Source organism: Sycon ciliatum, chromosome 13 (assembly GCF_964019385.1).
Source record: "Sycon ciliatum chromosome 13, ocSycCili1.1, whole genome shotgun sequence".
Lineage (NCBI taxonomy): Eukaryota > Metazoa > Porifera > Calcarea > Leucosolenida > Sycettidae > Sycon > Sycon ciliatum.
The window spans coordinates 15,177,559-15,291,815 of record NC_088655.1 but is presented as its reverse complement, the minus strand read 5'-3'; the positions used below and the strand labels follow the sequence as shown (position 1 = coordinate 15,291,815).

Here is a 114,257-nt window from a genome sequence, read left to right as displayed (position 1 = left end):
TTAGAGGAGATTAGTTGAAGTATCCCAATAGAACGGCTTCAATCATTTTACAGTTTTTCAGTGGAATTGTCATGGCGATAATGACGTCCGATCCAATCAACCATCTCGACGTAGCTATTCCAAACTCTTCGGAACTAATCCCCCTCTCCCCGACACCAGTTAAAGTTGTGGACTTTCGAGGAGACTTTCGGTCTCTGGAGATCAATAAGCCACCTCTTCAGAAAAACGAAACTCCTCGAAAAGTCAAAGACTGAAAGAGTGACAAATTAAACGCCCCTTTTTCATCCTGTTGATAGGCCAGGACTGAACATTTTGTGACGGCTTTAAAACGTTACTCGCAGTGAAGAGGCCGTCCTGGGAGTTGTAGAAGTGAAGATTTGTAGCCTGTGACTCTAAGTGTGCTCCCCCCCCCCCCCCCCCCCCAACACTAGGTGACACCCACAACCAGAGAGTAGTACAAGGCGAGGACCACCACCACCACCAACAACACAATATCAGCCAAAAAGGCACAACAAATTCCAAAGTCAACCACCGTCCCTAGGATAAAGAGGCCCGGTCCAAACCGGGGTTTTTTTCCCCATACGGTTCAAACAAGAGTACATACCCCCCCCCCCCCCCCCCCCCCCCAGAGTGTGCAACGCCCGATCCAGCTCTGCATAGGGTCTTGGTCGAGTGTAGTCGGATCTTTGCGTCATAATACCGTACACATCTGAGGGGAACCCGGGAAGTCGCGGGGACTCTCGGATCAAAAATAACGGTGCCCTGCCTCGAAACCGGCCTTGTGCTGGTGTGGAATGTGGATTACATCAGAAGATCCGACTACATGTACGTTCGACCAAGACCCTATGCAGAGCTGGATCAGGTCACGGTTGCACATGCACTCTAGGGGGGGTATGTACTCTTGGTTCAAATGGTCGCAAGCCCGCCGGGACTCTGCCAACCGGGTTATCATGGTTATCATGGTTGTCATGGTTATCATGGTTGTCATGGTTATCATGGTTGTCATGGTTATTTTGGCTGTGGTCAGGAGCACTGTGCATGTGGGTCCTCGCCTTGTAACATGCATGCTGTCGAAGTCGAAAACATGATCGTTACAATAATAGATCAGACTTATTGTACAACTAGTAGACTAGTACCAAGAGTACAGTGTATATACGTAACCAACCCCCTGGGCCTGCTGGGGTTGTGTACTCTTGGAGTCTTGCTAGCTAGTACATGTACTCCCTGCACAATGCACACAACAATCGTAATAAATATTTTTAGTTCGCCAACTTACTTTTCACATTATAAAAACAGTACGATTTCGAGGAAGTCTGTTTCTCATCTGCATTTCGACGCAGACTAGACAGCATGCAGCAGGTCGTTCACGAGCGAAATCCCTTGCTACGTAGATGTAAAGGACAGTCTGCAGCCTAGCGCCTAGGCCCTAGGCTTCTATCAAGTATCATTATCATGTCCAGGACCTAACACAGCGGGACTGGAAGTGGAATGCAGCATGCTTTCACTTCAGATCTGACAGGAGCACAGATTTTTGAAAGTCTTTCAAAAATCAAAATGTACCGCGGCTAGCTAGCTCGATACGAGGCTCAGCTCGAGATCCGGCCGGGCGGCCGGGAATATCCCGTAGCGGTAGCACGCGTTGCCATAGAGAAAATGGCTGGATCAACAGCTAGCTACTCATTCGAAAAACCGAAGAAAAAACATTTTCGATACAGCTCATTTTCTTGTAGCTACACTTCTCTCATCGTCGGTCACAACAAATTGTATTCTTGCAATCTCCTTCTTGGAAGTGAACCTTACAGTATTCTTAGCAATGGATGCCAACAGACAGCGACAGGTTGCTGACCTAGAGGTGGAGGTGATGACTGATATGTACAGTCGGTGAGTTTTTTTATTTTATTTTTTAGCCTTGATTCTAGACTGTCCAAGATTTGTTGTGCATGTGGATCATTTCATTTTCTACACCTCTGCCAACACGTCCACAGTTTGTTGCTGCTTTGCTGCAACTTGCTTCAAATAATTAGATTGCTTCTCTAAAGTGATTCTAGCTACGATCTCAATGTACGTGCTCTGATGGTCGCTTTCATTGTGAACTTAAAAATAGGCTAAAATTGAGGCTGGGCATCTCAACGCTCAACCCTACGTTGCGGGTTTATCGGGATGACATACTGTATTTGGTAGATTGTGAGAATATTTTTTATTTAACATGATGATGTAATGGTTTAGCGGGACAGTCGTTTTAGTCACTCAAGCTGTGGTGTGTTTGGGCCAGGGACTTGGTTGGACAAACTGCTGCTACAGTCGTTCCTCTTTAATCCAGCACTTTATAAACCAGTACCCTCTATAAACCAGCAGAATTTTCAGTAACCAAAATGTCCTTTTCATGTACATTGCAGCAGTAAATCAGATTTTCTAATCAGACCAGCACCTTCCCGAATCCAGCAGAATTTCCGTGGCACGAATGGTGCCGGATTATACAGGGCCCGCTGTAACTGTAAGAGTCTAAGACCTGGTGAAAGTGGATCATTCCTGTGCGCCTACTGCTAGACCGTAGTAACACCGATGTGTGTGTGTGCGTGTGTGTCCAACCTGTCGGAAGGCTACCTTCTTGCCAAAGCATTTGGAAGTTGGACTAGTTTCGGCTTCACGATCCAGTGTGTCGTTACTATATAGCTTTTATGGCTGAGGTTGTTGGTATGTCTGTTGGCTCTGGGTTCCCAGTACTCAGTAGCCGAGGCTGGTTGGTAATGTAACTCCAATTTAACTTCAAGGTACCAGTGCATCTAGTGTCTGCTTCTATCAAAGCAGCGTGCTGTCTATACTGGTTACCCCAGTAAGTGTAGGGTGTGCATAGGTAACTGTCTTGGCCGTTTTATGCCGATGTACTCCGTGTGGTGTAGACCAGGTGTACATTGGTGGTCGATTCACATGGTTTCGCCAGTTGTGTGGATTAGACAGTTATCTGGCGCAAGTCTTGATCTGTCTCATTCAGATCTTGCTCGCTATCGTTGCTATAAGAGAAAATCTGTGGGTGCACATCCAGTGCATTTGCAGATTTGCGTGCTTCTCTTGCGACGGGCGTATACGTGGTACGTGGTGTGTGTGTGTGGGTGTGCGTGCCAGCTAGTTCAGTTGGTGGGTACACTTATGCCTGATTGTGTTGGGTCTGTTGCCAACGGGCTCGGCGACTTGAAGGTGTAATGTTGTACCTGCCACCTTTGTTGGTTCCAGGGTTCATATACTTTCTATTTGAAGTATAAATACCTGTTAACCATGGACTGCTTCTGGCTAGATTAACTCTTTTGTAATCAATGGTGCTAGTGAAGCTTATATCAGATCCACTCTGATTTAGCCACCCACGCTAGTAGCAAGTATTACCTTCACTGGGGGCAGGGGTAACTGCAGTAGGATCCCGGGACGGATACCCTGATGCCGTCAATCTTTTTTCTGCACCTTGTCTTCACCCACTTACTGAGGTGTGGTGAGCCCATAAGTGGGATCATTTTCAAGTCCACCCAGAGTTTTGGGGATTTCAGGGGGTGTCGGCCGTTGGGCGGTTCAATAGCCAATTGAGTCATCTTTCCAAGATTCCTTTTGAGTCTCTCTCCCCTCTCCCGGGGAGACCCATGTGACCAGTTTTGGCAGTGAGCAACAAGTACAAGTGTGTGTGTGTGTGTGTGCGTGTCTGTGTGTGTGTGTCTGTGTGTCTGTGCGTGTCTGTGTGTGCGTGTGTGTCTGTGTGTGTGCGTGTGTGTGCGTGTCTGTGTCTGTGTATGTGTGCCAGAAAAAGCCACTTCATAGCCGTGTGGTGTAGACCAGGCTGAATAGTGGCGGTCAATTCTTCAGCCTTGCAAGCTGTTGAATGGTGCAATCCCAGCACAAGCTGCTATGGCTTCTGCTGTAGCATCGCTATCATCGCCTCTGGCGATGGGCGTCCAATGGTCCAATGGTATGTGTGCGTGTCTGTGTGTGCGTGCGTGTGTGTGTCTGTGTGTGTGTCTGTGTGTGCGTGTGTGTGTGTGGTGTGTGTGTGTGTGTGGTGTGTGTGTGCGTGCGTGCATTGTGTTACGTAGACTAACGCAGGCCTGCCATACAAAGTGCATCCCGCCCAAGTACCGGGAAGGCGACATCACCAAGGGAGAGGCGGTCTGTCTCGACCGGTGCGTGGCAAAGTACTTGGAAATCCACGAGAGCATCGGCAAGAAGCTCACGTCGATGTACATGGACGAAGAGGCGATGAAGAAAGCGCACTGATCAGTTCCCATTATGTTATGGAACGAAACAAGCTTGTCAGGAGTAGCTACATGTGCTTCCTGCTGTGGAGTACTGCTGGTGAACTGTTCGTGCTGGTGTTCGCAAGCGTCGTCTGGTCGAAAAAAGAACCTACCACTTGGCACTACTGTATGACGGACCAAATGAAGATGCTGGCATCATCAACATTTAATTAACCTTTTGAGCACGCGTGACGTTCTGACATGTCATGACCACTACCACTGTGACACGCGTGACGTTCTAGAACGTCACGAGTCAGTACGGAACTACATTGATTCCGCGTTTCCTCCGTGGCGTGGCGTCGAGCTGTACCGCTGCACAGAGGACTCCTAGGATGTACGAGTACAGTAAAAAATGCGAGTCGCTCCGTAAGTTTGAACTGGAGTTACATGCGCGTGCATACATTTCAAAATACCAATTTTGAGTAAAACTACCTTTCTGAAAACGGTCATAACTTTTGTAATCTTTGTTGTATTTCCAAAACAAAAACAGTTCTGTGCTCAGGATACATGAAAGAATCGTTTGAAATCAAGTTTGCTCACATAGAGAAAATTTGAAAATTGTGCTGCGTGTCGGAGGTTTTCAATGGGCCTGGGCTCAAAAGGTTAATGTAGCCAGTGCCCAGTCTACTCCAGATATAACAAACACCAAGAGTACATAACCCCCCAGAGTGTGCAACTCCACTATGGGTGCTGTCCCGACAGAATTTCAAGTTGACGTCATTTTGATGATGCAATGCGCACTGTACACGGATTATCAGACGAATCCGGAACCTGTGGTAGACCGAAGCCGATCGATCCTGTACAAATTATTACAAAGAAAAACGTGCGATGCGTTGACACCCGTACACATGTTGTAAATCACTGGTGCAAGGAGCATTGCGTCATAAATAATGACGTCAACTTGAAATTCTGTCGGGACAGCAGGGTATGTGGGAGTTGCACACTCTTGGGGGGTTATGTACTCTTGCAAACACCTATTTGCAGGAGAACTAGTACTTTAAAAAAAAAAGCCAAGTTCTTTATCAGAGAATGCACTCACATCGTTCATGCAACCAAGAGTACATACCCCCCACACTGCACCCAGAGTGTGCAACGCCTGATCCAGCCCGGCATAGGGTCTTGGCCGAGCGTAGTCGGATCTTCTGATGTCATGCGTACACTCCACACCAGCGCAAGGCCGGTCTCGAGGCAGGGCACCGTTGTATTTGATCCGAGAGTACCAGCGACTCCCCGGGTTCCCCTAAGAGGTGTACGGTATACGCCAAGATCCGATTACGCTCGACCAAGACCCTATGCAGAGCTGGATCAGGCGTTGCACACTCTGGGGAATTATATACTCTTGATGCAACTTGTCATACCGGTACTGTACTTGGCATGCACTCCGTGACTGCATGTGCGCAATGGTATGCGGTTACACGAGCCGTTCGTCACTTCTGCCCCCCCCCCCCCCCCCCCAGAGTTGGCCAGAAAAAGCCAACACACATGCTTATACAAACACACACACACACAACAGCACAGCGTCCGTCCGCACGGGAGAAGTCCGCAAAAGCGACAAAAAACAGCTCTCGTCCATACTGCCGAGGGTTAGAGCGTTCGGTTTACACAGCAACTGTGAAGAGAATACGAACTACACTCAAACGCCTCTTATCCGGACGCCTCAGATACGGGCACGTCTCTCTACCGGGCACCTTCAGCTTGAGTTCCTATAGCACAAATGCTTCGAATTTGAGGTTTTTGAACTTTTTTCCGTATGTGGAAGTGCTTATTTTGCTCTGCCAACCTATGTAATCCACACATTTTTACCAATGGGTTCCTTTTGTATCCTGAACATGTGCAATACTTTCCAAATAATCTTCTTCAAAAAATGATATGATACATGGTAGATGAGTTATTCTGAGATACGGGCAAATCTGAGATACGGGCAGTGCCCGGTCCCAAGGTGCCCGGATAAGAGACGTCCGAGTGTACTTCCGTAAAGTGGAGACCAGTAAAGTGTATTACCAAGAGTACATAAGGGGGTTATGTACTCTTGGTATTACCCACGATACCTAGTTGCAAGAAAGGGCACATACCGATGTAGCAGTGACGGATTATGGCCAGTGGTAAATACAGGAGCCTGCACTGCCTACAAATAATTATGGTACATAGTGTGGAAAAAACAGTGAATACTCTACTAAAATTCAACTCTGCATGCCCACGACGGCCAAATAGAGCTCTGGCTACAATACAGGCACGGATAGCTATAGCTGCGCTGTGAGAGCGCTTTCGTTAGCTTACGGCGGCATGCTCTGCAGTATTGTTCGGCGAATGGCAAGCGAGTGGCCGAGGCGACCACACCCGTGGCAACTATACACAGTCGGCGTATATCATACAGTCAAGTCGGCGTCAGCATCCTCTCTTCTAGTTCTAGCAGTGGTATGTGCTATATATACAGGTGTGCTGCAGGCAGATAAAAAAACAACTCAACAAGGCTTTAAAAAATAAGCGCCCATTATCACCCCAGCTAAAGGGGTCAGGTGTGTCCTGCAGCACAGATCGGCGCCAGCAGAGCCTTGAAGCCGGAATAGCACGCAGTGACCATGACACAACCACCGCCGCCGTGCGCACAATAGGGCACCGCTCGTACATTATCATGGACAGTAGCATCTCGCGCTCGCGCAGTGTGCCATCACTGGAACAGGACACTGTGAGCACAGGCTCAGCCGCTCAAAACAGAGCAGAATCCAGTAAACGAGCGCTCCAGCTTCACCAGGTGGCTTGCTCCAGGGACAGGTAGAGCAATGATACGACACCACAATATCATCATAAGACGTCACGCTGTCGAAGTGACCATCTGCCATAGCAAACATTACAACACAAACAGAGTGGTGCATGGCAAATTACTTCAAGTACCTCTCTGCATGATAGGCATAGACCGATTTTGCTAGCAATTCTGCTAGCAAAATATCGAAGAATTTTGAAAGGGAAATAGCTGGCAAAACGGAGCAAAATATCGGTGGGTTCGCTGGGAATTGGGAGATTTTACACTTACATGTATACGGTGCACGTGGCTCATTTTCGCATAGTTCTACCAACACATGACTCGTTGTTTTCTCATTTTTGCCAACACGTGACCCACTTTCGGTCAGTTTTCCCACACGTGACACAAAATTTGGAGCAAAAAGGGAGCAAAATATCGAGTGGGCTGGTAAAATGAAAGCAAAATATCGACGATGAGCCAGCAAAATTTTGCTGCAAAATATCGAAGCTTGACTGGCAAAACCGGGCTTTGCCTACTGAACGAACACTGGAACATCCTGAAAGTGGTCAAATGTGTGCCTGCTAAACTGCACTCAGGCAAGAAATACACAACAGTTATCATTCTTCAACTGACCGTTCAGCACATGATGTTCTCAAGGCAGCCTTAACAGCTATTTTCCGGGACTATGCACTCTGTTTGCAAATTTTTTTTAAAGAACTTAATAGAGAGGTTCCGTGCTACATGAAGTTGAGGAACTTTGCGTTAGTGGGCGGGGGAAACCTGTGATTTCGTGAGTTTGCACTCCAATTACGGAAAGTTATCTACGTAGAGTACATAAGTGGGGCACTACTACAGTCCATTTCAAAACTATAGACGCGTAGGGTTTTTGAAATATTTCAAATTTGGCTGGAACTTTTTGAGAATGGTTTTCGGAATATGGCTCAGGACCGCTCCACAGTTACTCTCATTATAGTTTCTAAATGATTGGATAACAGACGCCCAATTTGGAAAAAAATATGCACAAAGTGATCACAGATTTTATGTGGTATAGATGCTGGCATAACGGTTTTTGCCTAGGTACGCGTCTATAGTTTTGAAATGGACTGTAGCGGAGGTGCTCCATAACTAAGTGGATTGGGGTACACATTTATGACTCTCTGCCTAGGACGTACACCGCCACATTCGGAGTTGCCAAGGGCAGCTAGGTGGTTCGAAAACTCCGTAGTGCGAAACACGGATGCGCATGCAGTGTACGTAAGACTTTCAGTAGATCAACCACGTTTTTAGCAACGTAGATACATTGTGCGGAACCCCTCTAATTTCATCAACGACTATGGCTATGTTGGCGGAGGATGCAACTGCACCGGAGCTCGAGCGGGAATGGCGGAGCAATCATAGAAAACGCCGTCAACAAGCGATTGGCAGCATTGTGTGTTTTACTTTTGGTGAGTTGTCGGATGATAAGGAAGCGGTTGTTTCAAGTCACTAGTAGCACACTGAGCAATGTCGAGTTCTGTTTGGAACCACTTCGCAAAAGTGGACGACGGAGCGCAAGCATTACCATGAGGAGCTTGCTTACAAGGCTGGAAGTACGTCTGCTATGAAGCGTCACCTGAAGGCCAAGCACACTATTTCAGAACCGACCAAAACCAAGCGGGGCCAAGCACACTATTTCAGAACCGACCGAAACCAAGCGGGGCCAAGCGCTCCATTTCAGAACCGACCAAAACCAAGCGGGGCCGCAGTGAGGATGGTGATGAGGATGACGCGACGCCTCCCCTCAAGATGTCTGCTTCCGGTCAATCAGCCGGGACTGCACTGAGATATTTTCTCGGCGTGCAATCCAGCGAAAAGATCATTCAGCTGCTGGTGGAGATGGTTGTGGAGAACATGCTCCCCATTGCCACCGTTCAACATTCTGGCTTCCAGAATTTAGTCCACTATGTCCTGGCGTCAAAGTTCTCAATGCTGTGCAGGGCATCACTGATGGCGAGAACTGAGGCCAAATACAATGAGCTGAAGGCCAGGCTGTCGACCTGATCAGCAGTGACCAGTGTCAAGAGATAGCGCTGACGACTGATCTGTGGACATCTGTAGTGACCGAGGGCTACATCGGCGTTACTGGTCATTTCATCGACTCCCAATGGAGAATGCAGACGCTGGCGCTGGCTACTGAGGCTATGGAGGAGCTGTTCGTCTCGTGTCTCTCTGGCTGTGGGACACACCACTCCTTGGTTTACGATTTGTACGTCGCTGAGGCGACATAGGCAGGCTTGTTCTCATACTTCGTCATGCTGCAGTTCTGTGGAATGAATAGTACTGAACAGAACTGTACTTTGAAGTGCGTGACAGTACAATTGTACAATTGAGGGTCTGTAATGCACTCAATACCGTATAGGGTACCCGTGTTAAACTACACGAACCCGTCACCTGATCACACCCCTACCCGTAGCAGCCCTATCACCAATATACAACACTAGACTAGAGCATTCTGTTTCTGTCTCAGTCTGTCATACACACACACACACACACACACACACACACACACGCACACGCACACACACGCACACACCTCAGACATGCTCATCGCGGAAGCGATGATAGCGAACAGCTATGTTAGAGATAGCAACTTGTGCTGGGATTACACCATGCAACAGCTTGCAAGGCTGATGAATTGACCGCCACTATTTTTAGCCTGGTATCCACCACACAGCTGTTTGAAGTGACTTTTCCTCTGGCCAGTGAATCCCTATTTTTCATTCTTCCTTTTTTTCTACACACACACACCACACCACATACTCCGGCATACACTGGCTGTTGGTAACCACCCAGGAGAATGAAAGAAAAGTCAGGAAGAGTCCGAGAAAGAGAAGAAAGACATGTGCGACCATAATCGTCGGGAATTGAACCCGCAACCTCTCAATTGGAAATCGACTGCACATACCACTGCACCATATGGGACACACACACACACACACACACACACACACACACACACACACACACACGCACACACGCACACACACAGGCATGCAGGACTGTTTAGTGTTAGCTGTCAACTTACTTTCCAGAGCTGAGACCGTTGAGAACAAGAAAGGCCACTGACACCGCCACACTGAGAGTACCCACCGTCAGGTAGGCAATGCCAAGGAATGTGTTACGACCGCCTAACCATGATATCGTGGACAAGACCATGATCTTCTTACCATCAAAGCCATGTGTTGGGAATCCTGGTAAAGCACTGAGTTAAGGAAGACAGTGCCATGCATATTGTGATAATAGAGCAAGTACAGTTGACTCTGGACAAGAGAGTGAGTGAGTGAGTGAGAGAGAGAGAGAGTGTGTGTGTGTGTGTGTGTGAGAGAGAGAGAGAGAGAGAGAGAGATAGAGATAGAGAGAGAGAGAGAGAGAGAGAGAGAGAGAGAGAGAGAGAGAGAAAGGGAGAGCATTTTCGCCAACAGTACAGGTAAGAGAGTGCATCCCTTGCCTGGACCATGGCTGGACCAAAAAACCAACACGCACAGTGAAAGGATACGGTAGTTTACTTCGAGCATATACTGCCCAGCATTCAGTCCTTGAGGGATTTTCCGGTAGAGCTTGCGAAACGTGGGCAAGGCAGCTGTTCTCATCCACACAATAAAGTCCTCATTGAGAAAGCCGTTATTCTCGGGGTCGCTAGGGTCCAGCTCAGCGGCACTCCGGGGCCAGTTGGGTGGGTTGGCGTAGCGACCGAACGCCGCGGCGAGGTCGCCGGTCGGATTTTGAAACTTGGTGGTGTGGTCCGACTTCCAGGCAATGCCACGGCCGGTTACGTTGACAACAGCCTGTGTTGATGCAACACGCAGTGTTAGTGTGTCTGCACACCATGGAAGAAACGCGGGGGAAAAACAAGAAGCAAAGAAAAACCCACAACCAACCGTCACACATGTTTACAACCACCGGCAAACATTTTGTAGGTGAACAAAGAAGAACTGAACGCAGAGATTCACAGTATAACTTGGTGCTGCTAATCAAAAAACCACAGCATAAATTTCAAAGTCTACTTTATTCCCGAAGCTAAAGCACTGTGTACCACATACAGTCAGACCTCGCATAACCGCACACATCCGTTTTCCACAAAAATATCCGGATAGGCGAGGGAACCGGATAATCGAACACACATACTGTATGTAAGCATGGCATATGCTGTACATTTGTAACCAACTATTTTCTTCCGGATGGCGAGGGATCCGGATAAACGAGGTCTGACTGTACTAAATATACAATGAACAACACAAAGAGCATTAAAGAGTACTTTGAAGCACACCCGTCCACAGAAAAGGAGACAAACAGACACACACACACACACACGCAAAAAGGCACACACACCTCAGACCTCAGACATGCCCATCGCGGAAGCGATGATAGCAAACAGCTATGTTAGACATAGCAACTTGTGCTGGGATTACACCATTCAACAGCTTGCAAGGCTGATGAATTGACCGCCACTATTTTTAGCCTGGTATCCACCACACAGCTGTTTGAAGTGACTTTTTCTGGCCAGTGAATCCCTATTTTTCATTTTTCCATTTTTTCTACACACACATCACACCACATACTCCGGCATACACTGGCTGTTGGTAACCACCCAGGAGAATGAAAGAAAAGTCAGGAAGAGTCCGAGAAAGAGAAGAAAGACGTGTTTGACCATAATCGTCGGGAATTGAACCCGCAACCTCTCGATTGGAAATCGACTGCACATACCACTGCACCATATGGGACACACACACACGCACACACACACACACGCACGCACGCACACACACACACGGACAAGCGCACACACGCACATACACACTACTACTACTACTACTACTACTATAGGGCTTGAAAGTGATGACGTCAAAACGGCCAGGGAGTAGTAAGTTGACATCAGATTTCTATTTTTGGATCCACTAAGGTGTGACTTTGCTATTGCCTAAGTATGTGGGTGCATAGCAACCCACTCAAGTCGCATGCAGGTGTGACTTTTATTTCGCCACCAGTTGTAACCCCGCCCCCAGTAGCCAAATCAGTCAGTTTCACTGGCTACATCACCATGCTGTGGGTAAGACCGCTTGAAATGTGCTTGGATCCATACAAAAACTGGATCCAAGTGGATCCAGTTTTTGAATTTTTGAAATTGTTGCTATGCTGTGACGTAGCACTTTCAAGCCCTATTGACAGCTGCCAGAATTGGCCACGCCGCTCCCAGATGGGAGGTACTGTCAGAGAGGTTAGGGGGAGGAAGGCAATGCTCCAAGTGGCGATCCAGATCTTCGCCTCCGGAACCGTCGGTTGTGGCAAACTTGGCAGTGAAACTTGAATTGCTGACATACACACACACACACACACACAAACACACACACACGCGCCATAATCACCTAGCAACTCACCATTGAACAAGCTGTTGGCAATGAGGCCGCACGGCGCAATGGTCCTGCTCTCGAGAACCGATGCGTTTTCGGCATTCGTGATATTCAAAGTACGAGATGCAAGCGGACTACAGTCTCCATTGCTTGCCAGATCACCGCGCAGTTGTCCGTCGTTACGGGAACGCACATACCGCCGGTGGTTCTGGTAGAAGTTGGTCAGTTTGTAGTAGAAAAAGACCGTTCCGCCAAAATTCTTCTCCAGAGTGAAGTTGAGACGACAGGTACACGCCGTCCGTCTTGGTATGCTTGCGTTGTGGCCTCGAACTATGGAGTCGCACGTCGTCCCCTGGTACTCAACACTCTCACACGTCGTATAGTCCACTTCAATCTCTTTAGTCTGAGGACAGAATCACAGCAGCAGCAGCAGCAGAAGCAACAGGGGCAGCAGCACATATTCTGTCACATATCCAGTGATATAACTTAAGGTCAGTTGTCATGTTCTTATAGGCAATTTGAGTACATGTACTGTAACTGGAGGTGCACGTATACCCATGTTGGGTATGCGTATGGTATGGTATTTTTATTTTAAATAAGTATGTCAGGTTAGTCCTACACCTACAGTGAGAGACCACCTGCAGTGAGAGACCACCTGCAGCGTTTGGCACCCAATATGGGGCTCGGACCTACCACCCCCAGAGTAAATGTTTTACGGACACGCTTTTAGTTTTTGTTGTAGGAGTTCAGGCCCCCGAGAATCAATGCTTGTGATATTACATGTGTAATCCTGCGAGTGCAGATCCCCCTGTGCCTCTAGCATACTAAAGACAATGCATTATTCCCCAGGTCATTCCCCAGATTCCTGTTTCAAGTTGATCGTGTTCTGCACCTGATTTAGGAGATACAGTACATGTATTTGACTTGGGTCAGGAAACGGGTTTGCCCACGTGTGGTGTGTGCTAGCCAGAGATTTTTTACGTCCTGTAAAGGGATGGGGACTTTCGGGTATGGCCAGTGTACATGGGCTTACCGAGACCACAGATCCGTACAGGACGCCTCCAACGATCAGAAACAAAGCGCCAATACCCATGAAAATGGGAATGGTGCTACGAATCGTGAAGACAGGCTTCCATGCAGTCAACCGCTGCTGTTTGAAAGCAGTGTCTACACATTACACACACATAGCCACAGCACAAAGTCATAGAAACAAATCGTCCATTTTCTCAACATGCTAAGGCACATCGAATACATCTGAAACGACACACTTCCACGCACCTGCTGGGCGGTTGCTTTTCTTGTGCTGGCGTTCCCAATACTCCTCTTCTTCGTTAGAGGCCATAGCCAGTCCTGTTTTCGAAAAGCCTTCTCCAGAGTCTCAAAATGCTAAATACAAATGACGTCCATTTGTTGTTTCCTGTCCAAGTGACTTCGCTGACTTGAATCAAAACCTGAGAGAGAAACTCTCAAGCAAAAAAGCGTAGATATCTATGACTGAGTGAATGACATCATTATCTTCGGTCATCACATCATTCATCATCCGTTGCCCTGGCGACTGTGGCGCTAAAAGGGACGCGTTCGATTTCGTAGATGATTTCCGCTTTTCCCATTTTTTACTTTTCACTCACTGCTTCAAATAAGTTCCAGCCAGTTTGGCTTCGACTTTGACTTTGAGTTCTGTTTGTGCTGTCTGCAGACTGGATGCTGTCAGGCTGATTTTGGAATTCCATTGGCCACTACGCACGCCTCTTACTAGTTTGTATGTTGCCACTAGCAGGTCGAGTATATCGCGAGTTTTCTCAGTCTACCTCCAGTCACCATCAACCGACGAGATCGATCGAGGGAGGAGACAAACACTTCTGAAATTCAAGAGAAATTTGGCAAGCTGACTTTCGTAGTTGCTAACACACACGCATCTAAGTCCTTGGAAGAAGAATCACCACTATAAGTACAGATCACTTCCGTGCACACGGCGTGATTGCCTAGCTACGAGCAGCTAGCAGGGGACACGGGGCCTCTAGTTGATAGTTTGTATAAGAATAGTAGTCGTGGTGGTGTGCACGAGCAGTCATCATGCGCCCTGACTCTGTGAACAAGCGTTGGGTGTTCTTTAGCACGTTCCTTGGCTACGTGATCTACACGTTATCACGGCGTAGCTTCACGTACTCAATGCCCGCCCTGATGTCCAGTCTGAACTTGGAGAAGAGCCAGCTGGGAGTGATCAGCAGCTCGTGGAGTTTGGCCTACGGCATCTCAAAGTTTGCCGGCGGAGTGGCATCGGATCGGATCAGCCCTAGCTGGCTATATTGCATTGGCCTAGCTGCCAGCGGGATATCTTGTATGGCATTCTCAACGGCTAGCAGTGTGACCACGTTAGCTGCTGTATGGTTTGTGAACGGTGTATTCCAGGGGTTCGGCTGGCCAGCGATCACACAGCTAGTGAACAACTGGTGCAGCGGCACGGAGCTAGCGTCATGGTGGAGCGCCTTCTCAGCTGCGGGCAATGTCGGCTTGACGCTAGCGCCTTTCATCATTACCGGTCTTGTCGGCGTGTACGGCTGGCGGACAATGTTCTTCGGCGTGGGCTGTGTGTGCGTGGCCATCTCCGCTGCTTTCCCGTATCTGATCCCCGATGCACCGGTATCGCCGCTCAGTCCCCGCTCGGAACGCTCAAAACAGGGTGCAGGGCCGTCCAGCTCCAGCCTGCTAGAGCTCTGCAGGAATCACATGATACTGCTCGTGTCTGTATCCTATTTTCTAGTATCGTTGATCAAGGAAGGATGGTCAAACTGGGGCCTACTCTATCTCATACAGAATAAACAACTGGACAACAGTGTGGGTAAGGGATGGTTCATGTTCAAAAGTCAGTCGCTCAGTGCAGGTTCATGTGAAATGCATGATGAGAACTGTGATGCATGGGGCTGCAGTGATCCGGCTCTTCAAGACAGCTGGTCTCGTATAGAGAGGTGGTCTCGTATAGAGAGGTGGTCTCTGCAAGGCACCGGGAACAGGTTTTACTGCTGTTACACTGGAATTTGCAGTGCGTGTACTTGCTGCATGTGTTTTAGCCAATAGTGACGTGATGACTCAAGTCTGTGTGCTGTCTGGTGTATGTGTGTGTGTGTGTGCCAGCTAGTCCGGTTGGTGGGTACACTTATGCCTGATTGTGTTGGGTCTGTTGCCAACAGGCTCGGCTGCTTGAAGGTGTATTGTTGTATCTGCCACCTTTGTTGGTTTCAGGTTAATTTCTATTTGAAGTATACATACCTGTTAACCATGGACTGCTTCTGGCTAGATTAACTCTTGTGTAATCAATGATGCTAGTGACGCTTAGATCAGATCCACTCTGATTTACCCACCCACACTAGTAGCAAGTATTACCTTCACTGGGGGCAGGGGTAACTGCAGTTGGATCCCAGGACGAATACCCTGATGCCGTCAATCCTTTTTCTGCACCTTGTCCTCACTCACTTACTGAGGTGTGGTGAGCCCATAAGTGGGATCATTTTCAAGTCCACCCAGAGTTTTGGGGATTTCAGGGGGTGTCGGCCGTTGGGCGGTTCAATAGCCAGTTGAGTCATCTTTCCAAGATTCCTTTTGAGTCTCTCTCCCCTCTCCCGGGGAGACCCACGTGACCAGTTTTGGCAGTGAGCAACAAGTACAAGTACAAGTGTGTGTGTGTGTGTGTGTGTGTGTGTGTGTGTGTGTGTGTGTGTGTGTGTGTGTGTGTGTCTGCCTGTCTGTGCGTGCATGTGTGCGTGTTTGAGAACTGTGCAAGCTTTGGTTGGATTTCCAAAGTTTTGGTCTGCATCCCTGTGGTGGTATGTTCCCCAGTGGAGTGTCTGCCTCCATCTAACAGTACCTGCTCGTGTTCTTCTTTATATCTGTTCACTTGTGCAGCTGGAAGTGTGATGTTCCTGTTTGAAGCGGGCGGTGTGTGTGGTAGCTTGGTGACTGGTTTTGCATCGGATTATCTTCTGCGAGTGGTAAGTGCATTGGTGATTGATGGCACAGACTCAGTGCATACTGGCTGTCAGCTCTGCTGCTGTAGTACTGTGGTGTGCGTGCTTGGATCAGCCTTGCTATCAATGGCACTCGGAATACGGTGTGTGCGTGTGTGTGTGTGGGGGGGGGGGGGGGTGCATCCCATAATGGCATGTGTATGTGGGGTTCATTATGTGTGTGTGTGTGCATGCGTGTGTATGTGTGGGTATGTGGGTGTATTTGTTCGTGTGTCCATATGTTTGTGCATATGCATGTCAAATGAACAAGCCTTTAGATCTTGATCTATTTTCTTTGTGTTGTGTGTTGTCTCTGTCTCTATCGATATTTGTGTGAGTGCAGTTGCAGTGGGAAAGCAGTGCAGTGGCGCGTATACCCCTGACCATGCTCTACGGTATCTGGTCTGCCTGTGCCTACATCCTCTTGCATTGGATAGCGGACTCACTGGTAAGCACATGCCTTGCTGTAGAGCAGGGAGTAGTAGTATACCGGTATTTTAGTACTCTCTGCTCTAGAGTGCTAGTTCAAACCCCCCCTGATCATGTGGCTAAACTTGTGTAGAAAGTGATCTTGGTGTGCTGACAGTGGAGCCAATCTAGCAATTTCATGTATTGCATGGCATGCTCCCTTTCGCTGAGTGGCTCACGCATGCAGTCCTGCAACCATGCTTGAGATTTTTGTACAGATGAAAAAGCCTATCGTTTTTTCTTACCTACCTCCGCTGAGGAGCTCTCAGTGATCTAAACAGCTGTCTGGAGGATATGCAAAATCTACCCAAGAACGAATATTTCCTCGCTACGGTGTTGTGAATGTGGGCCAACATGGAGTATGGAGCGGTGGAGTGTTTCAAAAAGGAACGGCCTACTGTATATCATGTAGTGCTGAAACGATTATATCGATTACTCGTTACTTACTCGATAAGAAATAGATCGAATGGTTATTTCGATTTTATCGGCTAAACGAGCAGAATGTTACTTACGCTCGGTATGGGATTTCCCCCCCTTTTGGGGGTCGCACAAAGCGTGCATATATCGAAAGTGTTGCAAGTACGGCACGAATATGTACATGACTGCACACTTGCAACATCGATGTACGTGTAAAAGTACAAGCACGATCTGAGAAACATCGACGTGTCACCGTCGCCGTCTTTTGAACTGACTACATGCTGTACTAGTACTTTTCTTACATACAGCATGCAGGACGGGCTGGCTCAGTACGTGTCATCACTAGCTAGCTGCAGGGGCTGGAAATCCCTCCACGTGCGAGTAGTCTTGCGCTAAAGACAGTAAAGTGGTACATGGTCTTCAGTTTCGTGTTTTCCGTTCTGTCGACGGTTCCCGAACCAGTTTGCTCGACGACGAGCTAGGCCTGGCGTCTGGGCCTCTTTTGAGCATAGACAGGAAAAGCAACTAGTTACTTGTTGGCGCGCCTCAAGTCAGCTCATCCATCGAAATCTGCCAATCTGCACCCCTGGCCGGCTTCTCTGACTTCATCGTGAAAGTCAGCGAAGTCACAGGCGAAGGGCACCATCAGCTCCTGGGTTGCAACCAGTGCGTTGCCTCTGTCTTGTCTGTGTTCGTCTGGTCAGTCCGAGCAGCTGACGGACTTGTTGTGGGATCATCGAATCTATGCGCCCGCTATCCGTCGTTGGCAATGTTGGACTCGTAATTTTTTTGAAATTCACAAAACGTACACGTACTGATGTAGTTGCAATAATAATCGTTTAGCCGATAAGCCGATCGTTATGGTATCAGCTAAGCCACTAAGGAAAAAACGTAATCGTTTCAGCACTAATATCATGTAATTTTAGGTGTATTTAAATTTCGGTACTAGGGACCTGCCAGGTTTCAGGTGTAATGTAGAATTAGGTGACCAACCTACCCTTCTCATACAGTGTGTACTCTAGTGCCTTTAAGGTATGATCTACCGTATATTCTCTATTATAAGCGCCGTGCTTGTATTTTTTCAACAGCCCTCTACCCCGTGCTTATATTGGAGACCGCGCTTATATTGGAGACCGTGCTTATATTATTTAAACCAATGCATCCATACAGAGCAAGAAGAAATACATGCTAGATATCATGCATGCAGCATTGATTTCCACCAAGACCGTGCTAATAAAAGAGACTGTGCTTATAATGTTTCGAAAGGTGCTCACAGTGTGCTAGTATTAGAGACTGTGCTAGTAATGGAGACCTGTGCTTATAATAGAGAATATACGGTAAGTTCCGGTGCCTGAATTCTCTACCGAAAAAAAATTACCGAATTTAAAAATACACCGAAAATTACATGTTACACAGTAACCACAATAGTGTGTGCGGATATGTCGGGTGATGTCATGTTTGATCCATTCTCAAAGGTTGTGTTTTCGTGTCACCGTGTGCTTCTAGATCCTTGTGTACATCAGTGCATTCAGCATTGGCTGCAGTACGTACGGTATTATCTGCCTGCTGGGCGTCATGTCACTGGAGGCAGCACCACGTTCCCTGGCCGGAGCAGCACACGCTGTCACGGCGTTGGCTGGACAGAGTAAGTCGTGACCCAAACAAACGTTTTCCAGTCTCTGGAGAATTTTTAAGATGAGGTCGAAATGTGCTTTTGCCCTCTGAAACTCTGTTTTTTTCTTTTCTTTTTTCCCCATCAACCACCACACGAGAACTGTACAACCGTTGTTTTCTTCACTGTTTGTTTTTGTTTTTAGCCCTCTGAAGCTGAAACATTTTCACGCACGTTTAAGGGGAATTACTGCATGCATGCATGCATGCGCATGCACCTCATTGATCACCTCAATGTTGTCTAACACGCTTGTTCATGTGATATTTGTGTGTTTGTGTTGTCATGCAGTGGGTGGCTTGTCGGCTGGCTTCCCGCTGGGCTGGATAGCAACGCACTACCAGTGGAGCGGCGCCGGCAATGTCTTGATGCTCACCGCCCTGTCCATTCCCGTACTACTAGCACTGGCCTACACTGCCTTTGCCACCACCACGGCGGCAACAGCTAAACCACCGGCCAAGAAAGCATAGCATGAGTATGGGTGTGATGATACGATGGATAGCAGCAGAATATCGTACAGCAAGCTACTGGATTGCGCTGTCTGTGCGCTTCCCTGAGGAGCAACTGTGTTCAGTAACAGTAGCTGCATTCAGTACTACAGTGCTGGCAACTGAAATCCCACCCCCTCAGCCTGGGCGGTGCGTTCGCTTTCTAGCGGCCTCTATTTCGTAGTGTTACGATGTGAGCGCTTGAGATTGTGGTGCCGATTTTTTCTGTTGACACGTTTGCCCCTTTGTCACCCCGTGCATTTGCTGACACAACCGTATGTCGATGTTCACAAGCAGTTTTATCATCACCCCCATATAATTCACACGCGTGTATGCACACACATGCTCGCACGCGCACAAACTTGTGCACTCCTTTTTTGTATTGCTCAATTACTCTGTGCCACTAACGCCAGGTTTTGATACCTGTGTTTTTTTTGTATTCAACTGCTGCTGCTGCATCACCGCTTGCTTATTTATTGACTCAGGTCGCTACTTTACCGGATTGAAACCTTGAATTTTATCATGCTGAAACACTGATGTGCAGATTGTTGGGTTATGACACAGTGTTGGCTGATACCCCACATCAATGACATGTGCACACGGTGTTGGCTGATACCCCACATCAATGACATGTACACACAGTGTTGGCTGATACCCCACATCAATGACATGTACACACGGTGTAGACGGACACAGGCAACTACCAAGGTCCTCTTAGTGCGCTGGTATTGGAGACAGCGCTAGTCATGGAGACCTGCACTTAGTTCTATTTGAGAATATACGGTATCTTCTCCACAGCACACGGGTATAAGACGACCGGTCGACCATACGCTTGCACAGTCACCCAGCAATCCAACGCCGAGATCTTTAGCAACAGGGAGAGCATAACTTGAAGTACTCGAGGGCCTCGAGTGGTGGTACTGACCAGCAGTCCACAACACCAACATATTCAAAAAATGATTCTACAATAGTTGTCTAAAATAAATCGAAGAAAGTAGAAGCAGGGAGAAGATGAGTTCTTGATCGTAACACACTAGTAACTAAAGCTAAAGAAGCTGTGCACACTGCCACACACACATTCTTGTGTGACAGGGTGCCGACAGAGAGACAAGAGAGAGTGTCTGGGCCTGGCTTTGAAGCAAGACCGGAATCTAAAGGCGAGGAATTTAAATCTCCAAATGGATGGATACAACGTGGTAGTGGTCGAGTGACAACTCCACAAAATTAACCTGCCATTATAGGTATTATGGCAACAGCATTAGTTACCATCTATGGTGAGCATTGGTCCTAGGCATGGCGCTTGCTGCACTGCGCTTCAACGTGGAGTTGACGCCTTGACCCAGTCCTGGTGCAGCCACTTCCAAACATGGAGGATGAAGCCTGTAGTGCATAGTAGCGGCACAGAGCAGACACATGAAATCCGAGAGATCTCTAATGCCTTGACCATTGAGGATTGCGGCATTTCTACGGATACCTATATCAACTGGCCGACTCATGAGAGGTCCATTGTGTAGTATGAACTCTTTTACGCACTTTACTTGTATGCATGCACGTGCCGTTGCGACACGTGTTCACGCCCGCCATGTGGTCTTTACACTCCGAGCATGCGGGCCCCTCAGGTACGCATGCGAGGAACTGATCATGTTGTTCTGGTTTTCGGGAGTTAGGAGTTTGTTGGCACGAAATGAAGTAGAAGCCTTTTCGGTGTGTGTAGTTCTGTTGTTGTCGGACCTGGATGGTTGCTGTGCGATACACCCAAAACACATTGAATATAATAATACATATAAAATAAATTACTCAGATGGTGAGCCAAGGAAAATATTAAATTGAAACAAGGAAAACGGCGGGGCACAAGTTATGCGTTAGAGTCCACCAACTAAACCAGGTTGTGAACAGTCAGACGTGCACAAGGTAGCACCATACTGACAAGGAGTACTGAGACATTCCACGGCAATAAGTGAGCTTGAGCACTGCTCGATAGCGCTAACCAACGGCCTTCCAACTTGGAAGGTTCATGGATATTAGTGATAATTCCAAAGAGGGGAAGGTAAGCGCCATCAAGCCGAAGACAAGCTACATTCCAAGGCATGCAAGGTGGAATGCTGGCTTGGTATGATAACGGGACAGTAAGACCATTGGGCCAACCCATCCGCGAGTTGCACACTCTTGTTTATCTACTCTTGGCATCACGCTACAGGTGTGAAAAGGCAACGAAAATGCATCAACTACATTTACATGTACATGTACTCAGTATACATTATGTGAGCCGGCCTGTGCATGGCATATCTTACCTGCAAGCGGCAGTGTTGTTTCATATAGCACTGGGTCTTGACTGTGCGGTGGGCAGTCTTCACGTTGCACTCGTCATCATGACCAGCATGACCAAACGTGGCACGTAGTATCTGTGTAATGCGATGGCCAGCCGGGCACTCCAAGAGGACATCATCTGCCGTACAGATAGACACACAAAGTAGAGCGGCACACGATCAAATTGCGAGTCAAGCATAAACCTCCTGCTCGTCGAAAGCAGAAATCACAACCACCTCACATCTTGGTCGGGTTTCAAGCCTTTGAAACAACTTCCATTTCTAAGTTTGGGTATTTCAGGGGGTGTTGGCAGTTGGGCGGTTCAATAGCCCATCGAGTCGTCTTACCAAAATTCCTGTCCGTGACCTCGTACGTGTCCCAACGTCTTGCCTGCCTCACTACTGCCATCTAGAGCACACCGTGCACACTGGTGTGTACTGAGCAGCCTGTGGTGCTTTCCTGCAAGTTTGCCGAGCGCAAGGTTCGACAGACTTCTCGTATGCCGCTCTGGATGGCAGTCACGAGTCAGTCAAAGCGTCAAGTCAAACGGTAGGAAATACGTGAGCGCGTCTATGCAGGGAAAAACACACGCTTTCTCCACTATTGCCGAAGTAGCTGCATTTACTTGTTTTAAGCAGAAATCGGTCAAGTCGTTTCTTACCATTTTCAATAGCAGTGTGTGTCATTGCCGGATGTGACGGGGCCACTCCAGTCAAAACAAACCTGTACTTCCCTGAAAGCACTTGAACCTGCATATAGACGGCATCAAACACAAAGATCAATAGGGTTAAACCGTTGTTCAACTAGAAAATACGGTAAAGGATATAATGTCACACATGCACGGAATGAATAAAGTTGAAGACACCACTGCAGCTGTACTTATGGTTGATAAATATGGTGGTAAAGACATACCTGGCAATATGGCGGTAAACACACGCCTACCCACACACGCTCTCTAAGCTGCAAAGTTCTGGCACAGAGCTCTCCTTCTCACCACCACCACCACCACCACCACCATCAGTTCGCGCCTGGCGCCTCGTCGATGCATGGTTGGCGGTATCCGACATAGCAGGCTGGTACATAGAAGATGACACAGCAACGACATAGCTCGATTGCGACGTACGTTTCGTCCCCGCTGGACTCATCAGGTAATCTTCTTCTCGGATGTCTTCATACGGAGCTTGACTCGGGAGAATGAAGTTGAAGACACCACTGCAGCTGTACTTATGCGCCAGGCGCGAACTGATGGTGGTGGTGGTGAGAAGGAGAGCTCTGTGCCAGAACTTTGCAGCTTAGAGAGCGTGTGTGGGCAGGCGTGTGTTAACCGCCATATTGCCAGGCGTGTCTTTACCACCACATTTATCAACCATAAGTACAGCTGCAGTGGTGTCTTCAACTTTATTCTCCCGAGTCAAGCTCCGTATGAAGACATCCGAGAAGAAGATTGCCTGATGAGTCCAGCGGGGACGAAACGTGCGTCGCAATCGAGCTATGTCGATGCTGTGTCATCTTCTATGTGCCATGCGCTACTTGATGTACCAGCCTGCTATGTCGGACACCGCCAACCATGCATCGACGAGGCGCCAGGCGCGAACTGATGGTGGTGGTGGTGGTGAGAAGGAGAGCTCTGTGCCAGAACTTTGCAGCTTAGGAGCGTGTGCGGACAGGCGTGTGTTTACCGCCATATTGCCAGGTGTGTCTTTACCACCATATTTATCAACCATAAGTACAGCTGCAGTGGTGTCTTCAACTTTATTCTCCCGAGTCAAGCTCCGTATGAAGACATCCGAGAAGAAGATTGCCTGATGAGTCCAGCGGGGACGAAACGTGCGTCGCAATCGAGCTATGTCGATGCTGTGTCATCTTCTATGTGCCATGCGCTACTTGATGTACCAGCCTGCTATGTCGGACACCGCCAACCATGCATCGACGAGGCGCCAGGCGCGAACTGATGGTGGTGGTGGTGGTGAGAAGGAGAGCTCTGTGCCAGAACTTTGCAGCTTAGGAGCGTGTGCGGACAGGCGTGTGTTTACCGCCATATTGCCAGGTGTGTCTTTACCACCATATTTATCAACCATGCACGGAATGAATGAAACAAATTGTGCAAGTGTGAAGAAATCCATCCACTCGGTGTGTATTGCGAGAACACATTTCTAGAGGTAGGGCACCTTAAATACCTGACAGAGTACTGTCGTCCGATGATCGACTGTCAAACCATGACGCTCCGAGTTACAACAAAATTAAGAAGTCATTACTTCTATTTGCCGGGTTTCCTCTTTTGTATTGTAAGTGGAGACCTGCCATGCAGACTAAGAAGTCACAGATCTTTAGAGAGACGGGCTGCATCCCAGAGCCCACTAGTACGGTGACTCCACATCTTACATGTACAATGAGCCAGGTGAAATTCACCCCCAGCCCCCAGCCCAGAGCACAAAGCTATCTACCGTGACAAAGAAAGGGAAGAAGTCCAGTCAAATTGTGTTTGTCACGACACAATCTGATTGGACGCCTTCTCTTCCAATGTTTAGCCACGTGTTGTACGGGTGGTTCTAGATGTACTGTACTGAGGTAATGGTTTAGAAGTGACATCATCAATACACGGCGTACTACTTACGGCGAGGGCATCATTCTCCATGTCCCACTGCATATCACGAATTCCCGGCAGATCGCTGGAGGACATCCTGTCATTCTCCCTGCGAGGTGTTTACACAAGCACACCACACCATCAATAAACACTGAGTTAGTGGTCAACGTAGAAAGCCTACGTTATGGTATGCCACTGGAGTTACCGCAGCACCAAGCTGCAACTCGCAGAAACGGACACATTCCAGCAAATGCGTGTCAGCACACCGACACAGGAGGCTTGAAACCCCAGCTGTACACGGCTCGCTGCACATGACTTACCAGAGCAGGTTACCAGACTCGTACAGGACAGTGCCCTGCAACACAAGCATAAGAGCAGCACAGAGAACAACACATGTCCTTCTGAGAAGATGTGTGACAAGCCGGCAAACAGCATGGCAATGACTTTGATGTATCTCTGATCCCAGTGCCACTGGTATTCTATAAATTTTGACGCAAGGGGCCGTTGCGAAATTCTGCAGAAGCCCGCGAAATGAACAAAAATCATGGTGAAGGTGGTTGAGGGGGGGGGTCTGGCCGTAAATTGCAAATCAGGCTTCATGAATGTGTATGCAAGCAAGGTGTGAAGCCTGGGTTGGGAAAGCATTCTTTTGGGGGGGGATCCTACCCGAAACTAATTTTGTTTGTTTGTGGGCTTTTGCACACTTTTGTGATGGTCCAAGTCTGTAATGCTACTAGTACTACATAACACGATCATTTCCTTCTATGAGCGAGGAGCCAGCTGACGTGGGTATGGAGAGAGCATTGCCATACCTCTGTGCCATACGCGGGCATCGACAACAAGCCTTCACTGCCGGCCTGAGCAAAACAAATGAATACATACATGCACACACACACACACATGCACACACACACATGCACACACACACACACACACACACATGCACACACACATGCACACACACATGCACACACACATGCACACACACACACACACACATGCACACACACACATGCACACACACATGCACACACACACACACATGTACACACACACACATGCACACACACACACACGAATGCATGCAAAAACATAAACTCATATGAATACATACTGAAGTACATCATGTACCCAGTACATACACACAATTACTTACATGGCTAGTTCTCATCACCTGCCCCTACAGTACCATCAAGAGTATATAACTCCCCAAGAGTATATAACTCCCCAAGAGTGTGCAACTCCTGATACCCTTTCTATTGGGTACTCCGACGGCGAAAACTCACATCATGTGGTGCAGTGTCGCAGTTGTACGTTTCCGGCCCGTTTTTAGCGAGCAGCGGAGTACTAAAAGAATGCACTCTCTGACAGAAACTCACTGCGCGTATGCTAATCCCCAGCATGACCACGGCAAATATTCGGATTGCGCGCACGCTATCCTACGTTTGTACGTAGTACAAAGGTATCTGAGACAAGTGATGTGAGTTTTCGCCGTCGGAGACCCCATATGCAGAGTTGCACGCTCTTGGGGGGTTATATACTCTTGGTACCATCTCTCTATTGTCCATTCTCCTGCCGGGATACAGAATGTGGACTGATTGAAATCCGATGGAATGGCCGCCGGGACCGGCGACCTTACTGTCTTAGCGTGTAGATGTAGGATGTGTTCGCTTTGGTCGGTGCCAGCTCGTGTCGAATTGTTTGTCATCTAGACTTCTGGCTTCTGGAATAATCACGGAGGACCTGAAAGACCTCAAAATGGTGAGTAGAGAGACTGCCCGAAGGTCGTTGACAAACTTATCGTCTCGAATTGTTTGTCATCTAGACGTCTGGCTTCTGGAATAATCACGGAGGACCTGAAAGACCTCAGAATGGTAAGTAGAGAGGCTGCCCGAAGTTTGTAGACGAACTTAGACACATTTCTAAACAACGACCAAAACAAAGGAGGACGTGCTGTATTGGAGGACTGATGCAGATGGAGTCAAGCGTCATTCACGAAATGAAAACGTTGAAACTGTTAGGCCCACAATATATATTAATTCATGTAATGCATTAGTTCATGCATATTCATTTGGCCTGGGTAGCTACTTGCAAGTCCATGTTTGCCATAGCTACCCAGGCCCTTTATATTGCGTTGTCTCTCGCTCACTCGCCCCGATTCATTGATGCTCGATAAAACCTTGAATCTCGCTACGTTGTTGGACCTGTTGGACCTAACAAAACTACAACAGCAGCTACAACTGCAGGAGATTAGTCAAGAACAGCAGCTGATGAAGCTGCAACTGCAGGAGATGAAGCAAGTGATAGTCCAAAGAATTTTAACGTCATAGTCAAGAACAGCAGCTGATGAAGCTGCAACTGCAGGAGATGAAGCAAGTGATAGTCCAAAGAATTTCAACGTCATAGTCAAGAACAGCAGCTGATGAAGCTGCAACTGCAGGAGATGAAGCAAGTGATATTCCAAGAATTTCAACGTCATAATCAACAGCAGCTGATGAAGCTGCAACTGCAGGAGATGAAGCAAGTGATAGTCCAAGAATTTCAACATCATAGTCAAGAACAGCAGCTGATAAAGCAACAACTGCAAGTGATAGTCCAAGAATTGCAACGTCAACGCTAGTCATGGTAATTTATACAATACTGCTTATATCGAGATACAAATCAGCACACGAAGAGAGACGAAGCTAGTTGAAAATCCAACTATCACCTCTTCAACCATCATGCAGCGTGTCGGCTCCAAGAAGGTGCAGACAACAACCAGCGCTTGCCGCAGTACTCGGCTACTACGACGCCAAGTTGCACGGACACCGAACAGGAGCCCATCGGATCAGGTAGCGCAGACTAACCCTATCCCGAGTACTAGTAAGTGTGAACCCAACCAGCGTGATTCACACAACCCATCAGCTGTGAAAAATGATTCTGCAATAACTACACATCTGATCATGTCCCCTTCTTGCCTGAATGTTCTCCCAACATTTTGCTCTTTATTATTTGCTCTCCTCGAGGGTACAGCGCGCGTGTTCTGTTCGTTTTTTGATTTGCTCTTCTATGAGGATAACTAGAGGCCCCCACAGAGCCAGTGGATTCTGTTCTTTTTGTTATTCCTATGATTTGTGCTCTCACATTTTAGAATTTTTGCGTGATCGTGAGGTGGTGTGTTGAGTGAAGTATTAGTTAAGCTTTTCAGGTTATCAGTTCCCACCCGTGTGACAGCGATTGTGGCTGGTGTTCTGGGTGGGCGGACAAAGTTTTTTAAATAAATAATCTGCAAAGCAGGCAGAGGTATTTTATTTCTAGGTGTGACTGGTGTGGTATGATTGAGTGATTTGTGTGATCTTTTCCTCTTTTTACTCTATTTGATTATTAGATTCTACTCTTGGGAGGGAGTTATGTTGTAGTACGTTATTTTGTGTACGTCGTGTGTACCGCGCGTTGGTGCATGCGCGTGTTGCTGTGGTGTGAAAAGCAGTCTTCGTCTTGAGTTCGTCATGTCTAGTTGTGTTTCCGTAGTTCTCTTGCAATAAACAGTCTCTTCCTAAATGTAGTTATCGTCGTCCCTTTGTATAACAGTGTGGAGATGGCACGGGACTGGGAGCACTGAGGTGGAGAAAAGGCCGTTGCAACATAATAACACTTTAGTTCACGGCCACACTGCAAAATGGAACGGCTGCAAGGCCAGCGCCCAGTGGCCGCTTGACTTTTCAACGGATTTTAGCGTCCACAACAGTGGCTTGCACTGTGCTGCTATAAACTTTCCTTATTGTCCGCAAACTCCAACGCAGCCGCTTACCGCATTTTCCAGAGTATAAGCTGCACATTGAACACTCAAATTTCACCCAAAAAGGTGGTTGTGGCTAAGGGCTGTGTTTACATGAGAAATTTCAACCCGGGTCGAGTTCAGCCCGGGTTGAAAGTCTGTACGATAGACAAAAGAGGTGAGCGTTTACATGAAGACAGTTGACCCGGGTCAAATACTGATATGCCGCCAAAACTCCACTTCTAGAGTCCTGTATGGTCACGTGAATCCGTTCGCGCGAAATTTGCATGTGCAGTGCTGTTCAAACCTGGCGCGAGATACGCACAGAAGTACGTTTGTACGATTTTCTTGATCCGGGTTGATTTCAACCCTCAACCTGGGGCGAAATTTCAACCCGGGTCAAGCGCAATGCGTCATGTAAACGCGCCATTTATTTTGTGTACATGGCGGGTTGAAATCTGACCCGGGTTGAAACGCCTCATGTAAACACAGCCTTATATACTCCGATGATCAAATTCACGGTGATAATTAGGATTGATGTCTGTATTTCGAGGCAAAAGAATGGGGCTCCGGCTTATACTCCGGAGAATACGGTACGCATGTATGAAACCTCACTCCTACACTCCAATAACGGTCTCGTCATTGCGAATCAAATGTACGTTTCACCAGGGGAGGGAGGCGGGGGGAGGGGGGGGGGGGGGGAGGGGTGAACATTTCTTAGGGCGCGTTCGAATTGTCACTCTTTGACTTTTCAAGGAGTTTCGTTTTTCTGAAGAGGTGGCCTTATTGGCCTCTTCAGAAAAACGAAGCTCCTCGAAACTCCTCGAAACTCATCCGATGGGAAGGTTGATTAGTTTCGAAGAGTTTGGAATAGCTACGTCACGTAGTACGTGGAGATGGTCGATCTGATCGGAAGTCATCATCGCCATGACAATTCCACTGAACAACTCTAAAGTGATAGAAATCGTTCTAATGAGACACTTCAGCTAATCTCTTTATAAAATTTGTTTGAACAGTTAATGAAGACAATTCGAACGCGCCCTAATTGTCCACAAAAACTCAAACGCAGCCACTTATATATGAACGAAACCTCACTCACTCACACCAATAACGGTCTCGTTCCTTCGAATCAAATCAGATTATGCTACATCATGGCGTTTGAGATGGTACACAACTGAGCGACAATGCTACATCACTCACCGGTACTGTGATATCAGTAGTCACCGTGTGTGGCTTGCTGCATGTCACCTGTATGTACAGACGCTTGACGCCTCCGCAGGGATTTCCCCTGGGCGCAGCACATGAAGGGCAAGAGAAACAGGACAATGACAAGAAGTGGAGAGACAGATATACAAGAAGAAAAGAGGACCAAAGAGCTACAAGTTACGTTATAATGTCCACTAACACCACCAGTTACTAAACAATCAGCTCATGCGATAACATTGCACGACACTGACCAACGGTACTGACGTTCTACACCTAACTGGCAATTTGTTCCTCTTTTCGTCTTATAAATTAATCCTTGGCTCTCCTGCCGAGTCTAACAGGTATACATGGATTGATAACGGATATGCAAATGGATAGGTAGATACAGTCATAGATAGTTGATAGATAGACAGATACATATACAGGCAGGCAGACTATAAATTAATAGCAGCCATACTGAAATGATCTGCTTGTGGTGTGACGTCATCGTTATGATAGTGATGACGTAATGATGACGTAATGCGTATCCATGAGTGTACATCAGTATCAGTATCAGTACATACACTACGTATCTACTGTCGTGGACATTGCGATCTGATAAGATAACCGGGGCCAGCACCCTCTTAATACTGCTTTTAGCGAGTACACGCACTGTAGGTCACGTACACACGGTAAAAATGGACCAGCAGTGCTCACGGTGGCTGCAAGGCCAGCGCCCCGTGGCCGCTTGATATTCTCAACGGATTTCAATGTCCTCTACAGTACGGCATCCATGACTAACATTGCCCCACACTTACCAATAATCAGCGCCTATAGGCAACATGCACACACTCTTTCCAATGCACTGCTGTTCAGCCTGCAGCCAGCAGAAGACAAGAAGAAGGAAAGCAATGAAGAAACGTGCTACGTGTCACAACGTGCAGCAACAAGTAGGGGATGCAACACCTACCCCCCCCCCCCCCCCACACACCCCCTCTCTCTTCCCCCCACTACCTACCCCCCTGACCTCATTAGCTTAATATCAAAAAGTATTCTTTCTAGACCAAAGAGTGGTATATTTGATAACATTTAATAACGATAGAAATTTTTACGATACTTCTCCAGACGTTTCGTTGTTCTGAACAACATCGTCAGTGGATAAAGAATGGAGGGCTTTGGGTGGTGGCACGGGTTAATAGGGAGTGATGGTGGTGAGATGAGGTGAGGTGAGAAGGTGAAGGTGGGAAATACATGTATCTAAGTTAATGGTGAAGGTTAGGTGCGGGTCGATACAGGTGGGAAGGGGTACACCCTTCGGTGTATCGACCCACCTGTATCGATTCCCACCTGTATCGACCCGCACCTAACCTTCACCATTAACTTAGATACATGTATTTCCCACCTTCACCTTCTCACCTCACCTCATCTCACCACCATCACTCCCTATTAACCCGTGCCACCACCCAAAGCCCTCCATTCTTTATCCACTGACGATGTTGTTCAGAACAACGAAACGTCTGGAGAAGTATCGTAAAAATTTCTATCGTTATTAAATGTTATCAAATATACCACTCTTTGGTCTAGAAAGAATACTTTTTGATATTACAATGAGAGTGAATAATCAACGGCTTGTCCACCAACTCTTTTCTCATTAGCTTAGTCTAACCCCCCCCCCCCCCTCTCTCTTCCCCCCACTACCTACTCCCTTGACCTCATTAGCTTAGTCTAACCCCCCCCCCCCCCACCCCTCTCTCTTTCCCCACTACCTACCCTCCTGACCTCATTAGCTTAGTCTAACCCCCCCCCCCCCCCTCTCTCTTCCCCCCATTACCTACCCTCCTGATCTCATTAGCTAGTCTAACCCCCCCCCCCCTCTCCTCCCCCACTACCTACCCTCCTGACCTCATTAGCTTAGTCTAATCCCCCACCCCTCTCTCTTCCCCCCACTGCCTACCCTTCTGACCTCATTAGCTTAGTCTAACCCCCCCCCCCCCACCCCTCTCTCTTCCCCCCACTAGCTACCCTCTCTAAGTCTTGACTTCATCAGTTGACTTACCAATTTTAAAGAGTTGTTGCTGTGACAGGTCTCGTCTTGTTCAAAATGGCCGCATCGACCGCTTGGCTTTCCAAATGAAGCAAAGTCAACCTGATTGGACACAGGCAGAACATGTAGATGATGATGATGCAGTGTTTGCTTCAGCAAGAATAGTACAGTGTCCGTGGCAACAAGAACACTATTACGTCATGGCACGGGAACGGGAAGAAGTGCTGTGAGGAATTAAAGAGAGAGTGTGTTTGCGTGTACATGTGTGAGAGAAAGAGAGAGATCAAGGGAGAAGGAGGGAAATGGAAGGGAGAGGGCTCGGAAAGAGAGGAAGGGAGAGGGAGGGAGAGGAAGGGGTTGGAGGGAGAGGGAGGGAAAGGGAGGGAGAAGGAGTGGAGGGAGAGAGGGAGAAATAGGGAGAAAGAGGAAAGTTGTCAATAGCATGTGTATGTACTGGATTGTTCGGATCATCTTCGACCAGCCTCAGTTGACAATACTAAGCCGCACTTAGTTTTGTACATGCAGTACATTCCACAGTACACAGTACAGCACTGTCGGGTGCTGAAGAACGGAGCGCCTAAGAACGGAGCGCCTAAGAACGGAGCGCCTAAGAAGGACAGCCAGGGCTAGAATTCACCACACACCGCATACCAATGTATACATTGGACACGGTGACTCGACTGTACATGTACATAGCCTGTAAGACATGAACATTAGAACAATCTAGGCTGGGAGGCTGACCCCCCCCCCCCCCCAGTTCTCTGGCGACCGACAGTGCTCACTCAGTATTACATTACCTGTATGGAGAAGTGACTTACAGAGGTGATGACACCACCATGTTCTCCACACGTGACATGCATGGGATCAGATTGTGGCAGTTTATTGTTGATTGGCGATGGACCCTCTGCTGACTAGAGGACACACAGTAGACAAACACACACACACACACAACCAACAACACAGGTACACAAACACGCTGATCGTTGACCACTCGTAGACAATGGTTGTAAATATGACGCCAGGCAAACGACGCGTGCTGCAGTTGCACCACTCAAGAACATGCAAGGCTAAAGATTTGGTCACCACTGTTTTTGCTCCGCTTCAATCAACACATTCAGCAGACGTGCCAATCTTCTTGTTGAAGGTGGCCGATACGGTGACAACCATGTGCCGGTAACAGTGTGCCGGGCTCTGCCAGTCTGACACAGGTGAAGAGGACACGATGACATACTGTGAACCCTGTCTAAGACGACCGCTGAAGGGACCTTCAAAACGTGGTCTCCGTCACCGGGTGGTCTCCTTATCCAGGGTCGTCTTTTGACTGGAAATAGCATCCGTTGGTACTGGTTTCCGAGTGGTCTTCTAGGACAGGAGGTCACCTTATCCGAGTGGTCGCCATGACAGGTTAGACTCTACTGACCAATTGTAATGCAGGGGCGTCGGAAGGTAATTTAGTGTGGTACGGTCAGCTATCTGAAGAACAATTTGCGCGTGAGGGAGGGGTGGCGGAGACGAACATTTTGGTAATTTAGAGCCCAAATCAGTGCATTTTATTGATTCACGGGGTACTTGCGGCAAATAGTGGTATGGTCAATACCGTAGTGACCGTAGCGTGTCCGACGCCCCTGTAAAGTACACTGCAGTGACCACTATCGGCGGACTAATGACTTGACTCTCGCGATCGGATTTCCTTCAGCACCACTGTACATGCACACTGCAGTTGCCAACGAACCCCCAACACCCCACTCAAGACCATCTGCTGCTCACCTTAGCGCAGTGCGTTCCTCCGTGCCTCTGCCAGTTGAACTCCACGCGCCGCGGCTCGTCGTGACTGACCTGCGCCCAGCTCAAGCCAGTCAGCTTGGCCGGCTCAAAGCGGAGTTTCTGGTTAAGCGGAGCACAGTTAGCAACACAATGAGCATTGAATCGATTATTGTCTAGGTAAGAATCTTGCATGCATAGACAGGTCAGCTGTAATGTGATGGCGCAGTGTTTTCCCTACCAGTACAATGCATTTGGTCACGTCACTGGATGCACGTTCCGGGCATACGGACACACGTTTGACCACCCTTACACATCCATGGTCTGATCCTAAACGTTACTACATAGTCGGCTTGAAAGAAATCAGACAGGCCTGTAAGCAATGCATGAACTGCCCAGGAAATACTTAATAAGCGACAATCAGTGTCCCTCTCCTCCCATCCCCTCCCCTTCCCCACAGGAGCTGCAGAAGCGGTCAGGTTAGTCAGGCCACGGCCAGACCAACCGCTTGCGGCCTCCAATCCATGTGCTACGAAACCACAAGTTCTCAAGAGTGAACGGCCTTCTCGCTTGTGACATTGTGTTCGTTTCAATGCAGTTGTATCTCATCTCCGCCGTACCGCTGATGTTTACGGCGTGGTATACGCTACACACGCTATGTGCGATTTGCTGTGTGCGCTGTAGTTGTATGTTGTATGTGTATGCTTTTCTGATATACGCTGTCATTTTCACGCTATAACTAGCTGGTGATCTTAGTGTTAGTTATTAGTCGATCAAGTGAAACATACTGTTAAATAGTAAATAGTCGTCCTCGTGCCGTGTGGTCGTTCGTTCCTGACAATTTAGAGAATCATAGAGTTCACAACACCATGTCTACTACCGAGGAGGTACTGTGTGCTCGCCATAATCTTACACGACTGTAGGAAGGACTACGGTGTGGACAAACCAAGCAATGACTGCTTCCACCGGTCCTGCCCCTCCCCCCCCCCCCCCCTCCCCGGTCTCTAATCTCCGGGCCATGCAAACCTTGCTTCAGTGTACCATGGTATGGAACAAGTAACATTAGTTCACCCGCAGACAATAGTTGCATTTGTTAAATGCTATACAAAACAAAACTGTCCACAGATTTAAATACAGTAGGTATCGGTTATAGCGTGGGTGTTTGAAAAACGACATTTGATTCTTATTGCCGATATTTCTTACACACGATAAATCACGTGTGACATATCATATGCACGTGTGACATAATACATGTTTGGCATGTGGACACGTACAATCATGTAGGTCTACATAATCATGATACACACGGATCAGACTCGCGGTCGTGCTAGGCGACTGCGGAGCAGCAGATAGGAGAGAAGTCGGAAGAAAGAGTCCGACTGGACAGAAAAAGTGATTCTCCAATGCTCAGTTGGACATAACTCTCTTTTTGTGTTGAATATTATTGTATTGAGCATGCACAGAGCACAGATGTTATTACTACAGGCGATACATTTTGCACTAATCTGGCATATTTGCTACACAAAATCCATTCTTAGGGCCGATATATTCTACTATGCGATAATACTGCTTGTAAGAATAAATATACACATAAAATAGGTGTTATGATTATGAAAAAATGAGTGTTCATTCTTGTAGGCAGTATATTCTTGTATACGACCACACTATAACCGATACGCACTGTACTATACATGTATGTGTTTTCCGACTTGCTCTCGCCCTCTGCAGTGTGGGTGGTGTTCTAATTTTTATTTTTTTTAAATATATTTTTTACTTTGTTCACATACCCAACTCGTAAAAAATATTGAAAGACAATGGTACGGAGACTAGGCCTATAGGAGAAACGTGACAACTAATGAGTAGGCGCTGCACCGAGACGTAGCAGTGATGGTGGGGCATTGATGGCTCTGCCGACCTGAGGTCTCGCCATCACGGCCAAAAGGACGCACCAAAAAACAAACAAAAGATAGAGCTGTACGGGTCTAATCCTTACCTTCATTCCTGGCTCAGTGATGTGAAATCCCACCGCGTGAGTCCTCATCCATCCGCTCACGCTGCACAGCCACCGGAATGGTTGTGAAGACATTTATGCACACACATGCACACACGCACGCACGCACACGCGCGCCCGTGCACACACACACACACACACACCCACACACACACACCCACACATGCACAGGCACAGGCAGACACACGCAAGCATGCATGCACCCACATACGCACAAACACATATACTTGTACAGCTACAAAATCATTCACAGTCACCACCTCAGCCAGATTTTCAACATTGCCTCTTTCAAATTTGATCAGATAATACCGATCGATCGAGAGAGAAAGAAAGAGAGAGAGAGAGAAATAGAGAGTGAGAAGAGGGGAAGGAGACTTCATTCACGCACGCATCTCTGTTACCTTGAAAACATATGGTGGTTCCTCGAGTTCATCCCAGGACCTTCCTTCCACGCATCCCATAGCTCCCAGATGGCGGTAGCAGGTTCTATGTCATTGAACACCATCCAGCCTAAGCAGTGATGATAACAGTCACAGCAAACAGAGATAGTAGAAGCAAGATAAAAAAGATGGTGAGATTGGAATAGGATCCAAAGCAGCAGCACCGGGCACTGAGCAGTCCTAGATCTGTGAATACTGGGCCGTGAAACGTTGCAGGGCACCAACTTGACCCGCGCTATTGGATTACATCGAGCAGCACTGTAGTAGATTACGACTGCAGAAATAAAGAGGAGTAATGACCCTTGAGGAGAGCGACATGACTGTGCATCTCTGTTCAGGATCCAGGCATGCCTATTGTAGCTGACAAGGCTTCAAAACCGTTCCTTCCACAAGCAGCCAGATTAGATTGCATGGAAACAAAGGTTTAGAGTTGGATTCTTGCCCACAAAGCACTCAGACACCAACAATACGTATGATTTACAACCCGAGTACAAGCGAGTACAAGGGCAATACCGGCTGATACATGACCGAACGGCGTCAGCAGTGAGGTCATGTATCAAGCCGGTATTGCCCGTGTACGAGCGCGTACGAGGTGCTGTAAATCATTTATTGCATGCTTGACACCCACGGTCTATATAGAGTTCAGATCAGCATTGAAAGTCCTTTTCTTGCACCTCTTCGACCTGGATCCTGCTGTGGACTTGGAGTTGGAGTTCGTTGAGAAAATTCTGAAATGTACGTCGTTTGAGGCTTTGAAAGTTTGGGAACTGATTTTTGATTTCTTCACCATTACTTTTCTTGTGGTGCAATGCCGGACACGTCCAAGACTGGGAACAATTATTTACAATGTAGGTTTCATTTTACCTTCCGTTTCTTTTCAAGGTGCCTGCGCTTGCAATGCTCCCTGAGCTCTTCGAACAGTTGGTCGACGAAGGCCGACTCACATCATCAATGCCGGTCCTAACTTCGGAGAGAAGAGACAAGTCCGTGCAGGTAGGCAGTAGCTTTTTGGTGTATTGACTGTTGAATCCGATTATTCTGTACATGCTCGTCGCCAGTAGAGTCCTCCGTTTTCTCGAGCCTGTTGCTTCTTTTGGTGACCGGTGTGTCTGATGGCAATTTTGTCCATCTACCATCGATCGCACCAAAATGACAACCTGCTCCGGAGAAGTGAAGGACTCAACTGACGAACGGGCATGCGCAGAGTGATCGGATTCAGCGGGCAATACACTGAAAGTTATTGCCCGCCTGAGCGGGCAATACCGAGAAATACAGACCGCTTGCGGAGGGCGCTGATTGGCCGTAGTACGGACAACCCTCACGTGACATGCAATAAAAATGTATACGTGACCGGGTGCGTGTGCCCGTATGTGAACACACACACACACACACACACACACACACACACACAACACACACACACACATTCACAACACACGCACACACACACACACACAACACACACACAGCACACACACACACACACAACACACACACACACACACACACACACACACACACACACAAAGTGTTGCCCGCAACACCGTGAATCATATTGGCGTACCCCAGCTTGGGTAGTCGGTTTGCTCCACGATTTGCAATGCCAGGTCACCTTCATTCATCTTAGACAGCACTGGAAGAGTGAACTACAATACATAGTGCATAGCAGAAACACAGGAACATAGGAAATACAGGAATACAGGAATACAGGAATACAGGAATACAGGAATGCATGAATACAGGAATACATGAACATAGGAAAGCTTGTGAAACATTGGCAGGTACAGTGGGACCAGACAAGATGTAAGGGACCGCTGGACAACAGTGCACTCACTTCATAGGGTGCAAGTCAGCTTACGTCGGATGTTCACGTGTGCAAATTCGCACCTGCAGCTGACTTGTACTGTGCAACCTCCCCTCCAGGGAGTACATGTTACTGAGGTGTCCATTAAAACAGGTTGGACTGCGCTTGTGAACTCGCGGCAAGAACTTAACAGCGGCGTCGGAAGCAGTTTAACATTGGTGCGGCCAAAGTGTGAGAGGGGGTGGGGGGGGGGGGGTCCTCCCCCGGGAAAATTTTGAAAATTGGGCCTAAAAGCCATACTAGAATAATAAAAAGAATTGCATGCTAATGTTACACCGCATTGTCGATGTAAAACATGGTACATAGTACCTGTACAAGAGTCGACAAGCCACCAACAAGGTTGAAATGTAAAAAAAATAAAAAATAAATCGAAAATTATTGGTGCGGCTTTGGCCGCACCTGCCGCACCGGTTCCGACGCCCCTGTTTAATCAGAATTATGTCTGCCTGTGCAGAGCGTTGATGGGGGGGGGGGGGGGGGGGGGTGAAGTGAACCCGTCATTCCGCAACTATTTTGTCTCTATGCATTGCCCATCCTCCCAAAGCGAGCAGAACCCGTCTTAGTTCAAACTCTTTCATCGACGTCATTGCACCGGAATAGCATCAGACGATACCCAGCAGCAAGAATATTACAATCAAGCGTACCTTGCTACCAATGATTCCGGTTGTGAGATGTTCCTTGGCTGCGTGGATGGCCTTGACGAAGCTGGTCAGAAGTATTCAACAGCATAGTAATGAATATGTCAGTGGGATGCGGAGCGTTCTCCTAGGTATAGCTATGCTTGTGGCACATGCCTTGGAGTGTAACAGTCACACCGATGCTTGTCGCATGTACAGTGTTTTCCACCGATTAAAGCCAAGCGAGTAAGAATTGCCACAACTTCTACGCCCACTGTGAAGTGAATCGAGTCATCGCCAATGCACCTGACATGGGACCAAACACTAAAGCAACCCTCTAAACATCATAATAAAGGTGGCTTTACAAGTACTGTAGGACCAGTAATGTTAACGAGCATTTAATTCTAACGATTTAACGAATTTTAAAAATTCGTTTCAAAATCCGTTAACACTCGTACTGTACTCGAGCGCCAGCTGAACAATGCAACGCAGGACTGCCAAGGAGGTCAGCTTGCGTGCACGCAATGCTGCTGCACGTGCAAGTGAAGTCCGCGGAGGTTTCCCCTGTGTTCGGAGGCCAAGACTCGACTGTCATCGTGTCGAGGCCATTGGAGCGAGTTAGCCGACCTTCACTTCCGCCTTCAGCCTTCACTTCGTCTTCGCAGGTAGTACAGAGAGAAGTGTATCAAGAAAATTCTGGACGAAATACGCTGTCTTTCGGAGGAGCAAGCGTGCAGCCAGTTGTTATAACATGTCTTTTAGGCTTTGTTAAGTGTGAGGTACTATACCCAGTTTCCGTACCATTCTGCCCATTTCTGGTCAGTGGAAATAGGATCAGAGGTGAAGCGTACAGCACTAGTATTATTGATAATAAATCACTGCACCGATCGGAACGCCGGAGTACTGCAGCCAACACCTGGCTGCAGAGGTCGGTCGCTTTTCACGTCAGGTCCGCCGGTGCGGTGATTTTGCGGAAACCCAACCACATGCAGCGTACACAGCCGCAGTGAGGGGGCTTGTCCCTAAGTGGCGATACATTATGCGTGCTTTGCTCTGCTCCGGCGATACCATGGCACCTCTCGACGGTGCAGTGAATGATCACCTTCTGCCTCCGCTGTTGGGGCAACCCATTGCCTCCGGGAGCGCCTTGCGCAGATTGCTATCAGCACCTTCGAAGTGTGGCAGCATAGCCATTCCGATGTTGGCGGACACCGCCGCAATAATGTACAAGGGTACAGTTCAGGCGATTCGGCCCGTACGGAGGCTATACAGGTTCCTGGACGTGCCTGAGGCTGGTCGTGCGGGCTCGGCCGCTGATGGCAGGGCTGATGGCGGTGTTTCGTCTGGCATACGGGAGACGGCAGAGGCGCTCCGGGAAGCGGGAGGCTAATGGCGAGCTGCTGCAGTCAAGCGGCATCGGGCTGACAAAGCATCTTTGGCCAGTCTGCATGATCAGCTATCCACAACACAGCAGCTCTTGACCGACGTTGCCGGCTCTGCCGGTGTGTCTTCGTGGCTTACAGTGGAGCCTCGTCTGGCACACGGCATTGTTTTAAATGCCAGTGACTTCCGTGACGCACTTGTTATACGGTATGGCCTGCAGCTCCCTGGAATACCGTCCACTTGTGTCTGTGGTCATGCCTTCACGATTGACCATTTGTTAACCTGCCCCGCAAGGGTCACCAAGAATCATGAGCACTCCGGCTGCGCCATCCCATTCGAATCGTGGCGAACACAAGAGGGGTGAAAGAGCCTCTCTCGACTTCAGTGACCTTGGCACCGTACAGGGCCCTGGGTTCGTATAGGCGTCCTGCTGCCGTGTCCAGAAGCCCCGGGCACGAATATCTCAGCCAGCAGCCTGTCAACACTGCCTTGTACGTTGGGCAATAACCTGCTTTCGCGGCTGCCGGTCCTTGTACCAATGTCGCGTCCGCTCGTCATTTTTGGTGCTGTGTCGACAGGCTGCCGGCTGAGACCCAGTAACAGCGTCCCTGCGTCAATCTGGACAATCTAACAATGGCTCAAAGACCTTTTAAACAATCTATTCGTTTCCTTGAAGTTTCACATACCAGTACATGTAGTCTTCTCGGATTGCTTTCTCTCTTCAATTACTTGTGTGCTCCTATCGGAATAGTTTTTCTGCCCGTAAAAGTGATTTGTTTGATAGTAAAATCACTGGTTTCAAACTGACTACAGTCACCGTCCGCTGCTGTGGGGCGTGGACAGCGAGGGCAGTGCCGTTGGGTCGGCTCTCCGTGGCGATGATACTCATTATATGCTTGGACCGAGGCAATTGTGAACGTAACCCAGAGAATGTGTAGCCAACGAGTGGCAGTAATCATGACGAATGTATGCAGTATCCCCTGCTGCAAGAACAACGGGAAGGGCGAGGCAAAGGTCGCCGCTGCCAATGGCGTTGTGTTCCATTGAGTTCCCAAGAGTCCCGCTCCTCGCGAGGCTTGGCTCCACGCTCTGAACGAAATTGTACCGAGCCGGAATTTTACGGGTGATCACGTAGTGTTTAACAGAGTGGCATCCGGACTTGCATGTAGTGTTCCAGGCGTCATGAATGCAGAGGTATGATGCACAGACTACTAGTAACAGTTATGCAGCCATGCACATACATGTGCCTTCGGGCCTACGTGGAAGAAGCCCTTGCCACTCGATGCAGCAGTCACTAGCATGGCAGAGTTGCTACTTGCTCAGTTGCACAATTTTGGGGCTAGGGTTACTCCTCCACCCCTCCTCCCACCCCCTCTAGCTCCTCCCCCCCCCAGCTCCTCCCCCCAGCCACCCCTACCTCCAAACACTCCTACCCCCCACCACCACTCCTACCCCCCCCCCCCCCTTCACCACCACTCCTACCCCCCACCACTCTTACCCCCACCACCACTCCTACCCCCCCCCCTTCACCACCACTCCTACCCCCCCCCCCCACCACTCCTTCCCACCACCACTCTTACCCCCCCTTCACCACCACTCCTACCCCCCACCACCACCCCTACCCCCACCACCACTCCTACCCCCCCCCCCCCCCCTACCACCCCTATCCCTCCCCCCAGCCAGATTATTAGGTGTAGCCCGCTGCAGACCTATTTCAACACAAGTCACTACATGAAGAGCTGAGATGCAAAACCTGATAAGCGTCAAATTTGAGAAAATCTGATTTTCAGCTAAGTGTGATCAAAAGTTGTAGGGGCACGCACCACTAGGCAAAATTTCTTATCCAAAATCTGACTAGAACCATTTCAAAACTGGAGGGCAAATTTGGACTTAGATACAAACCGCACATAAAATACGTCCTATTTTAGCCATTATCCGAAACGGTGATTAAATGGATTTAGCGGATTTTGCATGTCAGCTCTTCACATGTACTTGATATAATCTAGTCGTTGCAACGTACTTAGCTGCTTGTGGTGATGAGGTGAACTGTTTGTCCAACGCCATTCCCAGAGCGTACGATACCTGCATGTCATTCAGATAGTGACCACCTGTATACAGAACACCACAGAACACCACATAACACCACACAACACCACACAACACCACACAACACCACACAACACCAAATAACACCAAATAACACCAAATATCACCATACCACACCACGCCACACCGCACCACACCGCACCACACCACGCCAAACACAACACCACACCACACCACACCACACCACACCACGCCAAACACAACACCACCAAACACAACACCACCAAACACAACACCACCAAACACAACACCACCAAACACAACACCACATAACACCATACCACACCACGCCACACCACACCACACCATACCACACAACACTATACAACACCACACCGACGTGTGTTTACTGCCAAGGAGGCCATGTTCATAACCTCCATATCATACACAAAGTGCGAAAGCCTTGGGTATGGCTGCCGTTCCTGTTTCTCAACACAATTGCATAGGCGGTGGAAGCGCAGATGTGCAAACTTTACTTTAGTTTTGGTCTTTGACCACTTGCTGGTGAGCTGATCTACTCACCTCCTACCGCTTTAAAAGGAGCTGCATCTGCGACTTGATCCTTGAAGGGCGGTGGTGTTCCTACGGATATGGAAAACTCGGCCTCTAGCCGAGTCTGACGCGGACCGTGAATTTTTATTTTTACATTAGGCCATCATTTTTTATTTCTATGTTTCGCGTCAGGTCAACTTCCAGAATCGTATGCGAGAGGTGGAAAGAAATAAAAAGTTGCAAAATAATAAAAAAAGGATCATCAGAGGTGTATAGCACTGTACATACTACATAGTCTATTGACTATTGTCAATAGCTTTTGCATGGTGTACATTCGAAAGAAAAATCGTACATCGAAGCACAAAATCTGGGTTATCAGCAAGAGGAAATATCACTTTGGACAGAGGAGGCAACCGTTGGTGCCCATGCTTCGCTGGATTATTGTACTCAGCCTTCAGCAGCGGTGCAAAGAGCTCCGAAACGACGCATCCTCTCAGCTTGAGGCGATCGATGCGGTCTGGTGTAAGCTCAAAGAATTCTGCTCGCAGATGCAGAACAAACGATCTACCAACCCTGCCCCTGGCCTCGAGGCCAATTCTGAATCCCAGCTTCGCCGTATGCAACCAGTCCACACTGATGACTCGCACGATCGTACACTCACTGTGCATGTTCGATTATTTTATTTTTTTCCGGAAAAAATCAAAACGTATGCGTGCGGACGACGCGAAACATAGATATAAAAAATGATGGCCTTACAAAACGAGAGAGCTTGGAAGCTCAGGGCCCTACGCTATGCTTTTAATGTAAAAAGGCCAGAAAATCCGATTATAAGGAGATAAAAAGGAAAAGAAGGAGCAAACCGAAAGCGGATGAAGTGAGAGAAAAATAACAATCCGCAATACTTTTGCCTAGCTCATATTCATACTGATTGAAACGTTTTTGCAATACAACGATGTAGCCAATCAACGGAAAAAACATTTCCATCAATTCTAGTAACATGTACAATGAGGTAGGCAAAAAATGTCCTGATGTCTGTCCTGACGTTTCCTGTGACCGGCGCTGACTCTGCCGATCACAGGCGTTCTGGCCTCGACGGAATCTCTCTTCCAACTTTTCCTGTGACCGGCGCTGAATCGCCCGTTCACGCTTATTTTGGAGTTGACAAGATGTCTGTCCTGACGTTTCCTGTGACTGGCGCTGACTCTGCCGATCACGGGCGTTCTGGACTCGACGGGATCTCTCTTCCGACGTTTCCTGTGACCGGCGGTGAATCGCCCGTTCACGCTTATTTTGGAGTCGATTCTGCGTCTGTCCTGACGTTTCCTGGGACCGGCGCTGACTCTGCCGATCACGGGTGTTCTGGAGTCGACAGGATCTCTCTTCCGACATTTCCTGTGACCGGCGCTGAATCGCCCGTTGACGCTTATTTTGGAGACGACGGGATCTCTCTTCCAAAGGATCTCTCTTCCAAAGTATGTTTTTGCTGACGCATCCTATCACCTATTCCGCAACTAGCGTCCATTCTAATTTTATTTCCTCCTCGTCTCCCTATTAACTAGGGGTGAAAGTTGGCATTGAGATCCCGAGTTCGAGTACTCTGATTTTCTCCGAGCGAATATTCGAGTATTCGAGTATTCTTCATCTCCTAAAAATTGCACACCGAGGGCCTTAAAATCACATGATACACCCCTGATTGAACCGAATGGCAGTCATTTTTCTCTGGTATATTGGTTGCTGGGTCATTTGGGCTCTCTCTACTCTTGAACAAATGTTCACCACACAGTCTGCACATCAATATCTGCCGATTGCTGCTCTGAAACTGCAGATTTCTGTGGTAAATGCATGTACCACGTATGAACGAGTACTCTGATTTATTCCGAGTACGATTATTTCTGAAAAAACCGAGCGAGTACTCGAGTATTCGGTATAATTGTTTCACCCCTACTATTAACCCTTTGAGGCCCATAGTACGGATATATCCGTACCAGTGTACAGTGCATACTTTTCAAAGCGCAACCTGGCGTAACTCGGCCGTCCCTTGACCAAATCGGACAATCGAAAGGGCTATCGACATTAGAATTGTCTCAGCTATCGGTTTGAAAAAACCCGAAAGCGATCCGAGTTCGGAGAGCGGAGATACGAGACTCGAACTAAATTCGCTCAGCAGAGTCAACTCGAGCGCGTGCATTTTGAACTCGTTTTTAGGGGTTTCCCCTGACTCGCGGCCCACGCAGCTACAGATAGTTTACGTCATCGCAAAGGCATGTTTCTCATCTCTCCAGAAAAAAATTTGAGCGATCTGCGATGTAATTTGTTGAAATGGCAGAGAATTTGAGTTGGGCGCTCTCAATGCTGGCTTTGGAGCGCCGTATCGCGCTGCGGCGCTGGTTCTGTGGATCGAGTGATGTATTGCTGGCTATCGCTGTGTTCCTCTGGCCAAGAGCTTTCCAGAAAGCCCAAGATCACCAAAATCGGCCAAAGGACACCAAAGTTACGACCAGATAAGTACCCGGGCTCGCGTATGCAGTGCATTTCTTGAAATAATTGTGGGCCCTAAAGGGTTAATTTTCTTTGCAAATCTCCCTCTACATCAGGGAGTCGTAAACATAATACGACGAATATTGTGGCCAGCTGTTTGTGGCCAGCTGTTATGTACAATCCTGTAGAACCTTTGTAGTCACAGATACGGGACAGATACGGTAGCTCTAGGCGTGACACAAACACACACAAACAAACACCAAATCACAGATACGGGACAGATACGGGACAGATACGGTAGCTCCAGGGGTGACACAAACACACAAACACACAAACACACAAACACCAAATTAAAGCTGTGTGGACCCTGGCTAGCGCCAGACGTTACTGAAGTAACGTCTTCTGCATAGCTACGGGAATAAAACACAGTCTAGTAAGTTAGTTAGTAAGACAGATGGAGACACACACACTCCTTTACTCACCTGTGGAGAGGAATGCCTTCTCGAATCTCTGAACATACTCATTGGACGTGTTGGTGAGGAATGCTACAGCCGTTGCATTGGCCTTCGCAATCTCAGCGATCTAAAAGACATGCAAGGACCAGCAACACGGGCACAAATGCGTTCACAAGTCACCATAATCTGTGTAGCTGTGTTTTGTACGATATGTTTCTGCACTTTTCAGTGCAACATGCTAGTGCAGCCCGTGCCAACCTGTCTTTCTTCAACTGACTACACAAATCCACTTGGAGTGCATCAACCATGGTTTTGTGTCCACAATTGTAGTCTCCAGTTCTTGCCGACCTTGTTTCAACGGGCCCATTGGCCATTGCACGCTCCCCTACCATTTACCCGCCCACCACTACCAACCGAGGCCCAGTGGAAATAGAGCAAAAGCAGAAAGACCGGCTACAACGCATGTAAGACAGGTTAGACAGTAAGGGCAGTGAGACGGAGAGTGGATAGAGAAATGCCCACGTGACTCTTACCTGTCGGAGGTTGTTGGTGAAGCTGAATGCCGACGGCACGGCTGTAGCTACCTATTGCACAGGAGGAGAGCAAGATACAGAACTGACGGGAACTGAAGAATGGCACAAGTAGCAATGGGTACTGCGTTGCCTATCCATTGGATAGTGTGCAAGTTATGCAAAGAACAGAGATGCAGCAGACGGACTTCCTCCCAACACAAACCAATATGTATTGCACAATTCATTGCTGGAAAGGTGTACGTTTTAGAGACGTGTCCTAATAGGAGGTGCCCTTTGTAGAGAGGTGTCCTCGGTGGAGGTGCCCTTTGTAGAGAGCTGCCTTTTGTAGAGAGGTGCCCTTTGTAGACGGTGTCCTCTGTGGAGTGGCATTCTTCATACAGTCAACCTTATTAATAGCAACCCTCGATCGAGCACGAGGCAAGTGTTGCTATTCACAAGTTGCCGGTAGGGTATTAACCCCCACCCCCAGGGAGATTCTACTGTATAGATACTAGACATGTACATGTGTATTTCTTACCCTCTTGTTGGGAGGTGGTGGACACCAATCCCCGTAGGAACCAGGGTACTTCGTGAAGTCCTCAGGTGACTGCAGGCACACACACCGGTTGCAATAGAAGCGAATGTCAATTCGTAAAGCCCGCAAACTGAGAAATCAGCACCTTGAATCTCAATGAAGAAAATCCAATAGCAATGACCACTCTAACAGAATCACATCCATTCTGTGCATGAGCACATCATGATCACAACAGTAAGTGCTTTCAAGTACCACATTTTCCGGAGTATAAGCCACGACCACAGTAAAGATTCAATACAAACAACATTTTGATGATGTCATCAGATATAGACACTACCCCAGTTGAATGACAAATGGCTTCACTTACCCTTCCCATCATCTCTTGCACGTACTTCATCAAGCCACTGGCGTGCTTGGTTGCCACGGTTGTGTCACCATAGTAATGCATCATGCACCATGCAATCTGGGGATATGCGGCACTGTAGCACAAAGGCAAATGAAATGCAAATTCGGGCATGCGTTAAAACGGCGGCATAAAGTGGAGTCAGGCCTTGCAGGATGCACTTGTACAGCAGATAAACATGCTCATAAAGAAATATACATAGATGTAGGCATGATTGCAGGTAGGCAGACATGCAGGCAGACAGGCAGGCAGGCAGGCACTGAGGCAGGCAGGCACTGAGGCAGGCAGGCAGGCAGGCAGGCAGGCAGGCAGGCAGGCAGACATGCAGGCAGGCAGGCAGGCAGGCAGGCAGGCAGGCAGGCAGGCAGGCAGGCAGGCAGGCAGGCAGGCAGGCAGGCAGGCAGGCAGGCAGGCAGGCAGGCAGTCAGGCAGGCAGGCAGGCAGGCAGGCAGGCAGGCAGGCAGGCAGGCAGGCAGGCAGGCAGGCAGGCAGGCAGGCAGGCAGGCAGGCAGGCAGGCAGGCAGGCAGGCAGGCAGGCAGGCAGGCAGGCAGGCAGGCAGGCAGGCAGGCAGGCAGGCAGGCAGGCATGCATGTGCAGGCAGGCAGGCAGGCAGGCAGGCAGGCAGGCAGGCATGCATGTGCAGGCAGGCAGGCAGGCAGGCAGGCAGGCAGGCCGGCAGGCAGGCAAAGAGCCATGAACACTGGCCCTCAGAATACAAGCAGAATGTGCTCAAACGTTAATGACACAACACCTGCATGTGCATACACATAAACATTAGAAAAGCATGTACCGTAAAGTACCGTTGATCCGGCCCCCACGCCATGTCGCTTTCCAGTTGGGTTTTCGGCAGGGGACGGGAAATAGATCAAGGCTGTCAAGTGCAGTACGATGTACAACAACGTAGATGATCAGACTCGATGTGCTGGATTGTGCACATTTTCATCCTGGATTGGCAAGTATTGTGTACAGCAGTGCATGTGTCGGTTCAACAGCGTATTTTCGTTGTATACGCCAAAGTCGCTTCACAAGTAGAAAATCGACAGGGGGCGGGAATTAGAGAGGAGGCGGATCAACGGTACTTTACGGTACATGTATGTATGCAAATAAATGAGGGCCGTGTGGAAATTACCTCCAAGACGGATCAGCTGGTCTACCGCCATACCGCACAAACGGTACAACATCCGGTATACTCCCATCATCTCCCTTCGAGTCATGGTGCAATGTTTGAAATATACCAGCGAGCCCAGTACAACACATACACACACGGACACATGCACACAGGCACACCGACAGCGACACACATACAGACACACACACGCACACACACACACGCACACACACACACACGCACACACGCACGCACGCACACACACACACACTCACACCACCACGAAGCACAGCGTTGCAGCAAAAAAAGACAAAACCAAAGAACAGAATGATATGATTGTCAATGTGCCTACCTCCACGAGGGGTCGCCCGGTCTACCCCCTCCCCGCACCCACGGCACAATGTCCGGAATAGCTCCATCCTCAGTCTACACATGTACATACAACATAGAGCACATGCTGGTGAGTTGCACTTCGGAGCTTTAAAGGGAGCAAGCTGAAAACAATTGATATCTGGGAATTGGGCACGAGAGCTTCATTTTGATTAAGATTGCACTAAGACAGGTAAAATAATGGATTTGAATTTCATATAGGGAAGCAATGTCCTTACAAGTGGGATTCGTCTGCAGCGTGTGCCAAAAGAAAGTTGATAAATTCCAAAAATATGGTACCAGGGATACACATAAGCCAAGAGGCATGCATTATCAGAGCTATAGTATCGGGTCAAAGCTGTACTTTTGTCCACGAAAAAGAGCTAAATCTTTCCTCCAGCGTAGAAGCCCTCCCCCGCCCGAACATTCCTTTTCATACAATAATATAGCGTAGAATGTAGCATTTTGCCCCCGAGATGGGCGAGACAGAGGCCCAGAGGGGATGAGTACGACTTACATCCTGGAGAGGCTCTGGTCCCAAGGAACTAAGGTGCTCACACAGGAACAACCACGGGACAATACTCTTACCTGCTCAATCTCAATGTTCCTCAGCATGTTGGGGAAGAATGCAGACATGTCAAAGTTTAGCGAGTAGGAATCCGATGACAGGCCAGCATCACCCATCCTAGCGAAGGCAAGGACAAAGACAACAAGAGTCATGCACATGTCATTACATACAGTGCATGTCTGATAAGATGTGCCTCCTTGAGCTACAGGAATGTGTACTTAGTATTGGAGATACTTATTATAGAGGTTGTACGATTACATCATAAGTTCAGATGCTTGGGCAAAGTCGTGGCACAGCACTGCATTAGCGACTAACGCTGTATACACATCGCCCATTAGCGGTTCAGCTGACTCACCCTGTATGCTTAGCACCCATTAGCTGTTCTACTAGTTCACCACCTTGATATCATTCGCATAACCTCAAGAACAACATCTATTTATTAATGCATCACCTGGGTCACCGTAAGACTGCAAATACCTATGACTGCAGTGAGGAGACGAAAGGTGCATATTCATATGTATCCATACACCCGTGCACCGGAGATAAGCCCATTGCGCATTGTCAAATATGGAAGGTATGAGTAATTCATGCGAGTACACTGCGATCAGCAATGCACTGTTCAACACCCCAGACAACCATGCCCAGGTGGCTGTGTGGGGTGCGTATGGTACAAATTACGTCATTACGCAATGGGCTTATTAGCCGCACTGAGCGAGGGTATAGGTCTTATCACAGTACGTACAAAGGATGTGGGACTCATGTGATGGTTATGGCTTCCGTAGCCAGATGCTGAGAATAACGGCGAACCTGTGTTCTTTGGTGTTTCTTGATGTGTTTGACCTTTGCACCTGTATGCTTATGAATCCCATAAACAGTGTTCTGCCTGCTTTCCCGTAAGCTGCGCGCGCGCGCGCGCGTGTGTGTGTGTGTGTGTGTGTGTGTGTGTGTGTGTGTGTGTGTGCGCGTGGGTTTGCACGAGAGAGAGAGAGAGAGAGAGAGAGAGAGAGAGAGAGAGAGAGAGAGAGAGAGAGAGAGAGAGAGAGAGAGAGAGAGAGAGAGAGAGAGAGAGAGAGAGAGAGAGAGAGAGAGAGAGAGAGAGAGAGAGAGAGAGAGAGAGAGAGAGAGAGAGAGAGAGAGAGAGAGAGAGAGAGAAGAGAGACAGAAAGAGAGAGAGAGAGAATATATGTGTTCATGCATGTTCGGATGTACATTTGTGATTTTGCAATGTGTGTAGGTGTGCATATATGTGCACACATTCAACGTACCATCCGAGTCTCTCATCACGCTGATCACAGTCGGTCAATACACTCATAGCATTAGACTCCTGGCCGCTCCAAACATTACGCTGACACAGTTCAATGAAGCAGCCGCCATCACATCACACAGGAACAACATATGCACGCAGAAACACAGACACAGACACACACACGCACACACACACACACACACACACACACACACACACACACACACACACACACACACACACACACATACACAGACACACACACACATACAGACACAGACACAGACACAGACACACACACACACACACACACACACACACACACACACACACACACACACACACACACACACACACACACAGACAAACATAATGCACACAAACACAAAACCCACACACAGACACTGCGGTGAGCATTCACAAAAAAAACATTTCCCTGGACCCACCTGCATTTCAAACGGTGTTGGTCAATAAAATACCTCTCGTGGAACATAGTAGCGGTGGCAACACCGGCAATAATAATATGAAAGTTGGTTGCTCGCAATGCAATGGTCGAGCTCGCGCACTTCCAAGCCCAACTGATGAAGGGTACTTCCCCAACACACTGTGTATTTAGTAGGGAGTGGTACTTTCTTACACAATGGGTGCAGTCATCCCCCCCCCCCCCCCCCCCCCCCCCCTACACACACATGCACATACACACTGCACACGGAATGCTCACCTGTATGGCATTCATGGTCTTGCTAGATGTGTTGAATGTGCCGGAACGTTTCAACGAGGTGAAGAAGTGATTCATTGTGATGTCGTCCTCCTGTCATGACAAAATCGAAACAAGGAATACAGTAAATACACCATGATCGAGACCAGTAGACTATATCACGCACAGGTGAAAATCTTCTCTTGAACAGAACCCGTAGACAGCATGGTTGAAGGCCAATATACATTGGCAGTGCCAGCTATCCGGGGCGGATGAGCACACACAAAGTCTTAACAAGAAGTTTGAATGTATTGTCACAAAGCCGTAAACCTGGACGTTTGTGATTTCTGAAGACGGCAAACACTCCTGACCTAGGCTGAGCTAAATAGGGTTGTCAAGCCGGTGTGGAGATGGTGCTATGACTCAGGAAGCAACCATCACACACATGCATGTGTGTCCTGGCATGTTCTATGCCTTGTAAGTGAACTACAATCTCCTATCAGCATCAGATGAATGGGCCAAGATAGAAGTGAACTGAGCACACTCAGAAGCCGCTCACATCACTCATAACACAATCGGGCAGGAGGAGAGGGGGGGGGGGGGGGGGGGGTGTGCTTACATTGACTAGGCCAGGCCATCCAGTGATCTGCACATAGCGGAAGCCATGGTAGGTGAACGATGGCTCATACACCTGCAGGATGCACACACACGCACGCACGCACGCACACACACACACATACACATACCTTTGATTGATCACAACTGATCACAATGGAGCACAATGCACAGTCAACCTTGAGAGTAATACCCAGCGATCATGCACGAGAAAAGTGTCGTTCTTCGCGAGTTGTCGTTCCTCGCGAGTTGTCGTCCCTCGCGAGTTGTCGTCTTCGCGAGTTGTCGTTCTTCGCGAGTTGTCGTTCTTCGCGAGCTGTCGTTCTTCGCGAGCTGTCGTTCTTCGCGAGCTGTCGTTCTTCGCGAGCTGTCGGTATTCGCGAGCTGTCGGTATTCGCGAGCTGTCGGTATTCGCGAGCTGTCGGTATTCGCGAGCTGTCGTTCTTCGCGAGCTGTCGTTCTTCGCGAGCTGTCGTTCTTCGCGAGCTGTCGTTCTTCGCGAGCTGTCGTTCTTCGCGAGCTGTCGTTCTTCGCGAGCTGTCGTTCTTCGCGAGCTGTCGTTCTTCGCGAGCTGTCGTTCTTCGCGAGCTGTCGTTCTTCGCGAGCTGTCGTTCTTCGCGAGCTGTCGTTCTTCGCGAGCTGTCGTTCTTCGCGAGCTGTCGTTCTCCGCGAGCTGTCGTTCTCCACGAGCTGTCGTTCTTCGCGAGCTGTCGGTATTCGCGAGCTGTCGGTATTCGCGAGCTGTCGGTATTCGCGAGCTGTCCGCGAGCTGTCGGTATTCGCGAGCTGTCGTTCTTCGCGAGCTGTCGTTCTTCGCGAGCTGTCGGTATTCGCGAGCTGTCGGTATTCGCGAGCTGTCGGTATTCGCGAGCTGTCGGTATTCGCGAGCTGTCGGTATTCGCGAGCTGTCGGTATTCGCGAGCTGTCGGTATTCGCGAGCTGTCGGTATTCGCGAGCTGTCGGTATTCGCGAGCTGTCGGTATTCGCGAGCTGTCGGTATTCGTGAGCTGTCGGTATTCGCGAGCTGTCGGTATTCGCGAGCTGTCGGTATTCGCGAGCTGTCGGTATTCGCGAGCTGTCGGTATTCGCGAGTTGTCGGTATTCGCGAGTTGTCGGTATTCGCGAGTTGTCGGTATTCGCGAGTTTACGGTATTCGTGAGGTTGAAAGTGTGCAGCGTAATGATCACTGTAGGTCTGAAGATTATGTCATCATTATGCCATCATTATGTCATCATTATGTCATCATTTGCAAGTCTTCATTATAGAGGGTATGCGGATGATTTCATTGAGATTTTCAAATGCACAAAAAAAAACAGCTGAAGAAATAGCAACAAAGGAACAACATTAGCCAACCACAACTGAGCCTATTGGTGGTCTATGAGAGCAGATCCATGGAACCTCAGACTATGATTGGATTAGGACATTTCTATACGTGTCTATGTGCATGGTGTGGATGCTCAGTCTTGCAGGCTTGTGTTGATATGGCTAAAGTATGTACTTATATGTGTGAGTAGTCCAATCTAGAAGTCACGCTCATGAGCATGTCTTGTTCATTGTTCGGTATGGCCGGTTATGCCTTTGTATGTTGCACCACAAACTCTTATGGAAAATGGTGAAGTCACGAGAAGGGGTTGAAAGCAGGAGTGTAGCTTTGTCTAGTTCAAAAGAGCAGGTTACAGTCATCCTGTGATCTGCCTTAATGGAAACAATCAGCCGCCTACTCGCCAAAACACTGCCCCGGCATACCTCTGGATTCTCGTCCTTTCCGTTGATGATGTAGGTATCTGTGGCCTTGGCTCCGCGCAGATTGCCAAAGTAGGGCAGACCAATGGGGCTCCCGTATGGTTCGTGCATGAGAATCTCTGCATAGCTGCAAGTTTAGGAAACACGCCAAAGAACCACGCCATGAGCTTTCTCCATGCACACGGACATTCATCCATCACCGCACATAGCAGAGCCCAGTAGACCGGGGAATGGGGCACGGACCAAGATACACAGCTAAAGTGGTTATGCAGGTTCTTGGTTAGGTGAAACAACAGCAACAACCCGGGCATTTCCAACACATACTATGATAGAAAACTGTGTAGTACATATACTGAACAACAAGGGTATTCAAGGCTTGTTTTGTGTAAGTTGTTTGCCCGGCTATTTAAAGTTTCATGCTTTCGCAATCATCAGGCAACGGTGCATCCTCCGGAGTAGTACAAATACAACACTTGCATGTATGTACAACCCATACTGTAACCATTCTGGTCGTAGGGGCGCCGCATGTGTCGTAAGGCAGCAGCATCTTGCATACAAAACAAAATTCTCACCGAACCAAAGACTATAGCAAAGTACTATAGCTAAAGTCTTTGGTTCGAGTCCTGGCGATGACCGTCCACTTCTTTCTTCAGACTATTTCCCTTTACAATCCCTCAACCTGATGTTCAGTGATGAACGCTCGGATCATCGGGCTCCACAGATTAGTTTCATTCAATTCCCAAATCCTGTACCCAAGGGGAGCCTTAAAAAAAGAAAGAAGATTTGTAGACTTCCTCCAGGTTCTAGGCAGGTTGGCCATGTTCTCGATCAACACAGTGTTGCTCCTAAATATTTTGCCAGAGTTGTAACAACCATGACCATGGGGTAGTGGCATCCCGTGGAAGCGGGAAGACGGTTCTTGACCCGCCCAGTACGCGAAACCCGTGCATTTATTTATGTTTTTGTTACGACCATCTTGTAAAAAATCATTTTGTTACAATCTTAGCTTACTGGAAAGTCACGGGAACGTTGACGTATGAGTATGCATTCTTGATGGAGACCTTGACACGACCAGAAAGGTTCTCTCCAAAGTCCACAACCCACACATTCTCCTGAGCTGACAGACAACAGACAACACACACACGCACACACGCACGCACGCACGCACGCACACACACACACACACACACACACACACCATTGGACCATTGGACCATTGGACGCCCATCGCCAGAGGCGATGATAGCGATGCTACAGCAGAAGCCATAGCAGCTTGTGCTGGGATTGCACCATTCAACAGCTTGCAAGGCTGAAGAATTGAGCACCACTATTCAGCCTGGTCTACACCATACAGCTATGAAGTGGCTTTACTGGCCAGTGAATCCCTACTTTTTGGTCTTTTTCATTTTTTACACACACACACACACACACACACACACGCAGACTTCATGCATGCACATCATTAGACAATGCCTGGGCAATAGAAACTTCCCAATTGGTGGAGCTATACAAATGTCATCGTATTCGTTTGGAGTTGTGCGCCTGGGCTTACCTGGGGTTGCGAAATGTTCACCGGCTTAACGGTTCGGTTAGTCTGTGCACAGAAGCAGACGCAAACACAAAACCCGAAAATTATTACTGGGCAGACGAAGACTACAGAATACTATGTCTGTGCACAAGAACGCACAGGAGTGTTTTTGCCTGCCAGTTGTTACACACTTAGGAGTGGACAAATGCTGTAACACATCAACACAATCTCATCCACACTCTGCCCGAGCCCCAAGATCATTCCAAACGAACCCTAGCGACAACATTTATCGCACAGTGGGTACCTACCAAGATTTGTGGTATCTGCGAGACAATCATGTCACCCGCTGGACCTGTCACCATTGATGCCTGAACAGTATAGCAAACACACAGAACATTTCTGAACTCGGATGGTGAGCCAATGTAATCATGGGCAAAAAATGGAGGACGAAATATGGTTGCTTAGGTGAACAGTTATTAAGAACAGTTAAAGGGGAACTCCACGAAAAAATGAAACTTTGATAGCCTGTAGAGTTTCGGGCGCTGAGTCGAATGGTCCTGGTCCGAAGCCTCTACGACGAAGCGTTCTTGAGATATTTCACTTTGAAATTGCAAAAACGGGGGCCGCGCCCTGACGTCATGCGGCCATTTGGTTACATCATCACGGGCTGCCTACGTCATTGTGGCAAAGTCGTTTCTCTTCGCCAATCTACAAGCACTAATTTTAGTTGGTATTTCAAGGGAAGATGGGCGATTCCGAACAATCCTCTGTCCCCAGCAATGAAGGCAGCGATGCTGAGGCCAGTGAGGACGACCAACAGCCCACCGCCGCGTATGGTTGGGGCAGGGAGCCCAGATACTCTGCTGAGGAGCTGCCATCGCGTGTAACAAATGTTGAGGAAGAAGATGCTTCAGCAGCTGCGTCCGACAGAAGACGAGTAGCTTGGCCACCAGAATCTCGATTCGTTTGGGACTCCGACTGGTGCGAGCGTGGACAAAAGTGTATAGCCATGCCCAGCCTGCTGGAATGATTTTGCTGGTAGGATGCTGCCGTTGTTGTCGACAAGACGGCCCAAGGTTTCTTGCGTAGCGGACCTCGCAGATTACGAGATCGTATCCTTGCATTAGGCTGTGCCCATCACTGCTCTTCGAGGTTATCTCGACATGCAGAAGCCGCCAATGCCAGTGACAGAAGAGTCTGACATTAGGTAAGCCTCAATTAGTTTGCCTTGACTTGTCTTGTGAGGAGCGCAAATCAGCATGATACGAAGTTGTATTCAAACTTTGGAGCAGGGTGCAGGTTTTCGCGCTCTGACGCTCCCACAGTTTCTCGCCAGGAAACCGGCATCAGGCCGGCCTGGTTTCAAACATTAGGTATAGTAGTAGTAGTAGTAGTAGGAAACTAGGTAGACATCGGATAGCTTTGGCCCACCTCCGCCATGCCTCCAGCAAAAGCTGCCGTTCGCGGGCTGACGGATTCGGAGGTAAAATTGTTGTGCTCCCTCCCCGGGATCGAGTCTTCGACTTTAGACGTAGTAAAGACGCTGGCAACATTTGTGACGGAGTCCGCAGACCGCGAGACACGACTAAAGAATAGGATCGATGATTTGTCGAGGCAAATTGCAGGCCTGAACGAGGAGGTTGCCGCCCTCAGGGAGTCCGCCATTGTCGCAGCAAGTGCTTCTCCCCTGACTCCTCCAGCAGTTGCCCACAACCAGCACAGCCAGCGTAGATCTACGATGGAGAGTACAGCGGGAAGGACCAGCAAGCGTACCCGTACTCGCGCAGGCCAGGCTGCCACGTGTACCACTGATGCAGACGAACACCGTAGCACTTCCCGTAGCGTGGGTGACCCTGCCAGTGACCATGAAACGTCAACCGAGGATGAGGACAAGTCCCAGGCAATTGAGCGGCCCACTGTCAAGCCCAAGCCACTGAAGCTAGAGCCAATCACGGACGACACGTGGAAACTGGTATCAAACGAACCTCACAGAGTGAAGAAAGCCGTAATCTATGTGGGCAATTTGAACTCACATAGCAGTGAAGAAAGTGTCAAGGAATTCACTGAGCAACGCTCTGCAGCAGTGAACAAACCGGTGAAGGTTCACCAGTGCAGTATACACACCACAGACGATGGGAAAGTGTCTGCCCGCTTGATGATCGATGCGACTGACCTTGGAATCGCCACTGCTCCAAACTTTTGGCCTCGCCCACTGTACGCGCGGGTTTGGCGCCACCGTGAGCGTCCGAAGGGGGACACCTTGTCCGGCTCACACAGTGACACTCTCAGTGACGCTCCAAGGGGGGACACTTTGTCCGGCTCACACAGTGACGCTCTCTCCGAGTCCTCCGACACTCAAGCTCAAAGCTCCAATTAGATCCTTTCGGATCCTGCTGACGAACACATTTGGACTACTGAGTAAACTTGGTGACTTCCACCATGCTGTACACGTTCACCAACCTGACATTGCCATTGTCACAGAGAGCAAGCTAACCCCTGAGAAGGCTACTGATTCCGAACTGTCCTTGCCTGGGTACTACTCCCCACTGCGGAAGGATCGAACAGCTCATGGAGGAGGAGTTGCGGTTTGGGTTAAAGCCAGTCTGGCCCTCCGAGAACTCGATGACATCCAGGTCGGGAATGAGGAGCTAATATGGCCGAGTGTCAGAACTGTAGATAAGAAGTCAGTGGCTGTGTGTGCTGCATATCGCTCTGGCTCCTGCCACGACAATGACATCAGTACCCTTGAAGCCATCAGTGCTGGCATAGACCTGGCCCGTAAATCTTGTCAATATGTGGTATTGGCTGGAGATTTTAACGTACACAACGTGGATTGGCTCGGCAGCACCAAGACAACTCATGCAGGTGTGTACACTGAAGACATGTGTGCGTTTCACTGCTTGGAGCAGCACGTGCATGAGCCCACCAGGGGCCTTAACCCACTCGACTTAATAATGACTCACCTACCGGGAGATGCGACAGTCAATACCTTAGCACCTCTGGGAAACTCTGACCATGCCTGTGTCCTAGCTGACTTTCATGTAAGCACGGCAGAGGAACCACCAGTGACCAGAACTGTCTGGCGTTACCAACGCGCAGACTGGGACAGACTCCGCCACTTCTTTAGAACAACAGATTGGCAGTCCACTGTCAGTGATGATCCTGATGCAATGTGTATGCACTTGACCCAGAATATTCTGGAAGGAATGCGCCGATACATACCGTCTAAGCAGTTGTGCATGAAACCATCTAACCCCTCTTGGTGGACACCGGAATGCACTGAGGCTGTAGCACAGAAACAAAGAGCATGGAGGAGACTCTGCGCCGACCGGTCAAGTGCCCAGCTGCAAGCCCGTTACAATGTCGCCAAGCACTCAGCTAACCATTGCCTGGCAACTGCCAAGCAGGCATTCACAGCAAGCCTGGCACAGAAGTTAGCCTCTGGTTGTATGGCGACTGGTGAATGGTGGCGAACCATCAAGAAGGCCTCTGGCCACGGAAACAGCCCATCAATACCTACTCTCCGCAGCACCGATGGTACGGAGCACGACACCAACCGCAGCAAAGCAGAGTGCATGGCCGAACACTTCGCCAACAAATGCAGCTTAGGGGCAGACGACCTATCCGCTCCATTTCCTCACGTCCGACCACGTACTGATCGCAACCTCTGCACCGTCCGGTTTCGTGAGACCACAGTCGAGCGAACTCTCCGCCAGCTCAACCCCACCAAGGCCACTGGTCCAGATGGGATACCTGCCCGCGTCTTGAAAGCTTGCTCTGCAGAATTGGCACGGCCGCTTTCAAAACTATTTACATGCTGTCTTCGCTCCGGCATTCAGCCACAACAGTGGAAGGTTGCAAACGTAGTTCCAGTCCACAAGCGCCAGTCTAAATCGTCGCCATCAAACTATCGACCAGTGTCGTTACTGAGCATCCTCTCCAAAGTTGTGGAGACCATAGTCAACAGGGTAATGAGCAACTTCATGGAGACGAATCATGTCCTGTCAGAATGGCAATTTGGCTTCCGTCGCGGCCACAGTGCAGCAGACCTGCTGACTGCTCTCCACCACCAGTGGGTGCACACTGCCGGAGATAAAGGAGCTTCTCGAGTGCTGGCCATCGACATTGCTGGAGCATTTGACCGAGTGTTTCACACTGGTGTGTTGCACAAGGCTAGAGTGTATGGCATCTCGGGAGACCTGCATCGGTGGCTCCAAGACTACCTCTGCAACCGCACACTTCAAGTCCTCATCTCCGGCCAGACATCAGCCAGACGCCCAGTTAAGGCTGGGGTGCCACAGGGCAGTATCCTGGGCCCCACCTTATTCTTGGTCTACGTCAACGACCTGGAAGACCACCTCCCAATCGGCTCCAACCTTGCCTCATTCGCCGACGACACAACCCTATACGCCGAAATTGCAACGCTCGGTGCTGTTCCTGACAACGCTAGAGTACTCCAGGCTGCTGTCGACCTAGTATCCGGTTGGGGCTCGGATTGGAAAGTGCAGTTCGAGCCAGCCAAATCTCAGGCCCTTACAATTTCCCACCATCGTCGGGACTGGCCAATACCCCCCATTGTCTTCAATAGAACTCCTGTCGAGGAGCAGCCCTCCATCAAAGTACTCGGCGTCACGTTTGACCATCAGCTAAAATTCAGCCAGCATATCCGAGCTGTTGTAGTCCGAGCAACGCAGATACTTGGAGCCTTGCGCAAGGCATTTCACTTGCTGACTATTCCTGCCCGGCTTCGAGCCTACAAAGCCTTTGTCCGGCCGGTTATGGAGTACTGCCCAATCGTCTGGATGGGGGCAGCTCCTTCCCACTTGAATCGGCTGGACTGGGTGCAGGAGCAAGCCATCAAGGCAATACATCCGCAATGCTGGCTTCCTAGCCTCATAATTCGCCGCACCATCGCTGCCCTCTGCCTCCTGTATAAAGCCCTTTGCGATAATTCTCCCGCTCTTCTCTCGAGAATGGCTCCACCCCCGACACACCAACCCAGGACCACACGCCTCACCCGCCAGGCTGTACGACTGTCCACCGCGCATCCCCATCAGTTACAGAATGTTCTTCCTGCCAATTCCCGGAACAATGTGAGCCGAGCCTTTCCCCACCCCGTCATCCCAATTTGGAACCAGCTGCCTACCTCTATCATTCCCCACCCATTTCACCCAAAGAACATCCAAAAGTTCAAGACAGCAGCTTATCACCATCTCCTCAGAACGAACTGGCACTGGGCCACTCATAGCATACGCGAGTAAGAGGGTACAGTGTCCTACCCTGCTTGGACATACATGTAATCTCTCCTCGCAGATAGTCTCCTCTTGAATTTAAAAGTCTAACAGCGTCCACATCAATACTCAACTTATTCTTTTGCTCACTGAGCAATACAATCTTTCCATTTTCTTTCTTCTGTTTTCTTTTTCAATTAATCCTCCCTACCCAATATCCCTTTGGTGCGTCCATGGAGCTATGAAGCCGAGACCTCTGGTCGGCGGAGCTTAATGGGCCCCACCACCACACTCCATCATTCACCCCAGTGTCTGGAGATATGTGGATTTTGTAGAAAAAAAAGAAAAAAAAATGATACACTTCAGTATTCTTATTTTTTTGGGGAAATTTATTGTTGTCAGGCGCACTACAGCAGGCGTCGCACAAGAAAGACATTGTACTAGTGGTAGTTATCACAAGTTTCATGCATGACACAAACAAATTTCTCTTTGCTCCGAGTATGTCTTGACTTATCTTGTGAGGATCGATGCGCGTAATGTTTTGTGTGTAACTTATTGTTGTCAGTTATTGTTGTCAGGCATAGCACGAACAACGTTGTTCTGTACTATAGTGCTATCACAAGTTTTCATGCATGACTCACATTTGTCTTTGTCATTTTCCCTTGGATTGGTACGAGATCTACAAAGTATGGTAGGTAGTGTTCTGTTGGTGAAGAGAGCACTGCACACAGTTTATCAGCACCATGGGTGCATTTGATCACACCCGAACCCATACTTTATCGTTTCAAGCGATAGACTTTGTCAATAAACTCGTTTTCTAGTATACCATGGCATGCAACGTACAAGCGTGGGGTCAAGAAAGTGTACACCAAAATAATGCACAAATTCTGGCAGGAGAGTAAGAAATCTGTACTTTCTGACCAAGACATCTCTGTACTAGTAGGCAATCGAACGCGTCCTAATCAGTATTCATCCCCCAGATCATTGGAATTCAATTTGAAATCAGCAATTATGGTAAATTCTACAAGACCCTCCATCTTTGTACCAGTGGACACTAAATTAGTATGGCGCGCGCACTGAAAGTGCAGGTAGGTACCGGTAGGTGCAATACAGCGCATATGTAGAGTAAATGAGTATTTGACTTTAATAATTATTACGGTACAGCAATGTGGTATGTTCAAGCACGAAGCACTCATCATACACATTCCATATGACATTCTGTGTTTGTGTAGATCTCTACGCTATGCGGCACACAGGCAGTACACACTATGTACACGGCAAATTGGGCAAGCACGTTCGTTGTCGTCTTCCAGCCTGCGTTGTGAATACCATCAGGCAAAGATATCCAAATTCTGCACCACCTCAGCCTTCTCAGGAGGCTTCTACCTGGAATTTGGCAGGGAAACTCGCTTCTCCAAGGCAGGAACATCGAGGTTGCCATTTGCAACCGCTACCACCTCACACATGAGCTTGTCAACATACTCATAGCTCTTTCTGTCGTATAATTTCTATTTGACCAGTCTTCTTTAGGGGCCGTCCAAGGTTACCAATAATATTTTCAAAACGAAATGTTTTCGTTTGTGGGTGGGTGGGTTTGACGGAGTTTCGTTTTGAAAATAATTATTGGTCTTTTTGGTTGTGCTGTGGAGACGGTTGACATTGACGTCGTCAAGAGCTGCGAGATGTGCGTGTCCAATCATCCCCAGAATTGAGAAACGAATGCGTTTGAGAATGTAGTTTGGCAGGACACTGTGATATACCTGCATGGCAAAAAGAATGAGGAGAAAACACTTGCTTAGACAATATACTGCTGTATGAGAAAATGGAAACTTCACCGTACAGGACGACTCTTGTTCTCAATTGCATTGTTCGTTTCATTCCCTGTGTTGCCCATAAGAGACGGGAGCAAAAATGTTCAGCAGATGTTTGTTGTCTTCTGGCGTGGAATGGCGGCATCATTAGATGTACACATAGTCATTTCACTAAGTACACCACTACTACAGCATATGTACTATCCTTAGGCGCAAGCGCATGGTGTGAGTGCATGTGTATAATATGTGTAGTTCCCACTGTATTCCTTGCACAATAGGTCTTCACTTACTTTTCTTTCGCATACAACCAGAACCCATTCCTTGTTCGAAATTGGATTTTTTTGGCCTGGTGATCCCGCAAGCGTGGAACTCGGAGTGTAATAATTTTTTGTTTCACTTTGCTTGCACTATTCCTAGGCTGTCCAGACTTCTAACAACTGCTCTGAGTGATATGGTATTCATGCAACCATGCCTAGAAGTAGGGTAGCTGTTATAAATAGAGACATATCCACGCAATCAACTTACACTGGTTCAGTTTGGCAGGATTGGTGAGACAGTTCGTCGTGCATGCTGCCTGCACATCGCAAGCAAACAGTTCTGTAACCGTCGTACTTGCTGGGGGTCTGTCTGTTTGCGTCCCAGTTGATGACAGATGTGCACAGTTTGAGTACTGGTATGCGCAAAGTTACTGGGGTAATATCGTTCATCAGCTAGCTGCAGTCGGAGTTGATGGTGTGATGTACTCTTCTGATCCTGATGGGACGTATCTCGCCCTGCTTTCTCAGTTGCAGCTTGTTGAGTTCGCTTTGCTGGAGGCTCACGGTTCGGAGGGCACTGGTACACTGATGAGGGCTTTCCTGGACGGCGTACTCGTCAAAACTCAGCTCTCAAGTCCCTCTGGATCATAAATGCAGCGAGCAAACATAGCTCGTGCTGCGAAAATAGGCTTGAAATTTTCACGACGCATTGCAACATCTCGGCGCTTTGCCAGGTCTCCATCCTTTGGGAATCTGAGAAAACTAACCCCAGGAGGATGATGTGATACTGGCACAATCAACAACACAACAATTTGGCATTGCAGCGGCTCAGGCGACTTGGCAAGCTACTTTCTGAAGTGACTTTCGTCCTGAAGAAAGTGAGATTCAAAATCCAAGTATTTTCGCACCATGCCACAATGACGTCACACGTACATTGGTATGGGGCGTGGCTAAAATTGAAATATCTCAAGAACGCTTTCTCGTAGAGACTTCGGACCAAGACCATTCGACTCAGCGCCCGAAACTCTACAGGCTATCAAATTTTCATTTTTTCGTGGAGTTCCCCTTTAAGTAGTAGAGCCCACACGCTCTCTTCCATTCACACTGCAACAGTTCAACTCATTTCACAATATTACAACGTTTCGGCAAATTGCCTTCATCAAGTTCACAATGATGCGCAAGCTCCCAAACCAGCATTGATAAAGGCCAACAACTCCCCTGTCAGTAAGAGGGTGTGAGAAGCAGCGCGAAAAAGAGTTCAGCTAATACTAGCGCTAACATCGACTATCAGTGGAGGGGACTACAGCTGAGGTAAAACCAAAACAACACATTATTCAGCGTCGATGTCATGATAATCAGACACTAAACGAGTGGCGATACAAATTACAGCAATGACCACCCAGCGCTAGCATTTATCTTTGGAGCCAAATTTCTGATCTCCACAGCCTCCCTCAATTTCCTGCTAGCTCAGTCGCCTTCTCGAGCGAGGACTGATACTGCTGTGAAGGCGCTATCTCGCAGCCTCAATCTCCTGCGCGAATGCTTGCTTCTCATGTGGTCACCCCAAGGCTTGTCACGAGTCCTTCAAAGTGCTTCTCCATTATGTTCCTTTAGACGGGTCTCTAGTGATCGTTCTGTCTCTCCAACGGCCTTTATCAATGCTGGTTTGGGAGCTTGCACATCATTGTGAACCTGATGAAGGCAATTTGCCGAAACGTTGTATTATTGTGAAATGAGTTGAACTGTTGCAGTGTGAATGGAAGAGAGCGTGTGGGCTCTACTACTTAACTGTTTACGAAACTGCAGGAAGCCTCCCCACTTTTACTTAGTTAGTAAGAACTAGTAACATTGACATGATCACTGGGCAGGGAGATAACAAGAGTGAGCTGTATTCTAAGTACATGTACTGGTTGGAAGCATGTTTCTCGTTGCACAAGTCCACCAGTACAATATATCGGCTGGTCAGACCACCAACGGGAATCCTCGGATAGACCACCACCACCCCCACCTACTCCTCCACCTCCTCCAGGGCAAGCTGAGACATGCCGGGACTCCTCACCATGATCAATATGCCATGCTTAAAATTCACGTCTGACATAGCTGCTAGCGCTCCGACCATAGCATGTGCAACCATTTCGAAAATGACTAAAACTGCACATATACAATGCACTGGACATAGCCTTACCTCTTGTGCCATTGCTTTGACTTACAAAGACTTCATCTCAGCAATGTTCTTAGAAAATTCTTCTTAATTGGAGGCACTTTTGCAGAGCGATATCTTGGGTCCTACCGGTAGGACCTCTATTTGTGGGCAGCAGTGGCATTTTTTAAATTTATTTATTTATGGATTCCCCAAAGGCTGAGGCCTAAGTCGAGGTACATGCTCAACTCCAATGATTTCACTCACGTTTCTCAGCGGCTGTGGAAGGTCTTTCAGAGATGCATCTAGAAGCACAATGAACACGGGAAAAGTGAACTGTCACGGTGCACTAGCCATACTCATTGCGGCCTAGCACCTCCACCCATAGCTAGTCACATCATCATGTCAAGTTGAAAACACCACTGCAGCTGTACGTATGGTTGATATTGCCAGGTGTGTCTTTACCACCATATTTATCAAACATCGTCATATCGATGAAAGCAAAGTGAGCCGACACTCATACCCCACTTCCTTGGTTGTGCAACTCTCAGCGTGATTACAATTTCTGATGATGATCACATGAAAACGACGTTCAAATCATAACGGTCATATTGTTCCATTGTTCTCGTGGTGTGAGTGCGCTCGCTTTACTTTCATCGATATTAGGTTTCTTGTCTCCGCGCCGACTTTTTAACCTCCACTCACAGCAGTCTTCTTGACCCGAGACTACAATTTGTAAGACTTGCAACCATTCATCATTGGTCCAGAATGCAAAATGCATGCACACCCACGCATGCAGCCCGCACACACACATGCACTCACACATGCACGTGCACACTAGCGCGCGCACACGCGCACACATGTACACACACACACACACACACACACACACACACACACACACACACACACACACACACACACACACACACACACACACACACACACACACACACACACACACACACACACACACACACACACACACACACACACACACACACACACACACACACACACACACACACACACACACACACACACACACACACACACACACACACACACACACACACACACACACACACACACACACACACACACACACACACACACACACACACACACACACACACACACACACACACACACACACACACACACACACACAAACACACATGTAAGGTTGAAAAACATTCAGATTGAGCTCCTCTGCCTTACTGTACGTCTCTCCATTGTACATAGAGTCGTAGATAATCGGTGTCTCCTGCCATGTCCAGCTTTCGTCAGTACCAACGAGTGTCAAGCCATTTGCATGCTTCATTGACACCTGTAGAAGTGCACCAGTCAGCGAAACAAGACAATAGTGTTTAAAGTCGAAGTCTGAAGAAAATGTTAAACGGGTCGCTGCTTGGCTGATGGTTACACGATTGCTTAGTGGTAGAGCATCGCTGGCTACAAGCGAGGGTCCCTGGTTCGAGTCCTGGTGGTGACAGTCAATTTTTTTCTTCAGACTTTTCCCGTTTGTCTCTTTCCCTCAACCTTGTGAATAGTTCATAGCACAGCATTTAATTTTTTGACTCCTGCTCCTCCAGGGGCAGACCAGACTAGCAACCCGTCTACCAAGACACCAAGGCAGCATGCAGATTTCACTCCAGTTGAAACGCTGATACACGTTGTGCCGAAAAGGAGAACAGCCACAGCAAAAGCAAAACATGTTTAGAAAGATAGAGAGAAAAGGAGAGAGCGAGAATGGGAGGGAGGGAGGGAGGGAGGAAGGAAGGGGGGAGAGAGAAAGAGAGAGAGGGATGGAGAGAGAATACAACAAAAGAAGGACAAAAAGAGTTAGCAGAGCCTTAGGCAAGAGAGCATGGCACATTACCTGCATTCTAAGCACTCTTGGGTACTTGTCATCAGGAAACTTGCCATCCTTGGAGGCAAAGACCTACAGCGCACATATCACACATCACACAAACCGGCAACTCGTGCTAGCACGATGGTTAGGGAAGTCTAGAATAGAAGACATTCCACACAGATACAACAGTGGTGTGTTTGTTTGCTTGTTTTTGGTTGTGTGTACCCGAGCCAAAATTGCAAGTCGACCGCCACTGTACATATGACATGTACATGCATGCGATTTTCGTCGTCCAGCATAGCAAGCTGTGTTCGTTTCAGAGGGAGGGGAGGGGTCCAAGTACGAAATGAACGATGTTCGTTTCAGGGACGACAGAAAAACGTTTGCGACGACCCTAAATAACTCACAGCATCTCTCCAACCCAGACCCAGAGTGACTGCGATGGTGGCTGCTTTTGCACCTTGAAGTTGTTGGGTGACGTTGATTGCAGAGTATGTCACTTTCTTGCTGCAATGCACAGAGCAACACACACACACACAGCCAGCAGAAGGTGAATAGACTCCGGGACACTGAGGCACACGCTTGCTATTAAGATGCAACAAGAAGATGAATACAGTCAGACCTCGCTTATCCGGTCCTCTTTTATCCGGATCCCTCGCCATCCGGAAGATCCGGAAGAAAATAGCTGGTTACAGATTTACAGCATACATGATGCATCCAACATAACCAGTGCTCGATTATCTGGTTCCCTCGCCTATCCGGATATTTTTGTCACGGGAAAACGGATGTGTGCGGTTAAGCGAGGTCTGACTGTATTGTGTGGTATCTCCCGATTTTCATTCCGGAGGTAACCATCAGACAATAGCAACAATCTTCATTCTCTTCTTCTTGTCGTAAGTAGCTCTGCCCTTGGGCATGGAGCGTTCTATTAGACAGCCTGGAACCTTTCTGTTTTGTTATTTACATGAAAAAACTCGGATGTTGAGCCAATATTTTTAATCCTTTTCTCTTTACATAATTTTAATTATGTAAAGAGAAAAGGACATAATTATAAGTTACTAGTTATGACTAACAGTCCACCAAAGTAACGAGATATGCAGTCAGATATATCTCAATATCCTTGTCAGTGTTGTGCCTCGTTGTCGCACTATCTGACTGTATACATGTGTTATCTCGTTACCTTGGTGGACTGATAGGCAAAACCGGTAACTTATAGGTCCTTTTCTCTTTACATGTTATTTAGATGGTGGGATAGCCCAATTGTTTAGCATCAGAGGGAAGTTAGTGTAGAACGGGTGAATGGTAGAAGAGGTCCAAGACCCACATCCCTAGTGTGCTAGAACGAACATGGGTCACCCTGACCTCCTATTTTAAAGAAGAGTAAAACTTCCCAGGTTCGGGCAGGTTGGGACCGAGCACTGCCTGCAACTAGGAATTGCCTGTATCTCGGATCATACGTACTTACAGAATGCAAGTAATTTTTTTTGCCAATCAATAGTTTTTTGGGCCTTTTTTCTTCATTGAAATGCCATTTTTCGTGACTCTAGATGGGTCAGAAAGGTGCCCAGTGAACGAGCGTGCTCGGATTAGGGACGTCCGGATCTGGGGAGTTTTACTGAACTTCAAAGTATGTCCTCGGGTACTCACATCAAACCCTTCTATTTTGGTCCTTAGTTTACTGGCTTCCTCATGACTTACTTGTATGTCGTCCATCCTGGTCCCAGCTCGAATGGGGTAACATCAGCACCTGACCAAGAGGACACAGCGGAATAGGACACAACAGACAGCTGCTTAGCATTGTGCAACCATGTTTCCCGGTGTCACGGTTAGCCACAATTTACACAATGCAGCCACACCTCTTTAGGACGAACACCAAAGGACCAATGGTATTCGTTCACAATACTGGGAGTTCTTCTTCTTATCCACATTTTATACGAAGTGAATACACAGTGATTTATCCAATAGAGGTACGAATAATAGTTTGGGGCTTTACAGTATCACACAAAGGCAGCCAGGAAGGCAAGGTACTCCAACATTGCATCACCCCAGATTAACATTGTATTCCCAAATCACAATCAGTGTTAGCCGCGGGCAGGATCAGCCGGTGCAGCTCAAACTGAAAGTGCTCAATACACCAGAGTGAAGACCAGCACCATACACTAGTACAGGAGATGGTAGCCTGTTTTCACTGTAAATTCGAGTTAGTTTGACTCACTGACCGATCATGAGACCGCGGTGCATTCCCAAACTACTGTAAAAGCAGAAATTTTTGGTGGTGTTATATTTTCAGTAGTTTCGGTGCTGAGATTTTTACCGAAAATAGAACGCACCGAAAATTTTGGTACTAGTACAGTCTGTATCGGCTATGGCGTACCCTTTTGATTTCCGTGATTTATCACTATAACCGATGCATCATTTTATGCGATACGACCGATTTTTTTTCTTTTTTCCGATCGACACATGAAAGGCAAGGAAATACTTCCAGCATGGCGTTTTGACAAATGAGCATGCTGCATAGTTGACAGTGCCCGCATTTCCATACAAAAAATTCTGTTATGTACATGTACATGTATCACTATAAAAATAAGCAACGTGAAGAAAGTTAAAAAATAGGGCCTTTGATATTATTGCTACATGTATTTTAAAGTCAACTAGGATGAACTCATCTGCTTCACTACCTCTCTCTCTCTCTCCCTCTCCCTCTCCCTCTCTATCTCTCTCTCTCTCTCTCTCTCTCTCTCTCTCTCTCTCTCTCTCTCTCTCTCTCTCTCTCTCTCTCACTCACTCACTCCTTTCTTCCCGGTTGCCGTGCTTGTGACTTTTTTTCCCCTGCTGCCGTGCTCATATTAGTTATCTAACTACAGCTGTATCCTCTTCTTGGTTCTGTTTGTCCGCTTATTATTATATATTTTTCTTTTCTCTTATTATCAGTGGGACCATTGTCATTAGGTTTAGGCCTGTTTGGAACTCCACTTTAAATAAAGCCAAACAACAACAACAAGTTATCACTATAGCCGATAATAATATAGTGTGTTATGCATGTTTTGATTCTTTGTTGCCATCATAATATCCGATACAGTAAATAGTGGATATAACGTGCCCCTTTGATTTTCGATAATTTATCACTATATCCGGTGCATCACTATATCCGATTTGCATGTATGACTGACACATGGCACATGACTGTGCATGAAATGATGCGTACATGCTGGAAAAAGCATGAAAAGCAGCCACGTGTACATGTGGCTGCTTACAGCATACAGGGAAGAATTTTCTCTCAATCACGTCTGCTGCCAGATGCATCCAGGCAACACTGGATCAGTTTTGGAAGAAATAAACTAAATTTGAAGAACAATTGTTTTGTGATCATCACTCTTGATCAGTATATACGATATTTTCCTGTGCATTTGATATGGTTTGCTTCCTGAAGCCCATCACAATAAGCGATATATCGGTATAGCCGATAATAGTGTGTATAGTGATATTTTAGCTGTATTTTTGTGATTTGATTTTGATTTTGGCGAGTTCGATCATTATAGCCGGTATATCGTTACACCCGGTCACTTTATAAACGATACTCACTGTATATCATTACATCCGATAATATTGGTTATAGTGATACTTGTACTGGGTAAAACACGTTTTGCTTTGACAAGCTCAACCCGTAACGCGCTCATCCTGCCTCTTGTTAAGTCAGCCCAGTATCTAAAGTCCCCTTTGTTTTCCGGCTACTCTCATTGGTTATCATTACCATACGGTCTGAAAACTTGTTCTTCTATTGGTCAGTTTAAAGATCTACTATCACAACTGAACTAGACGCAATAATTATCATCGAAGAACATTCTCGAATACCTGGGTGATGCACGAATTTTGATAGTGCTCACTTCCGTTAATCGTTTTTCTTTGCAATTTTCCATTCATTTTCTGCTTTAATTCATATTTGCTTTGTTTTCCTAGCTTACTATTGCCGTGGCTGGCTCAACGCCCTTGTCTCAGGGGATTCTGTCCCTGCATTAGCTATGCTTGTCACATGCTATGAGATTGTGTCTAATAATAATAATAATTTCGTACCAATATCACTGTAGCCGATATATTCTTATATCCGGTCACTCTACAGTCCATTTCAAAACTATAGACGCGTACCTAGGCAAAAACCGTTATGCCAGCATCTATACCACATAAAATCTGTGATCACTTTGTGCATAATTTTTTCCAAATTGGGCGTCTGTTATCCAATCCTTTAGAAACTATATGAGAGTAATTGTGGAGCGATCCTGAGCAATATTCCGAAAACTATTCTCAAAAAGTTCCAGCCAAATTTGAAATATTTCAAAAACCCTACGCGTCTATAGTTTTGAAATGCACTGTATAGCCGATACAGACTGTACTTCGAAGTCCGCTGCAAATGCCCATCCCATTTTCGCGAGATCTGCTAGCCTGTACACACTGACCCGATGCACTGTCACCCCTACTGTACGAAAGTGCATCTCACACCGTAGCGCGAAGAGCGCTTTGCTACGGTAAACTTTGTCCACTTTCCTGGTTTCAAAATGTCTTTGGGCACTAGCTACGAGGTAGCTAGTAGCGATTTTATGATGTTGGTTGTTTTATTTCGCAAATTCAAATGGGAGTTTTCTCTGAATAACAAAGTAGTGAAGAGCTGAGTATTGCACAAACCAACTACATTTTTGACGGTGTTTCAAGCCATCATTTCCAAATCACGCAACGCGCAAAGGCAAGGGTTTTTCTCAACCACTTCAGAGTTTTCAACAAGTTAGCAGCGACTTTGTAGGTATAGCTTTTGACTTCTGTGACATCCCTCCCCCCCCCCCCCCTCCCCCCTGTAAAGTGTTTGACTTAGAACTGCAATACTGCGAATGGTCAAGTCATTGAATGACGCTTCGTCAGAATAATCACCGTTCCGTTCTAAAAGCGCGACATCGTGGCACTGAAGAAATTTCATGATTTGAAAACCAGATGGAGTCTACGGCATTACCACATGGAGAACGAACTAAGAACAAAGACGACTCATTTATCGAATGAAAGGAAATCTCGACCGAAGCTTTCTTCACAGCAAGAAAATGACAATCGCTTTTGCAGAGCCTCCTGGTAAGACAAAGGCAGTTTGTAGGCATTACAGTCGTTCTCGTACTCATTCGACCTTCATGCCAGCTTTCTACAACTAGATTGACCTGAAAAAGACAAAAATAGTATGGACCCGCTGGGGTGGGCGTTCGCTGTGATGTGGGCATTTGCAGCGGACTTTACGGTGCACTTACCTGGAAAACGGGTTTACCAAAAATCTCCTCCACCGAACCGCCGATTTTGGAGAATACCGAAAATATTACACTACCGAAAATTTCTGCTTTACAGTACAGGTACTACAGGGCTGTACAGTCCATTTCAAAACTATAGACGCGTACCTAGGCAAAAACCGTTATGCCAGCATCTATACCACATAAAATCTGTGATCACTTTGTGCATAAATTTTTCCAAATTGGGTGTCTGTTATCCAATCCTTTAGAAACTATATGAGAGTAATTGTGGAGCGATCCTGAGCAATATTCCGAAAACTATTCTCAAAAAGTCCCAGCCAAATTTGAAATATTTCAAAAACCCTACGCGTCTATAGTTTTGAAATGCACTGTAGTACCCCGGTCAGGTAGCTCCAGTCATGACCGGACAACAGATTTCAAAAACATTCACCACCCAATCAGTGCACACCGGGGAACTTCGCCAATACTGTTCATTTCTGGTCAAGCATCCGATTTTGGCCTGGACACCTGAATTACTCGATGAAGAATATCCCCCTTTCGTCGCCAGCCCAGTATACAACTACTTCGAAGTAGGCTGATCGAAATGGTGGAGAGCTTCATCAAGCGCATGCGTTGGCGGGCGATATTCTTCATGAAAGGGCAAGGTGACGAGGCTGAGCAGCAACAGCAGGATAACTTCGGGTTCAAGTCCCGGAAATGTCCACCGCAGGTCGAGGAATTTGAGCCTATTGAGGATGATCTGCTGAGGATGATGGAGATTGTAGAGTTCAAAAGGACGACGGACAGCTTCCAGCGGCGGCTCAAGGATGACATCGCTCACATCCAGGAGACAAGCGACATCTTCGTGGCCGAGGACAAGACAAGGAACATGTATGCCCTCAACAAGGACTGCTACGAGAAAATGATGCGTGACAATGTGACCAAGAACTACAAGCAAGCACCGGAAGAGACATGCGATGACATAAACGTAGAGGCTAGGAGTATAGCCAACGCCCGTTGATTGGACGAGAGAATGGATTGTATTGCAAAAAAGGATGCGTATGCGACATTAAAAGACCACAAGGACAATTTTAAAGACAACCGCCCATGACGCCTCATCAATCCGGCAAAGAGCGAGGTTGGAAAGATATCTAAGGCAATACTGGAAAGGATAGTCCAGGATGTCCCGCGCCAGCTACCAGCAAATGCCTGGAAGAGCACATCCGCCGTAATCGACTGGTTGCTGGAGGACAAGCAAAACTGCGTTTTGTATGTTTTGGACTTTGGATGTCGTGGAGTTACTCGTCGATCTCAGAGGAGCTGTTATGGATGTCGTTGCAGTTTGCCAGTGGCTTCACATCAGTGTCCTCGGAGGATCAGGAAACAATCCTCCACGCAAGGAAATCTCTGCTATTCGGCCACGGGAAAGAGTGGATGAAGAGCGTACTTGTTTGCACTCATAGCTTGGAATAACAAGTTTCCTGGTTTCCCTCCTCTCTTTCCTACCCTTAGAGTTCTGGCTCTCCTGCTCACCTCCCCGCCCTTCCACTCCCCATTTTTGTTTCCTTTCGTGCACATGTGCAGCTGTGATGCCGAGACCCTTGGTCGGCTGAGCTTCACAGGTCCCACCCACTCCGTCCTGCTGGATATGTACCATTGTGTCGAGTTCTTCTCCTCATTTTAGTTCATCATGCAGTGAGTGTTCAATAGTAAAAAAAAAAAAAAAAGAAAAAAAAAAGAAGGGAAGCGGAGTAGTTGCTGTTACAATGTGATGCTATGACGGTGCTGAAGTGTGCGAGTTGGTCGGTACGCTAGCGCTTGCCAAACTATGTGAGGTGTACAACGGCAGTGACATTGGACTCTACAGTGACGATGGGTTGGCAGTGTTCAGGAATGTATCGGAACCGGAGGTTGACAGGATCAGGAAGGACATGACCAAAATCTTCAACAGCCTAGGACTGAAAATCACCATCCAGGCAAACCTCAAATCAGTCGACTTCCTCGACATTACACTGGACCTACACACCGGCAAATAACGTCCATACCGGAAGCCCAATGACCGGCCACTATACGCCCATCACCAATCCAACCACCCACCAATCATCATCCAGAACTTGCCCTCTTCCATCAGCCGACGACTAACGGACATATCAACGGATCAAGAGACATTCATTCCAGGACGCATCACAGCTGTACAATAATGCACTCAGAGACCGTGGATACAATGAGACCGTCCAGTTCTTGGAGGAACGGAAAAGTGGGAGAAAGAAGAAACAAAGGAGTTGACACCGGAATATTACCTGGTTTAACCCACCGTTTAGTAAGAATGTGTCTATGAACATTGGTCAGCGATTTCTACAACTCGTCCACAAGCACTTTCACAAAGCATGCAAAATGGTGAGCCATATGGCTGACAGAGCACACATTGTCCAATGTGTACATACCGTTGACTGAGACCCTGCACCAGCCAAGACCCGAGACGTACAGGTGACTCTCAGCCAGACCCTGCCAGACAGTACACGTTAACACACGCATGCGTGCATGCACGTGCACAGACACGCATGCACACACGCACATGCGCACAAACACACACACACACACAGAGGAAGGGTGGTCCAATATTTAAAAAAAGCAATCTTATAAGACAAGACATAACGAGCGATGATCGTTGAAAACTAAGTACAAGCTGAAACTATACGCCAGTGAATCAGGTATGTGTACAGTGCAAACTGGGTTAAGTGACCTCTGGTATTGGCGACCACGTGATTTTGACGAAAGTATTCCATGCACCGACAGTTCGGCATAGAAACTGCACCGGAAACAGCGACCACCTGCATTGCGCGACCAGCGGCCGACTTTTAGTGTACCAAGTGCCGTAATGCATACAGCGACCACAAGGGCTGCCCGGGACGATGTAGAAGGACCTCAGATTATCAGCGTCTTTCCTTAAGGCGCAGAAACTATTGCATGATGCGGTCAAGGATTGTGGTGTGCAGATCAGTGGAGGTTTAGGAACGGATAGGGAAATTGAATTGAGCGAGCTCTTTGTCAATCTTACTCTGCTGACGAAGGATGAAGTAGAAACACTTTTCAAGAGCGAGACGTTCTTTTCGTCCGAATCTGAGAGAGCACGTCAGCTAAATGCTATCAGAGCAGCTCAGGATGGAAAGTCCACAAAGACACGTGGCATTGTGCTTAGCGAGATCTTCTCTGACATTGGCAGCGATAGTGCAAAGGATCAAGCAGGTGCAGTTGACGCCGAATGTGGACTGCTGGCTCGTGTTGCTAGCAGCGTGCCTATTGGAACGAAAAAGAAGAATGTGCTGGCGTTTGGAAGTGCAGGCTGTGGCAAATCTGGAAGCTTCTTTCTAATGCTTGAATACCTGATGCGCTGTGGAAGGTGAAGATGGATCTTGTCTTGGGTGTTGAGTTACGACGTGCTGAGGTGCGATCTGCAACTAGCCTGTGTGAGTTGCTGGCTGCTCGATTCGACAGATTGGATATGGACCAAGATGAGCTGATGGAGAGAGCACGATGCGGCATGGCGTGTGAAGAGAGTCGGTCATTACAATGGTCACATGACATGACTATGTTCTGGCACTTAGCCATGACACTGTCACCGCGCAAACCCTCGTTTGTCGTCATGCAGCATCTCTGGTAGCTTATCTGTGAGAAGCGTAAAACATTGACATTGGACACTGCCTACTCTCGTCTTGTGCCTAACATTGTCAGCTACTCCCATCGCAGGTCTGTACATCCGGGTCTTCAAAAGATGTAGTCCACGCTGTGTGCAACGCTAACGTACGGGAAGATGAAAGAACTGGCCGACCCGCTGCTGGAGGAGACGTGCGGTGAAAGCCACGGCTGCCAATGTGTCGAGAGATCCTTGCACCGGGGGAGATAATTTTACGGATGAACTATTTCTGTCAACCGTCATCGATGTGTGGAAGGAGGCAGTGCATCTCAACACGGAAGTATTCCTCACTGCTGTGCGCAACGTCAATCCCGTCGCGGCATTACAACGCGAGCGTGTGATGCATCCGAGCAACACGACACCAGTGCCATTATCCACCGAGGACGCTACTGCTACTGCTATGCCTGCAGTTCGTCCAGCGCAGTCGCTCGAGAAACAGCACAACCTGGTTCATCTTCTGGTGGCTCATCATGAACACTGCCAGTATCCTAGGTGGCAGACCTGACTGCTAAGGGGTTGAAGTGTGCTCAGAAGCGAGTGCATGCAGTCAACTGAAGTGACACGTGAGTGAGAGTGCAGGGTGCGCACTGCATGCACTTGAATGTGGTGTGAAAGGTTTGAAAATGCATGGGTGCTTCGTCTGCCTGAAAGACTTCTTTTAAAGTGTCTTTTGCCCAACACCTGTCAATATGAGTACATAGAAGTATGTGCACGATCCGGTATGCCGAAAATGTATAGAACCTTATTGTAAAGGCCACCTTCCTTTTACGACTGCTTTCGCTCGCACCACGGAGTGGTTGCTTAAGCCAAGTATGCTGTACTGGGAAGTACATTTTCATATTGTGTGTGAAATAAGGACTTGTAAAGTCAGACATCATCATCAACCTACCACAGGCACGGACATAGTGGTGGTAAGAAGTGGTGCAGTCTTGGCCAAGGGGGCGGCAATCCACGATGCATCCAGCCAGTCCGCCTGAGATTGAAATAGCGAGACAAAGAACCACACAGAACATTCAGTACACACACTTGCCTAGAGCAATGAAGCGAGGTAGAAAGGTATCGTTTTCGTGAATCTGTTTTTAATTGTTCAATTTCAGCACTGGAAAATCTCGTTAAGAAGAATACGGATAAGACAAACGTTCGCTTTAGAAGAACCGGTATTGATAACTCTATTGGATGAATCACTGTCTATTCATTGGGTATAAAATATGGATAAGAAGAACTCCCGTTAGTGCACTCAAATACCACCAGTCCCTTGGTATTCGTCCTAAAGAGGTTTGATTGTACAGTCGAATCTGTCAAGGTGACCACTCTGATAAGGCGACCGACCACCTGTGCTAGAGGACCACTACAACCAGGGCCAAGGAATGGTATTTCCAGTCAAATGACCCTGGATAAGGAGACCACCTGTACACGGGGACCACATTTTGTAGGTCCCTTGAGCGGTCTGGCTTAGACAGGTTTCGCTGTATGCTGAAGTGATTACTGACCTGTGAGAGCAAGGCGACATGGAATGCTGCAATGTCACTTTCTCCCGACATCGCACCATCCTGGCCAGACCATTGTACCTACATACACACAGTTGTTTGATATGCAGGACACAAGCACACACACACACATACACACATGTACACACGCGCACACGCACACACACACACACACACACACACACACACACACACACACACACACACACACACACACACACGAAATGGCGCCGTTGGAGCAAAAACTGGTAATTGTAGAACAAAGTCTGACGGCCATGAAAGTCATCGCAGCGGCAGAAGAACAGAAGCTGACGGCAGTGGAGCAACGGTCGAGCAATGGGCCAAACAACTTGAGCTCAAGTCAACTTTCTCTTCACAACGAATGTTGCCAAGCGTTTCCCATAGACGTGAACTGAAATATTAATCGGGCATGATCATGATTGCACGTAGCTGCACTATGCTTCAGTCCATTCACAAAAAATTGATTTCTGGCCTTTTCAAATCTGATTCGGGCCGTATTAGGATCAAACCCAATCCTAATTCGGTGGGGAAATGGGATTTGGATTGGCATGTCTGTACAATTAGCACTGCCGTATGCAACAGAAGTTGTAGGAGGTGAGATTATGATTGCACGTAGATGCACTACGCTTCAGTCCATTCATAAATAACTGATTTCTGGCTTTTTCAAATCTGATTCGGGTCGTATTAGGATCAAAACCCAATCCTAATTCGGCGGGAAATGGGATTTGGGTTGGCATGTCTGTACAATAATTAGCAGTGCCGTATGCAATAGAAGTTGTAGGAGGTGAGATTACCTTCCAATAGTAAGTGGTTCTTGACTGCAGGTCTTGACCATCGTAGATCACATTGTAATTCTCCGAGCTAGAAACCAATCCACTGCACAACGACAACACGTGATATACATAATACAGCAAAACCTGGTGTAAGCGACCTCTGGGTTTACCGACCACCTGCTCTTAACAACCGTTTTCCATGCACCGGCAGTTCTCGTTACACGTACACAGACACTGTAGGACCTGGTTCTAAAGACCACCTGGCTTTAACGACCGCCTTTGCTTGCACCGTGGGGTGGTCGCCTAAAACAGGTTTTATTGTACATTGGCGTGTTCAGTCAGTTTAGGGGAAACTCTGCAGTGCATAGCTGCATGCTAAGAACAATGACATTGTTGTAATGTTAAACATTGACCTACAAATGAGTGAAGGGACTTGAGTGAAGGGGCAAACGGACTCCAGACTTTCAGCACCAAAACACCGTACTATCTGTGGTGCATGTCATGTTTGATCCAACCGACTAGGCTCACACAACTCAGTTTGGTGATATTTACATTGCAGGAAAATATATGATACAGCTGAAAACAAGAGAGAAAGAAAACTACCCATCCATCACGGAAGGAACCACAACTAACCAGAAAAGGAAAACATCGAAGAAACAAGCAGCGCGAGTGACTCTGACTACTATCAACACACACACGCATGATGGTTACCTGTCCCACAAGACCCGACTGTCTTTCTCAAAAGCCTTGCCAGTCTCCAGACTAGTAGCAGCGACAACTGCTCTATCGGCCGACACCACAACACGATAGGACTCCTGTGACACACCGCGTCCTATGACCGGAATCTTCCACGTGAAGACCGGTTTGCGAACGTCGATCGCCGGTACACCGGACAAGTGCTGACCTGGTGCAGAGTAAAGCAAGAACGAGAGAGCAGAAGAACAATTGGTATTCATGAGCCACCAGCTAGCATCAGCCATCAGGCGACACACCATTGTTACAGTGAGACTCGGGATAGTTGTTCCGTCAGTCAGGCCTGTAGCACCTGGATTGCAGGTGGTCCGGCCCATATGGGATACATGACCAGAAATGAACAGTATTTCAACCATGGACTGTCCGATTTTCCACCCTAGATCTGCATGTACAGCCGGTGTACCCGGATGGAGCGGGCCAATTTGGAAGGCCAAGCCACAGCCAGACTGGCGAAACTGGGTGCTACGGCCCTGGTTCTTCGGTCATTGGCGCTTCCCAGACACCTTGCCCTATTCGGCATGCGATACTTCTCCAGTCCAGCTTGACTGCTAATACACCACGTGATGATCACTAGGCTGAGTGTGAAGCAGGGAGTACTACCGGTGTTTTACTGCTCCAGGCTGAGTGTGAAGTGACTACACTGTGCTGTTTTTCTTCCAACTAACGTGCTGCTCCCTGCCATTCGAGGAAAAGAAGCATGTTTGTTTGCAAGTCAAAATGTCAGAGCCTCCAGCAGAACGTTTGTGAGAAGCAGCCGATAGTACTGTCGTGGACATGGAAATCCGGTCGCACGTCTAGCCGCCACAGGGCGCTGGCCATGCAGCCTTGAGTACTCGTGTGGTAGACTACGCACCTTCACTTTATGCGTTGTAGCGCGCTGGTCGCATCGGATCAACACGTGCATGGCATGCAACGTTCTATGTGCACTGAGTCTGAGGACGCCGGCCCCGGTCAAACGACTGGATTTCCATGTCCACGACAGTACAATCAGTCATGTAGTTCAAGATGAAAGGAGAATGATGTATAGTCTGCTGAATTTGACTCGTTTCTGAGTGCAGTTTGCAGGTACAATTCCAAGTAAAAAGAGCTGGCTGAGCCAGTATCATTGGCTTCAAAAATATAAATAGGGTGAATTCAGTACACTATGTTGCGTCACATGATCTTCCAAAGCAGAATGAAAAGGGCTACGCTACGCCCTGCGGTAGCTGTTCCCCTGCCCCCCCCCCCCCCTCCCCTCCCTCCCTGGCCTACTATTAATATTAATTTTTGTGTTGTATTGTATAAATTTTATTTTATCGATAATTCCCCAGATGACCTGGCTAGAAGTAGAACCCTGCAAGCCGCATTCATCAGTGTACGTTGTGCGCTGAGCGTAGCCGCGTACATGTAGTTGACCACTTACATCTAAGGTCGTACGGAGCACAGTCAGCGTCATGGCCGACTGGACAATTGCTTGCTGCCGTCGCACAAGCAACAGCGGCGCAGAGCAGCGTCGCAATGCGAGCAAACATAGCGACCGGTCAAACCCTGAGGGACCGCTCCAAAGTACACACTGTCTCCGTTGTGTAGGCAAATAACCGCTAGAAAGGTCGTAGTGCGGTTCTCCCTCTCGCAGAATGAGAACAAATCAGAAGATTTATGCTGTTCAGCTGAGCGTTGTGACAAGAAATTCTCCTGTTTATGCCCCCAAAAGGAGAGGCGCTGGTCATGCCTCCAGTTCTTCATTGCCGAGGCACCGTTCTCGGCCCTTGGGCCATCTCGACACTAGAATATGACAGGATGACAGCCAACAACTGGCCATAGCCTGCCGGTACGGGTAGAGACGCTACTGCACTGGGCTAGCTGGCTTGACTAGCGCTCATATCAAGAAGAAAAATGACTTTCTGTCCTTCGCAGAAAATGTTCACTACAATAATAAAACCTACAATATTATGTAGCTGGGTCTGGGCATGGGAGTCGCAAAAGCTATCACGCCTTCCTGATAAAAACAAACGAGGTTACGTGTGGTGTTTTGTACAGGATAGATTTTAGACGTATTATTTTATGCACACCGCAAAGTGATCAGATCAGATCAAAGGTAGACCTAGACCAGTCATGCTGCTGTATGTGTGCCAAGAGTACATAACCCCAAGGGGGGTTATCAGGTTATGTACTCTTGATAATACAGTGCTGGCAACTGAAATCCGACCCCTAGCGTCTCGTACGAATCGCTAACGCGGCTAGTGCACCGCTAGGGAGTCGGATTTCAGTTCCCAGCACTGTAGTTACGTCACTCGTCAGTCGGTGTCATAACAGACTACGTACAAGTACTTGAAGTAGTGTCGTGACCACGGTGACAGGCATGCAGTCTAGGATTTCCCATGCACATACTTCAAAGACTTTAAGTATCTTCGTGCTACATACCACACAGTCACTCTTGCCTTGGACTTGGAGAGTGAACACTATTCGTGCTAGGCTCTTGCTGTATCTTGCTTTGTGCTAGCATTCAGCCGTGGTATGGCGAGAGGTGCCAATTCCCATACATGGAGTGCTAAGCATTCAAGTACAGTTATGATTACTTTGCTCTTGTAGTGTTGTCCCTGGCCTGGCTATCCCTGAGTGAATGCATGTAATTGTTGCACGGATCCATCGCCTACGTGTAGTCCTAGGCACTAGTCGACCTGTTGAGATGTTACCTTGGTTACTGAAAAACACAACAATTACATGATTGTGCAAGTCTCTCTCCCCCCAAGCTCGGCCCAGCCATTTCAGCAGCTTGCAGTGGTACACTGGTTATAGGCCGCAGAGACACCGAGCACGGTCATCTGGTCATTGTCTGAAGAGAAATAAACAAATGCAGCAGTGTCACCGATAGAAGCAAGAGTACATACCCCCCCCCCAGAGTGTGCAACGCCTGATACAGCTCTGCATAGGGTCTTGGTCGAGCGTAGTCGGATCTTCTGATATCATGCGTACACTCCACACCAGAGAAAAAGGCCGGTCTCGAGGGCAGGGCACCGTTATTTTTGATCCAAGAGTCTCTGCGACTCCCCGGGTTGTCCTCAGGTGTGTACGGTATTATGACGCAAAGATACTATTACGCTCGACCAAGACCCTATGCAGAGCTGGATCAGGTGTTGCATACTCTGGGGGGGTTATGTACTCTTGATAGAATGTAACCTAAAGATGACAGAACAATACTAACAAAGTGAAACACTCTTGCTAAAGCACACTGACAGCAGCTTTGCAAAACAACAGGAGAAAACACAACCACAGGGTCAACAAAAACAACAAATTACTCCTCGTCAAGTGCGCTAAACAGCCAGTTCAATGTGTACCGTACCGGCACCATTAATAATTATTCTAATCAAAGTAGCAAATTACAAAATTAAAAAGCGATCAGCAAGCATGCATGATGGCTGATTAGCTTGCCTCAGTGACAAGCTCAGCAACTGGCTAGCTACAGGGAAGTTTCAACGGCAAGCAATTGTATGCGCAGCGCGCGCGGGCGCACGCGCGTGCGCGTGTGTGTATAGGCTTTAATCCTCAAAATATTTTCTGATCGTATTCTCATGTAAACTGTGTGTGTTGTATGATCAGTATAATTCAAGCGGCCATGCCACTGCATGGTCTGCATAGGTTGAGATGAAGAGATTGGATAATCTGCACGCCGTGTATTTCATGTTACGAGAATAACTATAATGGCTTATCAGCTTCGCTAGCTGATGCGGCCTTGCCTGGCTGACTAGTCACTGGAATAGCTGATCTCGCTTCTGCTGACGATGCCGCTGCTGCAGGTGCAGGGGATGGTATTGATGGTAATGATGAAACTGCAGCCGTCGAAGGGACCCCATTGGCATTGCTCACTGCTGCTGTTGCCGCAGGAGGAAATGGAATGGATGGAGCTGCAGCAGCGGCACCAGGAGAGGTACCAGCAGCAGCAGCCGCGGTAGCAGGAGCACTGTTACCGGGAGCAGATCCAGGAACGGACTGGACAAGCTTGATGTAATCCATAGGAATAAGTCTAAAGAACAAACACAAGATTGAGAAGCAGAGAAAGAGAGGGAGAGAGGAAGAGAGAGAGAGAGAGAGAGAGAGAGAGAGAGAGAGAGAGAGAGAGAGAGAGAAAGAGAGAGAGAGAGAGAGAAAGAGAGAGAGAAAGAGAGAGAGAAAGAGAGAGAGAGAGAGAGAGAGAGAGAGAGAGAGAGAGAGAGAGAGAGAGAGAGAAAGAGAGAGAGAAAGAGAGAGAGAAAGAGAGAGAGAAAGAGAGAGAGAGAGAGAGAGAGAGAGAGAGAGAGAGAGAGAAAGAGAAAGAGAGAGAGAGAGAGAGAGAAAGAGAGAGAGAGAGAGAGAGAGAGAGAGAGAGAGATTAGCGTTCGATACAAAGCCTAGGATCCTTATGGGCTTTGGAACGGGAACACAGTTGACATTACAGCCACCTGTGTACAGCAGCATGTTGGCAGGGATGACTGCAAATGGTTTCCTGATAGTCATGGATATCAAGCTTATATTATAAGTAGTATATTTGAATCTCAGGGGGTGGTTGACGTTTTTGGTGCTCCTCGGAACAGCTTTCCGGGAGCCCCCCGCAGCAGTTTTACCCTTCTACCTTTGTCCTTGCTTAAACTAAGAATGTCCCTGGACCAGAACCTTGATCTTGCCCTGATCGGGTACCAGGAACTAATCGCCATCGCTGAACGCAAGTCCCTGGACTCCCCTTCGAGCCTCGCCCGGCCAGAGCTGGTGCAGACACTGCGGAAGCACGGCGTTGGAGTGAAGCCCGTCACTGACACCGGTACGTCGTGGATTAATGACCCTAAGCTAGATAGCCTTGCTAACACTATCCAGGCCTTGGCAGGGGAGATGGCCTCCATGAGGGAGGACAGGGATAGCATAATTTTTTCCTTGAAGCTGGAAATTTCGGAGCTGAAGGGGGAAGTGCAACAGCTTCACCAGCAGCAGTACAATGGTTCATCCAAACCCGTACACTGCGACACTCCAGACATGCAATCCCGTTGTACTCGTACAGTGAGTACGAACAGCACACAGCCAGAAGAGGATGCACGCACTCTACACAGCAGTTCAACTAGCACTAGCAGGGCCACCGTACCTTACACCAACCACATGGAACGCAGGAACATACTCGTACACACTGGTAGAAATGCAACAACTGGGGGCGCACTTACAACAGCAGGCGCCGGTGGTGCACCAGTACAGCCCACATGTACTCAGGGTGCTGCTGGGAGCCCAGAAGGCGATCCCCATCAGAACAACTGGCAAGAACAGCGGCGAAGGAGCAATAAATCAGCGGCCCACAGCGATCCCATTGCCCGAGCAACAAAATCCAAAGTTGTGTCTGTCTACAGAAAAATGGCCACAGAAAACCCCAACCCCAACACACTCACTGGCACACATCTTCCCAAGCGATGTGCCTTCTTTGTCGGGAATGTTAGTCCTGGAAGTAAGGCACAGTCCATTGTAACCTGGTGTGCTGATAGGGGCGTTGATGTATACGCATGCACAATTGCCGAAACCCAATACTTTAGTACCTGCTATACACACGTTTCTGTCGCGGAAGAGTTTGAGCAAACGCTGCTTGAAAAGGAATTCTGGCCCTACACCATTGCGCACGCCGTCCGCAAATGGCGCTATGCCGACTCCGCTAGCAATTGATGGATTCTCGGTCACACCTAAACCCTCATGCTACACCCTTCCTACCACAATTGTCTGCAAGACCTGTCCCGATTATCCCACGTCGTCATAAGCCAGTAATCCTCACAACCAACTGCGGATCCATAAGTAATAAACTGGCCGAACTGCACGTTAATATCTCCCAACTGAATCCCAGTATTGACTGTCTAACGGAGACGTGGCTAGCGCCAGATCAGCCGTTCTCAGTGCCAGGCTATACTTGCTTCCGCCGCGATAGACCTGTAGACGACAATCGTCATGCAACTGACGCAACCCGAGGCTATGCCGGGGTTGCTTTACTGATACATAAGGACTCTTTCAAAGTGATCAAACCTAGACCGGATCTGTCTAGACGTCGGTGTGAAATGGTGTGGGTAGAGCTGCAAACTGGAACATGGAACCAGTCTATTCTGGCTTGCTGTATTTATCGGCCTCCCTCCGGTAGTGCAATTGAATCTTATTCACACTTTTGTAACATGTTAGAAGATGCTCTGGATTCTGCTGACCTTCCATCAACCACAGTTTTCATCACAGGAGACTTCAATACTCACAATCCTGCCTGGTGTCCCTCAGACCCCCACTCTCCACTTGGTACTGAACTAGATCTCCTTTTTCGCAGTTATGGCCTCCAGCAGTTGGTTGATTTCCCCACACACACAGCCCCTTCCGGCAAATCCTCCTGTCTTGATTTCCTTGTAACAAATAGTCCCAATCTTGTCCTGGATATCGGCACCGATGCCCCGCTAGGTGCCTCGGATCACCTGCAGCTGGTTTTTCGTCTTGATCCTCTTCTGTGCTCTGATTCAATGAAAACTGTGACTTCATCAGCTTCTCCTTCCGATGAAGTTGTGTTTTGCTTCCGGAATGTCTCTCAGGATACCTGGACATTGCTGAACCATGAACTGACGCAACGGGACTGGCGCGCGCTGTTGTCCAGTACTGACCCTGATATAGCACTACAGCAATTTCATGGGGAGGTAAACGATGTGTTTACTAAGTATCTTACAACGACTCGCATGCATGGTGAATTATCCTCCGGAGCCCGGAGACGGTCGAAGTTTCCTTCATGGGCCAGCAAGGATCTGATTAAAGGCGTCAAGCGTAAACACGACCTATACAGTGTGGTTAAAAAGTACCACACGGAAATGAACAATATAGCATTCAAAGTAGGGCTGAAACGATCGTGGATTTTCAAGTATCGATTACTCTTTAGCTTAACGATCGAGTAATCGATTATATTCGTTAGCAAATAGAGTCATAATTCTGTGCAAACATTACTGTTTCCACAAACTATGCCTTCATAATACCAACAAATCTGCATTAGTGAAAGGGTAGCTCCGAAACATGGCAGTTTTGAAGTCAATTTAACCTCAGAACATGAACCATACCCCTGGCAACTGCATACTCCCAGCGGAAACTGATTCAAACTTCACAAAACGAGGGTTTACAGTACTTTCTTGACACAAATTTAAAAAACGCAAAATAATCGTAATCGGTAATCTAAACGATTGCTCGATCGTTAGAGTTATCAAACGAGTACTCGATTATTCGGTATAATCGTTCAGCCCTAATTTATAGCTCAGCGGAATCTAGTTTGCTCTCTATCCAGGTCTGCACATCGGTCATATGTCCGTTCCGTGCAGTCATCTTTGACCGATTCAACACGTCCTTCTTTGTTTCAGTTTGTACGTAGTCCGCGTGCCAATGGAAAAAGCGCTCATATACCGGATCTTAAGCCCCCTTCCGGCCCTCTAGCCACTGACCCCGTCTCAAAGGCGGCGGCATTGAACGAGCAGTTTGCATCGGTTGCTGTTGTTGACGATCCCTCTTGGCCCTATCCTGCTCTACCGCAGCATCCGGCTGTCACAGCACCATTAACTCACGTGTACACTACCATGTCTACGGTACGTACGTACATACGAAAATCTAAGCCAAAAAAATCGCCCGGAATGGATCGCTTGTCCAATGATATCCTCAAGGCTCTATGCCCATCAATTGCATTTCCCCTCTGTCTCCTATTTAATCTTTCGTTTTCTACCGGAAAGTTTCCCTCCGCTTGGAAGCATGCCATAATCATTCCCATTTTTAAGAATAAAGGCTCCCCATCTGACCCTGTTAATTATCGCCCGATTTCACTTCTAAGTTGCATATCCAAGGTCTGTGAGCGAATTTTCTTTGAAACACTTTACACCCATGTTCAGCCTGCGCTCAGTTCCAATCAGTCTGGTTTCTGTAGACGTGACTCCGTCCTTCAACTCTGCCGCATTATGCAAGATATTTATTCATCTCGGGACAAGGGGAGTATGTTGGATTGTGTTTCTTCGATTAGGCCAAGGACTTTGACACGGTGTGGCACCGAGTTCTGCTTTCCAAGCTTTTTCATTCTTTTCGTGTAGCCGGCTTAGCTTTGAGTTGGCTGGCTGACTATCTTACAGATAGGTTCCAAATTGTAGCTGTAGATAATATGTACTCCAACCCCTACCTGTTCTTTCGGGAGTGCCACAGGGCTTGCTATTAGGTCCTCTGTTATTCATTTTATTTAACTCAATGATTTGCCTAGTGATGTACCCGATACACTGTACTTCCTTGTATGCTGATGATACTGCGCTCATGAAATTCGAAGCCTCACTTCAGCAACTTCACCTATCTCTACAGCTGGACATGGAAAAGGTCGTGTCCTGGATGCCGCGTCGCTGGCACCTATCCCCCAATCTCAACAAAACCAAGGCCCTTATCATCGGCTGTGCGTCGGCAGATAACATTGCGTTGTATTTCCCAGGAGCTCCCCAGCTTATTGAGATGGTGAGCAGTCACAAAAACCTAGGAGTAGTGATTGATTCTGCTCTTTCGTGGTCGGAACATATGAATTCTGTGCGTTGTCGTACCAGCTCTGCTCTTGGAGCCTTGCTCTCTCATTTTTCCATCTCCCAAACAGTTGCAAAATTCTATTCTACCGATGCTATATTTTGCCTTTATTTGATTACGCTGACATAGCATGGTGTGGTCTTAGTGCAGCTGCTGTTTCCAAGCTTGAAATTCACCATAGAAAAATAATTAAACGGCTATTTGGAAAATCCCTCATGCATAACAGTAAGCATATAATTGTACTCTCTCGTAGCCTCCTCTCCACTTGCTGATAAGCGCCAAGCACACCTGTGTGCACTCGTTCAGAAAATTTATCTTAAGCAAATTCCCAGGCACTTCAAGAAATATGATTGGTTCCAGCGAGAGAGGAATACAAGACACCAGGTATCATTACCTTCCCCTCGATTGTCCCTAATGATCAAATCACCGGTCTTTATGGCTTGCACATTTTGGCTCATTCTCTCTTATAATATTCGCTGTTCACAGTCTTTCTCAGCTTTTAAGGACGTATTTCAGCCAAAATAGTATTGTGCTACCTGCTGTTGACACATGGTGTCACCCACCTTCCTTTTCTTCTTTTGTTAATGTTATTTTCCGTGGTTGGATTCACCCTCCCTTTCTTGTATTGGCTATGTATTATTATGTGCCATGAAGTGGAGACGATAAATAAATAAATAAATAAATAAATAAAAAGCTAGGGGTGACAGTCCAGTAGCAAGTGTTCGGAATGTGGAGTCTTCAGCTACACACTGTGCGGAAGTCTTCTCAATAGAACCAGGAGACGATTATACTACTTGTACTATTGTAGACAGTAAGACTGGCCTGTATGGGCAAGACATTTCACAGCGTTCCAGAGGTACAAGTATGAGACACTTGACCATCAGCCCTTGGATTCACGGTGGCAGGCCAACTATCATTTTGTGCTCTGCTGTGATGCATAGAAACTGTATTTCCTTATGTTCAGGCTGCCCGTTTCAGAGCCATCAGTTGCCTGATGATCGTAGTGATACGTGAAAAACTCAGAGTTGCGACACAGCTTCCAGTCTCTCTCTTGTGTAGAAACTTTCTTAGAAAGACATGTGGAAGCCAACCTGCACTGAGAGTGAGTGCTCAAGCTGGCAGTGACAGCCATAGCACATGACGCAGCCTGTGTTCCTAGCAATGCAAAGGCTGACACAGTTGCTGAGTCCTAGTGATGTAACGAACCATGAATTTTACGAACGAATAATCTAGCGAACACCGCTCAAGCGAACAAACAATTATTCTACTATTCCACAAAAAGTGTACATAATAGCAAACACACACAGCACACAAGCGCTCAGACTCGAGTCACAGTAGAGTCTACAATGGTCTACCACACGTACTGTAAAAGCAGAAATTTTCGGTGGTGTAATATTTTCGGTATTCTCCAAAATCGGCGGTTCGGCGGAGGGAAATTTTCGGTAAACCCGCGTTCCAGGTAAGTGTACTAGTACTATACCGACATTTTTGGTGTGTTTTATTTTCGGTGAAAATTTCGGCACCGAAGTTACCGAAAATAAAACACCACCGGAAATTTCTGCTTTTACAGTAGTCTAGTCGTTGTCTGCAACACAGTACAAAGTTTATGCATTGAAGCCGAGAGATCTAGAGTCGCGCGCGCGGTATGCAGCGCATGGACTTCGCCCGCCCTCGAATATTCGAATTATCGAACCTTCTACCTGGATTTTATCCGATCGATTATCCGTTGAGGTCCAAGAGATCGAGGAAATTCGAATAATCAATTATTCGTTACATCGCTATTGCTGACACTTACCCGCGTCTGTCATTGATACCTGCTAACACCCATCCACGGATGTGAGGCTGTTGAGATCTAGGTGCAACATTCTGCATCACATTTACGTGTACACACACACACGCGTGCACAAACACATACTTCCTCCGTTAACAAAAACTTCGTGATGGATTTTTGAGGGGCTTATTTGGGCACAAACTGCTGTGAAATGAGTCGCAATGACTTTCTTGGCCTTCCCTGGCATGCCATGAAAGAGGTACGATGCAAGGCAAGCGACCTTTCACAACAAGCCAAGCGGAATCGATGGTTGCGCTGTGGAAACATAGGTGATGACAGTCATAATTGGTCATGGCGAGCGAAATTGAAATACCACTTCTCCGAGGGATATATTGCGCTGCTTGGCCTCTCTACCACTTTAGCACTAAGTAAGTTGGAGAGCGATAGAGAGCGATAAAATGGAGCATCGAGCCCACACAATGAGCGAGTGAACAAGGAGCTGCTCCGATCGCACGGCTCAATGAAAATAATTCTGAACTCAACTTCTCAAGTTCTCGTTCAACCTGCGCAAAGCCCAGATTCGAATGATGATCACCATGCATTCTTTCAGGAAGTCTGCAGTCCGATGCGAGTCTCATGGCTAAAGAAAGTCGATTGGACTCGCTAGCCGCTGCCGTTCAGTGCTGGCAGGGGTATCCATTAGAGAAAATGGAATCAGTTTGGCTGTGCCTTTACTCCTCGTTTCACGGAGTTCTAGATAGCGACGATGAAACCAGGGAGTCGTAAAATATGTTTCACGACTCCCTGGTGGAAACGAGTAATCGCCATCGCGGCGGATCACGCAGCTTGAAAGCCAACTTACTTGAACGACGGTGACATCAAGGTCAGCGGAGTGTGATCAAAGAAGCCGAGGCAAGGCTGAAACGAGCGGAACGACTCGAGAGAGATGACGACTCGCGTGCAGCAGATGACGACAGCGACGCAGGTCAAAAATGAGTCGAGCGAAAGCGACGCAAACTGAACTCTCTGCTCATTCCGCCAACAATGTCTCTTGCAAAGACGCTGTACAGAGTCATAGCCTGAGTCACCTTCGTCCAGTGATTTGCAGTCGATACAAACTGTTCTTGACCTGTTCTAAGCGTTTTCATATCCATCAAAATCCATCACGAAGTTTTTGTTAACGGAGGAAGTATGCAAACACACGCACATACCGTGTACACCTCTCAGATAGCAAGGAGTTCTGTTCACGACACTGGCATATATGGAGTAAGAAAATCAGGAAAGAGAGAGAGAGATAGAGAGAGAGATAGAGAGAGAGATAGATAGATAGATAGAGAGAGAGAGAGAGAGAGAGAGAGAGAGAGAGAGAGAGAGAGAGAGAGAGAGAGAGAGAGAGAGAGAGAGAGAGAGAGAGAGAGAGAAGAGACAAACACACACAGACAGAGAGAGACAATAGAAGGAGAGGTGAAGAAAAGCTGAAGCCGTAATTACATTTTCTTACCAATTGCTCTCCAGCCTTGGCTGATAACTCGTCCTGGTTCTCCGCTTCAAAATCAAACATGACTACGGCACGGTAGTGTTCCCCAACACCATTCACCCTGCACCACACAGCACAGCACAGCACAGCACCAGATCACACAAGACAACAAGAATTGTGAAAGTAGTAGTAGTAGTAGTAGTTTTTATTATTTTACTAGGGGAGTCCCAACAGGCTACTGCCTTTTTACTGGGAACCCTAGGTGAAGTTTAACCATATTAATGAACAGAGCAAGAGTGTGGGCCTGTCAACAGTCAGCTGGAAGAGAGTTCCACCTGCCTGCCGCCAGAAAAGAAATAGAGCGCATGCCATACCGCGTATAAACGAGTGGGAGAACTAGGGCTCTTTGTGCCTTGCCCCGGGTGCATGCCTGGTGACCAGGTGCAGTTGCCCGAAGCTGGTACAAAGACTGAAGAAGAGGACTAGCAAGATGCTGGGCCAAGCAGCGGTACACAAAAACATAGAGCTTGAGGCTACGGAAGTCAATCAACAACTACAGGACATATCATCGTCGCCGATGTTGTTCCACTTTTATCATTTCCAACAGGAAGGCAAGGCCAGGGAGATGCTATGGAGGATATGCAGTACACGTCACTTAGTACCCTTGCCACTCAAAGTTCTTTTACATGGGTTTCTGTACGTCCTTTACCCATAAATGGGTATTTCGCCACTCAGCTACCTCCCATCTAAGGCAGATTTGAAGTCATTACATATTTTCTATTAGTTCTATATTCAGCCCCCACCACCAGCAGCAAGACGTATTCAACTTTTCGCAGAGCAACAGCAGAAGAAATGCTCAGTGTCCTTGGAAGGCTACAGAAATGGTTCTCTATCCTGTACGCTCTACACAGACAGCCAGTGAATGACTGAGCAGTGTTCGTCATTGTGTCTGGCTGGGGTCGCGTCTGGTCACTTCAAGAGATGCAACTAACCGCCGGGGTTTCGCCGACTCTCGCAGCAAATTGCCGGCAAGGTAAACAGTGCATCAAGAAGTATCCTTGCGGATGTCCACGAAAGAAAACACATTGACCTTTCACTCCTGACGACTACTAACTGGAAGAAAGCCAAATGTGACTGCCTGAGCATGATTTCTGTACAGTGAAACCTGTCTAAGACGACCGCTCAAGGGTCCTTCAAAAATGTGGTCTCTGTAACCAGGTGGTCTCCTTATCCAGGGTCGTTTTTGACTGGAAATAGCATCCCTTGGTCCTGGTTTCAGTGGTCTTCTGGGACAGGTGGTCGCCTTATCTGAGTGGTCGCCTTAACAGCTTTTACTGTATTTGGTATTCTGTGCTGCTTAGACATAGCGGTGGAATCACAAGCTACAAATTTTTTCACTGCGACTACCACGAGATGACTAATCACGATGTGGGTGATCACGTGCAGCATGGACAGAGGATGTCCGTGGATGGTTTCACCCTCATTTCCTTCCTTGTACTGGATATTTTCATTATGTGCCATGAAGTGCAGACAGCAAATAAAAATAAATAAATGGACAGGGCATGAAGTGCTATGAAAGGTCTTGATAGGTTGATCACATACTGTGGACAATGCTTAAGGAAATCTTGGCTGTGCCGCTAAAAAGCATGCCGTGTAAACGGAGAGCACACAGTCAGTGACTCACCAGTCATTAGGCTGGTCGGATGCTGAGTCTGCAAACACACAGAGGAGATGACACACACACACACACACACACACACACATTCACACACACGCACACACACACACACACACGCACGCAAGCAAGCAAGCAAGCACGGAAACCGATACTCAAACAGTAGCCGTGCAGACATAAATGCACACTTTTCAATATCATGCAAACACACATACACAGAACACCCTGTAGAAGCGATCGGTTTTACACTACACTTTGTACACGATAGCAAACACTAATCTAGAACAGAGTAAGAAAGCATGATAGGATTGCGATGATTCATAATGCAGCAGTAGCAGCAGCAGCAGCAGCAGCAATAGCACACAGCAGCAACAGCAACAGCATAAACGAGTCAGAAATGACTACTGAAAGGTTGAGTCACTCACCATCGGTACTGCCCTTCAGCAGTGTCCAGATCAACCACGGAGCCCCAAGTGCTACTCCAAAGAAGACCAAGATTGGCCATGAACCAGGCCTGTAGGGGCATACGCATCAACAATGGAATTTTAATTTTTTTATCCACTGGGTTGACGGAAATATGCAAACGGGAAAAGGGAAAAGTCTACAGAAGAAAATTGACTGTCACCACCAGGAATCGAACCAGGGACCTTTGAAGCCAGCGGTGCTCTAACCACTGAGCTATGGTGTAGCCGTCATCCCAGTAGAGACCATTGAACATTTTCTTCACACTTCGTAACTCACACTTCCTTAATTGTTTACAATGAACACAAACCTGGCTTCAGACAAAAGTTAATAACAAGAAAGATAACAGAATTGAAGGGAGGACAAAGATACGACTAGAACACAGAAGTTGAGGGTTGACAGAACAAACAACTATTGAGTCGGGGCTGACGAGATTGCAAAGCCCGAGCATATACAGTTAAAAAGTCTGGAAAATGGTACTAGTAGTCGATACATGCCGAACATCACATGGTCTATCTCCATGCTGTGAATGTACTGCACGCCCCCCCCCCCCCCCCCCCACACACGCATGTATGTATGACACACCTCGGTGAGCGATCACCAGAAACAGCAGCAGCAGCAGCCCGTGCAGCAGACTCTACGGTGGCACCACCAACCTCTTGCCACACTGTGTCCTGCAGCAACCACACAATAGAGGATATGCAAGGACATTAAATCTGCCTTATATCCGAGCCAGCTGAGTGGCAAGGTGCCCATATATGGGTAAAGTGCGTACAGAAACCCCATAATATATAGAATTTTTTGAGTGGCAAACGTATTATGTGCCGCGTATAGCATATCCTCACAGTGGGAACACCATAGAATAAACATTGACACACAATGTGACATTACCAATGACCCTAAAAGGCAACCTCCACACAGCATGCAAGTGGCAACTAGCAATACCTAACAGAGAAGTGTTCTACTGATGCCGACAAATCAGAATGGTCTAGAAGAACACCCCGGCCCGGATAGCTGCCTCACCCTCTGCCTCTGGGGCTGATCAGAGTTTATACAGGCATGTTTAAAAGGAGCTGCGTTCAGCATAACTGGAGCACAACCTGAGCACAACCTGAGAACAACTTGAGCACAACCTGAGCACAACCTGTATGGATTCTCCACAGGCCTTAGCCTAAATCGAGGGAGTCTCCGTCCCCCTACCTGAGCACAACCTCTGAGCACAACCTCTGAGCACAACCTCTGAGCACAACCTCTGAGCACAACCTCTGAGCACAACCTCTGAGCACAACCTCTGAGTACAACTTGAGCGCAACTTGAGCACAACTTGAGCACAATTTGAGCACAACTTGCATTTGCACACTTGTTTAGTCTTGGGTTTATGTACAGTGCTGCTCGATGAAATCCGATATCGCGTGAATCAAGTTTGCGCCATGCACCAGTTCTAACTGTTCACATCAAAGCGTCCGCAGGTCTAGGGTTGCACAGCGCACGGCCGTGGCATTCACTCGCTTGATGGGATTTCATCGACCAGCACCGTACTCCTGTTAACAGCGATAGTATACTGCGCTCACGTTCATATTCGGCTGGCGCAGTCTCAGCCACACCAGGATTCTCCTGAGAATGCCCAGCAGCCGCCTGGCCAGATTCGTCACAAAATTCGACGACAAACTATCGACAAGTTGATTCCTGTCAGCACAACAGTATATGAGATATCAGACAAAACACCAACATGGGGTTTATAAAATTAATTCACGATTTGCGTGATACAGTACTGCCGTGTGCCAAAGAACGGCCAGGCTAGAATTTCACCAATTTTTAAGAACGGTGTAGGCTGGAATTTTTGCAGATAAGAACGGAAACCATAATGTACCCTATAATGTACACTCAGATGTATAACTCTGCATAAATGTACATGTAAGACTGTACCATTGAATAAGAACGAAACTGCTGTGTTCGCTAAAAAATAAGAACGGGCTAGGCTAGAACCCTGACCCCCGAGTTCTTCGGTGCCCGACAGTACTGTCGTCAGCTAGACTGAGTTTCCCCGGGTCTATAGAGGAGCGCCACCACCCTCCAGGATCAAGGCACAGACGCAGCACATAAATCAGTGGGAGGTGAGTAGATCAGATCCACCGCCAAAGTGGTCAAAGGCAGACAATCCCATTCCACGCTGCATCCATTCATATCAGAAATTGGCGAAAAACTCGGCAACAAAAATCCACATGAGCAGACCCAGTGAACATGCATATCGTACTGTTTGTGAAAAAGCCAGTTTTGAACACACACCTGATTTTCAAGATTCGTGCTAAAATACTGTAAGTCAACCAAATTATTCGGCGCATATTTATTTTCGGCTATTTTCGGCCTGATCACATTTGGCCGAAAATTTGTTGCAGCCGAAAATTTTGTTTAGCAAAGTCCTGTGTGACAGTGTATACAGGCAGCAGCAGTACAGGCCGAAAATTTGTTGCAGCCGAAATGTGTGTTTAGCCCCGGGAGGCCGAAATTTGGGTGGGCTGAAATTTTGTTGCAGCCGAAATGCGTGTTTAGCCCCGGGAGGTCAAAATTTGAATGGGCTGAAATTTTGTTGCAGCCGAAATGTGTGTTTACACTGTTTAGCCCCGGGAGGCCGAAATTTGAATGGGCTGAAATTTGTAGACTTACAGTAGCTGGTTGCAATGGAAGATTAGCCCTAGTGCCAGCTTGCACTGGAATAAGCTTGATGCTTTTACTGAAGTATATGCAACTTTACAGCATGGTGTGTGCGTGCGTGTGTGTGTGGGGGGGGGGGGGGGGGTAACAGGTTGGGGGCCTTTGACACCAAATCCCAGAGCATACAACGCAGGTAGACTCCAGCCCTCAACATCAAGTCATTCTCAGCCTTGCTGATCAGACCTATGAATGTCAAAACAGGAAGCTGACTAGAGATTGAGTAATCACCAATAGCCGAATTCAATTTCTCGCAATGACAAAGCAATACCAATCAGCACTGCAACTACACATACGTTGGGTGTGCTGAGAAGCATCCATAAGCAATGCGGATGCATATATTATGTTGGGTCATTTGGGTGTGCTAAAGACAGCATCGTGTGTAAACAGATAAATCCCGGAAACATGAAGCAGTGCAACAGGAGCCTACCTCAGTTGACTGAAGTGTACTGCCACGCCTAAAACTGCCCTGTAGTACCAACACACACAAAGAAATAAGGTCATTCACACGTGCACACACAATAGATAGTTGAGTTACAATTAAAAGGGAGACAAAGAGAGAGAGAGAGAGAGAGAGAGAGAGAGAGAGAGAGAGAGAGAGAGAGAGAGAGAGAGAGAGAGAGTGAGAGAGAGAGAGAGTGAGTGAGTGAGAGTGGGAGAGAGAGTGAGAGTGTGTGTGTGCGCGTGCGTTCGTGTGTGTGTGAGAGAGAGAGAGAGAGAGAGAGAGATAGATAGAGAGAGAGAGAGAGAGAGAGAGAGAGAGAGAGAGAGAGAGAGAGAGAGAGAGAGAGAGAGAGAAAGAGAGATAGAGAGAGAGATAGATAAATAGATAGAGATAGATAGATAGATAGAGAGCGAGAGAGAGAGCGAGAGAGAAAGAGAAAGAGAGAGAGAGAGAGAGAGAGAGAGAGAGAGAGAGAGAGAGAGAGAGAGAGAGAGAGAGAGAGAGAGCCAAAGGGAGTACAGGGCCCATGGTTCTTACCGAAATGAGTTGTACACTGCATAGAATGTAGAGTCGAGCATCAGAGCCACCTACAGCCACAGCAACAGTAAGTCCAATCATTACATGCCAAAGAGAAGCACACACATACACACATGTACACAAGTATACACACATACATACATGTACACAAGTATACACACACACACACACACACACACACACACACACACACACACACATACACACACACACACACACACACACACACACACATACACACACACACACACACACACACACACACACACACACACACACACATACACACATACACACACACACCTCAGACCTCAGACATGCCCATCGCGGAAGCGATGATAGCGAACAGCTATGTTAGACATAGCAACTTGTGCTGGGATTACACCATCCAACAGCTTGCAAGGCTGATGAATTGACCGCCACTATTTTTAGCCTGGTATCCACCACACAGCTGTTTGAAGTGACTTTTTCTGGCCAGTGAATCCCTATTTTTCATTTTTCCATTTTTTTCTTCACACACACACCACACCACATACTCCGGCATACACTGGTTGTTGGTAACCACCCAGGAGAATGAAAGAAAAGTCAGGAAGAGTCCGAGAAAGAGAAGAAAAACGTGTGCGACCATAATCGTCGGGAATTGAACCCGCAACCTCTCGATTGGAAATCGACTGCACATACCACTGCACCATATGGGACACACACACACACACACACACACACACACACACACACACACACACACACACACACACACACACACACACACACACACACACACACACACACACACACACACACACACACACACACACACACACACACACAAGGGAAATCATGGATGGAGGTTGGAGTAGGTTGTTGTTCCTTCTCATATTATAGACTTACAGCTGAGAAAGCCTGCACTACGGCCGCCAATGATTGGAAAGCTGTTTGTGTACTCTCCTGGTAGCAGCAACAGCAGCAGCAGCAGCAGCAGCAGCAGCAGCAGCAGCAGCAGCAAAACACAGAAAAGAAACACAGGAATGGGAGACAACATAAATTACAGTATGAAGGCTTTAAACTTTAAACTTTAGCATCACGGATATTGCAATCGAGTTTGAGTACACTTTTCGGTTCACAAACTGGAATGCAAATATTCAGCCTCGGCGATGAGTTCCAGCCTCCCAGATCGCCGAACGTCAACCCGATCGAGAATTAGTGGGCGATTATAAAACATCAGCTTGCACCTGGCAACTGTCAGGCCTGGTAGAAGCTAGGGGCCACACTCTCGCAGCTGTGAAAGGCTTTCAACCCACAGGGCATTGTAATTTTCCATGGAGTGCATGTACAGTCATGAACAACATGCATGCTTGCGGTGTTTGAGGTGGAAGGCGGACACAAGATACTGAGATCCATGTAGTCTTGGAACTACGCCATCATTCCCTGTATTGCTCTGTTGAGACGGGAACGAAAAAACGTTCGGCAATTCTAAACTGTTCGGATCGTCCTGTTGCTTGGTTCTGCTGCGTCGCGGCATGCGTGAGTTGACATTGATAAATCCTGGAAAAAAGAACAAATTCTGCATACACATGTGTGTGACAACTAACCTGTGCTCTCTGCACAAACTGGCTCCCGCCTAGCTGTCCCTGCTGTTGATGCATCGGGTTATTCGAATAGCCTGAAGCAGATCGACATTCATGGTTGCCCACGAACACACACACAAGGAAACGTGCACACCGCACACGTACACACAAGCGCAAGCGGTTATGCACACAGATACATACCCATACATGAATGCACTTGCTCGCGCGCGCGTGCGCACACACACACACATATACAAAGGCAAGCCATGAAACTGGACCAGGTGCTAGCTCCTCCACTCCCTCCACCTGGATACGAACTAAGCAAATATACCCCCCGGGTGCATCATGAACATGACTTGAATTGATTCAAGGAAAGGCCCATGTTTACAAGTTTGGCTATCGAATGCGGGTGTGTGTGTGTGTGTGTGTGTGTGTGTGTGTGTGTGTGTGTGTGTGTGTGTGTGTGTGTGTGTGAAGAAAGTGCAGAATGAACACAAGCATGATTGCCGACCACATAATCTCAGTATGGCGGGTGTGGTGCCCCAGGTAGATTGCATATGCCATGAGCCAGCACAATCCTAATACTAGCACAGTAAAACTTGTCAGCAAAGACCACCGTGACTAGCGACCAGCCTGCTACTACAGACCACTTTGCCAGGCACAGACGGTCTCACATTCATATGCATGTATGGTTGTACGGTGCAAACCTCTAACTAAGGACCACCTGCCACTAAAGACCGCTTTCTCTGGCCCCAAGGGGTAGTCGTTAGTTACTGTTTTCTCTGTATGGTTGTACGGTGCAAACCTCTAACTAAGGACCACCTGCCACTAAAGACCGCTTTCTCGGGCTCCAAGGGGTGGTCGTTAGTCACAGGTTTTTCTGTATGGTTGTACGGTGCAAACCTCTAACTAAGGACCACCTGCCACTAAAGACCGCTTTCTCGGGCCCCAAGGGGTAGTCGTTAGTTACTGTTTTCTCTGTATGGTTGTACGGTGCAAACCTCTAACTAAGGACCACCTGCCACTAAAGACCACTTTCTCTGGCCCCAAGGGGTGGTCGTTAGTCACAGGTTTCACTGTAGACTCACAAAGACAACGCCAATGCTGCTCACAGTAACTTAACAACAGACACAACAGTCCCAGCACTGGCAGCACTGGTAACACTGGCAGCACTGGCAGCACTGGCAGCACTGGTAACATTAGCATCATATTAAAGCATTCATCACTCACCTCCGAATGGCGAGCCGTAGCCCGACAGACCACCATAGCTGCCGTACCCGCCCATGCTGCCGTAACCGCCCATTCCACCACCGAGACCACCACCGAGGCCTCCGTAAGAACCCATTCCGCCATAGCCGCCCATTCCGCCATAGCCACCACCCAAGCCGCCGTAACCGCCACCAGCCAGTCCTCCGCCCAGGCCACCCATGGCGCCCGTACCGTACGCACCGTTGCGAGGGCCATTCGCCATGCCTAGGTGGAGAGGATTTCAGGAAGTTAAGAACAACGACACAACAGTGCGTCGAGTGGTTGACAGGCATAAACGTGAACGGCAGACACAATTACGCCATACAAGCACACACGCGCGCGCACACACACACACACACACAGGACACCACAGTGGTAAATAATAGTTTGGCTTCCCTCGTTGAATGGACTCGGAGCCGCAGCATCCCAAGTCGCAAACAGTGATGCATGATGGAACGAAAAAAAGGTTTGTCAGGAGTGACTACTTGCTGTTGTGTGGAGTGTTGCTGGTGAACTGTTCGTGTTAGTGTGAACAATTGTCGTTTAATCTCTTCTGGTCGAAAGGCTACAGTACTGTGCTGGCAGTGGTAGAGGCCCGGGTACCGGCTTAGCGTGCACGAGCGGTAACAGTGACTGGAATATTGACTTGAAGTTGAACTTGCTGCTGTTTACCTAAGTAGGTATATACATTATTATGTTGTGTTTTTTTGCATGTTTTTTCTTTCCTTTTTCTTTCTAGAACTTTGAGTTGAAGTTTTTGGAACACTTGGGAAAAAATATTCATTGTGTTTATTTTGCCCGTAAAAGAGGCTGACAGTACTGCCGGTCGCCGAAGAACGGGGGGGGGGGTCAGCCTCCTAGCCTAGACCGTTCTTATCATCATGTATTACAGACTATTCACAGTGTATGCACAGTTGAGTCACCATGTGTACATTGGTATGCTGTGCTTGATGAAATTCTAGCCTGGCCATTCTTCGGCGCCGCACAGTACTGTAGTATTACAAGTACAGTCGTCCCTCTTTAATCCAGCACTTTATAAACCAGCACCCTCGATAAACCAGCACAATTTTCAGTAGCCAAAATGTCCTCTTCATGCACATTGCAGCAGTAAATCCGATTTGTTAATCCAGCACCCTCCCTAATCCAGCAGATTTCCGTGGCACAAATGGTGGCGGATTATAGAGGGACCACTGTACCGTAAAATCCCGTCAGAGCGCCCCGTCTCTCCCATGCGCCCCTCCCTGACTTCTTGTCATGGAAGTGAGAATCCTCGTATGACTCTGTGAAGTGTCATGCCGTACCGCACTGCATACGCGTGCTCGACCCGGTTGGAAATGCACGCAACAGTTCACACCCTCTTGACCAGGAATCGCACAAACCCTGGCTTTTGATGGGTCTGCACAACTCCTGCTCTTGACCTTTGGTTGGTGTACGAGACGCACGTACAGTTTTCGCAGTAATATATATATATATAGGGTGAGTACTTTTTTTATGTACAGTACCGAATGCGGCAACTAGGACTCGCCCATCCGCCCCTCTCCACCTGGACCTACTCAAAGGGTCCCGGAGGTAGGGGCGCTCTGGCGGGATTTTACGGTACGATGAATGGATACACCAAATGAAGATGGAATTTGCTGGTCATTAGATCAACAGCATTGGGATAGCGGTTTGGACCAGTCACTCTAAGCTCCGCTGATGAGACCTAACAATGTCGAAGCGGCTACATTTTTGTAGCTGTCCGGCAATTGAGGTTTAAATGTATGTAAAGACATGGTCTGGTTCTGTGTCGTTATGGAAACAAACTGTTACGGTGATTGTGTCGGCAAACCTACAGACTGGTTGGATGAACAATGATTCATGGTGACCTGTCACAGCTCAGGCTGTGATCCAATACATACAGTGGAACTCACGTAGTGCGTACTCTGAGAAGACTCTCGCTTACCGTATTTCCCCGAATGTAAGTTAGTCGCACCTTTCTACACTAAAATTCAAGGGTAAAAAGGAGGTGCGACTTACAACCGAGCATGACTTACTACTGAAGTGAATATATCGAAACTAAATGGCTCAAACCTGAAAATGGGGGTGCGACTTATATTATAATCGAGTGCGCTTTATAATCAGGGAAATACGGTAGTACAGACATCAGTCATTGTTCGGAGAGCACGGGCGTATCGATTTGATCCCATACTGAAGTATGTTAGGACAATGAGTACCTCGAATACTAAGGCTGTGTTTACATGAGAAATTTCAACCCGGGTCGAGTTCAGCCCGGGTTGAAAGTTTGTACGATAGACAAAAGAGGTGAGCGTTTACATGAAGACAGTTGACCCGGGTCAAATACTGATATGCCGCCAAAAGTCCACTTCTACAGTCCTGTATGGTCACGTGAATCCGTTCGCGCGAAATTTGCATCTATGCAGTTCAAACCTGGCGCGAGATACGCACAGAAGTACGTTTGTACGATTTTCTTGACCCGGGTTGGTTTCAACCCTCCCCTTGGGGGGGGGGGGGGGGGAGGGTTGAAATCAACCCGGGGCGAAATTTCAACCCGGGTCAAGCGCAATGCGTCATGTAAACGCGCCATTCATTTTGTGCACATGGCGGGTTGAAATCTGACCCGGGTCGAACTCAACCCGGGTTGAAACGCTTCATGTAAACACAGCCTAAGTAGTTAAGTACACTTTGCTGCTGCCCATGACTCCATGAGGGGGTGGGGGTACGTGCGATCAGAGTTCTAGCCTCTAGGTTTCAGAAATTTCGATATGGAATAGGCTTGATCTAGGCGGTGGCACAAGCACAGGCACATACATACGCATAGCCCACGTGATCTTGGCAGATCGCTCTATCTACATGTACACTGCACAGTGTAATACAAGCCCGTACATCTACCCGTCCACACTAGGTGCGTGAAGTTCAAAAAAACAAAGACACGCTTTTTGTATTTGGACAAACTGTGAATAATACTCGCCATTTATCACACACCTGGTCTGTGAGGACGAGAGGGTGCTTGAGAACGACTGGGTAGTCCATTTCCAACTGCTCCAACGGCTCCAGTACTACTACTAGTTTGCGGCAACGCCGTACCGCCAGCATTGACCTCCCAGGGTTTGGGTGGAGAAGCCATTTGAACAAGAAATGAAATAAGTTCAAACAGCTCAAATATCTGATGATGGCAACACTTTATTCTTACTCTGAACTACCTCAGGACTTTTTCTCTGTATGGCCGTTGTGGCACACTGATAGGTGAGCAATATAATCATGTTCCTGCCTCGCACCTTCCCAAACCATTACAAGTTTCGAACTTCTGGTATAATTGTCTTTCTATGAATATTGACCATCATCAATCATTCTCCCTACTGCTAGCTGTGGTAGTGCGTCATCGAAATCAAAATCAGTACGTCATGCCAACCATAAAAACGTGGGTTTCAAAAAGACAAAAAAGAAACTTGAATCTCGTTCAAAAGCTACGTCCTTGCAAATGGAAGCAAGCAAAGATATTCACCCAGACTAGAGGACAGACTCAAACTCTGGATGCTTTGATTGATCAACTCTGCCCTTAGCCTCAGGCCTCTCGAAGTCTGCTCAAGCCCCGAACCACCTTTGCGAAAGCCTCGGGAAGGGCATGCCTTCACCTTTGCAAGGCTGTGATGGAAGCGGATATTTTGGGGAAGTTTATGCCGCAGTGGGAGAACGTGCTTGGTGCCGAGTCTTGCTGGAAATGGAGAAGATCAGACACTCAATGTGACCACCAGCTACTACTTTGCTACTTTTCTGCTGTGCATGTGTTTGTAGATGAAAATTGCGGTGGGTAATGCTCCTTTGCAGGCTCAGTGCTGCTGCGTATCATGATGACGCTACAGAGTACAGTACACCTGTGAGTGTGTGTTGAGCCAAAGCAACGACTTGCACACAGGCATTCTCCATCCACGTGTTGCGCTCGTCCCGTCTTGCAGCACACTGCTTTCCTGTACAATGGCTAGTGGTAAATCGACTCGCTATGTATACACGTACCTTCATGGAATGTTCAGTGGGCCTCATTCACGTAAAGGGCAGCTGCTCAGCGAGTACCTGCGCCAGCACGGTCAATACCTGCATCAACCAAATTTGAACAATGCAGACGCGGTTCCACTGAGAATATCCGCAGCCATGGACGTCCTGCACAAGTTTTACCAGGACAATAAATTGCAAGTTGCACCGACAAATGCCGGACCGATTACTCACGGAGCGTCGCAGCATGACGTCAGGCTGCGCATCGTTGCCTCGAGTTACGGTGGTTATCTGGCGGCGCGCTTTGCACATCTCCACGACGAGTGTGTAGACAGTCTGATTCTGCTCTGTCCGGCGTTCAATCCCAACTTCCACTTCCGTCACGTGTTTGGAGAGATACGCTGGGCAGCGTTTGAGCGCACCGGCCAGATGGAGATGCAGACGGGAATGCGTCCGCACGGGGCAGCAGTCAGTGAGACCGGTTGGTACGCCGTACAGTGTCCATACTCTATCTTTGAAGACGCTCGCGATAACCACCCGCCGTTCCCGCTGGTGACTTGCCCAACACACATCGTACACGCGTCTCGTGACCGCGTCATTTCGCCGCACTCCTCGCAGGAGTACGTGGACGAGCATAGGCGGCAGCTCGGTTTCCATGACAAAGATGGCCGACCGTGGCCGCTGCGCCGCGAGACGGTGGATGACGATCACTTCATGACGTCGCCGACGTCTACTGCACGTATTCGTGCCGTCGTCAATGCCATGTGGAAGATTGACAGTGCTTCGTAAGTGCCAATGGTGCGAGCTCGTTTGTACTTCAAATTGTGTGCTTTGATCAAACTGACCAATGTAATAAAGATGCAGAGGCCAAGCCAATGGCTCTCAATGCCATGTGGAAGATTGATAGCGCTTCGTAAGTGCCAGTGCTGCGAGCTTGTTTGTAGGTTGTACTGCAGAGTGTTCTAAAATGCTTTGATCAAGCTGACCGACATATTATTGATGCAGAGGCCAAGCCAACGGCTCTCTCATAATCTCCTGCTTGTGTTGAATACATCGTACTTGCTGGTCTTATGCGGTACAGACTGCTTACTCAATGCGTCCTCGCCTTGTAACATGCTGTCAAAGTCAAAAAACATATTACTCAATACCAGTACTAGTATCCATGATAACTGAGTGAACATAGCAGTACTCGTACCCAGTTGTACTGCTACATGTAGGTATTAGTCGTTAGGTTTTCTATTCGAGTCAGGCCGGTGCGGGACTGTCAGACCCTATGACACCGGCTCACGTTTTACGCAACCCGTGTCTGCGGTGTGTAGTAACTCTCCGTCCGCATCACTGATGGCAAACTCTGGTACTTGTTCTGGTAGTGACAGACTCGATACTGTAGAACGGGTAATATTAGCGACTTTTAATTTTAGCGTTTTCCCATTGTCAACCGGTTAGCGTCGTTTAATTTTAGCGATTTGCAGCGATTTTACTCACGGATCACCAGTGCACTACTAATGTCTCAACAGATTAGCGAGCGAAAATGAGTTGATTGCTAAATTCGCTAGGGTTTTACGTCGCTAAAATTACCCGTTCTACACTAATTAGTATGCTGGTATTTTCTCATTGGACATTATAACATTTCCCCACTTTACTACTTGCGCTAGGATCTTGAGCTTATTTATTAGCTATTGTATATACAGTCAACTTCGCTAATAACGACTTCGGTTAAACGACAATTCGCGAATAACGACAGAATTCCCATGCCCAGAGCAAAGTCCCATCCTACTGTAATACATATAATGAGACTTCGGGTATAACGACACTTCGCGAATAAGGACACTTTTCTGATGCCCCGCCGAGTGTCGTTATAAGCGAAGTTGACTGTAGGTAGGTAGTGTGTGCGTGCGTGTGTGAGTCTGTGTGTGTGTGTGTGCACGTGTGTGTGTGTGCACGTGTGTGCGCGCGCGTGCGTGTGTGTGCGCGCGCGCGCGTGCGTGTGTGTGTGAGAGAGAGAGAGTTGCATTTGCCACCTACTTGTATAAACCTAGCTATTGAAGAAAAATCATGGCTATGAGTGTCCTATGACTACCAGAGTGAAGGATCTCTTTGTGGGGCTCGAGGTGCGGATTTTCCTCTTGCCAAAGGTTGATAGCTAGCTATGATTCCGAAGCCTTAACCGATTTCTTTGTCCTCTCCTGGCATCTCTCCATCTGATGATTTTCCAGGCCATGTCTTGATGTTACATTATAGAAATCTGTGTGTGTCATTGTCAAGGTCTTGCTTGTTTCCTGGGTGTTCTCCCAGTCCCCCAGCCTTCTCGAGGAAACTGGCATGCCGAAGAATGGCATGAAGGCACCGTATTTATATTTTGTGTTGTGTGATGGCTCTCAGAGTCGTCCGTTGGCGTCCCAATCCCACCGTACCAAGCAGTGAGGACGTAAGAGGCGATTTGCACAACGGCAGTGCATCCCGCCCGGGAAGTGAAGCACGTGATCCTGAGAGCTTGAGAGCTTGCCGTGATACGGGAAAAGACGAAAATCAATTCACACCGTCATCAGGTCACAGTCACTGTCAGACCCATGGCAGGATGCACATACAGTGCTTGTAGTACAAAACAGTCCATTGAATGCCATGGAGTGCATCCCCCTCCCCCCCCCCCCCCCCCCCCCCCCATGGCCCAGCTCCCTCACAGCACCGGGATACTGTAAATATACAAATTTTCGGCAGCTATTTAATTTCGGCTAGATTCGGCACCGACCCAAAACGCCTAAATTAAAACGCCGATGAAAATTTTCACAGCATCTGTCGCACTATACCATGCCCTCTACCCCACGCCGAAAATAAATCGCCGCCGAAATGTCACGAAATTTTGTATATTTACAGTAGCTCGCGGGATACACTCGTGCCAACATTCTAGTTCACGTGGCTGAATCTCCATGGCAGCATCACGCGCGGGATATATCCTGCCGTCGTGTAACTTGATCGCCTCATATACGGCCCAGGGCCGCCGGAACCGGTCCGGTTGGTCAGGTTATCACCGGATCAACATTGTAGCCACCAACACAATGTCATGTGTACTACTATGGAGGTCATGCGTGCCTGCCATATAATTATATCACAACTTGGTATGAAACATTGAAAGGCACTGTACTACTAGTACTGGACCAATCAAAAACTGCTTCAGGCGGTCCTGCATGTAGATCGACCGGTAGGATTACTTCGACTTGTTTTATTCAAAGCCCCACATTTATGTGAATAATAGCAAGAAGGCATGATAGGATCGTACTAAAGTCTTTGTAGGCCATACCAAGAGTACATAACCATACTCTTGGCCATACTCAACGCATCTTGGTTCATGAAAGAATTGAAAGTAGATCGCGATGACAATAAGGACAATAATTATTGGGATAGCTAGCTAGCTAGAGCATTTGGTCGTTTTGGAGTTCACGGGTCCGTATGGAACAGGTTTGCACCCATTGACTCGATGAGGAGGCGCTGATCGTCGAGTACATGTACACCAGGTACGCAGTCGTTCAGCCTGCCGTCTGTGAGTTTGAAATAGAGAAATGCAGTCCTCTGCTTGCATCGTGAGTCTCTTTGGCCTCGGGTGAAAGTGCTGCAAAATATCGCCTATCGTCTACAGCACTTGCCACTAACCTGTCCTGTCGTAGTCTACGTACGAGAACTGTAAACCCACCGTCTTCCTGATTAGCTGAGTCTCCGCAGGATCTAGGAATCGCTCTGGTGGCAAACAACACGTGAATCAGTAAAATAATGTGATTTAGAATTTTTTTTTAAGATCATCAGTCGTATCAGTGTATGATTTCTACGGCTATCGGCCTGATTTCAAGCACTGCGCACTGCACTGTGCCTGTGTTTACCGACCCTGCTCTACCACAGCACGTGCGTATACGTACCTTATCCGGGCCACCTGGAATATGAGTACTCGCTATGTGTACGCGTACCTGCATGGAATGTTCAGCGGGCCACATTCGCACAAGGGACGGCTGCTGGGCGAGTATTTCCGCCGGCATGGCGCACACCTGTACACACCGAATCTCAACACTGCACAGGCCTCGCCACTCTCCATGTCTGCGGCCATGGAAGAGCTGCACGCGTTCTATCAGGAGAGAAGAATGCAAGATGTGAAGCCGGAACAAGGCAACCTCAAGCTGCGTATTGTGGGCTCAAGTTACGGCGGTATTATCGCGGCGCGCTTTGCGCATCTGCATCCGAGTAGCGTGGATAGCCTCGTGCTGCTGAGCCCCTCGTTTGACATGCTCGCCAATATGCCGAGGTTTTTCGGTGAGAAGGGCTTCGAGGCGTATAAACGCACTGGCAGCATCCGGATGCAGACTCGGCTGCGTCCGGAGGGAGCGGAGGTGAGCGAGAGCGGATGGTATCCGGCTCTGCTGCCGTATTCTCTCGCGGAGGACTGCCAGAGTCACCCGGCGTACCCTGTCGTCACTTGTCCGACGCATATCATCCACGCGTCCAAGGACATCGTTGTGCCACCGGAGCTCTCGCTGAAATACGTAGACGAACACAGGAAACAATTCGGTGCGAATGACAGCCATGGTCAGCCATGGCAGATACAGCGTGAGGTTGTGGACGATGTCCACGAGCTGGCGACGTCGGCGTCCGTCGCACGCATCTGCGCTGTGACCAGTGACATGTGGATGATAGGCAGCACTGACAGTATTGTCACCACTGACACCAGGGAGTCGTAGAATACGGTATTTTACAACTCCCGGACTGACACAGAGCCTCGTTGTGCAGCAAGTGTGCAACAAGTGTGCAGCTCGCAAGGTGAGGCATTGAGGCAAGTCCTCAATTTCCGAAACACTGACTGCATGCAGCCGGGTGCATCACATTGAGCGCTACTCAGCTCAAGAATGTATCCTGTGACTCTGTGTTGGTTGTTATCAAGCCACCGTTGCATCTTCAAATTTAGTGAATCTTTACGATCCCTTTACCCTAGCTAGTACTTGGGATTAGTCTGGATCACTGCTGCGACCGGAATTTTCTGTACCGCCATTAGCTTCGGCCATAGCAGCTCTACGAGCATGGCCAGTTCGTGATCTGCATTGAGACTGGTACTCTAATTTCAGAAATTTTATGTGCGCCAATATTTTCGGTATGAGGGCAAACGCCGCCAGGTTTAGGTAAACAGAAATTTTAGGTACAGAGAAGCACTTCCGTATTGGCCTATGCGTGTTAGTGTTTGTTCGGTGTATTGCAATTTTAGATATCGGAAACAGACGCACTGACAGTACCGGAAATAAAAAAATACACCGAAAATTTGTGAAATTACAGTACTCGTCATATCCTGTGCTTACTTTTTACCTGATCTATGAGCCCGGTTGCAACGGAGTTTTTTTACGGAGTTGGGCAGGCACCTACATGATTGTATAATTGCATAGCGTGAATTTAGAAAAATTATCATGCCGAACTAGCCAGGAGCTGTGCTTTACTTAGAACTTCATATACATATACCATGATTGTATACCGTATTACGAAATTTCCAAAATGTTTTTTTCTGAATTTCCAAAGAAAACTGGCTGGCCAGCTGCACACGGTCATTACACGTACACACCTCTCTCTTGGTTTGACAAGCCGGTGATCAGTTGCAGAGTACAATATGTATCGCCATACCGGCTGCTTGTGATGATGACTGGCCCCTCCTCCTCTTGTGACCGCTGTCACGTGTCGGTAGTGTGAGCTTATGCCCAGTGTTCGTTTCACCTTGTGTACATGTACAGAGAAACCTGTCTAAGACGACCGCTCTAGGGACCTCCAAAATGTGGTCTACCAGGTGGTCTCCTTATCCAGGGTCAGTTGACTGGAAATAGCATCCCTTGGTCGGTCCTGGTTCCAGTGGTCTTCTAGGACAGGTGGTCGCCTTGACAGGTTTTACTCTATTAGTATTGCCAAGCATGTCCGGTGTGGTTGTGAAACCGGGGATCGGCCGGCTAGTGCATGGCCGCTCACTTGATTTGAGTGCATGTGTTGCGTGTACTGTGGCGTAACCAGCTGCAGTGATGGTGTGGCGATGTGCGAGTAAAAATTTAAATGCAAAGCCAGCCTAGGAGGCTATGGATTGAAGAAGTGGAGATCCATTGCTACATGTGATAGTAGCCCTGTAGCTGCACATAGTGTGCTGAGCTGTCTGCTGAGGCCAGCATTGCAATAGCAGTAAGCAGTCGCTACTGTCCCTGCTTCGCCCGCGTGTCGTCAGCGGCAATCCCTAGCGCACCGTGGTGAACGTCTGGTAGTGATAGCCTTGATGGCGTTGTTCCAATCCGGCGCTTGGTGAATCTCCTGGGTCGGATTTACCATGATGTGTAGCTCTTCCCTGTGAAATGTTTCAATGTTACATGTAAAACAACGTACACATGTAACACTACGTCATAGGTTTGAGCAATTGAAGGGAATATACAAGCTTGTAAAGTCTGAAGAAAAAATTGACTGCCACCACCAACAGGACTCGAACCAGGTACCACTATGTGCCCAGAATTCTGCAGTGAGCACTGAACAGGGAACGTGTGCACTGCACTGGACGGGTTGCCACTGACAAACTACCAGACCGGCGCGCAGTGCGGAAAGGGATGCGGCCATGATGACGGCGACACGGCCACCTCGCTTTGTATATGTCTACCTGCATGGACTGTTCAGCGGACCGCACTCGCACAAGGCCCTGGCGCTCGGCGAGTATTTCCGTCAGCAGCCGTGGCGCGGGCAAGCCGCCGGGACCCATCTGCACATACCCAGTCTGAACCATGCCGACGCCACGCCGATGAACGTCACAGAGGCGTTGCACGCTCTGCACGGCTTCTACATGGGACAGAACACAAAGCTGCCGACTCCGGCTTCGCATCAGACCGGTCACAGTGGAGCGGAGCGCGTAACCAATGTGAAGCTGCGTATTGTCGGCTCAAGTTATGGTGGCTATCTGGCGGCGCGGTTTGCACAAGTCCACGGCGGCTGTGTAGATAGTTTAATCCTTCTCTGTCCGGCCTTTAAGCTGCATGTCCGCCTGCGTCAGATGATCAGAGACAAGGATTGGGAGTTGTTGGAACAGAATCAGTACAGAATGCCGACGAGAACACGACCCGTGGGAGCCGCGGCCAGTGCAAGCGGATGGTACTCGGCAGTGCTGCCGCGTTCGTTCATCGAGGACTTTGAACAGCAGCCGGTCTTCCCCGTCCCTGCCTGTACTACTTACATCATACACGGCTCGCGTGATGATGTCATCCTACCCAGGTGGGTAATGCAGTACGCAGACGAACACAAGAAGAGATTCGGTTTGCTCGACGGCGACAATGCTGGCCATTCGCGGCAAAGATTTCAACTGGAGATGGTGGATGATGTGCATGATCTGACGGCAGCATCAACACTGGACAAGATACGCTCAGTGATCTCTGACGTGTGGGCAGGTTAATGTTTTGCTTGCATGTTTTATTTCATTGCCCATCTGCGCCTTGATCTGTAGAGGGTGGTGGAGTTCTTGCCGATGTGGAAAACTCGGCCTCCAGCCGTGTCTCACGTGAACTGTGCATATTTTCCCATTGCCATTGTGACAAAGGCAGTAACTGGTCTATACTGCAGGGGACTAGTGCATGCCCAACACGGCATGACCCATAGCACCCATTCATGCTGCACTCTGCATTACGTTGATTCCTGTACTAGGCTGTAGTCCTGCTTCATGCACCATTCCCCATCCCGACCTTTTTGATCACCAGGTATAAGATTTCCCTCGCTCTGTTCAGCTTCTCTTCTTTGAACAGCTGTGTTTCCCGGCATCTGTCACCCCCAATTGCGCGCCCTACAATAGGGCTTGAAAGTGCTACGTCACAGCATAGCAACAATTTCAAAAATTCAAAAACTGGATCCACTTGGATCCAGTTTTTGTATGGATCCTAGCACATTTCAAGCGGTCTTACCCACAGCATGGTGATGTAGCCAGTGAAACTGACTGATTTGGCTACTGGGGGCGGGGTTACAACTGGTGGCGAAATAAAAGTCACACCTGCATGCGACATGAGTGGGTTGCTATGCACCCACATACTTAGGCAATAGCAAAGTCACACCTTAGTGGATCCAAAAATAGAAATCTGATGTCAACTTACTACTCCCTGGCCGTTTTGACGTCATCACTTTCAAGCCCTATTCACCTTCCTTATCCTACACAGTTTTAGATGTCATTCGTGTTGCCTAACTGTTGCTCGCTCCTTAAATCCATTCTTCCTCCCACACTGTTTCTAGTCCTGTTGTCCTACTGATTTCCTTGCCCTCACCCCCAGCCTAGCTGCGCTCTCTGCCCTAGATAACTGAGTTAAACTCCATGCTCTCTTTCAGTTCTGTGTGGAATTAGTAGAAAGTAAAGAGTTGTGAAGCCTAAGAGCTTGTATTCCTCCCGCTAGTGCTGTCAGCAGAGCTCAGTGTATCACTTTCTGATGTAAGTCCAAAGTACCTCAGATACGTGCAAGTTGGCAGACACTACACTGGTTTCTCACCCCACATCTTTCTGTGAGCCGGAAATGATCTTGCCTCAGATCTTATACCACTATCATCTATTCCTAAGTGACAGCTGAGCGTCTTTGTGTGCTGCATCATTTAGTTTGCGGTATAATCCACACAAGAACGAACGGAACCACTCGTATTCCTTCTGACTTAACCGGTGGTGTACAGCTCCTATTAATTTTGTGCATCTATTTCCACTTGGCTGTTTTCAAGTGGCAGCTTTTGCCTGATGAGCGGAGGAGTTTCTTGTCTGACGCAATGGCTTACTTGGGAAGATTTGTACTTTGTTGTTTGCCGCTTGACCCGGATTTGACCGTTTGAGCTTGAAGACTTTCAGCTTGGGAGGCCGCATAATTGAGTTGATTCTGTTCATTTGCTGTTCTCCCGGCACTAGTCTAGAGTTCGTCTCGAAACAATAAATTGTGCTTGGCTGTGGGCGTTTTTGCTTATCATCTGAAATGTGGAGTCTACATCGTGCATTGGCATCAAACAAAGCGGATGTCAAACTTAAATTTTGTGGAGACATGCAGCACTGATAGTGGAGTTGAGTTGCACACTCTTGGGGGTTATGCACTCTCGTGTTGTCCGCCATAATTTGTGTTCATGCAACGATCTTGTACATTCATACAAGCAGTTTTGATGATGATCATGTAACAGAGACATGATGATAGGTAGTCTGGTAATATCTGAGCGATTGGCCACAATCCATGTACATGACTGTACATCAGCAAGTCGTATATCTACAGGGAGGCAGCTGGAATGTGAAACGATGTGAGTTTTGTTCCGCCCAGGGGGTGGGGGGAGGGCTGCCCTCAGGGTAGGGCGGATATAAGCCCGCTCGCACATCGCATAGCTGGTCTAGGTCACGCTTGGGGTTAGCCCTTGGCAGATAATGCTGGCAGAAAAATTGGCAGAATTTGGTACTATTTTTGGTAAGTTTCATGCATGTTTGGTATGTGGATAAAGACATGGAGCAGAGCTCAAGGAAGTACCCGACATAATGTTTGTATGGTTCTGCCAAATCAGAATCTGCCAATTTTTCGAGCATTATCCGCCAGTGGTTACTTGAGGTCAGTAGGTCAAGGCCGCGATCACTCATGATTGTGACTTCTAGAGACATACCAGACTACACATCGCATGGAGTTTACAAATTCACGTTGGAAATGCACATCATTTCAGATAGCATGGTCTCGTACCGTCTCCATGGATACTCGACACAAAGTTTGTATTACAATCAGCAAAATGTGAGAACAACAATGGACAAAGAACACAACGGCTTTAAATGTAATCAGGGCTTGTTGTCTCCATGGATACTACGACTCCCTGATGCACACTCATATGGGTGTCAGTTGTCTGGTGATTGCCTAGCGGCATGAAGCTCAGAGCTACAACCAACCTGAACGTCCTGAGCCGAGTCTGCTATGTTCTAAGCTCTGTCGTACTCTATGACATTGAGCACTCTCTGCAGGCTGAGTGCGGCATTCAGCCCGGGGATCAACGGATGCTTTGCTGTTCTTCACTACATGTACATTGCCGCGGATCAATTCGGCCAGTCTGCGCTCCACTGAGGAGACATAACAAGGTCGAAAGAGTCCAGGAATTGAATATACAATATGAACAGGCCCGCCGGAACTGGTTTGGTTGTTCAGGTTATTACCGGACCAACGTTTCAGCCACCAACACTGACATGTTTCTTACTGTGGAGGGCATGTGTACCCCGACATACCATATCATACACAAACTGTATGAACGGCCATGATACTACCGGACCAATCAACAACTGCTTCCGGCGGTCCTGTACAGCATGTCATTCTCAATGGAGGCTGGAGTTGCAGTTACGAGCTCGTTTGTGATTGATAGAATCATTTCTGGTGTATTACTGGTGGCATAGCTTTTATAAGTTTTATTGAAACAGCCATATCGCTGACCGAGTGAAGCAGAGCATCAGGATTGGATCGGAGGAAGAAACCAAGCCGGTTATAAATATAAGTTGAATATTCAGGCTAATGGCAGTGGTGTCCGCTATGTAACATACCTGGTACTACTTGTATTGCATGTATTTTGTAGTACGTTCTGGAGGACATCGTCAAGAAGACTGGGGTCGTGGGGAATGCCCAGGCTGGGGTAGTACAAGATCTACCCAGGGAGCCCGACTGCCCCTACATATACCTCTCTATGTGTAGGGCTCCCTGCTAGTACCAAGAGTAGAAGAGTAGATCTACATGACCTGCTCTTGCTACACGTCGTAGACCTAGCCGACAGAAGAAGTTTCTCACCGTAGTGTAGTGTAGGGATGGACACCCTCCTACTACTAGTCCTAGTCCTAGCTCCTGCGCACTCTGTCTCAGCTTGCACCCGTGCGGCGCTATGGCAGTGTATGGGCTACTTATGGACGAAAGCTAGCTTGCACACGGCATGTCCATCGTCTCCGTGTTGTTCAACTTGTTGATGAGACTTGACGTCGACGAGCACCTGCTTCTTGCCCCTGCTACACGAATTATTTGTAGGCAACCGGCTAGTTTCAGCTAGCACAACATGAGGCCCGGATAGATAGCAAGCACAGGCAGCCAGTGGCCGCGTTCAGCTAGCTACCGCCATTGCTAAACTAAAACCTCTTCGCGCCTGCGAGGCGAGAGGAAGAGATAAGAATCCAGCCTCTCGCTCGGGTCGAGAGATCAAAGTGAGGCATACACTGCTACATGTATTTGCACGGGGCTGATGGGACACAAGGCGAAGAGTGCAAGACAGTGAAGGTGCTTGCGAGCATAGCCAGCATGCAGCTGTGACGGCACGGGTAGATCTACGGGTGTCCCCCACAAGACGCGCGAAATACACACCATTTGCGGGGGAGCACATACCGAATCCGGCTAGCGTTATTCGAAAGCTTTCAGTTGTCTTTCAGCATTACCATTAGTCACGCGTGCACGGTTAGTGCCAGGAAGTGATAAGACACGCACTCACGCATTGCTTACGCAAGACACATGACTGGGTCATCTGTGCTAGACTGTAGGCTGTGCATAATCATAGACTAGACTGAAAACTTGAGAAATTGAGTGGAGCGGACGTGTAGATCTACCGTGGTACTGGTGAACCGGTGGTACACACGCATCATCATTCTCATTGGTCCGTCCTGGTTTCGACAAGAATCGAGAATGACAACTAACTTTCTTACTTTACTTGACCGACTAGCTAGGGCTCAGGAGATAAGGCGTTGGCTACATCCAGGCTGTCTCGATGCAGCTGGCCGAGAATGCAGTGCCAGCTGCAAAATCCCTAGCTCCTGCTCTGCCCCAGGTGAGCTAGTGAGCAACCAAAGAAATCAAGTTTCCATTTTCACTCATGGCCGCGTGAAAAAAGCAAATAGCGTCTCCTTCTTTCGTTTTAGACACATGTAGAGGTTGTTCAGCCAGGAAGAAGGTTAGCTCTTTCGAGTAGAAGTTCTGTGCAAGGATTGCTGAAAACATGGCGGAGAGACCACCATCGCTAGCAGCGTGCTTTGGACTGGCCGCTCTTCTTGTACTGGCCACGATATCGACAGTGGAAACACAAGGTACGTTGACTGTCAAACATGATCTGGAAGTAAAAAGTATTGTTCAATATATTGATTTCAATTTTCAGCATGCTTGCAGTCTCTGGCGGGCCTTCAAGAGCAGAGGGGCATTCTGGTACTGCAACATGCAACACGTGACAGAAAGTCTTGGTGCTGTTAGCCTCATTTGTCCACCTACGATCACTTCCACTTTCCCCCTGTCTATAATGTACTCTGGCCCCTTGTTGATGTTGTATACTATATTTGAGTAGG

General features: G+C 48.0%; 7 protein-coding genes across 9 annotated transcripts in view; 4 read left to right on the top strand and 3 right to left on the bottom strand.

Annotated features, from left to right (window-relative positions):
* Positions 1-6,111: 6,111 nt before the first annotated feature.
* Positions 6,112-13,855, bottom strand: LOC135830039 (cell cycle control protein 50A-like). Its single transcript, XM_065342425.1, has 6 exons — positions 13,680-13,855; positions 13,435-13,568; positions 12,429-12,804; positions 10,550-10,870; positions 10,079-10,244; positions 6,112-7,107 (listed from the first exon to the last, which is right to left on the bottom strand). Exons 1-6 carry the CDS (start codon positions 13,741-13,743, stop codon positions 7,077-7,079), a joined length of 1,092 nt encoding a protein of 363 aa, XP_065198497.1. The 5' UTR covers positions 13,744-13,855; the 3' UTR covers positions 6,112-7,076.
* A 182-nt stretch (positions 13,856-14,037) lies between these two features.
* On the top strand, positions 14,038-20,063 carry LOC135830038 (glucose-6-phosphate exchanger SLC37A4-like). The gene is made up of 5 exons (XM_065342424.1): positions 14,038-15,240; positions 16,302-16,387; positions 16,746-16,850; positions 18,794-18,932; positions 19,248-20,063. The coding sequence occupies exons 1-5, from the start codon at positions 14,475-14,477 to the stop codon at positions 19,424-19,426; spliced, it is 1,275 nt and encodes a 424-aa protein (XP_065198496.1). The 5' UTR covers positions 14,038-14,474; the 3' UTR covers positions 19,427-20,063.
* A 104-nt stretch (positions 20,064-20,167) lies between these two features.
* On the bottom strand, positions 20,168-80,291 carry LOC135830036 (alpha-L-rhamnosidase-like). Of its 3 annotated transcripts, none has more exons than XM_065342422.1 (40): positions 80,234-80,291; positions 77,489-77,681; positions 76,799-76,880; positions 75,987-76,064; positions 75,386-75,469; positions 73,247-73,307; positions 67,246-67,294; positions 65,955-66,054; positions 65,575-65,637; positions 64,914-65,022; positions 63,960-63,997; positions 54,562-54,621; positions 54,278-54,319; positions 53,737-53,837; positions 52,729-52,852; positions 50,987-51,058; positions 50,392-50,481; positions 49,690-49,769; positions 48,445-48,541; positions 47,509-47,582; positions 46,343-46,454; positions 45,979-46,047; positions 45,462-45,512; positions 44,956-45,055; positions 41,418-41,505; positions 38,042-38,102; positions 37,098-37,179; positions 35,495-35,603; positions 35,076-35,136; positions 33,089-33,205; positions 32,140-32,232; positions 31,334-31,423; positions 30,096-30,154; positions 29,293-29,380; positions 25,148-25,192; positions 24,656-24,690; positions 24,366-24,444; positions 22,413-22,500; positions 21,736-21,890; positions 20,168-20,824 (listed from the first exon to the last, which is right to left on the bottom strand). In XM_065342422.1, the coding sequence occupies exons 1-40, from the start codon at positions 80,274-80,276 to the stop codon at positions 20,732-20,734; spliced, it is 3,315 nt and encodes a 1,104-aa protein (XP_065198494.1). In that variant the 5' UTR covers positions 80,277-80,291; the 3' UTR covers positions 20,168-20,731. The 3 variants fall into 3 exon arrangements, with proteins under 3 accessions (XP_065198494.1, XP_065198493.1, XP_065198492.1); XM_065342421.1 differs by lacking the exons at positions 47,509-47,582; positions 80,234-80,291 and adding exons at positions 47,840-47,913; positions 78,933-79,340; XM_065342420.1 differs by lacking the exon at positions 80,234-80,291 and adding an exon at positions 78,933-79,340.
* Positions 80,292-80,512: 221 nt separating this feature from the next.
* LOC135830037 (peroxisomal membrane protein PEX13-like) lies at positions 80,513-101,295 on the bottom strand. Its single transcript, XM_065342423.1, has 13 exons — positions 100,937-101,295; positions 97,937-98,179; positions 96,731-96,801; positions 96,030-96,086; positions 95,142-95,191; positions 94,590-94,628; positions 93,022-93,136; positions 92,036-92,124; positions 91,414-91,502; positions 90,998-91,025; positions 89,338-89,434; positions 87,861-87,931; positions 80,513-81,533 (listed from the first exon to the last, which is right to left on the bottom strand). Exons 1-13 carry the CDS (start codon positions 101,076-101,078, stop codon positions 81,206-81,208), a joined length of 1,419 nt encoding a protein of 472 aa, XP_065198495.1. The 5' UTR covers positions 101,079-101,295; the 3' UTR covers positions 80,513-81,205.
* Positions 101,296-101,926: 631 nt separating this feature from the next.
* Positions 101,927-102,730, top strand: LOC135829202 (uncharacterized). The gene has a single exon (XM_065341609.1). The coding sequence runs from the start codon at positions 101,927-101,929 to the stop codon at positions 102,728-102,730; it is 804 nt and encodes a 267-aa protein (XP_065197681.1).
* Positions 102,731-108,551: 5,821 nt separating this feature from the next.
* LOC135829201 (uncharacterized) lies at positions 108,552-109,373 on the top strand. The gene has a single exon (XM_065341608.1). The coding sequence runs from the start codon at positions 108,552-108,554 to the stop codon at positions 109,371-109,373; it is 822 nt and encodes a 273-aa protein (XP_065197680.1).
* Positions 109,374-113,541: 4,168 nt separating this feature from the next.
* The window catches only part of LOC135829710 (uncharacterized), a 9,924-nt gene continuing 9,208 nt past the window's right edge, over positions 113,542-114,257 (top strand). The window contains exon 1 of the mRNA XM_065342102.1: positions 113,542-114,005. Within this exon, the coding sequence (XP_065198174.1) occupies positions 113,918-114,005 (88 nt within the window). The 5' untranslated portion in view covers positions 113,542-113,917. The remainder of the gene's footprint in view (positions 114,006-114,257) is intronic.

Coding starts and splice junctions, on each gene's coding strand:
- LOC135830037 (XM_065342423.1), bottom strand. CDS start 101,078: ATGGCTTCTCCACCCAAACCCTGGGAGGTCAATGCTGGCGGTACGGCG. Junction 98,180..100,936: donor CTCTCGTCCTCACAGACCAG/GTGTGTGATAAA, acceptor CTCTCCACCTAG/GCATGGCGAATGGCCCTCGC. Junction 87,932..89,337: donor CCAAGGCTGGAGAGCAATTG/GTAAGAAAATGT, acceptor AATGTGATGCAG/AATGTTGCACCTAGATCTCA.
- LOC135829201 (XM_065341608.1), top strand. CDS start 108,552: ATGACGGCGACACGGCCACCTCGCTTTGTATATGTCTACCTGCATGGA.
- LOC135830039 (XM_065342425.1), bottom strand. CDS start 13,743: ATGGCCTCTAACGAAGAAGAGGAGTATTGGGAACGCCAGCACAAGAAA. Junction 13,569..13,679: donor GAAAAGCAACCGCCCAGCAG/GTGCGTGGAAGT, acceptor TGTAATGTGTAG/ACACTGCTTTCAAACAGCAG. Junction 12,805..13,434: donor TGTACGGATCTGTGGTCTCG/GTAAGCCCATGT, acceptor TTCTGTCCTCAG/ACTAAAGAGATTGAAGTGGA.
- LOC135830036 (XM_065342421.1), bottom strand. CDS start 79,041: ATGTTTGCTCGCATTGCGACGCTGCTCTGCGCCGCTGTTGCTTGTGCG. Junction 73,308..75,385: donor CCACTATGTCCGTGCCTGTG/GTAGGTTGATGA, acceptor ACTGTCTGGCAG/GGTCTGGCTGAGAGTCACCT. Junction 20,825..21,735: donor AACAACACTGCCGCTTGCAG/GTAAGATATGCC, acceptor TATGCACTACAG/GCTTCATCCTCCATGTTTGG.
- LOC135830038 (XM_065342424.1), top strand. CDS start 14,475: ATGCGCCCTGACTCTGTGAACAAGCGTTGGGTGTTCTTTAGCACGTTC. Junction 15,241..16,301: donor ACAACTGGACAACAGTGTGG/GTAAGGGATGGT, acceptor TCACTTGTGCAG/CTGGAAGTGTGATGTTCCTG. Junction 18,933..19,247: donor CACGGCGTTGGCTGGACAGA/GTAAGTCGTGAC, acceptor GTTGTCATGCAG/TGGGTGGCTTGTCGGCTGGC.
- LOC135829202 (XM_065341609.1), top strand. CDS start 101,927: ATGGCTAGTGGTAAATCGACTCGCTATGTATACACGTACCTTCATGGA.